Here is a 138,066-nt window from a genome sequence, read left to right as displayed (position 1 = left end):
ACTGGATAAGGGATAGGCTACCCACTCTAGTATTCTTGGGCTTCCCTGGTGGCTCAGCTGGTAAAGAATCTACCTGGTCTTTGAAGATGCCATTCCATTGTTGCCTTCAACCCTGTCTCTCTGGGGTGTTCAACTGTCAGTGTTAGTGCTTTAACTTTGAAGAGCACATAGGCAGTAATTAAGTAGATGAGCAACCCAATTTTTAGAAATAAGAAAAGATTTGAGCAGACCCTTTACTAAAGTTTAAAAAAAGATAATACATCAGACCTGTAAGATTTCTGTAAAATATGATTAATATGCAGGACTGTGGTAAGATTGCTCAGGTTGAAATACTGGCTCTTTGACCTTCGGTGAGCCACGTAAGCTCTCTAGATATTAATATCTTCATTTGTGAAATACAGATAATAATCATAAAGGCCATTCTGAGGCTTAAATGTTCAGTTCAAAGTAAAGTGCTTATAAGAGGGCCTGGCATACAGTCAACACTTAGGAAACGTGAGCTAGCTATGCCGTAAGTGTGAACCTTTGCTCTGTGTTGTGAGCAGTGTTAACAGTAGTATTAGTAGTAGCAGTTGTATTGAGGAATTTCCTCTTGATTTTGCCTTCTGTCATATTTGGGAGCAAATTTCAGGATGGCATGTAGCAATTGTGCAAGACTAGCTTATCTTCTTTTTGGGGTTACCATCATCACTGGATTTATTTTCGCCAATATTTCTCCTAGTTCCCTAGACCATTGTTTTTTCCTATGCTGTATTGTTTGATTTAGGATTGTGTTTGGCTACAAGTAAGAGAATGCCTACATGCCAGCACCCTAAAAGAATGAAGTTTTGTTCATTGCATCTGATGAGATGTACAGAGGTCAGCAGAACTAAGATGTCATCAGTCTCTTAGACTCCTGTGCTTCCCTTATCTCAGTCTTTAACTGTGGTTTTCATTCAGATGGTTTCAAGAGGGCTGCTATACCCATGGGCATTGCATCAATGTTTCAAGCAGAAGAACAGGAAAAAATTAAAAGCTATCTTCTAGAAGTTTCCTTCTTTACACAGGAAGGGAAGCTGTTTCTGTAAGAATCCTAGATACAGACTATTAATCAGAACCACGTAATGTGACCACTTCTAGCTGCAAGGGATTCTTGGAAATGAAAGGTTTTTAACTGGATACAACGCAACCCCAAACAAAATTGTAGTTCTGTCAGAAAAGGAAGAAGTGGGGATGGATGGTTACGGGGCAAGTACTCGGCAGTGTCAACAATGAGGGGTATAGCTAAAAGTCCACAAAGCTCTAATTTTCTGATGGCTTCATACCCTGTGACATCATCTCATACCCAGTGCCCCTCAGCCACCGCCATCTAGCCACGCTGCCTTCTTTTAGTCCTTTCAACTCATTAAGCCCCTTCCTGCCTTGGGATGTTGATATTGAGCCCTCTCTGCCTGGAATGCATCCCCCTGAATTTTACATGGCTGCTTCCTCTTCATTTGTCACATCCCAGTTTCTAAAGCACCAACTTAGGATTCTCCAGCCCATCCCTCACACACCATCTCTGTTCAATATAAAATGTATAATCGTACAACTATATGATTACTAAAACTTTATATAATATTTTTTCACATTTTGATACTTATTAGTCTGTATTTCCCAGCAGGAATCTTGTCATTCTGTTTACTGTCATGTCTCCAGTGCCTAGAACACTTGTTGACACACGGTAAATGGGATGAATAAAATAATCCTAGCTATTTTATTGAAAGAATAAATGAAAGCATCTGTATGGAACTGGACCTCCCCTAGGAAGTTCCAAATGTGACCACTAACTCTGTAGTGTCAACTACTAGGTCCTATGTGCCAGACTACTTTAAAAGTAAACTCTTTAAAATCAATTCACGAATACTCAATAAACTTCACTAGTGAAAATGAGGCCCATGAAGTCAATTCCTATTCAGAGCAGTGAACAAGTGCTTTCCTTTATTCTGGACATTAAAGATAAAATCCTATCTCTTCCAGGGCCCTCAGTTATAATTGCCCTCCCTTGAACTTCTCCCACTAGCGATCAATTGCCTCTGAATTTAATGCATCATGAAACTGAGAACCTGTTGTACCAATTTTGTTTCTAATTTTCCTCTAATTTGTATCTGCTTCTAGAATGGTAATAAAATCAGCCTGAATCATATAACAAAATAAGATTAGGGGCTGCAGATACACATGGAGTTTCATTAAAAGAATATGTAACACAATCAGGATTCTGAGATAATCAAAATGTAATAATCTGCACATTTATCAAGGGAAAATTATTGCCCAAATGATATAATCAGATGATGAAAGTAAGCATAATAGTTTTGAATTCATGTGACTTCCTATTAAGAAATGATTACTAAGGAAAAAAAGGTCACTTTGAAAGGAAGTGAGGTCTCTTATCAGGTCCAAAAACAAAACAAATAACCAGGTTACTGTCTCTGAAAATAGAAATAGACACTGTGATCTTGGAAAAACGAACTATTCATCATGTCATAGAGGCATAGAATGATAAGGAACCAGGCTTTCTGGTGACATTGATTAAAGCATTTGGAACACATGTGAATAGAAAGCAGAAAGGAAAAAAAAGGAGGACAACAAAACCCACTGTGCTAAACAGCCTCAGGGCTGTTAGAACAACCTCATTCAGGAGGCTTTAGACTTAAGATGTGGTGACCTTATTTAGATGCTGCCTCCTATCACCCTGCCAAAACCAAAAAGCCCAGGCATTTTGTTGTTGTTGTTCAGTCACTAATGGTAAAGTTGATTGCCTTCAAGAGGTGAGAGCTGAGGGATAGGAAAGGGAGTGACAACACCCTGTCCTTCTTTGTATAGCTCTGACTTTCGGAAACATATTAATGTTCCTTGTGCTCATGAAATAAAATTAACAAAGATGAGAGAGGAAAATGTATAAACTAAAGGAAACTGGGGGAAAAAAATAAACCCAATAGTTTATCGAATGAATGTAACTCCTGAAGGGGAGAAAGAGAAAGAAGTAACCCAACACAGAAAGACAGATTTGGCAGAGTGACTCTTTTGAGTCGATCTGTTTTTGCAGCGGTATATTAGAAACAATTCTGAAGCTATATATATGTATATATATACACATATATATTTTATTTATTTATTGACTGTGCTTGGTCTTCATTGCTTCTGGGCTTTTCTCCAGTTGCAGCGAGCAGGGGCTACTCTTCATTGCAGTCTTTGGGCTTCTCATTGCTGTGAGTTCTCTTGTTGTGGAGCACAGGCTCTAGGGGTCTGCACTGAGTAGCTGCAGATTCCAGGCTCTAGAGCACAGGCTCAGTAGTTTTGGCACATGGGCTTGGTTGCTGCATAACGTGTGGGATCTTCCTGGACCAGCCATCAAACCTGTGTCTCTTGCATTGGCAGGTGGATTCTTCACCTAAAACTATTTTAGATGTATTTTAAGGTTGAATAATGTGTTGCTACTTTGGAAGCTAGGATTCCTGCTGTGGAAGGGAGGACTTACAGATACGAAGTGGGCTTATGGAGGGTCAAAAAGAACCTTAGGGGTACAGACTGGAATCGGAAGTATCTATGGGGTCTCGTGATTTCTAAGCTATGTTGTTAACCCTCATTATTGGAGGATTCTTCTACTCACTAACGTCAATACATGTGCCAATCTGTGGTCACTCGCAGACATGTGCAGAGTGGCAAAACATCTGAGTCACCTGACGCTCATGCTCCCAGCTGAGGTCGAGCGAGGAAGTACTCTCCTGCTTGTTCTTGTTGCAGCTCTCCTTCTGTAAGCAAGTGCCCGTTTTGCAGTCTATTCAGTGCCACATCTTCCCCATTTTTGATGCTTTCTGTTGATGATGCTGCTGTTAACATGGCCCCCAAATGTAGTGCTGAAGAGCTGTCGAATGTTCCCAAGCACAAGGAAGCTGTGACGTGATTTATATATGGAGAAATATATATATAAGACAAACCTAGTTGAGGCATGGAAATATAATACTATTGGCCATAAATTTAATGTCAATGAATCAACAATATATATTAATAAGGTGTCTTTAAATAAACACATATAAAACAAAGTTATGTATTGATCAGTGGACAAAAATGTGACCAGAGGCTTGCAGGAACACAACTACACAGTGCCAGGGCATGTGGCCTGGAAAACAGATACATACCAGGCTGGTTTTAAAAGGGGATTGATCATGAAACAGGGCACGTTTGTTGTCTGCAGAGTCACTGCAGATTGAACAAGCAGCAGCCAATTTTGTACTCTGCAGTTAGAGTTCACCCATTGTGGATACTGTCATCTGAAGCATGTGGTTAGGCTCTTGGTGCGCTTTCAACAAGCCGTAGTCACTGGTGGCTCAGACAGTAAAGAATTTGCCTGCAGTGCGGGAGACCTGGGTTCGATCCTTGGGTTGGGAAGATCCCCTGGAGGAGGGCATGGCAAGCCACTCCATCATTCTTGCCTGGAAAATCCCCACGGATGGAGGAGCCTGATGGGCTACGGTCCATGGGGTCACAAAGAGTTGGACATGACTGAGTGACTAAGCACAATTTAGCACAGCCCTGTATTTGCCCTCTTAGCAATGGTTTAGTATTTTCTAATTCAGTGTTTGTGGCAACTTTATAGAACATAACTATGGCAAATAAGGAGAACTGACGAAGTATGTATATGCATGACACTTGCACATGTGCATAGTCATATAGGTAAGTATGTTTGCATGTATATTATATATATATATATATATACACACCATACATGCATATATTTCCTGGTTCTGACTGTGGTAGAGCCAAGCAATAAAAACATCCCAGTATCAGTGAGCACATCTAGCACTCAGATATCATTCTCTAATACAAACAAAAAAACAAGAGCAGGGCTCCTTGGTAAAATAACCAATTCCAGGTCTGGGGTAGGGTGGATGGATGGGTACATGATGAGTCTGGAATATCTTATCATGCCAGAAAGTAGGAAAGTACCCTAAAAAATGATGGAGGCAGCCTACTCCAAGCGGCTTCCACTGCCCAAGTCTGGGACAAACTGAGCACTAAAATAATTGAGTACAGTAATGAATCACAAACCATTAGGGTAAAAAATAGAAACCGAGGAACCTGTATCCATTATTAACAAATGACAAAAAAGGGAGTTCTTCCTTACAGTAGGATGCTGGTTGCCAACTGAAAAATGGGGACATAGTGCTGGTGTTGAATTATCATTCTGCAGCCATCATTATAATGACTGGTTTGGGTAAGAATCAAATTAACGCTACATTGAGGGAGAAATTTTGATGAGGAGCTGGATATTTGAATGTCTCCACACAACTTGCTCAGTAATTCCAAGGGAAAATAGTAGTAGTCACTACACTATGGAGAAATAAGAGAAGATTTTCACCAGATGATCAAAATTAACATCACAGTGAAGGACAGATGGACATGGTGTCCCTCCAGACGTGATGCTGTGAAAAGGACACGAGAATGCATAATCTGAATCTAATCATGAAGAAACACCAAACAGATCCATGAGAAGCATGCTGCTCTCTTAAAGGATTAGGAAAACCTCTATTCTTTTGAAATGTTAAGGTTGTAACACAGAAAGGCTGTGGAAATGTTTCAGATTAAAGGAGGCTAAAGAGATATGGCAACTAAATATAATGCATGATCCTAACACAGATCCTGTACTGGAGAAATGCTTTTAAAACTTTGTAGGCATAAGTGAGCCAACATCTGAGTTATTGATGCAATAAGTGAGTCAACAAGTGAATTAATGTCTGAGATTAGAATATAGGCAAGAGATTCAATGAAAGTATTTTACCAAAGGTAAATTTACCGTAGTTATATAAGAGAGTCTCTGCATTCTTAGAAAATATACACTGAATATTTAAGAGTAAAATGTTAACATCAGGCGCATCTGAATGAAGAGTATACAAGTGTTCTTCATACTCTTCTTATTCATGCAACTTTTATGTAAGTTTGAAATTATTTCCAAGTGAAAGTTTCAAAAGCAACAGAATGAAAATTCTTGTTATCCCAGAAATCTTACTTCTAGGAATTATTTTTCAACAGAATTTTAGGAAGAGTAACAAAGACAATATGATAATAGAATGATTGCTGTTGAACAAAATCAGAAAGTTAAAATCAGTCTTTAGTAGAAGACTGGTTAAATAAATATAAATGTATATCTGTGATGACCCAATTGTAGATATTTGCTTGGTTCCCATCAACCCTCTCACTGCAGCCATATTTGCACTGGGGCCCTGGGCTCAGTTGTTTGGACTGAGGGTAAGCATCTGATTCATAACAAACCAGTCAGGTTTTCTCCACCAGAGGTTTTCTCCACCAGAGGTTCCATACTGGGCTGACATTCCAGTTCAGTCTGCGTGATTCTTTTGACCAGAACAGCAATAAATCGAGAAGTTCCAGTAGCCATCTTCAACCAGATGTACAGAGGAAAAAGAGCATTAAGGAATTGCTAACAATCTATTTTTCCATAAAATATATTCAGGTATTTAAGTAGACACATTTTAACTGTCCATTTATATTCTTTATAATAATACTGAAATATGAAAACGAATCCCAACAAATAAACAATTAATGATCAGAATACTGAAAGTGTTCATGCTATTAATCTCGTACGTTTAATATTGTCTCACTGATTTATGTATGATGGTATAAGTAAATAATGTTTTGGAAAAAATAGATCTTTTAAAACATATTGAGCTTATGTTTTAATGATTTCATGATGCTGTGAACGCCTCTGCTTCAAACAAGTTCGTTCAACTTTAACATTTTTAAAAAGATGCTTAAAGCTGCCACATCTGTGAATAATCTGAAGGTTGGAAGTTGAATACATTCCCCTGCGTGCTATTGCAGAGAAGGCAATGGCAACCGACTCCAGTACTCTTGCCTGGAAAACACTATAGACGGAGGAGCCTGGTAGGCTGCAGTCCATGGGGTCGCGAAGAGTCGACACGACTGAGCGACTTCACTTTCACTTTTCACTTTCATGCATTAGAGAAGGAAATGGCAACCCACTCCAGTGTTCTTGCCTGGAGAATCCCAGGGACGGCGGAGCCTGACAGGCTGCCGTTTACGGGGTCGCACAGAGTCGGGCACGACTGAAGCGACGCAGCAGCAGCAGCAGCAGCAGCAGCAGCAGCAGCGTGCTATTGCCCCCTAGTGGCTGATGACAAGAACCTAAATTTGAGTTGGGAACTGGCCCAGTGCATGACTGGAGAAGGCAATGGCACCCCACTCCAGTATTCTTGCCTGGAAAACCCCATAGACGGAGGAGCCTGGTAGGCTGTAGTCCCTGGGGTCGCTAAGAGTACACGACTGAGCGACTTCACTTTCACTTTTCACTTTCATGCATTGGAGAAGGAAATGGCAATCCACTCCAGTGTTCTTGCCTGGAGAATCCCAGGGACGGGGAGCCTGGTGGGCTGCCGTCTGTGGGGTCGCACAGAGTCGGACACGACTGAAGCGACTTAGCAGCAGCAGCAGCAGCCAGTGCATGACTGGGGCAGCTTAGCTATTCCACCCACTCTAAGAAGGTAAGTTCCACCAGCTGACTCCCATCAGGGGTCTCCCAAGAAGTAACTCTACATATCTTCCTAGAACATCTTGCTCCCAAAAGCCCGACTTCTTTCCCAGGACTTCCCGTTTCCCAGAATCCCAGGTTAAGTTGGGAGCATGACAAGAAAGCTTGGGGACCCAATCAGTGAGGAGGCCCAGAAAACATTTCATTTGGCTGTCATGCCAAGGAACTCATTGAGAGGGCAACAGGCAGGAAGGCCAAGGGTCTCCAAATGGAGGAAATAGGCTGCAAGTGTCAGACATTTTATCTCTCTTAAGCGGCAGGAGGAAACAGACTAGCGATATTTTTTCCCTTCTCTATACAAATTTAAACGAGGTTTCTCTTAAAATACTGTGTTGCCATGACACCTGGTTTCACCTGAAGTTAACTGTTCTCAAACTTTGAGTTAACCAATGCATTTTTCTTATGGAAATGTTTGTCTTAAGCTATGTTAATGTACTATGCATTTACCCCAAACTCTGTCTTCAAGTCAGTTCCGCCTAATGGCTCAGAACCTACTTGACAAACCAGTATGTTATATGCTCAGACATTGTTTCCCTAATCTATGTAAATGAAACTATTTGCATGATCTGCCTTTCTGCAAAATTCAAGTCAATCGTTTTATGACCCGGGATGTCCGGTGCCCAGATTATTCCAAAATACGTCTTATGGATGAGGGGTCTGGTGCCATTCTCAGTTTAAGACATTCTTTTCTTTCATTAACAAACTGCTAGTATATAACATCCAGCTGAAGACTAGCAGGGGGGTACTCTTTCTGCCCCCTTCTGATGCCTATGTCAGAAGCTTTCTCTATCTCCTTTATACGTTAATAAAACTTTATCACACCAAAGCTCTGAGCAATCCAGCCTCGTCTCTGGTCCCGGATTGAATTCTTCTCCTCCAGAGGCCAAGAATCCCGGCCGTTTTTCTGTGGCTCAGCAACAACCTTTCATCATCTTGGAAAGAGAAAAGAAAAACTGAAATGCTTTCCACTCCAGCTCGCAAAATGCAGGGCAAAGCCAAAACTACCGAGACTCTAGTTAAGGGCACCAGCAAGCTCTCACCTTGTGGGAAAAGAGAGGCTATGTCAGGTACAAGATACTTGCAGTCTGCCTTTTCCACAACTTACCCTCGGGGAGTCCCCCAGTTCCCTGGGTCTGGATTTTATCTGCAAAATCCTACCCTGTCAAATTCACCCCAACCTGCCGGCACAAATAACCCCTTACCCTTCAATGTGCCCAGAGCTCTTTAAACTCATTATTTTAGTATTAATTCACAAGCTTAGAATTTCTCTGGGGAAGAGACTGTCTGCATCACATTGATCACTTATGGGACAGTCCTTGCACATGATAAAAACTGAGGTTATCACCAATGTGTGAAACCTTTCTGCAGTTCCTCAGTCTTTGGCCCTCCAAAGAAAAGTGCCTAGCCAATGAGACAGTGAGCAAAAAAATAGTGTAAAAGGGACTGTCCTGTCCTCAGGGTCAACAGATTCTCCTCTGCTGCTAACTGGCTCTGGACCCTGAACAATTCACGTCTTTGGATCCGTTTTCTCATAGTTACGTGAACAAGTTGGGTGACATATTCTCCAAGGTTACTTTCAGTTCTGTGATTAACTGAATATATTCACCTCTAGTTCAGTATTATCTAAGTCTGCATTGACTATCTCTCTTCCCCTCTCTCACTTTCATCCTTTCATTTATTCAAAATCACCCTCATGAAGATAGAATGAATCATATGGTACTGGATTACAGGCAGACATCATTATGAACTCATATTTAGCCTTGTATATGCAAATGGCTAGATACAGAAATAATTAGGTAACTGTGGGCTGAAGAGACAACTCATTGGAAAAGACCCTCATGCTGGGGAAGATTGAAGGTAAAGAGAGAAGAGGGTGACGGAGGATGAGATGGTTGGATGGCATCACCAACTCAATGGACATAAGTTTGAGCAAACTCTGGGAGATAGTGAAGGACAGGAAAGCCTGGTGTGCTGCATTTCATAGGGTCACAAAGAGTTGGAGATGACTTAGTGACTGAACAACAACAAAAAATGTGGGCTGGTACCTGGACCTGTATTACCTAGCTCTGTCCAGTGAGAGGTCTAAGAACCATGACACCTCAGTACCAACAGGAACACCCAGTGCACAAATCTTGGTTTCTAAACCCATTCTCCAAGGAAGGGAATATAAGACTCTGAGAAATGGCTGGTTCTGCGGCCAGGGCAGGGAAATACACAAGATGAGCCTGGAGTAACTTGCAATGCCAAAAGGAAAGTGCTCAAAAATCAAACCTATGTGGGCGTGTCAAAGGGACATAGGAACCAACAGAAAGAGCTCCCAATGGCCAAAGCTTAAAAAAAAAAAGCAACATAGTATGGATTAAAACCCAAAGTACAAAAAAAATGTCCTTGAATCCATATTGGCATAGATAGGTGATTGAATAAATAATAGGAGGGTAGGTGAATCTCCTGTGCAGCAAAACTTCAAATAATTTTTGTAGAAATCCTGTCCTTGGGGCTTCCCTGGTGATATAGTGGTTAAGAATCCACCTGTCATGGGACATGGGTTCCATCCCTGGTCTGGGAGAATCCCGCATGCCATGGAGTGACTAAGCCTGCACCACAACTACTGAAGCCCGCAGGCTTTAGGGCCCGTGCTCTGAAATAGAGAAGTTACCGCAGTGAGAAGCCAGAGCGCTACAACTAGAGAGTAGCCCTTGCTCGCAACAACTATAGAAAGCCCTCAAGCAGCAATGAAGACCCATCACAGCCAAAAATATAAATAAGTAAATAAATCTTAAAAATAAATCCTATTTTTTTAAAAAGGAAATGCTGCCCTCAAAGTGGTAGGGCTCAAATCTCTGCCCCTTGAGTGTGCTGTACTATACTTAGTCACTCAGTCATGTCCGACTCTTTGTGACCCCATGGACTGAATGAAGCCCACCAGGCTCCTCTGTCCATGGGGATTCTCCAGGCAAGAATACTGGAGGGGGCTGTCCCCTTCTAGGGGATTTTTCCCAACACAGGGATCCAACCCAGGTCTCCCACATTGCAGGCAGATTCTTTACCGACTGAGCTACAGGGAAGCCCAAGAATACTGGAGTCGGTAGCCTATCCCTTCTCCAGAGGATCTTCCTGACCCAGGAATCGAACCAGGGTCTCCTGCATTGCAGGAGATTCTTTACCAGCTGAGCTATCAGGGAAGCCCTGCCCCTTGAGTGTGGGCTCCACTTAATGACTCATTTCCAAAGAATACGCTTTAGAAAGGGGGAGAGAAACAAAGAGTAACTCTGCTGTGGAGAAACTTGGAAACATGACCTCAGCCAGGTGATCAAGTGATGCATTATATTGGAAGCATATACCCTCTATACCCTCAGCCGGATTGGCCAGGAGAATGGCATTTGCGTCTGCGGTGTTCTTTCCAAAACGTTATAACCATCATATAACCATGAGAAAAGCATCAACAAACTCAAATGGAGAGATAGTCTACAAAACACCTGGCCAATCCTCCACAAAACTGTCAAGGTCATTAGAACAGAAAAAGTCTGAGAAACTGTCACAGCCAAGAGGAGCCTAAGGAGTCATGATGACCAAAAGTGATGGATCCTAAATGTGATCTTAGAACAGAAAAAGAACACTAAAAGTATTTGATGAGATCTAAATAAAGTGTGCAGTCTAGTTATAATAATATATCAACATTGGCTATTTAGTTTTGGTAAATGCACCAGGGGAATATAAGATGCTAACAACAGGGGAAAGGAGATGAAGCGCTTATGAGAACACTTTGTGCTATGCTTACAACTTTTCAATAAATCTAAAACTACTCCAAAATTAAAAGTTAATTTAAAATAACTATGTAAAATCGCCCCCATAACTAACCAAGAATTTACCACATAAAAACCCAAAGAGTTCATACACTCAATACAAGCAACCAATCAAAAAGTGGGCAGAGGATCTAAATACACATTCTTTCCAAAAAGTCATTCAAATGGCCACCACGGACATAAAAAATGCTCAACATTGCTAGTTATCAGAGAAATGCAAATCAAAACCACAGTGATGTATCATCTCACACCAGTCAGAATGACTGTCATTAAAAGTCTAAAAATAATAATTGCCAAGAGGGGATGGGGAAAAGGGAACCCTCCTACACTGCTGGTGAGAATGTAAATTGGTGCAGTCACTATGGAGAATAATACAGAGGTTCCTTAAAAAATTAAATCTAAAACTACCGCCTGATATGTACCCAGCGATCTCACTCCTGGATATATATCCAGAAAAAACAAAAACTCTAATTTGAAAAGGTATATGCACCCCAATGTTTAGGGCAGCATTATTTACAATAGCCAAGACATGGAAATAGCCCAAGTGCCCATCAACAGACAATTATCTTAAGAAGAAGTGAAATACATACACAGTAGGATATTACTGAACCATAAAAAAGGAATGAAATATTGCCATTTGCGTGGATGGGCTTTGAAAATACAGACTTAGTTAAATAAGTCTGATGGAGAAAGACGAATACTATATGCTATCACTTAAATGTCCAATCTAAAAAATAATACAAATGAATCCGTATAAAAACAGAAACAGATTCACAGATACAAGAAACAAACTTTTGATTACCAAAGGGGAGAGAGAGGGAAGAAGGGAAAAATTAGGGGTATAGGATTAACAGATACAAACTACTATACATACAATGGATAAGCAACAAAAATTTACAGTATATAGCACAGAAAATTATGCTCAACATCCAATAACCTATAATAGAATACAGTCTGAAAAAATAACTGAATCTCTTTGCTGTACCCCAGAAACTAATACAATGTTATAAAACAACTATAATTCAATTAAAAAATCCAAGCATTCACTGAGGATTCAACCTGAAAGTTCATATCATATAGTATCTGTCTTTCTCTGTCTCTTCCTGCTCTTGTTACCTAGGAATTTTTGTACTCTATGAAAAAGATGTCATCAAAATTTTAATAAATTTTTGCACATACTCATAGAGGAAGAGTTCAAAGACAAGACCAACTCTTTGCAGATCTATATTGCTATTTAAGATTTTTTTCAAGACGATATTCCCAATTTTAATATAGAAGTCACCCGCTTTGCTGGGGTGACCCCTCAGGGAATCATCAAACGTGAAACAGATATTTATATAACCAAAATAATAGAAAATTTCCCCTGATTACTTTACAAAACCAACAATAGCGATCTCAGATTAAAATGACAGTGCATCCCAGTTGATGTGAAGCAGTTGCTGTTTGTGCCTGTTGCCTTGACTTACTCTTCTGTTTCCTCTGCAAAGTGATTCACTTTGCTAATAAATTATAGCATCAGTCTACGGAAAATGATTCCCAGCATTGTTTGAAAAATACCATAGCGGTTTTTTCAACTATGTCTTTGTTTTGTTTCCGTATTACAGACCTTGGGATCTTCAGGTTCACTCCCTGCCATGGCTTCTCCTGAGTCTGGCCCCGTCCAGGTCTCTCTGGCCTACCTGTATCCCCAGAGCCATAAGTCATGTTTGTTTTTGCCTGGATCCACCTGTCATATGTTGTTAAAAAAAATACCTCTTTCCTACAGTCTCTAAACAGGCTCAAATCCTATCCACGTCCCCATTCCAGAACCCATGTCCTCCCCATCAATCATCTAGTCTTTCAAATCTGTCTTCTCAATAACTCTCCCTCCTGCTAAAATCTGCAGTCTGGCTGCTCCCTGGGCACCACGATCACTGATGCTCTAAGTGCGGAAGATCCTCCTTTTTCTCTGTCCACTCTCCCGAGTGATCATGCTCTTCTCAGGGTTCCAGAACCAGCGATTCTCTGACACCTCTCAGATTTGTGTCTGCAGCCGTGCCTTCTGGATGGTCTGCTGCACACCTGCCCCAGGGCACTTCAGGCTACGTCAGGCACATCCCTCTCCACCTGCTCTCCCGCTCCTTTCCTGAGCTCAGGTACTGCCCCAACCTGTCACCCAAGTCAAACACTTGGTGGGGACTCTAAACGCACTCTCCCTCTCTCTCCGCATCCACATAGTACAACTCCAGCCCGTTTCACCTTTGAAGTACTTCTCTGACCTCTACCCTAATTTTTTTGATCCCATAGTTCTCACACTGTCCCAAGTACAGCTTCCTAGGGACACCCTTCCAGCCCTGTCTTGTCTACATCACATCAACCCTCCACAAGGTGGGGAAAGGGTGGGCTATTTGAAAAGCAAACCTAACCTTGCTCAAGGTTGAAACCTTCACCTACTGGAGGAAGTCTTGGGTCTCGAGTGGAACCTGAGGCCTCTCTTGCTCCCCACTTGTCGTATCTCTGCCTCTCACGTTACGCCCTGGCCACTGGACCCCTCCACCAGCTCTCTCTCCACCTAGCTTCCACCATCTCCTCTGCCTGCAAGCTTCACCCCACACACATTTCACCAGCTAATCCTACTTATTAATACCCCTGGAAAGCCTTTTTCACCTCTCCTCCACCTCAGCTCCTGGGCCCAGACTGTGTCAGGGACCCCACCTTCCTGCTTCCATAATATCTCCATCTTGACAGTTCACTTCTTCATTTACTCACCAACAACTCTTTCATGAACACTACTCTGTGCAAGGCACAAAGGCTAGGGGTAAAACCAGAGAGGAGAGAGGAACGTGGAGTCCCAACAAGGCATAGACTCCACGTGTCCCCAGAGGTACCCACAGGGAGGTCGTCTCTCTTCACTGCCCATCTGCTCCACTGGGCTGTGAGCAGAAAGAACAAAATACTCTTAGTCATCATTTTACTGCCAGGCCTGGTGCAGTGTCTGGCTATAATCTTTTTTTTTTTCCCTTGGCCATTGTACATGGCATACGAGATCTTAGTTTCCAGACCAGGGATTGAACCCATGCCCCCTGCAGTGGAAACACAGAGTCCTAACCCTGGACCACCAGGGAATTCCTTGGCTATAATCTTTGATGGATGAATAGAATGAGGACTCAGACCTCCCAACATGCAACTTGCAACCCTGACTTTTTGGAATTAGAAAGAACCTTACAGATGTGGCCCAACTCCCTCCCCAGACCTTTAGTAGATGAGAAATCAAAACTCCTACAGAGAGGAAAATCAAGTGTCAACAGTGGAATTTCTGAGTCCAAAGTTCAGTACTTTTTCTTTCTAAACCATGCTGCCCCTAACTTGAATAAACTGTGTTTTGCGGTCCTTGGTAACATTTGACTGATTAATATTTTCCATCACTTATTTAACTGTAACTTAGTGATCATTCTTGCTTGTTCCTTTCTTTCTCTTACAGTCCTTATAATCAAAATGATTATAAGGATGATAATCACTTTGATCATAAGAGAATTTTAGACTAAGTGAGAGAGGATTCTAATGGGTTCTAGGGGGCAAAAAGAACCAAGCCAGGCCCATGTCCTTAGAGGGGACAGCTGGGCACAGACAGGTGCAGCCAGTGTGAATGCCATCACTGAAGTTCTCCTGATTTGGATGGATCATGAGATTCTGCCTGGAAATGAAGCCTCATCTCAAAAAAGTCAATGGACATTTTCCAAGTATTTGAGGACCCAGAAAGGAGAGTGTTCCTAGCAGAGGCACCACAGTTATAAGGAACAGAAGCAGCAAACTTTAGTCCTTACAATGATGTTGGCTATGTTCTTTTGAATTAAATTTATTTGTATCTCAATCAGTCCATCCATTTTTATACCACATCTCACATCCAACTGCTTATCCTTTTATTGATCCTCTTTCAAAAAGAGTAATTGATTCAGTTCTTCCAGTGTTGAATCCACTCTTTGACAAATTGGTTACAAGGTTCTAAACACTTGGCAAGTGCCGTGGTCACTGGCACTCATTCCACAAGGCTATGTTGATGACCGCATGCCAGGCATTGAGTCAGGTGCTAATGCAGAGTCAAAGATGAAGATGAGGGTGCCGAGGATGCAAGGGGCTGGCCCAGTGAAGACGGAAGAGATCAGCAATTACCCACTAAAAAAGCCCCAAAGGAGGCTAATTTCAGCTGTTGTATTGGTTTAATTACTGGAAATTCTTTGGAGGCAGGAACATGTCTGAAAGTGCCTGGAAGTCACTCTGATGTTCCTCATGCTTCCCACTCCCCAATATCTACCAGCAGGTCCTGCCTCTTTTGCTCATAAATATTTTTCAAATCCATCCATTTCTTTCCATCTTTATTACCACCTCTGAAACAGAGTAGGATCTATGGTGCTTCCTTCCAATGTCCTCCGCCTGCCTTTGGTCTGTAGAAAAACTTTGGTCAAAGAATAAATTTAATCAGAGAAGTGAGAAAAATGCAGAAGCAAAGGAAAACAGTCCAGTAAAACCAAATCATAGTTGTTTAGTCATTAAAGTCAAGGACCTTTGGTTCCTTCTCAAAGGCTATAGATAATATTCTGAGCCACATACTGTGAGCTGTCTTATAGATACTGAAACTCCCACCAGATGGAAGAAGTTAAATACATGATAACCAGACTGTGGCCATGGCATAAGCGGTCACAATTCCAAGAACTTGCCTCAAAGAAATGGGAACATACCAACCATGAAACCGAAGATTAACTGTACTCAGGACTATCAAGATGATGCTGGGCAGACCACCATTGACAAATTCAAGACAACTGTCAGAGCTGCCTCTGCTATTTCTGCATGGCCTTGCTATGTCTATATACCCCTGGAATTCCCCTTTAAAAATTCTTGCCCACTGATTGTCAGTGGGGAATTGGCCTTCAGACATGAGTCCTCTTCTCCCACCAGGTGCCAGCCTCTGGAATAAAGCAAAGTTTCCTTTGCTCCAACCTAGCTTCTCGAGCATTGGCTTCCCAGTAGTGACCAGCCAAGCCCCAGCACTTCCATATTGCCAGTCACTATTTCTCTCTCTTCTGGATTACTGTGATTGCTCTCCTTGTATCATTTCTAATCCTTTTGTAATCCCCTCTAATCTATTGTCCACATGTCAGCCAGAGGAATCTTTGCCACATGTAAGCCTAATCACGTTCAGTTCTCACACATGTTCAAAGTCATTCCCTGCCTTCTGATTGTTTTTGGTAAAAAGACATGGCCTGTACCATTGCACCTCTGATGGGAGCAGAGAACTTGAATCAAGTTTCTCTTATCTTCATAACTTCAAGGTATTTCATAATGTTGACGTTTCATAATTTTTTTAACCAGTCCCAATCCCATTTAAGATGTTTCTAATGTTGTAGGTACACAAATTATACATGGATGTTAGTTTACTATTCTTCATCTTCAAAATTACTTTAGCTCTTCCTATAACATTTTCCCCATTCTGACATCTTCCATATAAACTTTAGTTTTTAACCTCTCTGAAAAATTCTATTGGAATCTTGCTCAAAATTGCAATAATTGTATAGGTTATATGTAAAGGATGAAAACCGAGAACATAAGAGTATTATTCTGTGATTCTATGTGAGCAATGATTTTTGCACAAGAGACCAAAAAAAGAAATCACAAGCGATAAGCATAACTCAAAGAAGAGGAAAATATAGTTTTATTGAAATGAGGGTTTTTGAGATTATTTAGTCATTAGAAAGATGTGTGCTGAATCCTATGTGATAGGCACTGTGGCACATGCTGGGGTATAGATCATGTCTCTACATTCCAGTATGGATGTAACAATACCCATATAAATGTACACATACACACATATGCAAAAATAGCAGATGGTGAGATTGCTAATTGATAAAGAGATAAACAGCAAGAGGAAATGGGCCCTGGGTGCTGTTTTTGGTTCGATGATTAGGGAAACTCACTAGAAAGAAACGTTTAAACTGAGCTTTGATAACAAGAAGGATCCAGCTACGCAAAAACTCGAGGAGTCCACATTTCAGGCAGAGGGAAAAGCCAGTGCAAAAGTCCCAGGGCAGGGATGAGATTAGCACCCCAAAGGAACTGAGAGCCGGCACACAGATGCCAAGGGGAAGCATGGTGAAGAGGAGACACAGGCAGGCTATGTGAAATAAGTTAGCCAGGAAGACTAATACCTATGATCCCACTTATACGTAGAATCTAAGAAAACAAGCTTACAGATTTGAAGAACAGATTGGTGGTTGCCAGAGGTAGGGGTGAGAATGGAGTGAAATGAATGAAGGTGATCAACAGGTACAAACTTCCAGTTTAAGATAAGTAAGTTCTGCAAATGTAATGTACAGCATGGTGACTATAGTTAATCATACTCTCTTACATACTTAAAAACTGCCAAGAGGGTAGATCTTAAAAGTTTTCAAGAAAAAAATTGTAACTATGTGAGGTGATGGGTGTTAACCTTATTTTGGTGAATATATGTGTGTGTGTGTGTATCATGTTGTACAGCTTAAACTTATACAATGTGTGTGTTAGTCGCTCAGTCGTGTCCAACTCTTCATGACCTCGTGGACTATAGCCTGCCACGCTCCTCTGTCGATGGGATTCCTTACACAATGCTCTATGTCAATTATCTCTCGATAAAACTGAATGGAAAATGAGGTACCTGTAGACACAAAATTCTTCTGCAGGGCCAGAGACACTAACAGGCCCGTTATAACTGACTCCCAGAGAGGACCACAGGCCGCCTTGTGAATACAAAGATATTTCACAACAGCACAAGTCATCTTCCTCCTAAAGGTCACAATTACCCCGGCCTCTCTCCTCAGTTCACCTTAGCAATATCTAGGCTGAACAAAAAGCAAAAGACTGCCCAGTGGAACCTCACACAAAAGAACTCCTTTGAGGATTGTGCAGAGAAAGACTAAGAAATAAGGTCTCAACTAGAAGACAGCAAGGGGTCTGATTTCCCTTCTCTCACACCTAGATCAGAAATTTGGTAATGGACATCTGAGGCAACTCGTAATGACTCCAGCCTGAAATGTGAAATGGAATTTTCACACAACTCCTGTTTATCCTTAGGATAAAACCCAGCTCAGGCATCACCACCCCAGGTGATATCATTGATCCCATTTTCCCACCCTCCCTGACCCCAGGCTAAAACTCTGCACCCACTCCCTTTGCTCTGTGACTTTGTGCCACCTACCACTAAGAGCAGCAGAGTATACTTCATCCTGGGGATACTAGGCTTGACTGTGAGGATTTACTCTATCCAATGAATGACAGGTGGCTGGAAGTGGTATGGAGATGGTTCTCGATCGAGGCCTTAGAGGCATTGTGTGTTTCCATCTCTCCTCTTGCACTCCTGTCGCTAGCCATGACAACATGTCCTGGGGTGGCCACAGGTCCAAAGTGGATGAGAAACCTGGAGGAGACTCTCTCACCAGCTTGCAGATATGAACAAAAAAAATAACTATTTGCTTTCACAAACTGAGTTTTGGGGTGGTTTATAGGCAGCATTACTGCCTCGGCGACCTCTTCTAGCCCTCACACCCATTCACACACATCACTCTCTCCTCTGACCCACTTTCTCACCTGCCACACACACATACAACAGCACACCTTCATGCATCGCACTGTGGCAGCTGTGTACATGCCACTCTGCTCTAATAGACAAGCATCTCTTCCTTCTCAGCAGGAGCACAATGTATGACTTAGTAAACTTCCGTTGTTCCAGGTCATGAGTTTCTGATTCCTAGTAAGTATACCAGCCCTTTATGAGTCGGCTGTGTTATCAGTAACGGGCTTGCCTTTCATTCCTGGATGTTCAAACCTTTATTCAGGGCACCTTCCAATCCAGCTTGAATGGGTGTCATCCCTGATTAGGATCAGATACCAAAATATTTCAGTTTACTCCATAATTCCACTTTCTTCACAACTTACACACTATAGAACTGTTATAATACACGGTAGTTATATTTTGTGTATTTATTAAGAACATGACTTGCTCTTTGCCAAATACAAGCTGGACAACCTCACCAGGTTTTTCACCTCTGAATATTTATCTTTTCTCCTTTTCCAAGTTACAATCCTCCCAAGCGGCCAGAGCCAAGACATTCTCACTCTCTTCCACATTTCTGTAGAGGAGGGAATAAATTTTTTCGCTTCCCACCTGAGGTTCATTGAGTGAAGTCTTGTAAGTTAGACTGACAAAGAACATATGAATAGGACAAAACAAACAGAGGTTTATTAACACATACATCACATGTACACCCTGAAGCACTCAGTGATTAGTAACTCAAAGGGCTGGTTAGAACCTGGCCTTATACAGCTGCCGAACAAAAGAAAAATACATTTATAGAGAAGTGACAAGACAAGGGGAAGGGACTTTGAGCTTCTGGAGTGGCAGATCTTGAGAAGGTAAATATGGGGAAACTTGTGGGAGATAAGATGGCTAGGTTGCAAGGTTTATTATCTCAGTTCCTCTGATGCTGCTTCTGAGTTGATAAGCATTTGGAATTGTCTCCATATTAGAAATCCTCCTGCCCTTGCCGGTAGAGGGGGAAGGGTAGAGAGTTTCTCTTCTGTGTGCTTTTTCTTAATTGCTTTCAATACCAAAGTATCTTCATGTCCAAGTGACATATAGATCTCCTCACCTCCATTTTTACCCCTTCTCTTCTTCTGGAAACAGAAAATCCAGTTCTTTTCTGGCCCCCTCTGCCATCCACTCAATCTGCATCTTTTCCTTATATATGGGTCATTGTCCTTCCCTCCCCCCACCAATACCACAGTGCCCCCTTGCAGCTGCCTCTGCCAGGGGACATGGAGCTTCCAGAAAACTCCAGGAAGAGCAGAACTTAGGGATTGATGCTGCTTCTGAGGCTTGATTGTTTGGGGGCAGAGGAGGAGATGTGAAATGGGCAGAGAACTGCTGCGAACAAGTAATAGACAATGGTGTCAAGTGTTGGAAAGGAGAGTTACCCAGGGCTTCAAGAGGCTAGGCAGGAAGATGCGAGGCTCTTCCCCAAAGAAGTCAGGTTTAAGCTGAGAGAGGAAGGACAAGGGGAAGCTTCCCAGGCAGAGAAGTGTGGGCACAGCTTACCACCCCATAAGAGAGCAGTGCCAAGGTCCTGTGGCACGTGTCGGAAAAACCAAACAGAACTCATAACATCATGTCTGGATTCCAGAAGACAAAGAACCAGACAAGACTCACCTTTCTAAAGTGTGTATTAGAAAAATATTTAAATAACACACTAAACATATACCACTATACTGAGGTCATAGGAAATAACCCCACAACAAAGATATTCATACTTACATTATTTTAAAATATTCAGTTTGTAGATAATATTAGTATAGATAGTAAAAGAAAAAATATTCCTCTACTCACCAAACTTCTGACACCGAAAATGTGGGTTTTCCACACCAAGCAATTCTCCAGTTCTCAGCAGACACTGACGGGGTGTCCTGTGTGCTAAGTCACTTCAGTCATGTCTGACTCTTTGCGGGCTCATGTACTGTAGCCCGCCAGGCTCCTCTGTCCATGGGATTCTCCAGGCAAGAATACTGGAGTGGGTTGCCATTTCCTCCTCCAAAAGATCTTCATGACCCAAGGATGGAACCCTCAACTCTTGCATCTCCAGCATTGGCGGGCAGATTTTTTACCACTAGCACCATCTGGGACGCTCTGGGTGTCCTGCAATTTAATTCAATTCTGACACTATCCTGGGCTTCCCTGATAGCTCAGTTGGTAAAGAATCCCCCTGCAATGCAGGAGACCCTGGTTCGATTCCTGGGTTGGGAAGATCCCCTGGAGAAGGGATAGGCTACCCACTTCAGTATTCTTGGGCTTCCTCGTGGCTTAGCTGGTAAAGAATCCGCCCGCAAATGCAGGAGACCTGGGTGTGATCTCTGGGTTGGAAAGATCCCCCAGAGAAGGGAAAGGCTACCCAGTCCGGTATTCTGGCCTGGAGACTTTCATGGACTGTATAGTCCATGGGGTTGCAAAGAGTCAGACACAACCGAGCGACTTTCACTTTCACTGACACTATCCAGTTAGTGAAGACCTGACCAAGTTAAAGCTCAGTCCCACAAGACTGCCCCCCCTTCAGACACCAACTGTAAATCTGGCCCACCCATACTTCTGACTTGCTAGCTAGAAACTGGGGCTTCCTGAGACCCAAGGTCAATAATTTGCTTGAATGGCTCACAGACCTCAAGGAAACATTTATTATTATTGGTTTATTATAAAAAATGCAACTCAGGAAGAACTGCATGGGGCAGGGTATGGGGAAGGGCTGGGGAAGTTCTGTGTCCTCTCCAGGATCACTACCTCCCAGTACATCAGTGTTCACCAACCCAGATTCTCCCCAAACCCTGTCATTTAGGGTCACCGGTGATGCACTGGATCTCCAGCCCCTCTCCCCTCCCTGACAGTAGTGGGTAGGGAGAAATGAGATTGAAAGTTTCCTTTTTAAAATATTTATAGATTAATTTGGCTGCCTCGGGTCTTAGTTGTGGCATGTGGGATCTTCGTTGTGTCATTCCAGATTTTTCGTTATGGTGAGTGGGCATAGTTGCTCTGTAGCAGGTGGGATCTTAGTTCCTTGACCAGGGATCAAACCTGCGTCCCCTGCATTGCAAGGTGGATTCTTAACCCCTGGACCATCAGGGAAGTTCCAGAAGTTTCAATCTTTTAATTACATGATTGGTTCCTCTGATGACCAGCTCCCAGACAGCCACTCCCACAAGAGTCACCTAATTAGGAAAGAGACACCCTCCACTTCTGAAATTCCAAGAGTCTTAGGAGCTCTATGTCAGAGACCAGGGATTAAGACCAAATATTATAACAAAATTGCTCCTTTCACCCCTGTAATTCAGAAAATTACAAGGGCTTTAGGAGCTCTATGCCAGGGACTGTGGGCAGAGATCAAATATATATTTTTTATTGTATTACAGATGGTGCAAATACATAGCAAAAATCAAACTCATCATTGTACATAAATAACTGAAATTTAGAAATCATAATCTAATTGTTAAATATAATTTACCATAGCATTTTAAAAATAAGTTCTGTTTTGAAATAATATTAGATTTATAGGAGTATTGCACAAATTGTACAAGGTTTTCTTGCACACAATCCATTTTCACTTCCCCTTACATTTGTTTTTGTTGTTCTGTCACTAAGTCATGTCCAACTTTTTGCAACTCCATGGACTGCACTGTGCCAGGCTCCTCTACCTCTCACAGTTTGCTGAAATTCATGTCCATTGAGTCAGTGATGCTATCTAATCATTTCATCCTCTGCACCCCCTTCTCCTTTTGCTTTCAGTCTTTCCCAGCATCAGGATCTTTTCCAAGGAGTCAGCTCTTCACACCAGGTAGCCAAAGTATTGGATCTTCAACATCAGTCCTTCCAATGAATATTCAGGGTTGATTTCCTTGAGGATTGACTAGTTTGATCTCCTTGTAGTCCAAGGGACTCTCAAGAGTCCTCTCCAGCACCACAATTTGAAAGCATCAGTTCTCTGGCTCTCAGCCTTCTTCATGGCCTGACTCTTATATCTGTACATGACCGCTGGAAAAACCATAGCTTTAACTATACAGAACTTTGTCTGCAAAGTAATGTCTCTGTTTTTTAATACACAGTCTAGGTTTGTCATAGCTTTCTTTCCAAGAGCAAGTGTCTTTTCATTTTAAGGCTGTAGTCACTGTCTGCAGTGATTTTGGAGCCCAAGATAAGAAAATCTGTCACTGCTTCCACTTTTTCCTCTTCTATTTGTCATGAAGTGATGGGACAAGATGCCATAATCTTAGTTGTTGTTGTTTTTTTTATGTTGAGTTTCAAGAAGGCTTTTTCACTCTTTCACCCTCATTAAGAGGCTCTTTAGTTCCTCTTCACTTTCTGCCATTAGAGTGGTATCACCTGCATATCTCTGGGCTTCCCAGGTGGTGATAGTGGTGAAGAATTCATTTGCGAGTGCAGGAGACATAAAAGATACAAGTTTGATCCCTGGGTTGGGAAGATTCCCTGGAGAAAGAAATGGCAACCCACTCCAGTATTCCTGCCTGGAGTATCCCATGGTCAGAGAAGGCTGGCAGGTTACAGTCCATAGGGTCGCAAAGAGTTGGATACCACTGATGCAACTTAGCACACATCTGCATATCTGAGGTTATTGATATTTCTCCTGGCAATCTTGATTCCAGCTTGTGATTCATTCAGCCTGACATTTCACATGATGTACTCTACATAGAAGTTAAACAAGCAGGGTGACAGTATCATTCTTTTGACCTTATTGTTCTCTTTTCCCAATTTGAACCAGTCAGTTTTTTCATGTTCTATTCTAACTGTTGCTTCTTGACCTGCATACAGGTTTCTCAGGAGACAGGTAAGCTAGTCTGGTACTCCTATCTCTTTAATAATTTCCAGTTTGTTGTGAACCACACAGTCAAAGGCTTTAATGTAGTCAGTGAAGCAGAGGTGGTTGTTTTTCTGGAATTCCCTTGCTTTCTACATGATCCAAAGGATGTTGGCAAGTTGATCTCTGGTTCCTCTGCTTTTTCTAAATCCAGTTTGTACAGTATGTGAAGTTCGCAGTTCACATACTGCTGAACATCTTACATTACTGTGGTACATTTGTCAAAACAAAGAAACTAACATTGGTACATGAGTATTAACTCGACCCCACATTTAATTCATATTTCACCAGTTTTTCCATTAATGTTGCAGGATCCCATCCAGACCCCACATTGCATTTAACCATCATGTCTCCTCTGGTCTGTGTCTGGTTCTCAATCTTTCCTTGTTTTTCATGACCTTGACCATCATGAGAAGTACTAACCAGTTAAAGAAACCTAATCTGGGTTTATCTGCAGTTTTCTCATTATTAGACATCTGAGTTTTCAGGGGGGAAAAAATCATTTTTTAATGTATTATTCTTAAGCAGCAAGAGAATAGTGAAAGGTTCTAATATCAATACTACAAATGGATTTTTCACAGCCTTTGCATTGATGAAGATCAGAATATGGCAACCCCCAATTTTTTATTCCACTTTGGCATAAAGATTATTTGGAGCTGAGGCAATTGAGAAACAACATGCAGGAGGCATTCTCTGCCCCTCTCCCTTTCTGCCTAGAAGCAGGCAAAACATTTCCCTCTCTACCCTTCCTTCCCTCTCTTGTGCCAGGAAGAGGAGATGAATCATCACTAGAGACAGCTGCTGACTTGAGTCTGCATAACAAATCATGCTAAATAACCATTATCTCCCATTCATGTCTCCCATATATTTACCATCCCACAATTTACTAGCCCTAGAAGCCAAAGCGTTTTCCTTTGTTTTGTCACTTCACCATTTATTGCCCTTCGTTAAAATGGTATAAAATTTCCCAGTCAGTCAGTTCATTTGCTCTTTGTAACCCCATGGACTGCAGCACGCCAGGTTTCCCTGTCTTTCAGACTTAATCTCTTTTTAGGGTTTTCACTTCCTTTTTGTGAGGCTCCCCATATGCATATGAAATAAATCTTTTCTCCTGTTCATTTACTTTTTGTCAGTTTAATTTGCAGGCCCTAATCAGTGAACATATGGGGATAGAGGAAAAGATTTTCTCCCATACAGAATCCGATGCACCTTTAAGGAAAGTCTCTCAGAGCTCATTGCTGATTCAATTACAACAGCAGATACAACTTGGTGACTGTCATTGATTTTCATAGTACAATTTTGTAATTTTTCTAAGCAATAATTCACAAGTGCTTGAAATAACTCAATCACATAATTGGTCTCTAAATGTGCAGTAAAAAAAAAAAAAAAGTAAAACCTACAAGTTCATTAGGAGCAGGCAAATTCTTACTGAACGATGACTGAGCAGAAAGAATATAAGTTCACTGAGGTTTGTCCTTAGCCTTATATCTATGTAGCAAGTGCTTTGCTGGTTAGAGGTTATCTTCTATTTTTAAAGAAGAAACTTATACTTGTTTGTGAGAATGGAGGTCCACTAAAAATAGGGGCTTATACTCTTCTTTCCTAAGTGTGATCATCTAAGGAGGGATGCGTGCATTTGTGCTCAGTCGCTTTAGTCGTGTCTGACTCTTCGCAATCCTATGGATTGTAGTCCACCAGGCTCCTCTGTCCATGGGATTCTCCAGGCAAGAATACTGGAGTTGCCATGCCCTCCTCCTAAGGAAAGACAGAAAGCATGCAATAAGACCAGTGTGTAGGGAGGATTTCCACTTCTCTCCACCTCCGGGCAGAACCTATAGGTCAATTATGAGAATGTTATTTTATTCAAACTAGTAAATATGAAGCAATAGTTCTCAGGCTTCAGGATGTATCAGGATCACCCCAAGCGCTTGTTAAAACAGATTGCTGGCCCACCCCCAGAGTTTCTGATCCAGTAGGTCTGGAGTAAGGCCTGGGAATTTGCATTTCTAATTCCAGTTAACCCCAGAACAACATGAGTTTGAAATGCATGAGTCCACTTATATGCAGATATTTTTCCCTAAATATGTACTGTAGTACTATACCATCTGAGGTTAATTGGATGTGTGGATGGTTGAATTTGTGGACTTGGAACTCTGGATTTGGGGGACTGACCATAAAGTTATTTGGGGATTTTTAACTCCTCAGGGGTCTGTACCTCTAATCCTCACATTGTTCAAGGGTCAACTGTAGTTTCTGGTGCTGCAGCCTCATCCAGGAACACACTTTGAGAACCACTGGTAAAGAAGAAAGGTCTTTAGTAGGGTGAAGCCACCTTCCCCATTAACTCTGGGGTAAATGACAAGTCACTCGAGTTTCTCTGCTTCTCCCCCATAAAACCTGGTGGTCTTTTCAGTCTGATGATGTTTGGCGCCCTGGACAGGTGCAGAGAGGAAAGCTACCAGCCATGTGCTCTGAGGGAAGAACCATACTTTGTACTCCTTCAGGTTCCTCTGAAAGCAAAAAATCAGGATGAGTGTCTGCTCTCTTTTCGCACCACAAGCTAGCAAAAACTCTTCTCTCATATACACTTGAAGTGTGCTTCACCAGGTAATAAACCATTCATAACATAATCCAAAGCCAGAAGTCATCCCAGGACACTTTTTCAGGAAGCCTTTTCTTTTTGAATGTTTATGTCCTTACAGTGTCCTCACTTACTCTGATCCTCTCTCCTGGTGAAAGCTGTTCATACAGAAATAGAGAGCACGTAGTACAAAGACCATCAAATGTATTTCATCCGTCTGTCCTTGCAAATAGTCTTGCAGCCTATGGGTTAAGAAAAGCAAAAATATTCATGACCTGTGCTTAATAATTCCCTTCTAAAACTCTATCCCATTTAGAAACAAAGACAGGATTTATACTCATAATAGTAACAAAAACGAGAGACAGTCTAAATAGCCAACATTCTAGGAATAACTACAAGAATTATATACTTATAGCCACACAATAAAATGGTTTGAAGTCATAAAATGGTGTATACGAAGACTTGTAAGAAGTGGTTAAATGCTTATGAAATTAACTTAAAATAAAAAGCAGAAGGTGAAATTGTATACAGAGTGAACTCAACCATTAAAAAAAAAAAAGACCAAAGAAATACATTTATGTCAAAATGATAACAATGGCTATTTTTTGGGGAGAGATCATGAGGATATTCTTATGCTTCTTTAAACTTTCTGTAGTTTTTCTGAAAGAAGAGGTTTAAGTTTCACCCCCTGGAGGAATAGGGACACAGAAATCATTTCTCTTTATATCCATCAATCCAAGAAACCCATTGATTCTGAGTCCCAGCCTCCACAGTGTTGTGACTCTCCAGTCACTAGCATACTCATGTGGTGGATGCTGGTCATGTTGTGTGGCTGCCCAGGGTCTTGAATCCCTGCCTCCAGGAAAGAGCTAGGTGCCCCCTGCAGCTCAGACCTCTGATCTGGGCTCTCCAGTCAAGAGCAGAGAGTCCATTCAAAGTGAAACAGGTTGGGACCAGGCACCCAAAACCCTGTGCTGCTGTTCTTGCACCTAGACAAATGTCCGCTTGAGTCATTTGCGACTCCTGAGTTACAAAATACAAAGAAACTCTAAGAGGCTAAAAATAGTGGCATGCATGTGCAGTTAGGGAAATTTTAACCGATAAGATACAAAAAGACCAAAACCCAACTGCCACTTCTGAGGTGCAGGGAGGAAAAACAGAGTCCTGCGCATGATCCCTGCTCACAGCACCAACAAGCAAGCGAGTGGGCCGACCACCTAGGCCATGCCTCCTGACCCATCCACCGACCCTGCCTACCCTCACTCCTTTCAGGGACCAGCTCTCCCCGCAGGTCAAGGAGCATCTGTTGCTTGTTCTCGCTCCCTCCTGCTGCAGCATGAGTTCCAGTGAAGCCTTGCATGAATTTCTCATCTGTCCTCTTGTCAATTTCTATTGATCCAAGAACCCAGATCAGTAATAAAGTACAGCAACCTGAGGATGCAGGTACTATGTGGATTCTGACCGGAGAGGTTGACAGCAGAGGCATCTGATTTTGAGGACGAAAGACTAAAGATACAACTGGACGATGATCAACACATATGTAAAACTGGACCCACAACCTCTGGTTTACCAGGGAAGCCAAACCACAGAACAGTGAGGACTTGATCAGTAACTACCAGCTTCTTATTAACTTATTTATTTTTGTCTGGGCTGCGTCTTTGTTGCTGTGCATGGACCTTCTCTAGTTGCAGAGAGTGGGAGCTACTCTCTAGCTGCAGTGCACTAGCTTCTCACTGCAGTGGCTTCTTTTGAGCACGGGCTCAGTACTTGGGGTGTACGGGCTTAGCTGCCCCATAGCATGTGGGATCTTCCCCGATCAGGGATTGAACCCATGTGCGCTGCATGGGAAGGTGGATTCTTAACCACTAGATTGAGGTAGGAGATAGCAGGGCTTGGGTCGGATACTGGTATTGGTCAAGTGGAGTAAAATTCAAGCTTTGTTTCACCCAGACACTCCAAGGACAAAGTTAGTGGCAAGAGCTGAGCTCTGCTAAAGCAAAGAGATAAGGTGCCCACTTCTGAGGTCAGGGAAGTCTCCCCTGTCTGCACATGCGCAGGAAGACTTCTTGGGGGTCAAAAAAGGATGGGGCCCTACCTATATAAGTGATTTAAATCACCTCTTTACTGCACTCCTCCTCACTCAGGATGCCCACAGTCCTCTTCAGCTGCGTATTTCTGCCTTGCTTCTGTCTTAAATAAACAACCTGTTTGTGTGCTTTCCCGTATGTTGTGCCATATCTCTAACAACAAACTTTCTGTTTTAACAGTAAACTTATCTGTTTTTATAGTTTTTGCCTCCTTGAAACATTCTTGCTTTCAAACGGGGAAAAGATCCAGGTCACTTTGCTTCTAGCCTCTGTCCCTGGTGGTCTGGAGGTTAGTATTGCTGGTTTTCATCCACACTCCTCAGGTTCAGTTCCTGGGTAGGAAACTAAGGTCTCCCTTCAGGACTGCTCACTGCTGTCTCCCCTAAATTAGACCACCAGGGAAGTCCTGCCAGCTTCTTTAACTTTTGCTTCTGCTTTCAAGTCAGGACCATCCTAAGAGAGCCACATATGCCCTTCTAAGTCTTACTGGATGCCTGATAGGCACCATGGGACTCACCTCAAGCTTCCCCACTCCCTGAAGCAGGACAGCGGCCTCTTTCCTGGGCCAGCCTGTGGTGTGGCCATCGCTCCCATCCCCCCACCCCTCAGAGAGTCTGTGAGCCATCTAATACTCAATAATAAGTTCCTTTTCTGTTTTCCTCAGCTAGCGACAACTCTGGTGTTCACAGCCAAGGATGCAGATTGACAAAATCTACTATTCCAAAGCGTCTGGCTCTCGGGACAGACATGTGGCATCTCTGTCAGATGTGGGTGCTGTGGTGACAGTAGACCGTGTGTGTGGGAGAGGCCGCCGTAACCCTGCCTTCAGCAGGCACCAGGCCAGAAAATGTGGCCTGAATTTCAGCTCCCAGCAGCTGCATCTGTTTGCTTCAGGGCTTTCTTTGGGACAGGCTGGAGGTGTCAGGGATTTTATGCCCCCAGGGAACAGCCCTCAACCAGTGGCTGACAGGAGTTGGTGAAAAAATGCCCCAGCCTCCTCCCCTATCTCTCAGGGTAGCTATGAGGCTCTGCTCTGCAGTCCTGTCCAGACTTCCCTGGGGCACTAAGCCAATTTGCCTCTTACTGGCTTCCTTCCCTGAGTCAGGCTCCTATTCCTACAGGGTTGCCTGGGATCACTTCCCCTTGAACTGCTCATTCTCAGATTCTCATCTCAGGGTTTGCTCCCACGGACGTCCAAATCTCCAAGGATTTAAGAATTTTCTAACTACTTCCATTGATGCCAATTCTAATTTTTCCTTCGAATTCCCCTTTAAGTACTGATGATATTCAGTTAAGTATTATTAACTAACCAATCACATCATGCACTTAAATTATACTCAATATTTTTCAATACATAAGTGATCTTTTTGCAACTGGAACTGTTCTCAACTCCTGGATGTAATCTTTCTTTCTCTCAGCACCTGAAGAAGGAGTTGTATAGCAGTACTCTTTAGGTCAGGGGCTACAAAGTCAGATACCTTCCAGGATCAGGCAGATGATCTTTGTGTGAAGAAAGGCATGCAGACAGTAACAGGTGGCACTGAGCCTGGGCAGCCCTGAGAAGTGTTCAAACACACACTTTACAGAACTGCCCTGATGACCAATTGAGACAACTGAGTCTGGCCAGCTGCTGCTAGATTGCAGCCCATAGGACTAGGTATTTTGTGCACAGCACTTCTTTCTATTTTATTAGTTGGGTCCTCCCAAGGGCCGTGGCTAAAAAGTATCTTATATCATAGCCTGGATACTCAGTGCCCAAAGAGGATTGATAGTACTTCTGGGACTGCAATTTTGAATTCACTTATCAATATGATTTACTCTGAGAGTGAAAACATTGTGCCAAATGTGTCCGTTGTTACCTCTTAACCCACTCTCCCCCTTTTAAATGACCCACAAGAAACCTACATACACACAGGTGTTGCCGAGAGAGAGGTACAGAGTAACCAACCATTTTGATTTGGGAGACACTGTCAGTGCTGAAACTGGGAAAGTCTGGGAAAACTGGGACAAATTCCTCTTCCCAGATGTGGGCCTCAGGGGCCACGTGTGTGCTGCCTGCCCCAGCCCTCTACCTAACCCCAGCAGTTTGGACCATAGCAGACACTTGACCAAAAAGAAAACAACCCCTAGACCTGGCTGAGTCAATTAGATTTGTTTTTTCTAAGATTGGAGAGAAACAATAAATTAGAAGATGATGAGTCCTTCAGCTGAAAGATCAGGCAAATCCAGGGCCAGGTTGGTACCACAGAACACAAAAATGAGCTGAAATCATGAAGGGACAGAGGAGATAGCGAGAGCCCACATTAAAAAAAAAAAGAAGCCCATAGCTAATACCATCCTTAATGATGAAAGATGGAAACACTTCCCCCTGATATCAGGAATGACAAAGATGTCTGTTCTTGCCACTTTTATTCAGTATTGTAATGGAGGTTCTAGCCAGGACAATTAGAAAAGGAAAAGAAATAAGAGGCATTCAGATTGAAGAAAAAAGAAATTAAATTACCCCTATTCACAGAAGACAAGATCTTATATATAGAAAATCCCAAGGAATCCTCAAACACCATCAGAATTAATACACAAGTTTAGCAAGGTGGCAAGATACAAGAATGATATACAAAAATCAGTTGCATACTGTACACTAAGATGAACAATCTGGAAATGAAATTCCACTTACAACAGCATCAAAAAGAATAAAATACTCAGGAATAAATTTAATAAAATAACTGCAAGGCATACACTGAAAGCTAAAAACTATTTATTGAAAGGAAACAAAGAAGACCTAAATAAAGGAAAAAATATTCCATGTTCATAAGTTGGAAGACAATATTATTAAGACAATAATATTCCCAAATTGATACAGAACTTCAACACAATCCTTATCGAAATCCTAGCTCACTTCTTTGCAGAAATTGAAAAGCTAATTCTAAAATTTATATGATATTGCAAGGGCCCCACAATAGCCTAAACAATCTTAAAAAATAACAAAGTTGGAGAAAGTGCATTCCCCAATTTCAAAATTTACTACAAACAAGAGTAAAAAAGACAGAGTAATACTGGCATAAGAATATATAAATGAATGAATGGAATAGAATTGCAGTCCAGATTCACATTATGTTCAATGAATTTTCTACAAGAGCGCCAAGGCAATTCTGTGGGGAAATCATTTCAACAAATGATGCTGAGACAACTGGGTATCCATGTGGAAAAGAACGAAGTTGGGACCCTATCTCACACCATATACAAAATTAACTCAAAATGGATCATGGAATTACATATAAAAACTAAAAGCATACAAAGAAAATGTATGAGTAAATCTTAATGACCTTGGTTCACACAGTGGTTTCTCAGATATGATACCAAATGCCCAAATGAAAAATAAACCACTAAAACCAGATACATTGGACTTCAGAAAAATTAAAAACTCTTTTTGTACTTCAAAGGATATCATCAAGATCAAATTTTTGAAATGACCTGTAATCTACAGGATGAAGGAAAGTGCCGGGAGCCAGCCCACGAGATCCCCACTCATGACAGGGTCATGAGAAAGAGGACTGATTTGAGCATGGCTTCTCAGGCCTCAGGGATTCTCGGAAGGCTGCCTCAGCGCTCACCTTAAAGATATCTGTCTTTCTGATGTTTACTATAATAAACCTCTTCTTATTTTCTATGACTTAGGCAAAAGGCCTTTCCTGATTCCCTTCTAAAAAAGATCATTCTGAAACCTCATATCAACAAGGCCCCTGAATGGTAGCACTCTAAATAAAATTATCTGGGATATAGAGTATGCTGATCTAAATTCCTTTTGCTAACATATTAATTTGTTTAATAAATAAGCCTGTGCCTTTAGAGCTAATATGCATAACTGCTCCTTAATAATAAAACAACATTGAAAGCCTCCACACAGAAAGCCCCTATGGGCACAAAACCCTTCGCAGGAAAAAAGGCTTGTTCGAAAGAAATAAGAAATATTGCTTTATGAAACTGTTACTTAATCTATATTTACTATGTTTTTACTCTTAACGTATTTAGCCTATATAATAAAAGCATAATAGTTAGAGATTTATATAAGTAGAAGTTTAGCTTTAATACAAATAATAAGACAATTGTTGATTTAACTGATGATTCTTACTTAAAACTGAACTTCAGCTTGCTGTTCTTTGACTTTATGGAACTGCATTCTTTTCTGTTAAGCTCAAGGCATAGAGTAAATTACCAAAAACAGGTTTTACCTTAAAACTTCCTGTGGATGAATTCTTTCCTGATGTGCCCTATACAAAAGTATTCTGATTGATCAACCTTTATCAATAGAGAGTCACAAGGTGTTAGCAGGCTACCAGGCCAGAAGATGATGTAAACAAAATGAGGCTTTTTTGTAACTAAAGACATGCAAACGGCTTCAATGAGGGTCGAAGCTGCTGGCCCATTGAGCTAACTTGATAGGCCCATTAAGATATACCCCTTAAGCTGAATTGGTGTGACTCTGTACTTCACATTTGTTTCTATATACCACTAAAAATATAAAAGCTGTCTTAAAAAACAATAAAGTGGGAGACACTTGGAAACTCTGAGACTCGCTGTGTCTTCTCATTCGCATCGCCGACGCTGTCCATCCTGAGGGAACCCCTGGACCTGCTGGAGCTGGACTCCAGCAGCAAAGTATTTGCAAAGCATGTATCTAGCTGATAAAGAATGTGTCTCTAGGATATATATAAAGAAATTTTACAACTGCTGGGAAAGATCGATGGCAGGAGGAGAAGGAGGTGACAGAGGATGAGATGGTGGGATGGCATCACTGATTCAACGGGCATGAGTTTGAGCAAGCTCCAGGAGATAGTGAAGGACAGAAAAGCCTGGTGTGCTGCAGTCCATGGGGTCACAAAGAGTTGGGCGTGACTTAGTGACTGAACAGCAACAAAATAAAAAGTCAAATAACTCAATTGAAAAAATAAACAAAGAATATGAATAGATAGTTCTCCAAAGAACATACCCAACTGGCCAACACTAGTCACTAGGTAAATGCAAATAGAAACCACAATGAGGTTAAAATACAAAAGACAGACAATGACAAGTGCTTACAAGAAAATGGAGCAATAGAAACCCTCAAACACTATTGACAGGAATATAACATGGTGCAGCCACTTTAGAAAACAATTTAGAAGTTCCTCAAAAAGTTAAATATCAAGTTATCATATGGCCCAACAATTCCACTCCTAGGTTTATACCAAAAGAAATTAAAACATATGTTGACTTAAAAACTTGAACACAAATGTTCATAGAAGCATTATTCACAATAGCCAACAAGTTGGGGGGGTGGGGAGCGGGAAAGGCCCATCAGCTGGCGAATGGATAAATAAACTGTGGAATATCCATGCAAAGGAATATTCTCTAGCCACAGAAAGGGCAAAGTACAGATGCTGCAACATGGATGAACCTTGAAAACATGCTAAGTGAAAGAAACCAGTCATATTAGTAAAAAGCCACATAGAATATGATCTCATTTATATTAAGTATCCAGAATAGGCAAATCCATAGAGACAGTCAGAAAATATGGCAACTCATGGTTTCCAGGGGCTGAGGGGAGAGGGGGGATAAGGGGTGAATCCTAATGAGTATGGATTTATTTTCGGATTTATGAAATGTTCTGAAATTAGATAGTAGTTACGATTGTGAAAGTCTTAAATATACTAAAGAAACAAATAGCAATGGCACCCCACTCCAGTACTCTTGCCTGGAAACTCCCATGGACGGAGAAGCCTGGTAGGCTGCAGTCCATGGAGTCGCTAAGAGTCGGACACGACTGAGCGACTTCACCTTTACTTTTCCCTTTCATGCACTGGAGAAGGAAATGGCAACCCACTCCAGTATTCTTGCCTGAGAATCCCAGGGACGGCGGAGCCTGGTGGGCTGCCGTCTATGGGGTCGCACAGAGTCAGACACGACTGAAGCGACTTAGCAGCAGCAGTAGCAGCAGTGTAGTTGCTCAGTTGTGTCTGACTCTTTGCAACCCCATGGAATGTAGCCCACGAGGCTCCTCTGTCCATGGGATTCTCCAGGCAAGAATACTGGAGTGGGTTGCCATTCCCTTCTCCAGGGTATCTTCTCCACTCAGGGATTGAATCCAGGTCTCCCACATTGCAGGGAGATTCTTTACCACCTGAGCCGCCAGGGAAGCCCAACAAATAGCATCCTTTGAAAGTGAAAGTGTAAGTCACTCAGTCATGTCCGACTGCTTGTGACCCCATGGACTATACAGTCCATGGAATTCTTCTGGCCTGGAGTGGGTAGCCTTTCCCTTCTTCAGGGGATCTTTCAAACCCAGGGATCGATCCCAGGTCTCCTAGATTGCAGGTGGATCTTTACCAGCTGAGCCACAAGGGAAGCGACTTTCACTTCATATATATATTCGTTTGGACCTCCCTTGTGGCTATAGCCCATGGGGTCACCAACAGTCGGACACGACTGAGCATCCTTTGAAAGGGTGAATTTTATGGTATGTGAATTAAATCTCCTTTAAAACTCAGGAGGAGATGCAGCAGACCTGGATAAAAGAGAAGTGGAAGAGTATGTGTGAATGGACTTCTCTCCTGTGTGGTCAGAGCTCCTGGGGTCTGGGAGAATGTATGGTGAATCCTTTCCAGTAATACCCCTGTCCCTGAGCTAGCTTAAATTGTCATCTGTCACTTGTTTCCCAGCAATTGCTGACCAACACAGACATTGTTTCTGCCTTGATTCTAGCCAACCACCTGCAATCACATTGTTCCCCACCCCTAGGGAGCTCAGGGCTTTGGGGCTCAGGTTTTGGCCTGGTGAGGAAGCAGCCAAGTGTGTACATCATCCCAGACATGGAGTGGACTTGTGAATATGGAAACATTCATGCAGGAGAGACATGATTGAGTCCAAAAGGATAGTATCATTTTTTATAACAATAAAGGACCTTATTAACTTTCTAAAGATTACAGTTTTCAGAAAGAAATGCTCACTTGAAGGCTCTCCCATTTCTATTGGGTAAAAGCCAAATTGATGCTACAGATTCCCAGTCAGGTCCTAAATATTAGTTATTTAGATGAATGTTTGTCTGATTTTCTGCTATGCATCAGGGCTCGCTTGAATATGAATTTTGTTCATATCCATATTCAATGAATATGAATATGAAACCTCTATTTGAAGATACGCTGTGTGACTCAGGACAAGATTCTTTTAAAAATAATTTTAAATGTTTGGCTTGCAGAAGTAACCTTCACCATCTGTAAAACAAATACTGAGAAAATTCCCCATTGAGATCTTTTTGTTGAGCTCATTTAGTTTAGTGTGTCTTTTGTGTTTGGGATAAAATTGGTTTTATGCTAAAGAAATCACTCAGCTCATTATGCCTTGATTGTGGGAGACAATGCCTAGTTTTGCAGGACTGATCCTACTCAAGTATATGCAATTTAATAACTACTGGAATATACAGCAGCAAGGAAAAAACCCATACCTCCATTTCCTTTTCTTCTTTTTAAAAAATTTTTTTGCCCATGTCACATGGCTTGCAGGATCTTAGTTTGACAACCAGGGACTAACCCAGACCGTCAGTAGTAAAAGCTCTGTGTTTAAACCACTGGACCACCAGGGAAGTCCCTATTTCTTTTTAATTATTCAAAATCTCACTAATATGAGCATGTGTATCCATAGAGGCTATTTATGAATTTCCAGTAGGGATCATTATTCCCACATGTAATACACAGGTTGGTTCTTTTCTGCAGAGACATCCCTTTGCCAACAAAGGTCCGTATAGTCAAAGCTATGATTTGTCCAGTAGTCATATGTGGATGTGAGTTGGACCACAAAGAAGGTTGAGTGCTGAAGAATTGATGCTTTTGAATTGTGGTGCTGGAGAAGACTCTTGAGAATCCTTTGGACAGCAAGGAGATCAAACCAGTTAATCCTAAAGGAAATCAACCCTGAATATGCATTGGAAGGACTAATGCTGAACCTGAAGCTCCAACACTTTGGCCACCTAAGGTAAAGAGCTGACTCGCTGGAAAAGCCTCTAAGGCTGGGAAAGATTGAGAGCAGGAGGAGAAGGGGGTGACAGGATTAGATTGTTGGTTGGCTTCACCAATTCAATGGACATGAGTTTGAGCAAACTCTAGGAGACAGTGAAGGACAGGGAAGCCTGGCATGCTGCAGTTCATAGGTCACAAAGAGTTGGATATGACTTAGCAACTAAACAGCAACAACAACAAATATGTGAATATCCTGTATTATTCAGACCAACTTGGCTCTTTGTGCCAAGAAAGATTCCAAGTTCAATGTCTCAAGGAGAGAGGTGCATTCCTGTCTCACACAATTGTCCCACAGTGAGTGGACCTGGTTAGTGGGACAGCCTTTCTCATGTAGTCATTTAGAAACCCAGTAACCTTCTGTCTCATTATCTTGCCCCCTCAGGTGGGATTTCCTTGTCTATGTGGCCAAACCTGGGTCATGGACACATCAAGAGAGAGAATTACAGGTAGGCAGTCTGTCTTTGGGATTGGAGAAGGGGGTGGGAGGGAAGAATGAATTGGCAGAGCATGGAGGATTTTTAGGGCAGTGAAACTACTCTGAATGATATGACAGTGGAAACATGTCATTATACATTTGTCAAAACTCAAGGACTATGGAAGACCAGAAATGAACTCCAATGTCACCAATGAACTTTAGTTGATAATACTGTATCAATACTGGCACATCAATTACAACAAATGTACCACATGAACACAAGACATCAATGATAAGGAACTGGGAATGGGGAGGGTTATAGGAACTCTTGTAGTTAACACTCCATTTTCCTGTAAACTTAAAACTGTTGCCAAAAAACAGTCTATCTTAATAGACCAGAACAAAACAGCTCATTAAATTTCTTTTGGAGACTGTAAAAAAATATCTGTTGGCTTGTACAGGAAAAAAAAGCCATGACTTTAATGCTATCAAAATCCATGGCTCCTAAGTTTCCCAGTTAAGGACAGTAACATAAACTCTACAATATTTTTTCACTATCTCTGTGGCTGTTTTCCAGATTGAATACAGGTAGTGACAACTTCAGAATTCCCAGGTGGCTCAGTGGTAAAAACTCCACTTGCCAATGCAGGAGACACAAGAGATGCTGGTTTGATCCCTGGGTCAGGAAGATCCCCTGGAGGGTAACCCAGTCCAGTATTCTTGCCTGGAAAATCCCACGGACAGAGGAGCCTGGCAGGTTACAGTCCAAGGAGTCGGGCACAACTAAGCACACACACACACAGTGGCAACTTTGTTGTTTTATTCCACATTTATGATATTTTTAAATATTTAGTATTTTTATTTTATTCTGCTTTAAATCATTGTGATTTTGTTTGCCTCACATAGCCCTACCATCACTGTCATTTTTTTTCTAAGCTAAGATCTCATTGTGGTTCAGTTCAGTTCAGTTGCTCAGTCGTGTCCGACTCTTTGCGACCCCATGAACTGCAGCACGCCAGGCCTCTCTGTCCATCACCAACTCCCGGAGTCTACCCAAACCCATGTCCATCGAGTCGGTGATGCCATCCAACCATCTCATCCTCTGTCGTCCCCTTCTCCTCCCGCCCCCAATCCTACCCAGCATTAGGGTCTTTTCCAGTGGGTCAACTCTTCGCATGAGGTGGCCAAAGTATTGGAGTTTCAGCTTCAACATCAGTCCTTCCAATGAACAACCAGGACTGATCTCTTTTAGGATGGATTGATTGGATCTCCTTGCAGTCCAAGGGACTCTCAAGAGTCTTCTCCAACACCACAGTTCAAAAGCATCAATTCTTCAGCACTCAGCTTTCTTCACCGTCCAACTCTCACATCCATACATGACCACTGGAAAAACCATAGCCTTGACTAGACGGACTTTTGTTGGCAAAGTAATGTCTCTGCTTTTAAATATGCTATCTAGGTTGGCCATAACCTTCCTTCCAAGGAGTAAGCGTCTTTTAATTTCATGGCTGCAATCACCAACAGCAGTGATTTTGGAGCCCAAAAAAAATAAAGCCTGATTTTTTTTCTCAGTCACCCAAAAAACATGTTTAACTTTTCATCCAGTCATGGTTTACAGATATTTATAATATAAGAAATATGATGAGTTTTTAAAAAATTTATTACATCAATAAACATTATAACAATAATGTGAATCAAAAACAGGAAAAAAAATCTCAAAACTTTCAGGAAAACTTTCTGCTCATTTTCGTTTTTCTATGTTACTTTATATATACAGTCTAATAATTAGATAGGGCTTCCCTAGTGGCTCAGTGGTAAAGAATCCTCTTACCAATGCAGGAACCACGGGTTCAATCCCTGGGTCTGAAAGATTTCCTTGGAGAAAGAAATGGCAACCCACTCCAGTATTCTTGCCAGGGAAATTTCATGGACAGAGGAGCTGGGTGGGCTACAGTATATGGGGTCACAAAGAGTTGGACATGACTTAGCAACTAAACAACAACAACAATCATTGGACAAACACAACAATATTGTGTTTTCTTTACAATAATGCATATGTATTTTTCATGTTTTTATATAGTTTTGACAATTAAAATTTTAAAGGAATATTTCAAGTTAAAACAACATGAATAATTATTATTAGACATGGTTTGTTTTCAATTTTTTATATTGTAAAGTGTATAGAAAAGTGTTCATGTGAATACCTTTTCATTTTTAAGAAAAGTGCTACTTTAGGACTTCCCTGGTGGTCCAGTGGTTAAGAATCTGCCTGCCAATGCAGGGGACATACTTTCAATCCCTGGTCCGGGAAGATTCCACATGCTGCAGAGCAACCAAGTCTGTGCTCCAGGACTACTGAGCCCGGGACCTAGAGTTTCTGCCATACCATGAGAGAAACTGCCACTGTGAAAAGCCTGCACACCGCATTGAAGGGTAGCCCCTGCTTGCCACATCTAGAGAGAGCCTTGATGCATCAATGAAGACCCAGTTTAGCCAAAAATAAACACGTAAATAAAAATTTTTTAAAAGATGTTACTTTATAATAAATTTTCAAGACAAAGGTCACTGATTTTTTTTACATTTTTTTGATACTGCAGACCAGAAATCATTTATACGCAGAACAGTGAGTTACCTTGAGGCAGATTTTTCTTTAATACATTTTTGACTTTGTGCACATCATTAGATAAAATTAGAGAATGCATCACATACTACTGAGATGTATCAATGATTCAAGTGTAAAACCTAAAACCTCAAAAGGGATAAAAATAAACATTAAGGATATGTTTATAATCTTGGAGAGAAGATCTTTTTAAGACTTCAGCAAGTAAATAAAACAATTGATAGGTGTGATTAAGTGAAAATTAAAAACTTTTGCAGAGCTGAGGAAAAAAAATGCAAGTTGAGAAAATATATTTGCAACATATATGACAGTCTAATTTCCTAATCTCCTTAGTATGAAGAGTGCTCATAAATCATTAAACAAGGACAAACAGTCCCATAGGAAAATGGGCAAAGGACCAGAAAAGTTTGAAATAAAAGTGACCAAAAAGCATATGCAAAGATACTCAAATTTTTTCATCACAAAAAAGGCAAATTAATTCATGAGATTATTTTTATTTATCTGATTGGTCGAGATAAGATTTGGACATGCTCACTCAAGACTCCCATGTAAAATGGCACCAATTTTTAGAATGCACATCTTCTGACAAATATCATAGTTTGAATTTCCCAGAAAGCACAGTCCCGAGGCAAAGGTTTACATACTGCCGATTAATCCCAGGAGGCCTGAGAGGAGCTCAGCTAGCAGGGAAGGAAGGAGACCAAAAAAGAGAGTGAATTAAAGAAATTAAGGGAAAACTGTATCACATTTCAAAATTGTTTTCAGGTATCATATTGTTGGTAGCATTACCATTTGTGAACTTTTCTCTGTGGGTAATATGGGATAAAAGTAACATGCAAGAAGGTGGTATTCCAAATTCAACATTTTCAGTTTTGTTTTTTTTTAATTTAGCTATACCGGGTCTCAGTTGTAGCACATGGAATCTTCAATGCCCCATGTGGGATCTTAGCTGCAGCATGCAGGATCTAGTTCGGTGTCCAAGGGTTGAATCTGGGCTCCCTGCATTGGGAACATAGTCTTAGTCCCTGGACCACCAATGTTCAGTGTTCTTAAGAATCAGGATTCTCAGATTAAAAGAGAAGGTCAAAGAGAGGGTCAAAGCAGTAAAATAGGAGAGATTAAGCAAAACTCTATAGCCCCATATTTCAACTGGAAACATCAATTTGAGACTATGATGCACTTTTTATAACACAAAATTCACCACTTTTCCCCATGTCTTTTCACTGGAATAGCTTTGAAAAAAATAATCCCAGTAGCAGTGAGGGCTTCCAGCCCCTAGATCATTCTCCAAATCATCTTCCATTAAAAACAAAAATCACTGATTCCAAACCTGAGACAGGAAATATATAAGATGAGCCTGAACATCATCTCATATTAGAAAGCAGGGAAGTTACCAAAGCTACAGGAGTCATATCTGAAAGACCAGAAGCCATGGAAAAGTGAAAGTGAAAGTTGTCAGTCGTCTTCGACTCTTTGTGACCCTATGGACTATACAGTCCATGGAAGTCTCCAGGCCAGAATACTGGAGTGGATAGCCTTTCCTTTTTCCAGGGGATCTTCCCAATCCAGGGATCAAACCCAGGTCTCCCACATTGCAGGCAGATTGTTTGCCAGCTGAGCCACAAGGAAAGCCAGAGAATACTGGGCTTCCCAAGCCCAAGAAGCCAATGGAAGGGTTCCTATTAACCAAAAGTATTAATAGCTTAATTTAACCTCCATTCCCTACCTCCCAGCCTTCAGTATAGGATCCACTCTAGTCATGAACTGCAGAAGCCGAACGCTATCTCAATAGAAACCTCCCATATCTGTGCTGAATATGTACCATGTGGAGTGCTGAGTCTGAAGCATCTTTAGGTGACACCTGGTGGGGAGAGTTCAGTTCAGTTCAGTTCAGTTGCTCAGTCATGTCTGACTCTTTGCGACCCCATGGACTACAGCACATCAGGCCCCCCTGTCCATCACCAACTCCCAGAATTTACTCAAACTCATGTCCATTGAATCGGTGATGCCATCCAACCATCTCATCCTCTGTCGTCCCCTTCTCCTCCCACCTTCAATCTTTCCCAGCATCAGGGTCTTTTCAAATGAGTCAGTTCTTCGCATGAGGTGGCCAAAGTATTGGAGTTTTAGCTTCAACATCAGTCCTTCCAATGAACACCCAGGACTGACCTCCTTTAGAATGGACTGGTTGGATCTCCTTGCAGTCCAAGGGATTCTCAAGAGAGCACTAACCAAAAAGGTTTCAGATTGACACAGATCTACTTGATTTTTCTATTTCCCACCTCCTCAACCTCATCCCACCCCCTCCTACTCACCTCCACCAGTACACAGCCATCTACTCACTCCTTCCCTCATCAAAAAGGCTTTCCCCATTCTTGCCAGGTGAGCCTGGCTTCACGTGGTATTCTTTCCATATCCTCTCAATGGCTAAAGTGATTTGAGTCGACCAAGTCTTGATTCTTGATATTTCAAGAGATGATTTTTGAAATTCAGAAAGACCTTTTATCTCTCAACTGAGCCTTTCAACAATCATGGATTCAATGCTCAGGAAGCCAGAAGGAAACCCAAAACTTAAGGGTCAGAGAAGAACAAAGAGTTTATATCTTCAAATCTGTTCAGCTCTTGGGCCCATTGGCCAGTCTTAGCATCACTAAAAGTGGAACACTACTGTGTTTTTGTTGGGATGAAATTATGATGTCACAGCACCAAATATGAACTATTCATATCTTAAACACTGAACCTGAACCTAATCACTTTTTAAATATAGCTTTCAGTGCTGAGGAGATACAAGGGTGAAATAAAAGTTGACACCCTGAAAAAACAAACAGATAAGTCATGGAAAATTCTGTGGGACAAAAGCTTGTATTAAAAAAGGGTGGGGGTGAATTAGTTGCTACAGATTCAGAAATATAACCACCAAATGCTACATGTGGACCTTATTTGGATCCTGACTCAATCAAGCATAAAAATACATTTTTAATGTAATCCCTGAGTTTTTATGCAATTAATGAAATTTGAATATAGACTAGATATCACCTGATATCAAGGAATTATCACTTATTTTGTTAGAAGTGCTTTTTAATAGAAAAATGCTTTAAATTTTTAAGATGCATATTGAAGTATGTAAGGGGTAAAATAACATGATATTATGGATTTATTTTAAAGTAGTTTTATAAAAAAAAAATCAATCTAAATGTACCAACCTAAAAAATATCTATATAATACATAAAGTGCAAAATGTAAGTTGAAGATAAAAATATATAACATACTTATATTTCATCAATATAAAGTTTTATGATTAGATGATACAGAAATAAACATATAACTGACACTATACATGTGAGTAAAATTTAGGAATAAAGTACACAGAATTTAAAGAACAGTTACCTTGAGGGCAAGGTATTGCTTGGAAAGAAAGAAGACTTTGAAGTATAACATTTTAAAATTGTTTAAAGTTGTGCTGTAGTAGATTAATATTTACTTTTTATTTTTTGTTTTAATTCTCTGTCAAACTAAAAATTAAAAACCTTAAAACCATATACTTAAAATTTAAACCTATTCTAGTTACATATATAGAAAATAGAAGAGAGAATATCTGAAACAACAAGAGTTTATGTGATTTCACTTGAGAACTGGTATTTGGAGGAGTGTGCAAGATAGCTAGAAATCTCATTCTGTAGACTCCAGTACTGATTGAACCTTTTATAACAAGCATGAGGTAAATTCATCATTGGAAGAAAAAGGAATAAAAATTAATGCACAAACTCAAAGCCTGGAAAAAAAACAACTAAACCAAACATCTCTTTATATGCACCCTAACAACCTCTTAAAAATGTATGTTTTGTCAAATTTTTTCTCTTAAGAAAGAGAAGAAACACCAAAATGTGACCCAACTGGTTAAAAGCAAACACCAGTGTGATTGTGAACTGCTTTGGGTTTAAAATCCTGGATTTGAATCCCAGAGCTCTCACTACAACTAAATGACATTGGCCAAATTACGGCATCTCTCTTTTGGGCTTCCCTGATGGCTCAGTGGGTAAGGAAGTCATCTGCAATGCAAGAGATGCAGGAGACAGGGGTTCAATCCCTGTGTCGGGGAGATCCCCTGAGCATGTTAACTATGAAAGGAATTAAGTAACAGGAGAAGCCTGAACCCAAACCCTTGCTCAGCCCTTTACCATCTGTGTGTCCTTGACTGAGTGACTCAGTTTCCCTGTGCCTGTTTCCTCATTTGCAAAATGAAAGTTACAACCTCTTAGTTTTATGGTGAAGATTACAGGAGTTGACACATATAAAACAATAATGCCAATCTATATAAAACCCTCAGCAAGTGGGGTTATTATTATCTCCCACACAGAAACTACAAAATCTTAAATGAGATTCTGTATGCTGAGCCCTTTGCACAGTACCTTGGTAGCTGTTCTTATACTCATCAATCCAGGAATAAGTATATTTTTTATTGTGGTAAACACATACATAAAATGTACCATCCTAACCATTTTAAAGTGTACAGTTCAGTAGTGTTAAGTGCATATTCACGTTGTTGTAAACCAGATCTCCAAAACTTTCTCATTTTGTGTAACTGAAATCTTGTACCCAGTAAACAGCAACTCCTGTTTCCCCCTCCCCCAGCCAGATATCCACCATTATACTTTCTGTTTCTTTGAATTTGACTACGTTAGATCCAAACAAGTGGAACCGTACAGTATTTGTCTTTTCACGATTGGCTCATTTCACTTAGCATAATGTCCTAAAAGCTCATCTGTCTTGTAGCATGTGCCAAGATTTCTTCCTTTTTGAGGCTGAATAATACCGTGTTGCAGGTACGTACTGCATTTTGTCCATCTATTCATCCATCGATGGACCCTTGGGTTGCTTCTAGGTCTTCGCTGTTGTGAATAGAGCTGCTATGAATATGAGTGCACCTTGCTCCCAATTCCTTCGGCTATATACCCAGGAGAGGGATCGCTGGATCATACGGCAGTGCTATTTTTAGTTTTGTGCGGAAACTCCTACTGTTTTCTGCAGCAGCCATACCATTTTATATTCCCATCAACAGTGTGCAAGTGTTGCAATTTTATCACATCCCATTAACACCTGTTATTTTCTGTTTCATTCTGTTTTAATAGTAACTATCCTACTATCAGGTATCAGGTGACATGTCAGTGTGGTTTTGATTTGCATGTCTCTGATGTTTGACGATGTTGAGCATATTTTCATGCATTTTTTGGCCGTTTGTGTTTTCTTCTTTGGAGATATGTCTGTGCTGAGCTTAGTCGCTCAGTCATGTCTGACTCTTTGCACTAGGTCTCCCTGTCCTACACCATCTCCCTGAGATTGCTCAAACTCATGTCCATTGAGTCAGTGATGCCATCTAATCATCTCGTCCTCTGTCACCCCCTTCTCCTGTTGCCCTCAATCTTGCCCAGTATCAGGGTCTTTTCAATGAGTCAGCTCTTCGCATCAGGTGGTCAAAGTACTGGAGCTTCAGCTTCAGCATCAGTCCTTCCAATGAATATTCGGGGTTGGTTTCCTTGAGGATTGACTGGTTTGATCCCCTTGCAGTCCGAGGGACTCTCAAGAGTCTTCTCCAGCACCACAGTTCAAAAGCATCAATTCTTCAGCACTCAGCATTCTTTATGATCCAGCTTGCACATCCTCTCACATGTACAGATCTCACATGTACATCAATAGTACATGACTATTAGAAAAAACATAGCTTTGACTATACAGGCCTTTGTCAGCAAAATGATGTCTCTGATTTTTAATACACTGTCTGGGTTTGTCATAGCTTTTCTTCTAAGGAGCAAGAGTCTTTTAATCTCATGGCTGCAATCACCATCTGCAGTGATTTTGGAGTCCAAGAAAATAAAGTCTGTCACTTTTTCCATTGCTTCCCCATCTTTTTGCCATGAAGTGATGGGACTAGATGCCATGATCTTAGTTTTTTGAATGTTGAGTTTCAGGCCAGTTTTTTCACTTTCCTCTTTCACCTTCATCAAGAGGCTCTTTAGTTCTTTTTCACTTTTGGGTGGTGTCATCTGCATATCTGAGGTCATTGATATTTTCCCCAGCAATCGTAATTCCAGCTTGAGGTTCATCCAGCCCAGCATTTCACACGCTGTACTCTGCATAGAGTTAAATAAGCAGGGTGACAATATACAACCTTGACATACTCTTTTCCCATTTTTTAACCAGACTGTTTTTCCGTGTACAGTTCTGTTGCTTCTTGACCTGCATACAGATTTCTCAGGAGGCAGGTAAGTTGGTCTGGTGTTCCCATCTCTTTAAGAATTTTCGAGTTTGTTATGATCCACACAGTCAGAGGCTTTAGTGTAGTCAGTGAAGAAGTAGATGTTTTCTGGAATACTCTTGCTTTTTCTATGACCCAACAGGTGTTGGCAATTTGATCTCTGGTTCCTCTGCCTTTTCTAAATCCAGCTTGCACATCTGGAAGTTCTCCATTCATCTACTGTTGAAGCCAAGCTTGAAGGATTTTGAGTATTATCTTGCTAGCATGTGAAATGAGTGCAATTGTGTGGTAATTTGAACATTCTTTGTCATTGCCTTTCTCTGAGATTGGAATGAAAACTGACCTTTTCCAGTCCTGTGGCCACTGCTGAGTTTTCCAAATTTGCTGACATATTGAGTGCAGCACTTTCACAGCATCATCTTTTAGGATTTGAAATAGCTCAACTGGAATTCCATCACCTCCACTAGCTTTGCTCGTAGTGATGCTTCCTAAGACCAACTTGACTTCACACTTCAGGATGTCCAGCTCTAAGTGAGTGAACACAGCATCGTGGTTATCTGGGTCGTGAAGATCTTTTTTGTACAGTTCTTCTGTGTATTCTTGCCACCTCTTCTTAATATCTTCTGCTTCTGTTAGGTCCATACCATTTCTGTCCTTAATTGAGCCCATCTTTGCATGAAATGTTCCCTTGGTAGCTCTAATTTTCTTGAAGAGATCTCTAGTCTTTCCCATTCTGTTGTTTTCCTCTGTTTCTTTTCATTGTTCACTTAACAAGGCTTTCTTATCTCTACTTGCTATTCTTTGGAACTCTGCATTCAGATGGATCTATCTTTCCTTTTCTTCTTTGCCATTTCACTTCTCTGCTTTTCTCAGCTATTTGTAAGCCCTCCTCGACAATCATTCTCCCTTTTTGCGTTTGTTTTTCTTGAAGATGGTTTTGATCACCACCTCCTATGCAATGTTACAAACCTCTGTCTGCAGTTCTTCAGGCACTCTGTCAGATCTAATCTCTTGAATCTACATGTCACTTCCACTGTATAATCATAAGGGATTTGATTTAGGTCATACCTGAATGGCTTAGTGGTTTTTCCTACTTTCTACAGTTTAAGTCTGAATTTTGCAATAAGGAGCTCATGATGTGAGCCACAGTCATCTCCTGGTCTTATTTTTGCTGTCTGTATAGAGTTTATCCATTTTCAGCTGCAAAAGATATAATCAATCTGATTTTGGTATTGACCATCTGCTAATGTTCAGTGTAGAGTCATCTCTTGTGTTTTTGGAAGAGGGTGTTTGCTATGACCAGTGCGTTACCTTGGCAAAACTCTGTGAGGTTTTTCCTTGCTTCATTTTGTACTTCAAGACCACACTTGCCTGTTACTTCAAGTATCTCTTAACTTCTTTCATTGGGAGTTAGAGCTTCATGAAGTTGGAGGGGGACTCAACTCAGCCTGCAGCACTAAGTAAGTGCATACATGTTCCATAAATTTGCTGTGGCTTGTCACCCTTGCCATGAACTTCACTCTAGGGCCATCTCCCAATTCCAGCATCACTGTAAGCATCCTCATCTTCATCATTACCATGAAGAAGTTGTAGTTTTATTCCCAGGGAGTTTCTCTTGGGTCCCCTTGATGGAGATGTAGCAAGATAAATGTCTAGCACATCAAGGAAACAGAATCTTGTGGACTTTACAATAACCAAGAAGAGGTGGATCCACTAGGCCTAAACTGAAATTCTTTAGTAGCCTGAATCCCCAGCTAGAGCAAAATCTTCTATAGCAAAACTGCTCTCCTCTATGTGTAGGGGGCTGAATGTTGAACGTCATGAAAAATTCAACAGGTTCAAGTACTGTTCACGAATGCTAATAATTTGTTTTATATTCATGATGCATTAATGGTTTATAGGACACTGTCAATAAATTGTTGTGACTTCCATTTATGCTTATGAATTTATAAATATTGTAGATATTGTGATGACTGTTGAAAATAATTTTGCCAAATCTCAGTGATTACCAATGTTGAAATATGTCAGTGTTGTTTGAAGGGCAAAACACAGTCCATACTTTAAAATTCTCAAAGCTCTTATCTCTAAGTGGACATGTGTCTAGAGGTATCAAGTAAAAACAAGACTCCAAATATGAAGGAAATGGTCCCTGTTATTGTGACAGCTACTTAATGAAGTAGTAAAATAAAGGTAAGAGCTAAACAACATATAAAGCTTACCACCAAGAAAATAAGTGACAAACTGAACTCAGCTCTTTGCTCCAGGCTAGATCTCAGCTGGTAACGAATCCTCCTGCAAGGCAGGAGACCCTGGTTCAATTCCTGGGTTGGGAAGATCCCCTGGAGAAGGGATAGGCTACCCATTTGAGTATTCCTGGGCTTCCTTGGTGGCTCAGTCGGTAAAGAATCAGCCTGCAATGCTGGAGCCCTGGGTTTGCTCCCTGGGTTGGGAAGATCCCCTGGAAGAGAGGATGGCAACCCACTCCAGTATTCTTGCCGGGAGAATTCTCATGGACAGAGGAACCTGGAAGGCTACTGTCTGTGGGGTTGCAACGAGTTGGACACAACTGAGCAACTAAGCACAGCACAGAAATTACAGAACCACACAGTATCAGTTTCAAAATCATTTTAAAAGAGACTTATAAAACCACCTTGCCTCACTCATAGGTTCCTTAGCTTCCAGGGTCCCAACTCCAGTGCGAAGCTGACCCAAGTTGTGTCTGTTTCAATTAAAAGCCACAGTCATGATGGCAGCCAGGCCAGGAGAACCACAGGCCACTCAGATATCTCAACAGAGTCAAGTTAACATTGGTTGTCATGAAAAGAGCCAGTTTTCTTTATGAATGAGCAGCTGCTCCATCACTCTGCCCAAAGGCACACTGCCAGTGTTTAGGGGCCCAGCTGGCTCCCAACAAAGGCACACACTCCCCGAGAAGGGGCTCAGGTGGAGAAGTGACCCAGTCTTCTGTGTCAGGTCAATTGAGCTCTGCTATAGAAAATGCTTCACACAAGCCTGTTTACTCTCCTCCCTAACCCCAGCGCAAACATGACTTGATTGTTAAAAAGACCGTGAATAACTACAGCTGGCTTTTTGCCCTGTTGGTGGCTGCCCATAGTGATTTTTCCACAACTTTCAAATTCCTTTCTAAAGGATGCTATGAGGAAATTCTAGAAGACAAACACCCCATGTCAATAAACCCCCAAACAGAGCGGGTGTTAGCACAGACCTCAGAGCAACCTTTCAAGTATGCGGAGTTTGTCGATAAGATACCAACTTCCCACTAATTGAAAGGATGTTGACTATTGCTGAGTACTTGTTGCTCAGTTCTGCAGAGCTGACGCTGGTTGGATGTCAACCTTGCGGTGTGCTCTGTCTTTGTATCTGCAATTTGCAGAACATTGCCGTGGTGGGGGGCACAGTGATGGAGATTGGCGTTCCTGCCCTCAGTAAGTTCATGATCTCTTGGACCCACAAGTCAACAAGAAAATGGGGTGTAATAGAATAGTGACACTGAGCTGATATTTGGCCAGGGTCATCACAAACTCCAGAGCTAAGCAAACGAAGGATGAATCACATAAATGCGTGGCTTTGAAGCTCTGAGGTCAGGACTATGCAGCCATTAAAAAGAATGGAGCAGAGCCATATGCGCTGACAGGGAACAAGCCCAGAACACCCTGGACACCGATAAAAGCGAGGAGCAGGACAGTGTGTTTGCTGTGTTCCCATTTGTGCTGAAGGGGTGGGGGATAAGGATGAAGAGGATGCAAATATGGAGAGAATAAGCACAGAAGCATTCCCAAGAAACTGGTAACAGAGAGTTCCTTTAGGGACAAAAACTGTATAACTAGGAGTTGGGGTGAGGGTGAGGGTGATAGGACATACTTTTCGCTGTATTTGGAGTTTGGTATAGTATGAATGTATTATCTTTTGCTATCTTTTGAATTTAACTTAAAATAATTTCTATGACTCATATGAGTACCATTCTTCATGTGGTGTATAGAGAAGCAAGTGTGTGTGTGTGTGTGTGTGTGTGTGTGTGTTTATTCAATGCAATTCCAATCCAAATCTCAGCATGCTTTTTTCCTAATTCTAAATTGATTCTAAAATTTAAATGGAGATGCAAGGATTCTGGAAAAGCCAAAACAAGTCTGGTAAAGAAGAAACTAACAGTACATGATTTCAAGAAATATTATAAAGCTATACTGTTTAGAACATTGTGATACTGGCATAATGGTAGACAAAGTGATCAATGGTACAAAATAGAATAAAGCATGTGTGTAAAAGACCCTAGAAGGATATACAAGAAACAAATGACAGTTATTACCTTCTTGCAGGTTGGGAGCTGGTTGGATGAAGAGCAACATGGGGTACTTTTCACTGTATTCATATTTAATGTGTGATTCACGTGAATGATTCAAAAAATAAAATTGAAAAGCACTTATGCCACTTCTTAAAGTACAGTTTATGCTAACCTCAAAAGACACTAAGTTATTTCTGAGAATGTTAGAAAAGGTTGTGTCTGAGCAACATATTGTTTAACACCATGCTGTGGTCACATCTGGTCCCAAAGCCAAGAAACTCTTTATCAAGAAAGAAGCTGGGACTTCCCTGGTAGCACAATGGATGAGACCACCTGCCAATCCACAGGTCTGTCACAGGTTCAATCCCTGGTCCAGGAAGATTCCACATATCTCAAAGCAACTAAGCCCATGTGCCACAACTATTGAGTCCATGTGCCACAACTACTGAAGCCTGAATGCCTAGAGCCTGTACACCACAATAAGAAAAGCCACCATAAAAAGAAGCTCACACACCAAAATTAGACAAAGCCTGGGCACAGCAACAAAGACACAAAATGAAAGTGAAGTTGCTCAGTCATGTCCAACTCTTTGCAGCCCCATGGACTGCAGCCCACCAGGCTCCTCTGTCCATGGGATTCTCCAGGCAAGAATACTGGAGTGGGTTGCCATTTCCTTCTCCAGGAGATCTTCCCGACCCAGGGATTGAACCCGGGTCTCCTTCATTGTAAGCAGACGCTTTACCGTCTGAGCCACCAGGGAAGTCCACAGTGCAGCCAAAAAATTTTTTAAATTAAAAAATAGAATAAAGATGCCGAATTTCTGGTTTCCTCCTCCATCTGAGATCTCAGTCAACAAGAAGACTTTTTTTCTTTCTTTTCATTGAAGTAGAGTTGATTTATAATGGTACTTTCTTTTTTAAGGCAGTCCTATTGAGGTATAATTGGCAGACAATACACTGTACACATTTAAAGTGTATAATTGACATTTGTGTTGAGAATTGCAAAACTTTCAACATGAAAGACTCCATCCAATTCCCAACACAAAGGGACATGACCAAACTCTAACGTGGCCCTAGTGGCCTGCGGCTGTGTCCCTGGGTTGACCCAGCCCCTCTAATTTCCTGCTTGGGAAAACTCAGGCTGCCAAACTAATTTACTATTTGTTCCAGCCAAGATCCGATGAGCCCCTTGACCTCCCTTTTCTTAGAGTATTTACTTTAGAAAACTTGCAATTGTAAGTCCTTCCTCCCATCCCTTTGAGAAGTATATGTATCTTCTACAACCCAGGAATGTCTTTCTCAAAGGGAGCCCTTCCTTTAAAATGTGACCATCAAGAAGAATAAGGCTCTATCATGCAGTATTTGTGAGAAAGTAGGAACCAACCCCAATGAGCACCAATATTAGACACAGATGGCCTAATCACATCTCTCTTTTGAAATAGATACTTAAAATATTTGAATGTTTAAGTTCTAATTTTTCATTAAGATGCATTATAATTACGAGGAATTTACGAGAATTATCTTTGTATTTTTTTAATTTAAAAAAATGTGTCCAAAAAATTTTTTTTTAATTTTTGGCCATACCACACAGCTTTAGGCATCTTAGTTCCCCGACCAGGAATCAAACTTATGCCCCCTGCAGTGGAAGCATGGATCACCAGGGAAGTCTTTGTTTTTATTAAACATCTCCTAGAAGATACATATGCCACAAAGCGAAGATTACTAGTTTACTTTCCAAAATATGTGCTTCCACTTTAATAAGGTAGAATTTTATTTTAGGAATAAACTCATGAAGGAGAGACTTCATTTTTCATTTTCCACTTTTGTCCACAAATTATCTGCTTGTAACAAACACACCCATAATTATTATTACTATAATTGCCTTAGCTTTTAGCATCCTCCTTAATAAACATGTCAGGATGAGAAAATGCTCAGAAAGGCAAACCTTTTCCTTGAATGGCATTACCTGTAATCACATCTCTGAATGTCCTCTAGGACTTTGCCTTAGTTCGCTCCAGTATTTGATTTTTAATCTAATTTAATTTTCACCTGAATGTTTAAGAGACTCTCCTGACCCTCCTCACCCACTCTTCAACCCCAAGCAACCACTGATGTGCTTTTGCCTATAAATTAGACTGCATTTTCTAGACTCCCTCCCCCATCTCCAGTTCTAATGATTTAGAGTTGATATATATCACTGTATAAATTTAAGGTTGTCGATGAAAATTAAATTAACTATCAAGTTAAGAGGAAGAAATGGAATTTTATTTGAACCAAACTGAGGATTGTAACCTGGAAAGTAGAGTCTCAGAAAGCTCTGAGAACTGTTCCTCCTGTTAGGTGTTGAATGCATTTTCCAGACAAAGGATCACACGTCAAAATGACATACTGAGGATGGAGGGAGGTCCCAAAGGGAGGAGATGTATGTGTACATATTGCTGATTCACTTCATTGTACAGCAGAGACTAACACAACATTGTAAAGCAATTATATTCCAATAAAAAATGACATTCTGATATTTTATATGAAGTTCACCAAGGATACATAGTCCAGGTAAGCACCTATAAAACAAGCAGCAAGTCACCATGATCCTACACAGAGCTGGGAAAGAACACTATTCTTCAAGAAATTGAAGAAAGTAAAAAAAAAATGATCTTTACAGTTGAGCAGGCTCTCCCTGGTTAATGTGAAGTGCAGATACACGCTGCACATTAGGGAGGGAGGAGACACAAACACACACCCGGAGAGAATTTTATATTTAATTTTTAGATAATTTTGTCCTGTCTTAAAATCTAAATTTTATTTCATCAAGGTGTACAGTGTAATTGTTTCATTTACATATATTGTGAAATGATTACCACTTTAAGTTTAGTTAACATCCATCATTCCACATAGATATATTACAATAAAAAGAGAAACCAAAAAAGAAACAGATTTTTTTACTTTGATGAAATGAGAGCTCTTAGAATTTACTTTCCTAGAAGCTTTTCTATATATTACAGAGCAATGTTAACTACAGTCATACTGTACATTACATCCTTGGTAATTATTTATCTTATAACTGAAAGTTTGTACCTTTTGATCACCTTTCTACAATTACATTCTAAAAATGTAGACTTTTAAAATACATGTGGGGTCATATAATATTTAGTACTCTTTTTGTCTGGTTTTTCTTAACTCAGAAAAACTATTTTGAGATTCATCCATATTGCATGTGTCAATAGTTCATTTCTTTTTAATGCTGAGTATTATTCTACTAGGTAAATATATTATTCTTTCTTATTCATTTAACCACTGATGGAGGTAGTTTCCCGTTTTGGGCTATTACAAAATACAGCAGCTGTGAACATTTATGTACAAGTCTTTGTATGGATAAATATTTCCTTCTAAGGAGTTAAATATCTAGGAGTAGAATGGCTAGATTATATTGTAGATATATGTTTAACGTTTTAAGAAATGGCCAAATTCTTGGTTTTAGTAGTTTTTTATTTGCTTCTTTGTTCAAATTCCATCTGATTTTCTGATGGAATGCTCTGATAGATGCACATGTTTGGAAATAAAGACAATTTTACTTGTTCTTTTCTAGTCTGGATGCATTTTATTTATTTTTCTTGTCCAATTGTATACCCCTAGTACAATGTTAAATAAAAGTGGTGAGACATCTCTGTCCTATTCAATCTTTCACCATTACTGATGTCAGGCAGGTTTTCGGCAGATGCCCGGTATTCGACGGAAGAAGTGCTCTTTTACTCTTCATTTGCTGAGAATTTTTATAAGAAATGTACGTTGGATTTTGTCAAATACTTTTTCTCCATCTATTGAGGTGATCATATGATTTATTTTTGCTTTTTAGCTAGTACAGTGAATTATATTAAGAATAAGTGATTTTCTTTTTTAAAAAGATTTATGTATTTATTTGGCTCCACTGGGTGCTTGTTGCTGCTCGTGGGCTTTCTCTAGTTGGCAGCGAGCTGTGGCGATTCTCTAGTTGATTTCTCAGTGTGATGTCTTCTCTTATTGCAGAGCACGGGCTCTGGAGTTCTCAGGCTTCAGTAGTTGCCTCTCGAGGACTTAGTTGGCCCACTGCATGTGGGATCTTCCTGGATCAGGGATCAAATCTGTGTCTTCTGCATTGGCAGGCAGATTCTTAACCCTGAGCCACCAGGTAAAATCAGTTTTCTTTACCACTGAAAATTGATTTTCAAATGTTAAGAATGACTCTGGATTCCTGGGATAAACCCTACTTGGTCTTGTTGTATTATCCTGTCAATATATTGTTAGATTCAACTTGTTAAAATATTAGAATTTTTGCGCCTACATTCATGAAGGATATTGATCTGTAGTTTTCTTTTCTTGTATTACCTTTGATGGCGTCAGTATCAGGGTGACATTGGCCTTGTACAATGAGTTAGAAAGTATTGCTTATTCTTCCTCTTCAATTTTTAGGGAAGAGTTTGTATAGTATTGTCATTATTTTTCCCTTAAATGCTTTTTTAAAAGTCCCCAGTAAGGCCATTGGGCTTGTATCTTAGTCTGTTCAGGCTTCTATAACAAAATAACATAGATTAGGTGGCTTCTAACCAACAGAAATTTCTCTCTCATAGTTCTGAAGTCTGGAAGTCCAAGACTGAGTTGCCCTCATGGTCATGTTCAGGTGAGGGCCCTCTTCCTGGTGCCAAGTGCGGACTTCTCATTTTATCCTCACCTGGGGGAAGAAGCAAGGGAGCTTTCTCAGACTACTTTTATAAGGGCACTAATCCCACTCGTGAGGGCACCACCTCATGATCTAATCACCCAAAGGCCCCCGTCTCTTAATATCATTACCTCAGGGGCTAAGCTTCAACATACAAGTTTTGGAGGACACAAACATTCAGACCATAGCAGCTTGAAGTGCCGGGAGCCAGCTCACAAGATCCCACCCATGACAGAGTCATGAGGAGAAGGACTGATCGAGCACGGCTTCTCAGGCCTCAGGGATTCTCGGAAGGCTGCCTCAGCGCTCACCTTAAAGATGACGTCTGTCTTTCTGACATTTGTTATAATAAACCTCTTCTTATTTTCTGTGACTTAGACAAAAGGCCTTTCCTGATTCTCTTCTAAAATAGATCTTTCTGAAACCTCAATCAACAAGGCCCTTGAACGGTAACACCCTAATAAAATTATCTAAGATATAAGGTATACTAATCTAAATTCCTCTTGCTAGCATATTGGTTTGCTTAATAAATGTACCTATGCCTTTGGAGCTAATGTGCTTGACTGCTCCTTAACAATAAACAACATTGAGAGCCTCCACACAGAAAACCCCAATGGGCACAGAGCCCTTCCTAGAAAAAAGGGCTTATTAGAAAACATAAGAAATATTAGTTTATGAAACTGTTACTTAGTCTATATTTACTCACTATGTTTTTGCTCTTAATGTATTTAGCCTATATAATGAAAACATAATAGAGATTTATATAAATAAAAGTTTAGCTTTAATACAAATAATAAGACGTTTGTTAATTCAGCTGGTGATTTTGCTAGGCACTGACCTTTGTGCTACATTGTTTCAGCTTGCTGTACCATGACTTTATGGGACCACATTCTTTTCTGTTAGGCTCAAGGCGTAAGATAGATTACAGAAAACAGGTTTTACTTTGAAACTCCGAGTTTATGAATTCTTTCTTGGTCATAATCTGCTGTGCCTGTATTCTTTAAAAAATGTAACCCTGGTACTTTCTGTGCCTGATACAAAAGTGTTCTGGCTGATCAACCCTTATCAATAAAGAAGTCACAAGATGTTAGCAGGCCTCCAGGCTAGAAGATGATGTAAACAACTTTAAACTTTTTTGTAACTAAGAAACATAAACAGTGTCCTGGTTCCGATAAGGATCGAAAACTGCTGACCCATTGATCTGATTTGGCATGACTTTACACTTTACATTTGTTTCTATGTACCACTAAAAATATAAAAGCTGTCTTGAAAACAATAAAGTCAGGAGACACTTGGAGATGCTAAGACTCGCTGTGTCTTCTCATTCGCATCGCCGATGCCGTCCTTCCTGAGGGAACCCCTGGACCAGCTGGAGCAGGACTCCGGCAAGTGGCGCCCGGGACAGGGACCTGAAGGTAATCCCCCCCAATCGTAACAAAATAACATACACTAGGTGGCTTATAACCAACAGAAATTTCTCTCTCATAGTTCTGGAGTCTGGAAGTCCAAGACTGAGTTGCCCTCATGGTCATGTTCAGGTGAGGGCCCTCTTCCTGGTGCCGAGTGCGGACTTCTCATTTTATCCTCACCTGGTGGAAGAAGCAAGGGAGCTTTCTCAGACTACTTTTATAAGGGCACTAATCCCACTCGTGAGGGCACCACCTCATGATCTAATCACCCCAAAGGCCCCCATCTCTTAATATCATTACCTCAGGGGCTAAGCTTCAACATACAAGTTTTGGAGGGACACAAACATTCAGACCATACCAGCTTGAAGTTGTCTTTATGAGACGGTTTTTAATTACAAATTCAATTTTTTCCATAAACATAGGGTTACTCTGGCTATGCATGCTTTTCTTCAGTGAGTCAGGGCTATGTCTAGAGTTGATATCCCTTAGGAATTTGCCCATTTCACCTAAATTGTTGAATGTATTGGCATTATTTATATTATTCCCTTATCCTTTTAGCATCTGTAGCTGTCACTCATCTCATTCCTGGCATTAATAATTTGTGTCTTTTCTTCTTTACTTGATCAGTCTGTCTAGAAGATTGTCAATGTTTTCAATCTTCTCAAAAATCAGGTTTCCATTAATTTTGTCTGTTGTTTTGTTTCTATATCACTGATTCCTACTTTGATATTTATCTCCTTTATTCTGCTTCATTTGGATGGAGGAAAGAGGAAATAGAGTATATATACCCTCTTTTTGAGAATATGTCCCAGGAACTATATAGAGCACTTCTCCTTACATTACAGTAGCTATAGCTGAGCCACACAGGTAGGCTTTGCTTCCAGGGAAGTTGGGAAAATGTAAAGTATATTCTAGGTGGTCATAAGTCCCACTGAAATTCCAGGTTGCTGGAAAGAAGAGAATAGGTAACAGAGGACAAGAATTAGCCTTTGCCATCTGCAAAACAAACCACAGAGCAAATTCTCAAGAGTGTACTGCTATGGAGTTAAAGAGATGATTCCAACAAGATAAATGGAATCTAGCTGGGAATTTCACCCTTATTTCCCAGAGTTAGATGTGAAAAGAACATCTGTCATTTTTTACTTCAAACTATTTGGACCTGTAACACAGAGCTTCTCAAACTTTAGTGTGTAGATTGATTACCTGGACATCTTGTTAAAAATGCAGTTTATGATTGAGTAGGTCTTGGGTAGAGCCCAAGATTCTGCGTTCCCAGCAGCTCCTAAGTGAGACTGGTTCTGCTGGTCTGAGGATCATACTTTGAGTAGCAGAGGACAGAACCTGTAATGGGGTGAACTGTGTCCTCGAAAAAGATATGTTCAAGTCCTAACCTCCAATACTTGTGAATGTGACCTTATTTGGAAATAGGGTCTTTGCAGAGGTAACGAAGACGTAAGTTAACATGAGGTCATTCTGGATTAGGCTGGGCCCTAGATCCACCCACTGGCATCCCTATGAGAGGAGAAGAAAGCCATGTGAAGACAGAGACAGAGATTTGATGTAGTGTGGCTATAAGACAGGGAACACCACGGACTGCCAATAGCCAGCAGAAGCTAGAAGAGGCAAGAAGGATCCTCTTTTAGAGTCTTCAGAGAAAGCATAGCCCTGCCCACAGCTTGAATTCAGACCTCTAGCTTCCAGAACTGTGAGACAATATGTTCTTGCTTGTTGTATTAGCCTTTTTAACAGTTGCTTTTTTATTTTTGGCTGTGTTGGGTCTTAGTTTCAACATGTGGGATCTTAGTACCCTGACCAGGGATCGAACCAGTGTCCCCTACATTGGAAGGTGGATTCTTAACCACTGGACCACCAATTAAGTCTCTGTTTCTGTTTTTTTTTTAAGCCACCCAGTTTGTGGTCATTTGCAAGGGCAGCCTCAGGAAACTAACACACCTCTTGACTCTGTATGTGTGTGGGCGGGGGGTGGGGGTGGGTGGGTGGTGGTGATGGTGAGCGGGCAGGGTGGAAGATTCTCTCAGACTTGAGTGTTGTCAAAATTGCATCATACTTCATCTCCTTCACTCCCAAGGCGGCATTTCTCAAAGAATACAGTAGTGACCTAGGATTCTCATTTAAAATCTAGATTTTCTAGGCATCGCTCTAGCCATGAAATCAATATTCCTAAAGATTGACCTCAACATTGACTTTTCAAACAGGCACCCCAGGTGACAGGCTCCGTAACGCTTTCCTTAGCACCACAAGGCTACAGGGAGTAAGAAGCTACTCCTGATGAAGGAGACAGGCAGGCGAGATAGGATAGGAGCTGCCGGCTGTCCTGGGCAAGGCTAGAGCCTGCTCTGGCTGGTGGTGTTTTGGAGAGGGCTGATAATTAATGGTGGCTGACTCTGCCCTGTTTAGTAGTTTTCTTGGGGGTGACTCTTTTGTTCTATGTAAAGTTAGTTTAAGTACTCAGAATAATCAGCTTCTGTAGATTAAAAAAAAACCAAACAAACCACACACACTGAGAAGTGCAGTTTTCCGTCTCTATCTTTTTTCCTCAATCCCCAGCACCACTAAACTTTGAAGGAGTTTGATGATATTGACAAATGAATTAAAGGCCCCTGGCGGGGGGAAACCCAAGTGCCAAAAAAATAAGGGCTGTGGTTCCCTGACTGCTATGGGCAGGGGTTACATGAGGGAAATTTCTGTGGCAGTAATATTCTGTATCTTTCTTTCTTTTGATGGGGAGAATGGTTAGTTTTTAGTTATAGAGAACTTTATTTATGAATTTATTTTTGAGAGTACTATACCTTTTTTTGTTTATTTGGCTGTGTCGAGTCTTAGTTGCAGATCTAGGGTTATTCATTGTGACACACGGGTTTCTTTTTAGTTGTGGCACACAGGCTCTGTAGTTGTGATGCTCAGGCTACAGAGAGCCTGCCAGCTTATTTGCCCTGAAGCATGTGGGATCTTAGTTCCCCAGTCAGGGATCAAACCTCCGTGCCCTGCGTTGGAAGGTGGATTCTTAACCACTGAACAACTAGGGAAGTCTTGACAGTAATATTCTATATCTTAATAGGGTTTGTGGTTACACAGTTAAACGCTTTTGTCAACCCAGGAAGTGTCTGTGCATTTCATTGTACTGAAATGTTCCATACAAGAAATTGATCTATCAAAGCTTCATTTCTGCCTCATGAAAACACCACTTTTTGGCACAGAGGAAAAGAATATCATGCTGTGGAATGGTGCTCCAGGCTTGTATTAGGAAGCACAGACCTGACCTGAATTCATGCTTTCTGGTCACCAAGAGACCTTGGTCAGAAAGGCTCTTGCTGGTGTCTGTGAACCGGGGAGCACCGTCAGAGTGTGAACCACAAGCTGGAATGCATAATGGCCACTAGCCTGGCTCCTGGAACCTGGGGCACCTGGGGTTCAACCTTCCCTCTCCCACTTTTGTGATTGGAGCCAGTCACTTCACTTCCAAGCCTACATTCATTTGTAACATAGAATAACAATAGCATCAATTTCACGGAATTGTTGCAGGGAGTAAATAAGAATTTAACTCAAGGTATGACAGATAGTAATCACTGGGAATTGTTAGCTATTATCACAGATGTTTGTGCTGGTATTTATCAGATTTCTAAGTCTGTGTTCTTTTCAAAATTTTGCTATTTATTTAAAAGAGCAGAGCTAGCAACTCCTTGTTTTAGTATGAAGTGAAGGAATTGTGTCCATTTAATTCTATGTGTTGCCACAACCATTTTTAGAAAACTGCTTACAAGCAACAAAACAGCTTTATTTTACAAACATGCTATGGTCTGAATTGTATCCTCTCAGAATTCATTATGTTCATGTCCTCACACCAAGCACTTCAGAATGTGACTATATTTGAAGACAATCTTGAAAGTGGTGATTAAGAAAATCAGGTTATTGGGTGGGCCCTAATTCAGTATCACTGGTGTCCTTATAAAAACAGGAGATGAGGTCAGGGTACAGAGGGAAGATCGTGTGAGGACATAGGGAGACGACAGCATCTATAAGCCAAGGAGAGGGGCTTCTACGGAAACCAACCTTGCTGACACCTTGAGCTCAGACTTCCAGCCTCCAAAATAAACTTCTGTTGTTTAAGCCACCTGGTCTGTAGTACTTTGTTACAGCAGTGCTCACAAACTAATACAAATGTGTATTAATAATTTATACAAGATGAAGCATGATTAAGTAACATTTTAACTTTAAGAATACAATCTACCATTTTTAAATCACTTTTTAAGACTTTGTTTTAAAGAGCAGTTTTAGGTTCACAGTAAAATTGAGAAGAAGGTAAAGTTTCCTGTGGGCTTTCCTGGTGGCTTAGCAGTAAAGAATCCACCTGCCAGTGTAGGAGACGTGGGTTCCATCCCTAGAGATCCCCTGGAGAAGGAAAGGATAACTCACTCCAGTATTCTTGACTGGAAAATTCCATGGACAGATGAGCCTGGTGGGCTACAGTGCATGGGGTCACAATTTAGCAACTAAACAACAACAAAGTTTCCCATATACTTCCTCCTCACCCCCACCCCCAACTCATGCATAGTCTCCTCTATGGGGAGACTATGAGGCTGTTAAGCCCCATCAGTGTGATACATTTGTTACAAATGATGCACCTACATTGACACATCATGTCTAAAGTCCATAGTTTACCTTAGGGTTCACTCTGGGTATTATACATTCCATGGGTTTTTAAAAAAATGTGTAATGACATGTATCCACCATTACAGAATATTTTCACTACCCTAAAAATCCTGTGTTTCCCACCTATTAATCCTATCCCAAACCCAATCCCTGTCAACCACTGATTTTTTTTTTTTTTACTGTCTTCATAGCTGCACAGAATGTCACACAGTTGGAATCATACAGTATGTAACCTTTTTTAGACTGGCTTATTTCATTTAGCAATAGGCATTTAAGCTTCCTTCATGCCTTTCCATGGCATGATAGCTCATTACCTTTTAGTGCTGAATAATATTCCATTGTCTGGATGTACCACTGTTTATTTGTCTACTTACTGTTTTCTTTCTGTTTGGCTGCACCACACAGCCTGTGGGATCTTGGTTCCCCCACCAGGAAGAGAACCTGTGCCCTCTGCAGTGGACACACAGAGCCCTAACCACTGAACCACCAGGAAATTCCTTGTCCACTCACTATTTCACTATTGAAGGACGTCTTGGTTGCTGCCAAGTTTTAGCAATTAGGAACAAAGTTTCTATAAATATTCATGTGCAAGTTTTGTGTGATCATAAGTTTTAAACTTCTCTTAGTAAATACCAAGGAGCATGATGGCTGGATCCTATGGGAAGGATATATTGTTTTGTAAGAAACCACCAAACTGTCTTCCAAGTGGTTGTTTCATTCTGCATTCCTTCCAGCAATGCCTGAGAGTTCCTATTGCTCCACATCCTTGCCAGCATTTGGTGTTGTCAGTATTCTCAGTGATTTTTTCCCTTTATCACTAGTCCTGGAATCTTAGGCAATTTCCAAGCCCGTCTTCAGCAACCCCCCTTCACTCTCTCCCCCACTTCCTTCTTTGCCATATGTGCACCTTTCTAGCTGCTCCATCCATATGTGAATGATACTCGGTGGTGGAAAAGAAAAAGATCTTTTTTAAAAACTCAATTTTCACATCTTACTGTCTTGATATACGTATTTTTCATCTCTGGTGAGTTTGCTTAAAAATACATGGCTCAGACATTAAATAATCGGCCTGCAGTGCAGGAGACCCGGGTTCAATCACTTGGTTGGGAAGATTCCCTGCAGAAAGGAATGGCAACTCACTCCAATATTCTTGCCTGGAGAATTCCACGGACAGAGGCACCTGGTGGGCTACAGTCCATGGGTGGCAAAGAGTTGGACATGACTGAGCGAGGAGTACGTCAAGGCTGTATATTGTCATCCTGCTTATTTAACTTATATGCAGAGTACATCATGAGAAATGCTAGGCTGGAAAAAGCACAAGCTGGAATCAAGATTGCCAGGAGAAATATCTTACCTCAGATATGCAGATGACACCACCCTTACGGCAGAAAGCAAAGAAGAACTAAAGAGCCTCTTGATGAAAGTGAAAGAGGAGAGTCAAAAAGTTGGCTTAAAGATCAACATTCAGAAAACTAAGATCATGGCATCTGGTCCCATCACTTCATGGCAAATAGATGGGGAAACAGTGGAAACAGTGTCAGACTTTATTTTTGGGGGCTCCAAAATCACTGCAGATGGTGACTGCAGCCATGAAATTAAAAGATGCTTATTCATTGGAAGGAAAGTTATGACCAACCTAGATAGCATATTAAAAAGCAGAGACATTACTTTGCCAACAAAGGTCTGTCTAGTCAAGGCTATGGTTTTTCCAGTGGTCATGTATGGATGTGACAGTTGGACTGTGAAGAAAGCTGAGCACCAAAGAATTGATGCTTTTGAACTGTGGTGTTGGAGTCCCTTGGACTGCAAGGAGATCCAACCAGTCCATCCTAAAGGAGATCAGCCCTGGGTGTTCATTGGAAGGACTGATGTTGAAGCTGAAACTCCAATACTTTGGCCACCTCATGCGAACAGTTGACTCACTGGAAAAGACCCTGATGCTGAGAAAGATTGAAGGCAGGAGGAGAAGGGGACGACAGAGGATGAGATGGCTGGATGGCATCACCAACTCGATGGACATGAATTTAGGTAAACTCTGGAGTTGGTGATGGACAGGGAGGCCTGGCATGCTGCAATTCATGGGGTCGCAAAGAGTCGGACACGACTGAGCGGCTAACTGAACTGAACCGAACTGAGCGACTAACACTTTCACTTTCACACGTATATGAAATTTCCTTGATGGTCCAATGGCTGGGACTCCGTGTCTTCCACTGCATGGGGCACTGGTTCAATCACTGCTCAGGGAACTAGGATTCTGCTTGCTACATGGTGCAAACAAAGAAACAAAAACAAAGCAAGAAATAAATACATACACACTGGAGAGAAGACCAAGTAAACACACAAGGAGATACAGTACAAAAGGTGCAGTTAGATGTCTGGAACAGTTTGGCTTTTTCAGGGAGACAGTTGGGAGTAGGACAAGTTACTTTCGAGCCTTCTAAAATGTGACCCTTCTCCTCCTCTGGGTTAAGCTGGCCCCACTACTGTATTTCTCCCATCATTATTTCAAACTTTCATGTCTCTTGACTCTATTCCTTTCCAAACGTCAAACTGTAGCCTTGATTTGCTACTCAGGTGGTGCAGTGCCAATGCAGGAGACACAAAAGACTTGTGTTCAAACCCTGGTCCAGGAAGATCCCCTGGAGGAGGAAATGGCAACCCACTCCAATATTCTTGCCTAGGAAACCCCACGGACAGAGGAGCCTGGAGAGCTATAGTTCATGGATTCGCAGAGTAAGATGCACTGAGTGACTGAGCATAGCACAGCCCCGATTTATCCTTTCTCTTATGAAGGTTGCTCTTCCTGGCCAGCTTGCGAAGCTTCCCTGGCTCATTATCGTAGCAGTAGGAGCACACTGCTGAAATCAGCACCAACAAAGCAGGGAGATCACGTGCTTGCACACAACCATGGATCCGGGTCACAGACACGTCAGGCTGGCTAAAATGGCAACTCTGCATTTCCCAGCTCATAGACTAGAAAAACAGGGAGATAGTAACTCTTGGGAAAATTACTACTCACCTCCACAACTCTTTCCTCTCTTGTGAATGATAGAGTTTTTCTCTAACCCAGAGGGAAATCTTAAGATGGTTCTGTTTCACCTCACCCAAATAGGGATGACCTAAAATATAGGTCAGGAGACCTTCTGTTCCACAGTGCACCATCCCTCCAAGGGCTTAGCTCCACCCTGCAACTCACAGGCTTGCATCCGGGGCTATCGAGAGAGGGAGAAGCAGGTTGTTGGGAACTGAACACAATTTGGTGGCTGAAAAGGTACAGCATGGGGGCTTCTGGCTGTGGAGGAAGGGGGCCCTAGCCAGTCTCTGAGAGGGTAGACTGAGGTGAGGCAGTTCTGAGGATCACTCAGATGGAGAGCACGTGGGCTGTGGGCCTGAAGAAGCCCCCATGAGGCCTCCTGGATGTCAAGAGAAAGCTGATGGCCTCTGGAAGTACAACCCACCCTTCAGATTCTGTACCCCCATCCAGACTTCATCAGTCTCACCCCTGTGTCCAATCCCCTCCCCCCAATCCTGAGGCTCCCTTCTAGGTTCAGGTACAGAAGGCTTTACTTCTTTCAAGGCATTTCTTCCAAATCTCTTTCAACAAGCATGCATCCCTCCATTTCATCCCAGTGCTGGGGCTTGGGAAATTCAAAGACCCATAATTGAAATGTTTTTTATTTCTGGTTTTCCTGTGCTATACAGAGCCTCAGGCAATAAACAGAGTGCCTAAATTGGGAGCCTATGGACCCATTCTCAGAATAAAAATGTTAAATGCATGAAAGCAAAATTAAAAAAAAGCAATCATATTAAAATATAGCTGTTAATATATTAAATGTGTAGTAATATATATAACAAATGATATAGTAATATATGTGCTTGTTTAATGCATCAACAAGATCAAGTACTTTGATTTCAAAGGGTTGTCATGCATAAATGTTACTTAGAGACATTTGATACCATTATGATATGTTGTCAAAGTATCTGTATTTTCTCTTGGTTAAAAAGTCATGGGTACTGTGAATACAGTGAAGTCTATTGCCACTTTAAAATGGAAAGTATGCTGAGTCTCAAGGCTTTCCTGATTGCTTAGTCCTGCCAATGCAGGAGACATGGGTTCAATCTCTGGGTCAGGAAGATCACCTGGAGAAGGAAATGGCAATCCACTCCAGTATTCTTGCCTGGGAAATCCCATGGATAGAAGAGCCTGGGAGGCCACAGTCGATGGTGTCACAAAAGAGTCAAACACGACGGTGACTAAAACAACATGCTGAGTCTCAGTCAGAGGTTATGTCAATAACTATGAAGAGCTGTTTTTCCCTCCTTGGAAGGGTATAAGTTAGCATGTCATGGTGTCACAGATGCTCACGGAAAACAGGAGGCTCCTGAGGCAGAGACAAAGGACAGTTGGTAAGCCACAGATAGAACAGTAGGCAGAGGTATCAACATTCAAGCTAGTCCTCTGAACCTCATTTCCCACAAAGTCATGTGGAGAATGCCAGGTGACACTGCACACACAGTGGGTTGTATTTTATTATTAACATGTAATAAATTTACTGTTTTTAAATTAATAAATTTTTTTAATTTCTAAAATATTGACAGTGGAACTCACATGATGGAAAACTCTGTGGGGTCATCAACAATTTTTAAGTGTATCTACTGAAAATTTTGTGGTCCTGAGCTTGAATAAGCAAAAAAATTCTTCAGGAAGAAGAACAAAGCTGGATATATTCTATCTGATTTCAAGCTATACTACAAAACTATAGTAATCAAAAAAGCGTGGCACTGGCACAAAAACAGACACATAGATCAATAAAGAACCCCAAAATGAACCTACACTTACTTGGTCAATTAATCTATGACAAAGGAGGCAAGATTAAACAATGGGGAAAAACACTCTTTTCAATAAATGGTGCTGGGAAAACTGGACAGCTACATGCAGAAGAATCAAACTGGACTACTTTCTCACATAATGTACAGAAATAAACTCAAGATGGATTAAAGACTTGAATATAAGACCTGAAACCATAAAATTAGAATAAAACATAGGTAGTATGCTCTTTGACATTGGTCTGAGCAACAATTTTTTTGGATATGTCTCAAGTAAGAAAAACAAATCAAAAATAAAATGGCACTACATCAAACTAAAAAACTTTTGCACAGCAAAGGAAACTATTAACAAAATGGAAAGGCTGATACTGAATGGGAGAAGATATTTGCAAATGATACATCTGGTAAGGGGTTAATATCCAAAAGATACAAGACTTCATATAACTCAACTTCAGAAAAAACAAACAACCTGATTTAAAAATAGAGAATTTGAATAGACATTTTCCCAAATGGCCAAAAGGCACATGAAAAGATGCTCAACATTATTCATGATCAGGGAAATCCAGATCAAAACCACAATGAGATATTACCTCATACTTCCAGAATGCATGCATTCAAGCTCAGTCGCTCATTCATGGAGTGGGTTGCCATTTCCTTCTCCAATGTATGCATGCATGCTAAGGCACTTCAGTCGAGTCCGACTCTGCAAGCAGCTCTAGGCTTATCTTTTCCTAGTATGGGTTGCCTTCATGGAAAAAAGCCTTCTGTTTTCCAGTAGCTCCAGCAAATGTCCTGCAACAGAGTCTCATTGCATTGATTGGGTCTTGTGCCCATCTATGAACCAGTCACTATCACCCCTGGAATTGGACATTGTATTAATTCCTGGGGGCTGCCATAACAAAGTACCAAAACTGGTTGGCTTCAAACAACAGGAGTTTTATTCTGACATGGTCATGAAGGTAAGGTCATGCTCTCTTCAAAGACTCTAGGGGAGAACTCATTGCTTATTACCTCTTCTAGCTTCTGTTGGCTCCAGGCACTCCTCGGCTTGTGGCCACATCGTTCCAGTTTCTGTCTCTGTCAGAAGCTTCTTTCTCTCTCCTCACATAGCTTCTTTCTCTCTTCTGTCCAAACACTCTCGGCTTTTCCCTTATAAGGACACTTGTGACTGCATTTCAGGCCCAAATGGATAATTCAGGATAAGCTCCTCCTTTCAAGATCTTTATTTAATCACATCTTTTGCCATATCGAGCAATATTCACCGATTATTGGGGTTAGGACACCGAAATCCATCTTTGGGTATTCAGTTTACTACAGGCATTTAGGATTGAAAAGTCTGTGAGAAATAGGTGCCTGAAGGAAAAAGGGATGCTAAAATGCAAACACAGCAAGAGGCTTACAACAAGGACTTTCTCTTCTATTCCATTCCACAGAGTATTTGGAGAGTGCTTCCAATGTCTTGGGCACTGTGCTACCCACAGGAGCTTGTGGTCAGTCTGGAGTATTTATCTAGCACCTACTGTGTAAGTGCTGGGGAGGAGACCATGCTAACAAAGGAGAGTCCCTTCCATCGGGAACTTTACGGACAGGACAACTGTGGGGTGGGCACAATGTGGTGGGTACTATGAGAGTTGGTTCTGACTGGGACTTTCAGGCTGAGTTGTAAGAAAGAGAAGGGGGAAGGAGGACCTTCTAGGCAGAATAGCAGAGGAAAGCTGGTCTATGGGGAGCGCAGGATAGCAGCCTGGCTTGGTTTGAGGAAATTTGGACACATAGCCTAGAATGCTAAGATTCTATATAAGCCAAGAAAAGCCATGGGCAGTTACTAAAGGGAGAGGTGATGTGACCAGACTGGTAGTTGGGAAAAATTACAATATTGTATAGAATAGCTTGTTGCATCTAAGGTAGAACCCCTGGGTCTACCTATCTTACATTTCTATCCTGCCCTCCCATCTACAGTGACTCTTCTATCTGAACTAGTCCCCTGTTGTTCTGCTTCACTCTTTTCTCTTTTGAGTCTTGTCATCATGCTGGAGTGTTTCTCCCCACTTCCAGGCCTGTGCCAGTCTCCTGCAACACCCAGCCTCTGCAGCACAAGTACCAAGCAACCGCAGCTTCCCTGGGCACCTGGAGCAGTTTTGTAAGAGAGCACCTCCAGTGAGAAACCAACCCATGAACAGCTTTCTTGGGCAGCTTAGAAGGTGATTTCTAGAAAGTTCTGGAGGGTAGATTTTCAGCAAGTTCTACTGACAACACAGCAATTTCTCTGCCACTCAGAGAGGCACAGCCCTCTCCACACAGGTCTCAATCTTATTCATGTGGTCGGTGGAGAGACAGGCAGATCTGAGAGCAGATGATAACAGCTGCTCAGAATACCTTCCATTCCTGTATTCTTTTTTTTTTTAAAGGTTTATTTATTTAGTTAGATTTTTATTTCTTTGCTGTGGTGAGTCTTTGTTGCTGCGCATGGGCTTTCTCTAGTTTGGCGAATGGGGCTATTCTTTGATGTCAGGTGCAGACTTCTCATGGCTGTGACTTCTCCTGTTGCACAGAGCACAGCTTCTAGGCGAGCAGGCTTCAGTAGTTGTGGTGCATGGGCCTAGTCACTCTGCTGCATGTGGAATCATCCCGGACCAGGGATTGAACCGGTGTCCCCTGCATTGCAAGGTGGACTGTTAACCACTGGACCACCAGAAGCCCCATTCCTATATTATTTATAGTTCTCTTTGCTTTTTACTGGCCAGACCCTTGTTATGCTATGTTAAAGAATCTTTATATTTAAACTTACCCTTTTTAAATTACTGGGTACTTTTTCTCTCTCTAGATAAGATCCAAGTGAATACACCACCCTTCTACACCTTCCTTGTCTAATGTTGTAGTCACTAGCCACATGTAGCTATTGAGCATTTGAAATGTGGCTGGTGCCAAGGAGAAACTGACTTCTGTATGTTTACTTTTATATTGAAATAAAAAAAAAAGTGGACTTCCCTGATGGTCCTGAGGTTAAGAATCCACCTGCCAATGCAGGGGACATGGGATGGTCCTTGCTCTGGGAAGATCCTGCATGCCATGGACACTGACCCCATGCGGTAGAGCCAGCCCTCTACAAGAGAAGCCACCACAGTGAGAAAATGGTGGGCAGCAATGAAGACCCAGAGCAGTCAAAAATAAATAAAAATTTAAAAACTTGAAGCAGTGTATTTATTTTCTGTTAAATGTTTCATCACATGTAAAATGTCCCATTCAGTTCAGTTCAGTCGCTTAGTCGTGTCCCACTCTTTGCGACCCCATGGACTGCAGCACGCCAGGCCTCCCTGTCCATCACCAACTCCTGGAGTTTACTCAAACACATGTCCATTGAGTCGGTGATGCCATCCAACCATCTCATCCTCTGTCGTCCCCTTCTCCTCCCGCCTTCAATCTTCCCCAGCATCAGGGTCTTTTCAAATGAGTCAGTTCTCTGCATCAGATGGCCAAAGGATTAGAGTTTCAGCATCAGCATCAGTTCTTCCAATGAATATTCAGGATGATTTCCTTTAGGATGGACTGGTTGGATCTCCTTGCAGCCCAAGGGGCTCTCAAGAGTCTTCTCTAAGACCACAGTTCAAAAGCATCAATTCTTCAGCACTCTTCAGTTTTCTTTAGAGTCCAACTCTCACATCCATACACGACTACTGGAAAAACCATAGCTTTGACTAGATAGACCTTTGTTGGTAAAGTAACGTCTCTGCTTTTTAATATGCTGTCTAGGTTGGTCACAGCTTTTCTTCCACGGAGCAAGTGTCTTTTAATTTCATGCATGCGGTCACCATCTGCAGTGATTTTGGAGACCTCCAAGATAAAGTCTCTCACTGTTTCCATTGTTTCCCCATCTACTTGCCCTGAAGTGATGGGACTGGATGCCATGATCTTAGTTTTCTGAATGTTGAGTTTTAAGCCAACTTTTTCACTCTCTTCTTTCACTTTCATCAAGAGGCTCTTTAGTTCTTCTTCACTTTCTGCCATAACAGTGGTGTCATCTGCATATCTAAGGTTATTGATATTTCTCCCAGCAATCTTGATTCCAGCTTGTGCTTCGTCCAGCCCGGCATTTCGCATGATGTACTCTGCATATAAGTTAAATAAACAAGGCTGACAATAGACAGCCTTGACGTACTCCTTTTCCTATTTGGAACCAGTCTGCTGTTCCATGTCCAGTTCTAACTGTTGCTTCTTGACCTGAACACAGATTTCTCAGGAGGCAAGTCAGGTGGTCTGGTATTCCCATCTCTTGAAGAATTTTCCACAGTTTGTTGTGATCCACATAGTCAAAGGCTTTGGCAGAGTCAATAAAGCAAAAGTAGATGTTTTTCTGGAACTCTCTTGCTTTTTCAATTACCCAGCGGATGTTGGTAATTTGATCTCTGGTTCCTCTGCCTTTTTAAAATCCAGCTTGAACATGTGGAAGTTCATGGTTCACATACTGTTGAAGTCTGGCTTGGAGAATTTTGAGCATTACTTTGCTAGTTTGTGAGATGAGTGCAATTGTGCATTAGTTTGAACATTCTTTGGCATTGCCTTTCTTAGAGACTGGAATGAAAGCTGACCTTTTCCAGTCCTGTGGCCACTGCTGAATTTCCAGATTTGCTGGCATACTGAGTGCAACACTTTCATAGCATCATCTTTTAGGATTTAAAATAGCTCAACTGGAATTCCATCACCTCCACTAGCTTTGCTCATAGTGATGCTTCCTAAGGCCAACTTGACTTTGCATTCCAGGATGTCTGGCTATAGTGAGTGATCACACCATCGTGGGTATCTGGGTCATGAAGATCTGTTTTGTGTATTCTTCTGTGTATTCTTGCCACCTCTTCTTAATATGTTCTGCTTCTGTTAGGTCCATACCATTTCTGTCCTTTATCATGCTCATCTTTGCATGAAATGTTCTCTTGGTATCTCTAATTTTCTTGACGAGATCTCCAGTCTTTTCCAATCTATTGTTTTCCTCTATTTCTTTGCACTGATTATTCAGGAAGGCTTTCTTATCTCTCCTTGCTATTCTTTGGAACTCTGCATTCAAATGGGTATATTTTTCCTTTTCTCCTTTGTCTTTAGCTTCTCTTCTTTTCTCATCCATTTGTAAGGCCTCGTCAGACAACCATTTTGCCTTTTTGTTAAAACGATCATATATTGAATATAGTGGGTTAAATAAAATACATTAACATTATTTTCACTTGCTTCTTTTTACTTTTTTAATGCAGCTACTGGAAAATTTTAAATTATATATGTGGTTTGAAATCTATTTCTGTTGGACAGCCTGTCCTACACCCATTTTCTGTTCAGTCTTTCCTGATTTTCCTAGACAGACATGAATTCTGCTTGCTCCACAGCTCTTTGACTTTCTCTTAGGACATTTGTGGGGGACATTTGCTGATTATTTGTCTGCCAGAATCCTCTTTCTTAGGCATTACCTCAATTTCTTTTTGTGGAATTAGTGGCCATGTCCAGCTACGGAAACCAGAGTTGTCCCAGTTAGCCTGGTAGGTGGGCATAGAACCAAATCCCTCTAACTGAAAGCTCCCTCTGGATGCTTTGTATCATGCGCAATGTTGCAAACAAGTGGGGTAAGTTAGAGGGCATATTTCCTATAGATGCTGCAGTGTGGCATATATACTAAACTCACTCTATCTGCTGTGTCACTTTTGCAGTGATTACTGCTGCTTAGCCCTCTGCAACATCTAGGTTTTCCAAACTGATTGAAAATCACTTTATATGATTTCACTGATTCTCACCATTGACTCCCTGAGACCCTGACCTTTGTCCAATCAACTCCTTTTCCTTAGGATTTACAAAGGCTCTTTCTATTGTTTGTGACCAAGAACTCTGAAAATGATTCTACACTGTTGTTCTATTATGTATTACATTTATTTCTAGCAAGTTCTAGCTATGCGGAAAGCCTCAGAATTGCAGGATAAACTGAAAAGTCAGGTTTTGAGGAGCATAGGAACCAGCCCCACAGATCTGCATGCCAAAAATGATGGGTACCATCATTGACATAAGTGCACACGGATCCTTTTTAGTCTTTGGGTCATCGCTTTGCTTATCCCAGTAATAGAGTGTAATGAATGAGCTGAGGGTAGGGGTCTATAGACAGAATAATGGCCTCTCAAGATGTTCATATCTTAATCCCTGAAACCTGTGAATGTTACCCTAAGTGGCAAAAGAGAATTTGCAGATGTGATTAAATTAAGGGTTGAGCCACAGACATTATCTTGGATTATTTGGGTGGGACCCATGCAATCATAAGCGTTCTTAAAAGTGAAGAAATTTTCCCAGCTGGATCTGAGAGATGTGACTATGGAAGCAGGATTAGAAAGATGTTACTGATTTTGAAGAGTGCTTGTTTGTCAAATGAAAGAAGGGGGTTATGTGCTGGGAATGCAAGCAATCTCTAAAAGCTGGAAAAAGCAATGCAATTGATCTTCCTAAGAGTCTCCAGAAAGGAACACAGCCCCTCTGACACCTTGGTTTTAGCTCAGTGAGATTTTTGACCAACAGAACTGTGTCATCGTAACTCTGTTGTCATTAACAACTTAGTTGTTCCTAAGTTGTGTCTAACTCTTTTCAACCCCATGAATTGTAGCCAGTCAGACTCCTTTGTCCATGGGATTTCCCAGACAAGAATACTGGAGTGGATTGCCATTTCCTTTTCCAGGAGATCTTCCTGACCCAGGTATCAAATTTGCATCTCCTGCATTGGCAGGCAGATTCTTTACCTCTGAGCCACCAGGGAAGCCCTCTAGCTTTGTCATAATTTGTTAGGGCAGCAAATAGAAAACTGATACAATGGTCTACTCCTTGAGCTAGAGAGGACATTACTTTGACTGACAGTCCAACTAAGGCTGTATCCCTTGGAGAGCAGGAGGTAGGTTCCTGTATGAACATAGGGTGCTATTAGCTAGTGAAGGAAAGAAAGCTAAACAGACAACACACAAGGGTGCACTACAACCAACCACAACAGCCCCTTGCACATTATTTAACCATTGAAAGTGAAAGCGTTAGTTGCTTAGTCGTGTCTGACTCTTTGTGACCTCAAGGTCTGTCCGTGGGATTCTACTGGAGTGGGTTGCCATTCCCTTCTCCAGGGGATCTTCCTGACTTGGAGATCAAACCCTGGTCTCCTGTATTGCAGGTAGATTCTTTACCATCTGAGCTAGCAGGGAAGCCCTTATTTAATCAAAATCTATCCACTTGAATTTTTAGGGTGAGCAACTGATTAGGTTAAACATTCTGGGTGAGAAGCCTTGAGGAAATAGAAGAGCGCTTTATGAGCAATGTAAATCCAAATTCACATATGCAACACTGCATATATAAATACTGCATCTTAAAAGAACTTTAAGAACTACTCTTTAATTCCAAATTTTGCCATAAAGATCCCCATGAAACTTGGAAAGGATGATTCCCTCTCAGTAAAGATGTAATTAATTTAGCCAGCTTCCCTAGTACCTAGACATATGGACCTCTTCTATAAAGTGTTTAAGAATCACTGGCTTAGTCACTGACTAATTAGCTGTTGATAAATCACAGACACTAATGGGAATATACTTAGAGGCAAATGAGACGGAAGTTATGGTTCACAGTCTAAGAAGGCAAAGTGTTACTAGGAGAGCCAAAAAGAGCAATAAGGGAAGATACTGCGCCTGTTCTAAAACCTGACTATGGTCACTGAGGTTGGTAGGGGATCAGAGGCACGAGTTGCAAGTCAAGACCAAGGACAACCAGAGCAGATGGTCAACACACACACAGCTTCTGAACACTTAGTTTGACCAGGTGGCAGTCAAACAATGGGCAATGAAAACATCATTTTGGAATATACTAGAACATCACTCTAACGGAGTTATTATTGTCAGCTCATGACTCAGGTTTTGACTCATAAAACCTCTCATAACTACTGTTAAGGAGATCCATGCTCAGGTGGTAGTAAAGAACCTTAACTTTTTGAAGGGGAGTCTGTTCTGGTTGAAACCAGTTTTGACTGTGAGAGTTCCTTCAGGAGTTTGTGTGTGTCCCCATTTGTCTTTTGCAGTTGGGGTTTGGGAGGAGTGAGCCAGGGGGTTCTTTTTTCAGATACTAGAGGTAGGTAGGTTCAAAAAGAGATGATTCTAGGAAACTTGTTCTCAATCCTGGCCACATGTTCAATCTGAGAAGCTTTAAAACAAAAATACTAGTGTTCAGACTCAGAACTCTAGAGGTGGGATCCTGGTATCTAAATACTTTAAAATCTCCCAGATAATTTGAATGTCTGGCCCATGCTAGCAGGGTTAAGAATCATTGCTTTATAATTTCCTAGTACAGGTCAACTTAAAATATATTCACAACCTAAAAGTTGAGAGTTATGTTTTATTTGGTGGGAATTGGGGGAGTTCAAGTCCGGGAGACAGTATCTCAAGCGACTCTGAGACAACTGCTGTGAGAAGGTGAGAGAACAGCCAGGTTTTATAGAAGTTCTGCAACAAAGGGCAAGCTAGTTCGAACATCGGAAGATTATTGTTAATTAAAGAAAGCAGATATCCCAAGTTAAGGAAGTTTGCGCTTTTCTGTGAATGAGACAATGCAAGAGTCTCAGCTCATTGAAATAATTTCTTCTATATGCATGTCAACTATGGGGCCAGTATTCTGGGTTTTCACATCCCAAGTTCCCTTAGGCTCACTGTAGGGAGTGTCCGAAGTCTGCTGGTATTCTTCCTGTGTTCCCTTAGAACACAGGCTCACGTTGGCAGGCTGCAACTGCTGATGACTGTGACAGTCTTATTTACTGATACAGCAGGAAATATTCCATTTCTCATATCGTTATTCTATATGTCACTAGTTTTGTGGTCTCCTCAGGTAGGTGTGGCTCAACAGTGCTTCTCAAACTTCCGTGCGCCAAAAGGTCACCTGGGTGCTGTTTAAAATTCTTATTTCCAGGCTCCATACTGAGAAAGTCCTGAGGATCCCGCTTGGGCAGCACCCAAGAGCCTTCGGGTTTTCTCTGCTGCACACAGTTGGAGTGTCCCAACGCTCAACAAATGAGCGCTGAGAGATAATAGCTGTAGGGAGATCAAGCCCACCTGGGGAGGGCTGGTGAAAGAAAAAGGACAAACTTGTGAGTATAGACCTCCCAAATACCTGTTTTTCCTTGGCCCCTCTTTCCTGGGCAGTTTCGGCCAGGACTACGTGAGCAAGACCAGGAGTGTGACGATGGGTGTGGTTGGCTCTGGGTTCCGGAAAATTCCTCCGGGGTGGAGGTGGGGGACGCTGGGGGCGGAGTGGGGGACGGTCTCCTGGGGCCCTTCTCTCCGCCGCCGCTTCTCACCTCCGATAGAATAGCGACACCGCTCTGCTGGTCTGTCGGAGCCCAGTCCCGAAGGCGCGCCGGCAGCCTCCGGTGAGGAGCTGGGGAGGAGCCTGAGAGGGGGCGCAACCAGGCTTTAACAGCTCCCGCCGCTCAGCGGCCGCGGGCCAGGGCGCGCGCACCGCGGGGCCGGGAGTCCGGGCGCGGTCCCGGCCTCGCCTCCTCGCGCTCCCGAGGCCGTCTCCTCCGCGCGCCGCGGGCGCTGGCCAGAGGCGGGGACTCGCCGCTGCAGAGGCCGCGAACGCGGCGGCGCTGGACGCTGCTCCGGGCGGAAGGGAGCACGAGGCCGGCGGCGGTGGGAGAGCGGCCCGGGCGAGCAGGGAGACGGGTCCCCGCAGCGCCGAGCGACCGCCGGAGCCGCGGCAGGAGGTGAGTAGGCGGCAGGCGTGCCTGACGGCCCTCCCCCCGGTCGCCCCGGCCCCCTTCTCTCTCCTTGTCCCTCCACGGCCCCGGGCCCGCGCCCAAGGACCCCGCGCCGGGCCCCGGAAACACCCGCCCTCCCACGGCTGGCGCCGGGGCCGCAGCCTTTTACTGGAGTGGGCTCGAGGCCGGCCCCGCACCTCCCCGCGCTGGAGCCTCCTTCCCGGGGCCGCCCCGACCCGCCGGGTTCCGTCTGCCGGGCTCCGCTCCGTTGCTGGGCTCCCCTGAGGAGGCCAGTCTGGGGCGATGCGGGGCCTTTCTTTTTGTTCTTAGCTGTGTCACGCGCGTCGGCACCCAGAGTCAAAAGCGAGCATCCCCGAAGTGGCGCTAGTGGCAGCGGTGCGGGCGTGATTGGCACGCGGGGAGGGCGGGCTGGCCGCGCCGCTCGTCTCTTTCCCCCTCCGCCCCGGGCCGCCGCCGCGGTGCCCACGTTGGCAGCAGTCGCGTCCTGGCAGGTGAGCTTGAAACCGGGTCCTCGATCTGCGAGCTGCCCGAGCTCTTCCGAATCCCGTCTCAGGGATGCTCCGGGTTCCTTCTGTACCTGTATTTCCCACCTTTGGCGGCGTGGAGGATCCGCAAAACTTCTGCCCTGCCGTAAAAATAGTCTCCTGGGTTTACATACTCTTTATATGTCACACCCTACTTAGTATTTTTAATGATTGTCTTTCGGTAAAACAAAATAGGCAAAATAACTGTTTCGATGAGTGTTCGTTTTAGCGGAATTTTAGAATCATTGTATTCGGCAAGTCGTGGTGATGCTTGAGATATCCCGTTTCCAAATCTGCAAAACCAAACTTGTGTGACTTGCAAGGCTTTGAGATTTCCTTTGTCTGGTTTGTGGTCTCCAAGGTCCAATTGCCCTAAATAATGCAAATACTGAGGGACATTCCTAGGGGCAGAGTAAGATAGTCCAGTAGCCTGATTACATATTTAACAGCTCTAGAGTGACTCTGTTTGGCTCATGGCCACGAGATTGACTCAAATTTAGGCAGTTTTAGTATTTCTGAATTTTTTCGTAGCGTGGGGCCTGAGAAGTCGAATCCCTTGTTGGTACTTGTGGGTCTCCAAGTGCATCCATCCTTAGCTCTTCCTCCTTATGTTAGAGAAGATTAAGCTAAGCGCAGGCTACGGTGAAGAATATGTTTATTTGTAAATAGAAACCAGTAGCTTGCTAAGACTTGCGTTTTTTAGGTCAGAACTCAATTTTTAAGGTGTCAGTGGTGAAAAGACATTGAATTCTTAGGATGTTTAAAGAAAACAACACTTCAAGACATGTTTTGTTCCCCTGTGAAGATATCACCTTTTCTCCCCATAGGTTTTGCTCAAAAGTGAAAGACCAAGGATGAGAGGAAGGAATGCTGGGGGTGAGGGGTGGAGGTCAGCATTGGGGAACATTGCTATTAGAAAATAAGGATGCCATTTGTTTTCTAATTGCTGGTCCAGTTATTGATGGGGGAATGAAAAGATTTTGCATTTATATTCTTTTTTTGAGGGGTGGGGCAGAAACAGCAATGAGAATGGTTGACCGTTTCAGGCCCAGGGCCAGCTTCAGTCCATTTATATGGTCACCTTCCCCCAGCCAGGAGGGAACTGCTGATCCTGTGAACGTTGCAGGCCAGCTTTCTGCATCTGAAGCACAAAGGATAGCCAGGCAGCCTGTGGAAACTGCCAGTGTGGGGAGAGTTGGAAGGTAGGGTGTCGCTTTCCACTCGCCATGCTGGACAGAGAGTAGGATCCCATCACTGGCAGTGTAGTGAAAGGGAACGTGAGGTAGTGGCCTGCTTTTAAACAGTCCTGGAGTGGTCCGGAACGGGCTGTGAGGGGAGGCAGGGACTGGAGGAGAGGCCCTGTGCCTGGGGCTTTAATTCAGTTGTATTATTGTTGTTTTCTGTAGGGAAGAAAAATAGTAAGTTGCCTCAGGAAAAGATTGATTTCTTTTTTAATGACTTGAAATGGGAAATAACATCTGTAACTGGGATAAGAAAAAAATTACTTTTTTTTTTGTTTAAAAGAAAAACTGGGTTAACATTATTTTCTAAAACTTCACAAATGTGGAAGGAATGGTCTTGATATGCCCTTGTGCCTAGTCGCTCAGTCTTGTCTGACTCTTTGTAGCCGGCGAGGCTCCTCCGTCCACTCCAAGAATACTGCTGAGGGTTGTCATGACCTCCTCCAGGGGATTTCCTGACAGGTAGATTCTTTGCCTGCTGAGCCATAGGGGGTTTCACCTTAACAAAGTGTGAATGGCATTTCACTTGCTCCCCCAAGATGGTCTTAGAGTGTGGCTGCTTTCTAGACTTTTTCAAGTTACTGAAGAAATTACACTGAAAGGGAGACTTGGCTTGAAGTTTAAGGATTATTTCCAAAATTCCCAGAGGGCCTGTTTTGCTTCGCAAAGAAATGTCCCCCACTTTCAGAAAAGAAAATGCACGCCCTCTCAGATTTTTACATTGTGATCTTATTCTCTTTCAAGACTACATTAATAAAACTTTTGTCACTAAGATTTTGATGATTAACTAGTGCCTAACAGGAAAAATGCATATGTAAAAATACTGTATAATGAGATAGTTTGCTGTGGTTTCCAAGCTTTTTTGCTCATTCTTGTTAGTAAAAAAAAAAATTTAACATCTAAAACTAGTACAGCATAATGTAAGTTGTATCTTAATTAAGACCAGTTTTAGCACTTCTTTCTATGTATGTTTGTTACTTAATTATAAGTTAATGTGCATGTGCTAATGTTGTAGCTTAAGATCCATTATACACTTAGGGTAGGATTCATTGTGGAGGTAAAACCCTCTTTCAAATACTCCTTGAATTTTGAGCTTTTTTGGTCTGGATCTTGTTAGATCTGAGTACATCATCGTTGTTTTTACTTGGTGATGTCGCTCAGATGAAGCTGACTCAGGGTGGGAGGTGCATTCCTAACCCCTGGCTTGTGTTCACCTGTGCTGGCGTTTATTAGTATAGCTTTAATCTGTGCTTTTTATGGGAACCTTAAAGCTTCATACCCTCTGTGAGGTTTAGTTTAGTTTTAATTTGTACATCTATCTCATTGTGCGCTTGCCCAGAGGAGTGCATCAGGTACCTCAGAGGGCTGGTGACAGGTGACCCTTGACAAAGGGACTTTGTGAGGGTGCAGTCAGTTCCTGCTTTTACTAGCACTATTAGTATAATTAGTATAGTGTAACACAGTGTAAAGTAATTAGTGTACACATAATATATTTAACTTGTGGTGTAATATTTACATTACTGAACGTAGTTGCTATTCTACTTTTTGGACAAAAATAAATGTAACTTCTAGGATTTTTCCACCCTCTGGGCTGCATGCACCCTACTGGTAGACAGCTGTTTCTCTCACTTCAGTCTCAGGTAATTCTTTTAAATGAGTAAACTGAGACTTTAAAAGGTTAATGCCACAGCAGTTCTTTTCAGTTAATATTTGCTTGGTGACAAGTAAATGCTCTGATTTAATTTTTACACTTGCCTGAGAAGGCAGCGATAAGCCTTTACAGGGATAAGCCTCCAGGGGAGCCCAGGAGGTTGGAAGAAGATGAGGAACCACCCCGTCACCAGGTCGAAATGGGCTGTCACCAGGTCGAAATGGGCTGCCCCAGGGTTTCCTCTGTTTCCTGCCCAGGCTCAAGACAGGAACCTGGGTTTTCTTGGTGTCCCTGGTGGTGGGGGCCAGCACAGAAGGGAGCTGGGAATGTATTTGAATGAGTTCAGTTTGTTTATCTGCTTCAGAATGCATACATATGGTATCATTGTTTTGTCTTAGAGGAAGCTGTAAGATACTGTGATTTCATCTGGGAATGCTAGAAATAGAACTTCAAAACTTGCTAATGTTACCACTCTATATCTTCCTAGCATCTTAATTTTTTATTGTTACTGTTTGGCTCTTGCATTAAAGATAGGCTCCTTGAGGGAAAAAAAATGATATAAAGCAAAAAATGAAGTCGTCTTTCTGTTCCTCTCTACCTCCTCCTCTCTACGCCAACTTGTAAATATCTTTCTTTATAAACATTTGCTGTACATTTTCTATTACAGAAAAATGTATTGACTTATTGAGTCTATTTTAAAATTTTTTCAACAAAAATAGGATACGAACATTACTATTTTGTAACTTTTTTCATATAACAGTTTATGTTTTGATCATCTGTTGCTCCATAACAGATCAGCTCCAAGCTTAAAACCATCGTTTAGTTATTGCTTCTGGTTCTGTGGGTTGACTGGACTGCAGTCTTTTGAAGCTCATTTGGGCTGGAACTTCAAGATGGCTCATTTGCTATTACTAGTTTTTAAAAGTATTGCCTTGGTGAATTCTTGGACTAAATTTTAATATACTAATGATTTTAGAAAAAAAAAATTTTAAGCTATTTCTCTGATTCCGATGCTGCCAGAACTGGAGGGTCTAGCCCATCAAAATGCTCTTCGTTGTTTATATCCATGCAGCAGGTAGATGATACCTTATCTTTCCTCTCTGTTTTCTGTATCAGTGAGGGAGGGTCCTGTAGAAGCCATGTTACTCTGGAATTAGTGATCACTTCATTCTGATTGGGGCTTCCCTGGTGGCTCAGATGGTAAAAAATCTGCCTGTAATGCAGGAAACCCAAGTTCTATCCTTGGGTTGGAAAGATCTCCCCTGGAGGAGGAAACAGCAACCCACTCCAGTATTCTTGCCTGGAGAATCCCATGGACAGAGGAGCCTGGTGGACTGTAGCCAAAAGCCAAGGAAGTTTGGGGAATCCAAACTCAACCTTTAAACAGTATGGAAATGTTAAAACAGTATAGAAATGTTTCCCCAAAGATAAACAACGCACCCTCTCCAACATACCTTTCCGCTGCTTAAAAATAATTGAGTGCGACCAGAACAAGAGGCGCTTGTCAGACCTGTCCAGTGAGCTCTGGAGAGCACAGTTCTCAATCTTGACCTGTATCAGCATCACCTGGAGAACTTTATAATCATGTGATGCTGATGCTACTGGTCCAGGGACCATACTTTGAGAACCATTGAACTACAGCAGGGGTTGGCAAACTTTTTCTGTAAAGAGCCAGATGGTATTGTAGGTTCTGCAGGCCCAGTGGGTTGTGTCACAGCTACACAATTCTCATAGCCTGACAGCCATGACAGTATGTAAATGAATGGTCATGGCTGTGTCCCGACAGACCTTTCTTTATGTCAGTGAAATTTTAATTCCACGTACTTCTCATGTCATGAAATATTATTATTTTGTTTTTTTTTTTCAATTAAAAGGCTTGAAACCTGAGCTTTTAGACAGTGTACAAAGACATGTGGCTGGCAGGATTCTGCCCTGAGGCTGCAGCTTGCCGACTCCTGAACAAGAGGAGGAGTTTGGGAACACTTGCTATCATGTAGCCATGGCATCCACAGGGGAGTTGGCCCATCTGCAGAAAGTCAAGTACTGGGAGAAACACGATGGAATTGGTTCTCCTCATTCATTTTCACTCATCTATCTCACTCTTTGGAATTTTCACTCCATAGCGCTAAATATGCACATGAATTTTGACATTTTTTCTTTTTAAAACATTTTATTGAGCCTAATTGACATCACATATTAGTTTCAGGTAGGAAGGTTACGGCCAACCTAGATAGTGTATTTAAAAGCGGAGAGTTTACTTTGCCAACAAAAGTCTGTCTAGTCAAGGCTATGGTTTTTCCAATGGTCATGTATGGATGTGAGAGTTGGACAGTGAAGAAAGCTGAGCGCCGAAGAATTGATACTTTTGAACTGTGGTGTTGGAGAAGACTCTTGAGAGTCCCTTGGACTGCAAGGAGATCCAATCAATCCATCCTAAAAGAGATCAATCCTGGGTGTTCATTGGAAGGTCTGATGTTGAAGCTGAAACTCCAATACTTTGGCCACCTCATGCGAAGAGTTGACTCATTGGAAAAGACCCTAATGCTGGGTAGGATTGGGGGCGGGAGGAGAAGGGGACGACAGAGGATGAGATGGTTGGATGGCATCACCGACTCGATGGACATGGGTTTGGGTAGACTCCGGGAGTTGGTGATGGATAGGGAGGCCTGGCGTGCTGCAGTTCACGGGGTCGCAAGGAGTCGGACACGACTGAGCGACTGAACTGAACTGAACTGAACTGATACAGTGTAAAGATCCATTATTTGTATACTTTGCGAAATGCTCACCACAATAAATCTAGTTATCATCATTGTACATAGTTACAAAATTTTTTTTCTTGTGATGAATTTTTAAGATCTCTCTTACAACTTTCCGATATGTGATGTGGTATTATTGTAGTTACCATGCCGTTAAAGGTTTTTCTTTCTAAACTATAAGACTCTAGAATTGGGGGGAAATTGAGGGTTGGGAAAGTGGGAGTAGGAGAATTGTATACTTCCTAGTAAGTGTTTAAAAGAGTTTAAGAATTTAAAAGGATAATTCAGTGGGACTTGTCTTTTAACCCTAATAGTTTAGAGAGGAGTTTACAGACTTCCCCAGAGGTGCCAGATAATAATACATCTAACTGCTTCAGTCTTAATTCTAACCCTATGAGTAAATCCCCATGTCAACTGTTGAGCTCTGCCTGGTAGGCAGAAAGCAGCCATGAGCAGTACTTCAAGGGCTGGGCGTGGCTGTGTTCACCAAAACCTTATTTACACGACGGGCTGCTAATGGCTCTAGGCCTCAGTATGCTGACTCCTGCCTTGGAGACATTCTTGGGGTGGGGTGGAATATCTTTGAACCCTCCAAAAAAATGTTGGTGACCAACTCCTGAGACATCAGCGCTAAGTGGGGCATCCTCCGGTCTGTTTGATCACTGAGGTGGCTTCTGAACTCCATTCAGGGCACTTCCTGCTCTGGCCTTCCGCCCACCTGATAAGGCCATTTCTTCTGAGAAGGAATAAAGGTGCAGCTCCCATATTGTTTGGAGAAGCTGTATTGTTCCTGCAGTGATGACATTGGTCAAACAAGTCAATCTGATTTGATTGCTTATGTATTTGCCTATATGATTAAAAACCTCTATGTGAAAATGAGGAAGTGGAAAGTTTATTTAACTAGGAAGTTCAAAGGGCTCATGTATTTAACTAGTTGCCCATCTTCTTATGCTTTTTCTGAAAACAAAAAAAGTCTCTGTTCTCATAAAAATTTTTGCTTAAAAGCCAACAGTAATTTTAACCAGTAGATTGAATTGCTTAAATTAATTAAGCCGTTTTTTTTAAAACGACTCTTCCAACTTACCAAGAAACATTTAATGAAGATACATCTGGAAATTTCACAGAGTTTAGCTGATTTAGGTTAATCTTTTTCAGTATGTCAAGTGACTATAATCAAATATAAGACAAAACACATTCTGAAGCCTAAATTATGACTGTTAATCTGTCTGACACAGACTGTCTCCGACCCACTTCCATCACCCCCAGTCTGTATAAATTCTAAAGTGGAGGAGAGTAGAGCGTTTGAAACATTTGACAACTCTGACTTTGAGTGCCTGCCCTTAGTCTTCATCAGGCCTTGGCATTTTCCCAGTCCTGACTGTCCCTTCATCTTGGGCAGCAGTGTTTCTGCAATCCAGGAAGTCCCGGGTGAGGCACGTCACAGGACGAAGGGTCACGGTTGGCCCTTTCTCCGTCATGGTCATCTTCTTACCTGGGCAGCCCTCCCAGTGGACACTGGGAGCCCAGGGCTCTCCTTACTGTGCCCTCTGGGCGGCTGCACACCGACTGACCTGCCAAGTGCTGTGTCAGGCAAGGGGCCTCTGAGACTGTACTCAGCTTCCTGGAACCTCTCTCTTGCATCCTAGGGTCCTAGTCTAGGACGTCTGATGCTGCAGCAGCATCTGTGAGTCAGCCCAGGTGATGGCAGTGACTGCTGCTTCAGTGGACGGCAGAGTTGATGGAGGAGCACAAATGGCTGGTTCCTGTAAAGTAGAACAACTACAACTGAGGAAGGAAAACGTTCGTCATCTTTTTCTTATAAAGAGCAGAAAAGGCCAGATCTGGAAATGATTTGTTATTCATCTTTCCATCTCTAATAATGATTAGTTAGTGTTAGTTGCTCAGTCATGTCCGACTCTTTGCAACCCCATGGACTGTAGCCCACCAGGCTCCTCTGTCCATGGGATTCTTCAGGCAAGAATACTGGAGTGGGGGTGCCATTCCCTTCTCCAGAGGATCTTCCTGACCCAGGGATAGAACCCAGGTCTCCCACATTACAGGCAGATTCTTTACAGTCTGAGCCACCAGGGAAGCCTCTAATATGATAGTTAGCATTCACCGAGCCATTGAAACTATGTATCAGTTAAGGTTCTAGGCACTTCTCTTATCTTCTCTGGTCTGTATTCCACATTTAAACCCTCTGAGGAAGACAGTCAGGGTTCTGTGGTTCTTAAGAGGTGGAGCCGAGTCTGACCCTGGCCATTGGGTTCTGAGTTTGTTCTCTTAATGCTGCCCTGGCTTCCTGTTGCTAGCACGACATCTGTCCTGTCGTAGCTGTTCACTGAACTTTTTGACTGGCTAAAGGAAGGAGAATGTTAAATGATCATCTGTATACTTCCTTGAAGTGAGAATTGAGTGGGGGTTTTCAAAGTTACAGTACACCACCCTGACTCACATCTGCAGGTATAACAAAAGATCAAGTGAGGATCCCATCTAAAAGCATATTGTTAAGGGTTTAAGCATATGACAAAGATGGCCTTTCAGAGAACTGAGTGAAAATAGGTTATTCCAAAAAAGGGTGCTCAGAGAACTGGCTGGCCATTCCAAAAAAAAAGGTTTTTTTGTATTTCCTTACTTCTTAGGTCAAAAAGAAATTCCAAATGGATGAAAGATTTAGATATAAATATGAAACCCATAGGTGTGTTGAGAGGACATATGGGTAAATGTATATCTAAACTTAAAGTAGGAAATGTCTTTCAAATATAAACAAAATCTAGAAACAATGAAAGAGTAATGAGATTAGATTATTTTGAAAACACCATCAATAGCCAAAAATTACGGGCAAAAGATTTCATAAAGAAAGGAGGAGTGGGCCTACTTGTTGGTAATTTAAGAAATGTCCCAGGTTATTTTGATGCCTTTTGAGGGTTAAGAGCAGCTGGAATAGAAGGAACAGCCAGTGGAGTAGGAAGAGGAGGACTTTTAATTTTACACTTCATGGTGTGTGATTTTTCTCCCCAATTATATTTGTAATCTTATATATATATTTTTAAAGAAAGACTGTTTTGTGATCAAAAACATGATAAAGCAGTGGAGACACATTTTCAGCAGATCCATAGAATTTTCTGGAACTTTAGTATTTCTGAGCATCACTCTCTGTTAGTACATACAGTGCTAGCTGATAGCAACTGATAGTTAAATTTAAAACTTTTTTTCCTCTTTTGTCCCAAGAGACCAGAAGCTGGTGAAGAAGGCACCAGTCATTGGAGGCTGGACTCAGCTCTCGGTTCTATGCGTGGGAATTCTGGGGGTGCTTTGTTTCAGGTGATTTCCACTAGATTGCTCTTACATCCCCTTCTCGGCTCCCACACCAGTACCTGGAGAGAGACGATGTCTCCCAGGGACACGACTCAGCTGCAAGTACCATTGGGGGAGAGCTGGCTCTCTCAGCTCTCCTGTGTCCTCACCTGGAGGAACTTCACCTCAAAGCTGAGTCCCTGGTGGTGTCTCTTCCCCATCAGCCCCCTGTTTCCTTCTCCCCTTCCGCCCTCACCACCTCCTCCCCATCCTCCATTGCTGGCCTCACTTGGCATAAAAGCACATCTGTTGTGAGGGAGACCGTTTATTACGTGTATTGTGTGCATTGCCTTCCTTCTGATAAGGTCCTGTTGATCTGGCTCAGCGAAAGCCGTTTGGAACAGTCCACTAACCTTACCCTTACTGGAGCAGGGTTGGGATCCAGCCACACAGGGCTTGGGATAGAAGCCCAGGAGCAAAAACATGATTCCTTCCTTGTCAGCTGTATTTCTGTTTCTTTCAAGAAGTTTGATGCTCCCTGCAGCCCTTGAAGTCTCCTCCTGGCTGGGCTATGCTGCACAGAGATGGGCTCAGAAGGGAGAGAACAGTGTTCAAAGGAAGCCGGGCCAATGCCTTTCCTGAGGCAGTCGAGGAACCTCCGGTCCTGGCTTCACACGCCTCCAGGAGGCTTTCCTGCTTGGCTCAGGGAACACCGTAATTGGGTGTCACTGACAATTCTATCAAAGGATGGAAAACCCTCCCCTTGTTAGAAATCAGATCAAAAAGACTTCTTTGGGGAATAATGAGAAATGGAGTCTTTCTTTCATTTTTAAAAGATTTTTTGATGTGGACTATTTTCAAAGTCTTTTGCTTCTGTTCCATGTCTTGGTTTTTTGGTGGTCAGGCATGTGAGATCCTAGCTCCCTGACCAGGGATTTAACCCTCACCCTTTGCACTGGAATGTGCAGTCCTACCCACTGGACAACCAGGCAAGCCCCTGGAGTCATTCTGGTTGTTCTAATATGATGTAGGAGCACTAACATTTGCTATTACTGCTTACAGAGATGGTGATTTCTCAAACTGTACTGGGAGGTGGAAACTGTAGTTATCCCCGTATTACAGATGGGAAAACTGAGGCATAAGAGAAATTATTACCTGCCCATGGTGTTGAGCCGACGTGTGATGGGTTTCTGTGACGGTGCTCACTCCCACAGGCCTGTCCCAGGGATCTAGCCGCACTGCCCAGGGCACACATCACCTGTTCCGGTGTGCTGTGTACCATCCTCTCTGCCGACAGCTCCGCATTTCAAGGAGAAGACACCAGCCTGTGTTTCAGCGCAGGCCACCTTCCTGTTGGTTGTGATGATGGATGTGGCATGTCTGGGGCATGGTAGTCCTGGTACTGAGGCCTGTGTGTCTGTTCTTATTCGGCAGGTTCTCAGCCTGGCCCTTGAGATGATGGGACTGGGAAACGGACGTCGGAGCATGAAGTCACCACCGCTCGTGCTGGCTGCCCTGGTGGCCTGTATCATTGTCCTGGGCTTCAACTACTGGATCGCCAGCTCCCGGAGCGTGGATCTCCAGGTGTTCTCTTGGTCCTGTTTGTGTGGATGTCATAGAGTATTTAGAGCTGCTGGGTGCTAGATCCTGAGGAGTTCGCAGTTTATCAGCACCTAAGGCATTGTGCACAGTAATGCATGTTCTGCAGGGCCCAACACCCAGCCTCAGACCTGGCTCCACACCAGCCCTGCTGTTGGGTGGGAGAGGACCCCCTTGTGACTTCTTAGGCTTACTGCCAGGACATGCCTGTCTGCCCTTCCTGTAAGTTAACAATTTTTGGTCAGGCCTCTGGGGCTGGTTCTGGGAAAGCAACTTAAGTATCCTGCCCACAGCCCATTCTGGTCCTCCAGCCCACATTCAGTACCTGAGTGGTGTGGGCAGCGTATTTGGAGAGTGGGTGTGAGAAATGTGTTTAGAGGTACCAGTCTTTACCAGCATCATTTACTGATAATAATAACTTTATCTTTCCTATTTATTGCCATCCGTCATGGGCTAGCAGTACTGAGCAATGGCCAGGACTCTCCTTGACCACAGTTTAGTCAGACTCTGAGGACCCCCGTTCTTAACAAGGCCTCAGTCCTGGCCCCCATCCTGTTTTTGGCCTCCCCAGCCCAGATTCAGCAGAGAATCCTGCTAACTCATTCCTCCACCCCTGATGCCCAGGCAAGCTCCTCAAGACTCCCCCTACCTTCTTAGTACTTTTCCACCCACCAACCCCTTCACTCTGCTCTTTGGCTGTAAATCCTCAGCTGTCTCTGCTGTACTCAGATTTGAGAACAGTTTCTCTCTCATCTGCAGTAGTCATGACCCCTGTTGCAGCAGCCTTGAATCAAATTTTCATTGTCATTTTAACAGGTATCAGAATAATGTTTCTTTAAGGGTATGTTGCATACATTACCTTCTTTTGTACTCTGTCAGGTTAGGATCTTGTTCCCCACCTCATTTCACAGAGAAAGGACAGGGGGAGCTGGGACTCCAACCCAGTCTTTCTGGTGGCAGACCTTGGGTCCTCAGGAAACTGATCCCCTAGGAGTGTTTCTGAACTCCTCTGGTGCTTGCCCCACACAGTTGTAGTGCTTTTGTTTGAGCTTCCCCTGGACCCCTGTGTTCTGGGCAGATGGGGTTTTGGTGTCCAGGGAGCTCAATCTGTTTCAGAAATTGTGTCGTATAAAGAGTGTTTAAGTGCTGTGTTAGTGAGGAAAAGGAACTAAATATTTGAACACCAGCTCACGCCAGGTAAAGCATAAAGCATTTTATGTACAGGCAGACCTTGGCCATATCACAGATTCAGTTCCAGACTGCTGCAATAAAGCAAATAGTGCAATAAAACAAGTCATGTGAGTTTTTGTTGTATCAGTGCATAAAAGGTTATATTTATGCTATACTGTACTCTATTAAGTGTTCAGTAGTGTTATATCTAAAAAAAAGTACGTGCCTTAACTTAAAAATCCTGCTAAAAAATGCTGACCATCATCTAAGCATTCAGGGAGCCTTAGTAACCTCAAAGGTCATGATCTCAGATCATCACAACAAATATAATAATAATGAAAACTTTGAAATATTATGAGAATTACCAAAATGTGATACAGAGATATGGAGTGAGCAAATTCTGTTGGAAAAATGGTGCTGATGCAGTTGTTCCATGCAGGGTTGCCACAAACCTTCAATTTCTAAAAAATACAATACCTGTGAAGCTCAATAAAATGAGATGTGCCTATACCTGCCGCAGTCAAGCCTGGCAGAGTCCCTGTGAGGGATGTGATGGTGTTTCCATGGAGACACACAGTAGACACACAGATGCTCAGAGAAGTGACTAGCCTCTAGAATAGCCTGTGGGAGCATCTATACCACTCACCTAGAAGATCAAGCCCTGGGGACACACCATGTGTGAATGGACACACTGTGAACACACCTGACCCCAGCTGGGGGCTGTGGTGTCGTCTTGCTGAGGGAACGTGGCAGTCTGGTCTGAGGATGGCTTCACATGGTCCTTACGCTGCGGTGTCCTTGCAGACGCGGATCGTGGAGCTGGAAGGCAGGGTCCGCAGGGCGGCTGCAGAGCGAGGGGCCGTGGAGATGAAGAAGAATGAGTTCCAGGGGGAGCTGGAAAAGCAGCGGGAGCAGCTGGATAAAATCCAGTCCAGCCACAACTTTCAGATGGAGAGCGTCAACAAGTTGTACCAGGACGAAAAGGCAAGACCTGCTTGACTTTCCTCTTAATTCTGTTCTAAATGCCATTTATACCCTGTTGAATTCTCCTCAATGGGAGGATAGGCAACTGTGTGTTTATGTGTGTTGTTGTTTAGTCACTTAGTCGTGTCCGACTCTTGGCGACCCTGTGGACTGTAGTCCACCAGGCTGCTCTGTCCATGAGATTTCCCAGGCAAGAATACTGGAGTGAGTTGCCAATTCCTTCTCCAGGGGATCTTCCTTGACCCAGGGATGGAACCCGGGTCTCCTGCATTGGCAGGTGGGTTCTTTACCACTGAGTCACCAGGGAAGCCCTCGGAAGGAGTGAATTCTATTGCCTGGGGCGGGGAGGGGTCACCAACAAGAAGTGAAATTAAGTAGAGTGTTCAAGGATGAGCTGGAATTGGAAACACAGAACAGATGGGAAGGGCAAAGAAACTGCGTGTGCAAAACTGCACGTGAAAGAACATGGCTGTTTAGATGTGGAATGAGCCTTTTGCTCAAGCTTTGGGTGTTTCCCCATCTTGCTAGTAGTCCCTGGTGAGCTTGTTGGAAAACCTTTTGAAGTGGTGATAAAAGGGAGAAATGCCAAAGAACTGTCTAAGCATCAGGTTCTTCCTCCTGTTAACCTTGTTTTCTCACTTTCTACAAATTTGCGTTAAGTACCTCCTTTGTTGGAGAAGGCAATGGCACCCCACTCCAGTACTCTTGCCTGGAAAATCCCATGGACGGAAGAGCCTGGCGGGCTGCAGTCCATGGGGTCACTGAGTTGGACACGACAGAGCGACTCCACTTTCACTTTTCACTTTCATGCCCTGGAGAAGGAAATGGCAACCCACTCCAGTACTCTTGCCTGGAGAATCCCAGGGACAGGGGAGCCTGGTGGGCTGCCGTCTGTGGGGTCACACAGAGTTGGACACGACTGACGCGACTTAGCAGCAGCAGCAACCTCCTTTGTGCCAGGTGTGAGCTGGATGCTTGTATCTCACAAAGGAACAGCATTGGCCCATGAATATCCCACAGGGAGAGGAGATGCAGACCTCCTACTAACTACGCACAAGGAAAGTAGGGGATCCGACGTGCTGGGTTTTATGTTTAAAAAATACTAGACCCTGCACAGATTTTAGAAGGGACTTCCTGCTAATGAGAGCAGCTTTATGTGTCTTGCTTTTTCTGGCTGGCTTGGGACTGTGTGACTGCACTTTCCTGTTTGTTAAACTGTGTAATGGTATGAGTTACTAGTATCTTCTTTTCTAAAGTGCATCAGACTCATGACCATTTATTTCCTTGAAGACTTGGCTACTGGTTTCTACTAAAATTAAGTCCACTTTCAAGATAATGCATCTCAAGATATGACTGCCTTCCAGTAAATCAAGCATTTCACAGAGAGAGGCACATGGATTAGCATGAGCCAAATCTATATAAAGTCCTACTAGTTACCAGATAATGAATCATTTCTAGACAGGGCCTCAGACTTTTCCTATGTGACTGGTTTGAAGGGTGAGAAATAATTTTTTTTTAAAGTCTGAAGAGTACTTTCTCATAATCACAAATGTCTGTTTCTTCTCTGAATGGTTCCAGTTTTAATGCTGTTGTAGGAAGGTGCTGCCTCATTTTTCTCATATGTGGGTAACACTGTGCATGCTCCCGAAATCCTCTTCAGCTGCGTAGGATGGGACCTTGCTATTTCTCACATGCTTAACCTCTTGAAGTACATTTTGGGAGGAAATAGAGTTTATTCTTAAGGGATGAAGTTGGCAGAAACTCCATGTGGGATTTTCAGGGCATGTGGAGTGGTCTCTGACACCTGGGCCTCTGCTGGGTTAGGAAGGAGGCGTGCTGATGGGCCCTGGGGAGTGTTGTACTGGGAAAGGGGACCCGGCAGAGACCAAAGTTTTGCCCCATCAGGTCTGGACTGCACCGGGCAAGGTGGGAAGGACCGTGATGGTTTAGTGGTTCATCAGTGCCTGACTGAAGCAGCCAGAGCAAGTTTTCCCTTGTACAGGGAGGGAGGAAAAAGAATGTTTTGTGTGTCTTTCTGCCTGCCTCTCCACCCCGTGTGTATCTGTTATTACCTGAAAATCTGACATTTTTTTTTCCTTAGGAAGAACTATCTTTTACTCTGAGCCTCTGGCCTTTCTGTATTTTGTTTTTAATTTTTTTTTTCTTTTTGAACATTCTTTGGCATTGCCCTTCTTTGGGATTGGAACGAAAACTGACCTTTTCCAGACCTGTGGCCACTACTGAGTCTTCCAAATTTGTTGACATATTGAGTGTAGCACTTTCACACAGCATCATCTTTTAGGATTTTAAAAACTCAGCTGGAATTCTGTCACCTCCATTAGCTTTATTGATAGCAATGCTTCCTAAGGTCCACACTCTAGTATGTCTAGCGGTAGGTGAGTGACCACACCATCGTGGTTATCTGGGTCATTAAGACTTTTTGTATAGTTCTTCTGTGTATTCTTGCCACTTCTCCTTACTCTCTTCTGCTTTTGTTAGGCCTTACTGTTTCTGTCTTTTATTGTGCACATCCTTGTATGAAATGTTTCCTTGATATCTCAAGTTTTTTTGAAGAAATCTCTGGTCTTTCCATTCTGTTGTTTTCCTCTATCTATTCGTTGTTCATTTAAGAAGGCCTTCTTATCTCTCCTTGTTATTCTCTGGAACTCTGTGTTCAGTTGGGTATATCTTTGCCTTTCTCCCTTGCTTTTCACTTGTTTTCTTTTTTCAGCTATTTGTAAAGCCGCCTCAGACAACCACTTTGCCTTCTTGCTTTTCTTTTCCTTTGGGATGGTTTTGGTCACCACCTCCTGTACAGTGTTAACAAACTTCCGTCCATTGTTCCTCAAGCATTCTATCTACCAGATCTAATACCTTGGATCAATTTGTCACTTACATTGTATAATTATAAAGAATTTACTTTAGGTCATACCTGAATGGTCTAGTGGTTTTCCCTTCTTTGTTCAATTTAAGTCTGAATTTTGCAATAAGGAGCTCATGATCTGAGCCACAGTCAGCTCCAGGTCTTGTTTTTGTTTACTTTATAGAGCTTCTCCGTCTTTGGCTGCAAAGAATGTAATTAGTCTGATTTTGGTGATCTCCATGTGTAGTGTCATGTCTTTTGTTGTTGAAAGAGTATGTTTGCTGTGACCAGTGTGTTCTCTTGGCAAAATTCTGTTAGTCTTTGCCCTGCTTCATTTTGTATTCCATGCCAAACTTGCTTGTTACTCCAGGTATCTCGTCTACTTTTGCATTCCAGTCTCCTGTGATGAAAGGGACATCTATTTTTGGTGTTAGTTCCAAGAGGTCTTGTAGGTCTTCATGGAACCAGTCAACTTCAGCTTCTTTTGCATTAATGGTTGGGGCATAGACTTGGATTACTGTGATGTTGAATGGTTTGCCTTGGAAATGAACTGAGATCATTCTGTCATTTTTGAGATTGCACCCAAGTACTGCATTTCGGACTCTTTTATTGATTATGAGGGCTACACCATTTCTTCTAAGGGATTCTTACCCGCACTAATGCATATAATGGTCAATTGAATTAAATTCTCCCATTTCCATCCATTTTAGTTCACTGATCCCTAAGATGTCAATGTTCACTCTTGCTGTCTCTTGCTTGACCATGTCCAATTTACCTTGTTTCATGGACCTAACGCTCCAGGTTCCTATGCAGTATTGTTCTTTACAGCTTCAGTCTTGACTTTCACCACCAGACACGTCCACAGCTGAACATCGTTTGCACTTTGGCCCAGCCACTTCATTCTTTCTGGAGCTATTAGTAGTCGCTCTCCACTCTGCCCCAGTAGCATACTGGACACCTTCTGACCTGGGGGGCTTATCTTCCAGTGTCATATCTTTTTGCCCTCTCATACTATTCATGGAGTTCTTGAAGCAGAAATACTGGAGTGGTTTGCCATTCCCTCCTCCAGTGGACCACATTTTGTCAGAGCTCTCCACTGTAACCTGTCCATCTTGGTGGCCCTGCATGGCATGGCTTATGCCTTCATTGAGTTATGCAAGCCTCTTCAGTGTGACATGGCTGTGATCCATGAAGGGGCTATTGGTATATAGATCTAGTTTATCCATTATCACCACTGTGCCCTATTTCTTTGTATAAATGTACTGCAGTTTACCCACCCTCTGCACTGGGCCCATCGGTAGTTTCTAGTGTTGGCTGTTGCAGAGAACTAGCTGCTTCTGCAGGGCTCCCTTGACACGTGTGAGTTTCTCTAAACTTGCAGTACATTTCTGACTACACTTTGGGGACCCATTAATAAACTGGGAGTAATAATTTACTGGTTATGACCCACATTAAAAATTTTAAAATATTAGAGTATTATTATATTATTTCATATTATTTGGTGAAACCATTGTGTCAGTGTATATATTAAAAATAATACATATGTGAATGTTTGCACTGTGTAAAATTTGTCATTGTGGGTCATGGTCGAAAGAGTTTTAGAGGTAAACTTAAAAGTTGAATTGCTGGATGGTGTTATTACATTTTTATTATCTGTTTCCACCTTGCTCACCAGTGTGGTCCTGTTACTTTTTCTTTTTGCGCTTTCCTGGCTTGTTGCATTTTCATGAGCCATAGCCTATTGGAAGCAGGGAGAAGCCTGGGTCAGTGAAGTGTACCCATTCCCAGGGCTGTGGCTGGTCAGTCAGGTTCTCTGTCTTGATGATTTGAACCAAATCCCACAGACTCTGATTGGTTGATGGTAGATACTTCCAATGAGACTTCAGCTGATCCTTAGAGATTGGATTGTCATTTTCATTTTCTTTCTTTTCTGCATTCCTGTTGCATGAATAGGTGTGGTTAAGACAGTTTGATTGCATAAATGCAATTACACAAATTCATGTGTATTTATATAACTGGGTAGAAGCTCATTTTCTGAGTTGTATATTATTAGTAGGGATATCCAGCTTTGTTTTAAAACAAATGATTGTATATGTCAGCCTTCAGTAACTTTCAAAGAAGTTGTCTTTTTCTTAATTATCAAAATATTTTTATTATAGACAATTAGGTTTCCCTGGTGGCTCAGCAGTGAAGAACCTGCCTGCAGTGCAGGAGACCAGGGTTCAATCCCTGGGTTGGGAATTATGAAAATATAAAAATTATGAAAATATTTTAAAAGACAATTATGAAAATATAAAAATAAAAATCACCTGTAATTCCATCATTTGGAGATTAACCACTGAGAACCTTTTAAAAAAAACTGCACTTTCAGTATAGTTCAGTGGCTCAGTCGTGTCCGACTCTTTGCGACCCGATGGACTGCAGCATGCCAGGCCTCCCTGTCCATCACCACCTCCCGGAGCCTACTCAGATTCATGTCCATTGAGTCGGTGTTGCCATCCAACCACCTCATCCTCTGTCGTCCCTTCTATTTCCGCCCTCAATCTTTCCCAGCATCAGGATCTCTTCAGATGAGTCAGTTCTTTGCATCAGGTGGCCAAAGTATTGGAGTTTCAGCTTCAACATTAGTCCTTCCAATGAATACCCAGGACTGATCTCCTTTAGGATGGACTGGTTGGATCTCCTTGCACTCCAAGGGACTCTCAAGAGTCTTCTCCAACACCACAGTTCAAAAGCATCAATTCTTCGGCACTCAGCTATCTTTATAGTCCAACTCTCACATCCATACATGACTACTGAAAAAACCATAGCTTTGACTAGATAGACCTTTGTTGGCAAAATAATGTCTCTGCTTTTTAATATGCTGTCTAGGTTGGTCATAACTTTCCTTCCAAGGAGTAAGTGTCTTTTAATTTCATGGCTGCAGTCATCATCTGCAGTGATTTTGGAGCCCCCCAAAATAAAGTCTGTCACTGTTTCCACCGTTTCCCCATCCATTTGTAGCATTTATAAATTATGATTGTATTCAAACATTTATTAATGTAGTGTGCCATGAAAATTGTAGGTAAGGTGGCTTCTTTATTAAACAGTAAACGTGTTTGAACACTCATAGTTTTTGCACACCATTTAAAGGGACCCAGGAACTCTTGGCTTATTCTGCATTGTTATCTTAGGGATGTTGAGGTGACCTTCCCTTAGGAAGGAAGGCAAGGGTGTACTTCCAGATAAGAGGATTCTTCATAAACATTTGCTGAAGGGACCTTTGTAGAATGCCTTGACATCTGATTGGCGTAAGGGACTATGTTTTGAAGATATGTGTTTGAGTCAGGTGAACAGGATTATACGTATCTGTGTTGTCTTGTTATTTATTGTTGGGTAACAAATTGCCCCCAAACACAGTGGTTTAAAACCACGACAGACATTTATTTTGTTCACAGCCTACACTTTGGGAGAGCCTAGAGGGAACAGCTTGTTCTACTCCACAGTCTACATCTGGGGTGCTTTGAAGGCTTGGGGTGGAGTCACCTGAACGTTCCCTCACTCATGAGTCGTGGTCAGGGAGCTGAGACTTCAGAGGGGCCTCGTGAGGCCACGGCACCTACACGTGACTATCCACGTGGCTGGGGGCTTCCTTGAAGCATGGAGGCTGGGCTCTCAGGGTGAGGATCCCAACAATGAAGGGGAGGAAGCTGTAATCTTTTGCAGGAGTTTCCCAGAGCTGCCAAGACAAATATCATGAACTGGATGCCTTAAAATGAAAATTTATTCTTTTCATTGTTCTGGAGGCTCCAGGTCCAAAATCAGGGTGTCAGCAGAGCCATGCTCCCTCGAAGGCTCTAGGGAGCCTTGGCGCTTGTAGCTTCTTGTGTTTGCTGGCAGATTTTGGCATCTCTTGACCTGCAGACATGCTACTCAAGTCTCTGCCTCCATCTTCCCTCTGTGTCTCTGTCTCTTCACCTCTTCTCTTTAGTCATTCTGATTTGGGGCCCACCTCCCCGCTCCCCCTGACATTATTGCAACTAACTTACATCTGTTCAGACCCTGATTCTAAATGAGGTTGTTAACAGGTTCATTGCCACGTTCTGGGTGGACATAAATTTGGGGTTACACTAATCAACCGCCTACACCTTTCACTGGCCAGGTCTCAGAAGTGCGCAGGGTCGCTTCCTGTACATTCCTTAGGAGCAAGTCACTAAGGCCAGACCAGGTGGAAGGGGTAGAAGTTAGAATCCATTCTGGGGGGCAATGTCAGGAATTTGAGGGGTTATTTTTAAACCACCACATTTGTCTGGGCATAGATAATCCTCACACAAGCACCCAGTGAAATACTGTTTTCTTTGTATAGATGTGTATATGTGTACGTATAAAACAGATTCTTGAGGGGCCTCACTGGAAACAGAGCCTCAGGTTTTAGTTAGTTTTGGCAAAAGTTAACAGAGATTCTGTTATAAAGATCTGTGTTGACTCGTTTAAGAATGGCACAGAGTGGCTCAATTCATTCTTTTATTTTGTTGTCAGAAAGCCAGTTAATGTTTGTGAGTCTGAAGACTTACCAAGAACTTGGGTGATCTCCTGACGAGTTGTTGCCTCATAGCCACGTGGCGGTCCTAAAGGCAGTTGAGGTACTAAATTTATTAATGTCTGAGTTGGTTGGAGGAAGAGTCTGGAAGGCCCTGAGTTACCGAGTAGCACTTTGTTCAGGGAAGGGTGAGCTTCCTGCCACTGTGTCCATTTTCACTTGCCAAAAGTGAGAGTCAGAAGTGGTTTCCTTTTCCATAGTTTTGTCTGTGACGTTCTTTCTAGGTTGGTTTCTTGCAGTCATGTATCTGCTATGACATGCTGAGATTTTTCACTTATTTGTTAAAAGTGTGTAAACTGACACTGGACGATCCCCTGGAGAAGGAAATGACTACCCACTCCAGTCTTCTTGCCTGGAGAATTCTGTGGACAGAGGAGCCTGGCAGGCTACAGTCCATAGAGTCACAGAGTAGACATGACTGAGCGACTAACACCACTATAGTGCAAAGAAAATTGTTTGAGTAACGTTTCTTTCCTTTGTGGTGGAAATACAGTTCCTGTGTCATTCCTGACCTAACAAAGAAGTGAAGTGGAATGATGGATGAGAGGACTTGGCAACACGTGAACTGTTCTGTGTCCAGGAAGAGAAAAGCTTCACTAGAAGAGGCAGTAGAAGTGGAGGGAGGCGGGGTCCCGTTCCACGTGCCTCGGCCCCATGTTGTCACAGGCCCCCTGTGTGACCTGTGTCCCCATCGAGGTGGCCTCTGAGCTGCAGGTTTATCCTCTATTACAGGGTGATGTGGGGCCTGAGGAGGCTCTGGAAAGCATTATTTGAGGCGTGTGGCATGAAAATATCCTGCGTTTCTAGGACTTTCTTGTCGTAAGTGATGCATAGTAGAGGTTTTCGTTGGGTGGTGAGAGCCCCAGGCCATGTGGCTCCTGTTCCTGTGTGGTGTTTGGACCTGAGGCGAGGGCTGCTCCCTTCAATCATAGCAGCGGTGGTTTCTTTGAGTTGCCTCCTGTGGAAGATTCTGTCTCTTGAAAAGGAGGCAACAAATGTCAAGAAGTCTAGCCATTTGTCCTGCTGTGAAAGAAAAAGTGAAAGTGTTCATTGCTCAGTCTTGTCCAACTCTTTGGACCCCTATGGACTGTAGCCTGCCAGGCTCCTCTGTCCATGGGATTTCCCAGGCAAGATACTGGAGTGGGTTGCCATGTACTTAATAGAAGAACAACCATCTTAACGATTTTTCAGTGTGCAGTTCGTTGGCGTCAAGTACATTCACATCATCATGGGACTGTCACACCATCCCACTCCAGAGCTTTCTCATCTTCCCACCTGAAGTTCTGTCCATGTGCAGCACTGACTCTGTATCTTCCCTCCCCGGTGTGGCATCTGTGGTTCTGCCTTCTGTATCTGTGGACTCGACGGCTCACAGCGCCCACGCAGCGGGATCACACGTGTTGGTGCCTTGGTGTCTGGCTTGTTTCACTCAGCACACTCACATTCTTATACCACTTCTCCCACACGCGCACATGTACACTCACTTCTCTCTTACTCGTGTGCCCTTAAACCCTTTCTGGAGCTTGAATAACCCAAGTTCTTACACTGTGTGGTGTCCGGGGTCTCTTAAACTCCCAAGAGTAGGTCTTGACCTTAACGCTTGTGCCCGTCTGTCCCTCAGCTCCTCCCTGTGGTCTGGGCTCAGCCACCTCCTGCTGCCCACCTGCCCCTGCACACCTCTCCCTGTCTCCCTCATGTCTTTTTTGGGGGGCCTTGCTTGGCCTTCTCTCCACCGATTGGGGAGCCGGGGCAGCGATTTGCAGACCCCTTGTTGCACAAGCAGATCGGGTGTGCTGAGTCTGGGGCCCATCAGTGGCCCCTGGGCGGGAAGACAGCCTGCTTTTCAGTGGCCCTGCCTCCTCTGGATGTGCGTGAGCTGTGGATGAGTATCCATCTCCCTTAGTTAGTCAGCAGTTTCTCTGGGCAGCTTCTCTTCATGCCTCACTCACGGGGAAGTGCATCCTCCTGCTGGTGCTTGCTTCCTGCCCGCTGTCATTTAGCCTCTCTGGGCTGTGGTTTTCGGCAGAGGCCTGTGGTGGAGAGGTGGGGTCTGGGTAGACTGAGCCACTCCCTTTTCGTATGGGCCTGGCTGTGGAGGATTTCTTGTGCAGAGAAAAATGGCTTCACTGGAGAAATCTCCAGCCTCTACCCTGGGCCATTTGGAAATGTAGGGGACAGGGCTCTTTTTGGTTGATGACGCGAATTGCAGGGGTGAGGGTGCTGCTGGTTTGGGGAGGGGTGAGGGGAGCAGGGCTGCTGAACGTGCTGCCATGTGGAGACCCTGCAAAATAAAGAATTGCCCACCTTCATGTGTGCATGGTGTCCCCGTTAAATGTCGCAGGTCCGTCTGGTAGGTTCCAGTTGTGGAAGCCGGGGCCAGGAGAAGTTACGTGAGGTGTCCAAAGATAAAGCAAATTTGTAGTAGACCTGAAACCAGAATCCATAGAACCTTCCATCTCCTTCCACGTCTTTTTATTTTCTTCAAAAAAATTACCACCCTCCCCCATCTTCTTTCAGTTGCTCTCAATCCCTCTACTTATTTCTTTCTCATTCCTCTTTATGCGCCTCAGAAACCCTTACTATAGCTGATAAATTGTTGACAGAGCTGTATATACTATGATAAGACAACTCAGTTGGGGGAGTGAAATTTGATTCATTCCTGGGTGTCCACGGGGGTTTGGTTCCCGCACGCCCCATGGATGCCAACCTCCTCAGTGCTCAGGCTGTGCGTATCAAGTGGCTGCATGCAGCCAGCCCTCACATCCTGGGTTCAACCAACTGTGGGTGTGGCACCCTCGGATACAGAGGGCCACAGGTAAGAAGTAACAAACAGGAAGTATCTGTACCTCAAAAAGGTCTTGAACCTCCCTAGATTCCACTCAGAAAATGAAAGTTCTGGGATTCCCTGATGGTCCAGTAGTTAGGACTAGGAACTTTCACTGTGATGGCCTGAGTTCGATCCCTGTTCAGAGAACTGAGATCCTGCAAGCTGTGAGGTGTGGCAAAAAAAATAGTTAATTTCATCTCACCGTCATCTGACTCATCTTTCTTTTCCACTAAAACCAGCCTTGTACTTAAAAAGTTTAAAAAAGGATTTGTTCTTAACTTTGCTTTTCAGTTTTAGTTATTGGCAGTGCCACAAGAAGGGTTGATGCTGAAGCTGAAACTCCAATACTTTGGCCACCTGATGAGAAGAGATGCCTCAGTGGAAAAGACCCTGATGCTGGGAAAGATTGCAGGCGGGAGGAGGGGGTGACAGAGGATGAGATGGTTAGATAGCATCACTGACTCAATGGACATGAGTTTGAGCAAATATAGGAGATAGTGAAGAACAGGGAAGCCTGGCCTGAAACAGTCCACCGGGTCCCAAAGAGTTGGACACGACTTAGTGACTAATCTTAGTGTGTACCGTGTGTAGACTAATCATAGAAAGTTTAAACATGACAACGTAGAGAGGGTGATCTAATGGACCCTCAGTGTCCAACATCAAGATTCAGTGACTATACCTCATGCTGTTTGAATCGTTCTTGTTTCAATGTGTATCTTTAAAATGTGGGATCATCTCTTTCTCGTAACTACCCTAACCAAAACTCCCAATAATTTCTTAGTATCAGGTATTCAGCCAGTGTTCACATTTCTGCACGTGATACTTTAAATCACAACAATGGCTTATGTCAGCTGTAGGGTTTGGGACTGGACGTGTCACCTCACTGCTTGTGCCGTGGTTTCTCTGAGAACACGCGTGTTCAGGGGGCCAGCATTTGGCCCACAGGCACCATAAGCTTGAAGTGTCTGGGCGGCAGCTTGTCTGTTGTGGTGGTGAATGGTGCTGGTGTGAGTGTGTAATCCTGTCAAGATGCCGTAAATAAATAATGACTAACTGGCACTTAACCTCATGCTGGTGCACTCTCTCCTCCCCTCTTATTGCTCAGGGACTGTGCTGTCTCCACGGACAGTCCCAGTTGAGCTGCACTTTAAGTCTAAAAATGTGATAGAGTAAAAAAAAAAAAAAAAGTAAAATATCTCATTAATACTGTTATGTTGACTACATCTTGAAATGACAGTTTGGATATATTTAGATTAAATGTTAATATTTAATTTCATCTATTTCTTTTAAATGGGATAGATTCACATAACATAAAAGCACACACATTTTAATCATTTTAAAGTGTACAGGTCAGTGGTTTTTAGTATACGCACAGTGTTGTGCAAGCATACTAATGTTGTGCAGACTCTCTAATTCCAGAACGTTTTCATCACTCCAAGAAGGAATGTGGGTCTACGGACTGTTATTCCTCATCCCTTCCCCACTCCTTCTTCCAGCCCCCCAGTAACCGCTGATTTACCTTCTTCCTCTATGGGTGTGCCTGTTCTGGGCATATAACATTTTATAGCGTGTCAGTACTTAATTTCTTTCTGTCTTTTTAAAAATATCTATTTGTGTATTTATTTGGCTGCACCTGGTCTTAGTTGTGGCATGCAGGATCTTTACTTGTGGCATGTGGGATCTAGTTCCCTGACCAGGGAGTGAACCCAGGCCCCTGCATTGGGAGTGGAAGTCTTAGCCACTGGACCACCGGGGAAGTTCCTTTGTTTCTTTTTATGAGTGAATAATATTCCATTATATGGATAGACCACTTTCATTTATTAATTCATCACTTGGCCGTTTGGGTTGTTGCCACTTTTTTGGCTGTTAAGAACAATTCTGCTGTAAACATTTGTGGACAATTTTTGTGTAGACATGTGTTTTCAGTTCTCTTGGGTATATACCTGGGCTTCTCTGGTAGCTCAGATAGTGGTAAAGAATCTGCCTGCAATGCAGGAGACCCAGGTTTAATCCCCGAGTCAGGAAGATCCCTTGCAGAAGGGAATGGCAACCCACTCCAATATTCTTGCCTGGAGAATACCATGGACAGACTCCATGGGTCATATACCTAGGAGTAGAATTTCTGGGTTGTATAATAACTGTTTGTCTTTTTTTCCCCCTAATTCTATTTATTTATTTTTGTCTGTGCTGGGTCTTCATTGTTGTGCAGGCTTTTCTCTAGTTGGAGCTGTGTGCTGTGCTCAGTCGTGTATGACTCTCTGTGACCCCATGGACTGTAGCCCACCAGGCTCCTCTGTCCATGGGATTCTCCAGGCAAGAATACTGGAGTGGGTAGCCATTTCCTTCTCCAGGGGATCTTCCCAACCCAGAGATCATACTCGCATCTCTTGCCAAGTCTCCTGCATTGCAGGTGGGTTCTTTACTGCTGAGCCACCCGGGGAGCCCCTGTTTAGCTTTTTGAGGAGCTGCCAAATTGTTTTCTGCAGCGACTTCACCATTTTACATTCTCATCAACTGGCTGGGAGGTTTCCAGTTTCTCCCCATCCTTGTCAATGCTTGTTATTTTCCTTTTGTTTGTTTCTTTAACTTGTCACCATCCTAGTGTGTGTGTTTCAGGTTTTCAGAACATGGTAAGCTGTTGTAGATTTATTGCTTTGAAAATTTACTATGAAATGTTGAGGTTATTTTCTTAGGAATCTAATGGAGAAATAGTTTGATCAATTATACTTGTTTCTGGAAAAGAATGGCTATGGTACATTCATTTATGGGCGATCATTCCAAGGCCTTCTGAGCTAGTGTCTAATTGAATTTTGGTGGCACTTACTGCCTCCTTGTCTGCTGCTGAGAATTCCCAGGAGACAGGTCACACAGACCAGGAAGTCCAGCTCCCCTAAAGTCACTCTTTACCAAAATGCAAAAATCATCTGTTCTGTTTAGGGTACAATATGTAATTAATTTAAACATAATTTTGTTTAATGCTGGTGATTTTTTTCCTTTATTTTGAACCCCTCAAAAAACTAAAAGAATTTTCATAGTTTTCCTGAAAGTGATTCAACAAGATTTTCAGTAAATATAAAACTGCATACATAAAGCTCTCAGTGGCGTTTTATGATCCTTTTCTCATTTACTTAAATGGAGACTGTTTTTCCGTGCAGCAGGAAGTAGGTTGGGGGAGATAACTAAAATATATTTTCTTTCGAAGAATAAAGTCACATGGGAGACAGAAATATCTTCAGATATATCAAATTGCAGCAATTCCTAAACCCTCAGGCAGTTGCAAACTCTAATAAGGACTTTTTTTGGGGGGGTGGGTGGAACTAAGGGTAATGAGTGGAGAAGGGGCAAGTCAGATTGCCATAATTGCTGTAGAAATGATTTGCCCAGGAGAGGCTGGCTTTCAAGATTATCAGCATATAATCATTTAAGTGCCCCTTTTCCTTTTTTGTCCTCTTTCATCACTGATATTCAGAGGGAAGGTGGTTTTGTTACCTATGCAAGGTAGTGATTTAAGGGTGCAGTTCAGCTGTGTTAAATATATTCACATTGTTGTGCAGGAAATATCTGGAACTTTTTCATCTTGCAACACTGAGACTCTATGCCCATTAAACACTAGTCTGTCCAACCTACCCCACCCCTCGCCCTTGGCAGCCACCTTTCTGCTTTATGTTTTCATGATTTTGTCTGCTTTAGACACTGTGCATATAAATAGAATCATACAGTGCTTGCCCATTTTTGATTAGCTTAGCATGATGTCCTCAAGGTTCACCTACATTGTGACATGTGACATTCTTTTTATTTTTTATTATTTTTTATTTTTTATTTTTTTTAATATGTTGCCAGCTTGGCCTTTTTTTTTTTTTTTTATTTTATAAATTTATTTATTTTAGTTGGGGCTAATTACTTTACAATATTGTAATAGTTTTTGCCATACATTGACATGAATCAGCCATGGGTTTACATGTGTTCCCCTTCCTGGACCCCCCACCCACCTCCCTCCCCATCCCATCCCTCTGGGTCATCCCATTGCCCCGGCCCTGAGCCCTTGTCACATGCATCGAACATGGAATGGTGTTCTGTTTCACATATGATAATATACATGTTTCAATGCTATTCTCCCAGAACGTCCCACCCTCACCTTCTCCCTCAGAGTCCATAAAATTGTTCCATGCATCTGTGTCTCTTATTCGTGACATTCTTTTTAAAGGCTGTGTAGTGTACTATTCCATTGTATGCATGTGGCACATTTTCGTTTTTTTCTTTAAAATTTTTTTTAAATTTACGGTGTCGTATTAGTTTTAGGTATATAGTAATGTGAATCAGTTATACATACACATATATCCACTCTTTTTTAAAAGATTTTTTTCCACATAAGCCATTACAGAGTATTGAGTGGAGTTCCCTAGGCTGTAGAGCAGGTTCTTATTATCTATTTTATATATAGTAGTGTGTTTATGTCAGTCCCAGTCTCCCAGTGTATCCCTCCCAATGCTTTTGGCCACCTGATGTGAAGAGCTGACTCACTGGAAAAGACCTTGATGCTGGGAAAGATTGAAGGTGAATGGAAAAGGGGTAGCAGAGAAGGAATTGGTTAGATAGCATCACTGACACAATGGACATGAATCTGAGCAAACTCTGGGAGATAGTGAAGGACTAGGAGAAGGGGAACCTGGTGTGCTGCAGGCCACTGGGTCACAAGGAGTCAGACATGACTTGGCAACGGAAAAACAGCACCTTTTTTTTTTAGATTCTACGTATAAGCCATATCATATGATATTTGTCTTTCTTTGTCTGATTTACTTCACTCAATATCAATTTCTAGGTCCATCCAGGTTGCTGCAAATGGCATTACTTTGTTCTCGTTTATTGCTGAGTGATATGAGATTGTGTATATGTATCACATTGTTTTTATCCAGTCCTCTGTTGATAGACATTTAGGTTGCTTCCATCTCCTGGTAAGGCAGATAGTGCTCCAATGTGTAATGGAGTGCATGTATCTTTTTGAATTACAGTTTTCTCCAGATACATGCCCATGAGTGGGATTGCTAGGTTGTATGGTATTTCTATTTCTAGTTTTTAAAGAAATTTCCATACTGTTCTCCATAGTGTCTGTACTTAGTCACGGGCTTAGCATGTCCTCAAGGTTCGCACATGTAGCATGTGGCATTCTTTCTTTTTAAAGGCTGTGTACTATTCCATTGTTTGCATATGTTGCATTTCCATTATCCGTTCATCCATTGAGGGACACCTATGTTGCTTCAGTTCTTGACTGTTATGAGTGGTGCTTCTGTGAACATGGATGCAGATAATCTCTTCAAGATCCTGCTTTGTGTTCTTCTGAGTATATATCCCAAAGTGGGACTGCTGGGTCTTGGGGCCATCCTTTGCCATTTTAATAGAACATGTGCAAGCCTTTTCTGAAAGTAGCAGGGGCTATGTGCTGTGTGAATATGACTCCCCGCTGGCCCACATGGAAGGTCATAGGCCATGGTTGTGATGTTCCCTCCCTGAGAGATTAATTGTACAGATGGTATCACTGTGACTTGTTTCCTGTTATGCCAGACCTCCTGAAATAAACGCCAGAATCGTTTGGCCAGATTTTGTTTCTAGATGTGCATCCCTGTATTCATAAACACCTTCCTCTAGAAAGCCCAGTCCAGGACAAAGAAAGACTGAGGGCTGGACAGAGAGACCCAACAGGAAATGGAAGCACAGAAGGGCGCTGGAGGGCGTCGTTGTCCTCCTTTACCCAGGAACGGGGCAGAAGCCGGTCTCCAGGTAACGGCCAGCAGGTCGACAAACTTTGTTGATTATGACACAGTAAGAAACGTTCATGTTGTGGCCCAGTACTTACCTCTGTGTACGAAACATCGCTTACCTGTGTGATGCACACTGGTGTTTGATGTCACCTCTCCTTCAGGGTACAGCACCGGCTACAGTCGCTGGATCACTGGATCACTGTCCTACTGGGGTTTGGATCCCCATATGTCACTGGATCGCAGTCCTGCGGGGATCAGATTCCAGTTTGGCAGGCAGGCAGTGAGGAAGAGCTTCATCTCTGGGGCAGGCCTGCCAGGCTCGGGCCTGGGCTCTGCTTGTTTGCTGTTGAGAAGGCCGTGTAACATCTAGTCTTTAAAGCCACCTGTGCCTCAGATTCCTATCCCCCACAGTGGGATTGTGTTTTGCCTCCTCACACAGCTGTGCGAGGGTCACAGGGCCGAGCGTGTGGAGCGCCCTGGGGCCTCCTGGCACCTGGTGGTGACTCTGTGCCTATGTACAGGCTGCTGGTTACGCTGAGCCCCGTGGTCACGTTTCTTACTTTTTTTGTGTTTTTCATTGCTTTCCTGAGGCCTCTGTTGCTTTTTTGTCCTCTGTTGTGGGCATTCCCAACGTTATGTAGCTAGCTGGGGGTGACCCTATCTACCCCCTGAGCTTGCAGTCTGGGTGGAAGGAGGAATGTTGGAAGTTAGAAAGGATCAGGAGGCTTCACAGGTGGTGGTGGTTGTTCAGTTGCTCAGTCGTGTCCAATTCTTTGCAATCTCATGGACCGTAGCACGCCAGGCCTTCCTGTCCTTCACTATCTCCCAGAGTTGGCTCAATTCATGTCCGTTGAGTCTGTGATGCTATCTAACTATCTCATCCTCTGCTGCCTTCTTCTCCTTTTGCCTTCAGTCTTTCCCAGCATCAGAGTCTTTTCCAGTGAGTCGGCTCTTCCCATCAGGTGGCCAAAGTATTGGAGCTTCAGGCATCAGTCCTTCCAATGAGTTTTCAGGGTTGATTTCCTTTAGGATTGACTGGTTTCATCTCCTTGCAGTCCCTTGCAGGGATTGTCAAGAGTCTTCTCCGACACCACAGTTCAAAAGCATCAGTTCCTCGCCACTCAGCCTCCTTTATGGTCCAACTCTCATATCCGTACATGACTACTCGAAAAACCATGGCTTTGACTATAAGGCAGGTGGAGCAGTTGCCGAACACCTGCCCCCAGCCAGTTTAACTTCTGGTTCAGATGGACTGTACCTGGTTTCCCCCAGAGAAAGACTGCAGTTACTGTGGAGTTGCTGTTTCTGCGGGCATGTAGTGGAGACAGCCAGAGGAGCTGCCTGCCCTTGCCTGGGCTGCAGGCTGGTGCTGGGACACCGATGCTGCTCCTCCCCAGGCATCCAAGTTCATACTGGCGGGTGTAGCAGGGGCTTCTCCCCAGCCTTTCTCCCACAGTCGCATCTCGCCAGGGCTCTTCTAAGTTGTCAGGTTGTTAGTGTTTCATTTTACATATTTATCTTCTTTGCAGGCCGTTTTAGTGAATAACATCACCACAGGCGAGAGGCTCATCAGAACCTTGCAAGGTGAGTACCACTCCCCACTTTACACCAGATGTCAGGTTTGTTAGGAAAAACCCACCTTTCCTCTGTCCTATTCTGGGGTCTCTTATCGAAATATGATGATGGGTAGAAAGTGAAAGTGTTAGTTGCTTAATCATGTCCGACTCTTTGCAACGCCATGGACTGTACCCCGCCAGGCTCCTGTGTCCGTGGGATTCTACAGGCAAGAATACTGGAATGGGTAGCTATTCCCTTCTCCAGGGGATTTTGCTGACCTAGGGATCGAACCCAGGTCTCCTGCATTGCAGGCACATTCTTTACCGACTGAGCCACCAGGGAAGCCCTAATGATGGGTAGTGTTGGAGTAATTGAATAATCTTTATTCTTTTTGCCAACTGTATCTCTTTACCTTTTTACAGTGTTACTGAATACATTGCAAGCTGTTATGAGGAGATTTCAGATTCTCATTTTGTGATACATTAAGAAATATACATATGATACGTGTGTCGTCTGTTTTATATATATACATATTGTGTGTATATGATATTCGTGTGCTGTCTTTTCATTGGGTCATCCTGAATTCAGATTTTCTTCATGAAATTTATATAAAAGTGATGCAGCCCAATTTAATTCTGTATCTTTGCTGCTCTCTCTCAGTTTGGCAGCCAGAGTTTGTTTTTCTTTGGGCCCTTCTGCAGCAGTGGGGAAGGTAGAGATGGGGTGAGCCCCTCTGTGTGGTGTGACCAGAGGGGCCAGAGGGTTCACTCTAGCCTTACAGCCTGGTGAAGGGAGCACTGGGTCCTGTGATCCTTGACCTGACCCTGGTCTCGCTTGTCCCCTAGTTAGGAAACTCAGTGCCTTCAGCCTCAGTTTCCACCTCTAAGATGGGAAGGTCAGTCTAGAACTGGGCTCCAGAGTAGTAGTCCTGAGACCTGCTATGTGGGACACATGTGGGCAGTAAACATTTGTGATGTGGCTCATGGGACAGAACTGGAGTTTTAATTTTTGTTTACTTTTTTGCAATTTAAAATTAAAACTGATACTCGACTCAGTTATTGGGAAGGTTAAGTATCTTTGGGACAACTCGCTTATACCAATATTATTTTAACTGTGTATATTATGAAATCTAAATTCAGATCAAGAAGTCCCAGTTCCTCTTTAACATCTGAATTGAGATGTGCTATAACTGTGAAATACACACCAGGTTTCAAAGACTAAGTTTTAAAAAAAAGAGAATAAAATGTCTCATTCATTTTTTTTTACAGTAATTCTATATTGCCATGATCATATTTTGGATCTGTTGGGTTAAATGAAGTATATTATTTAAATTAATTTCACCTGGTTTTATTTACTTTTTAAAAATGTGGTTCTAGGGAATTTTAAATGATCTGTGCGGCTTATATTATAGTACTTTTCAGCAGTGCTGGTCTAGAATTCTAATTCCAAACCAGCTTCTAAGAATATTAATAGGGGAAACGCAGAGTTACACTAAGTTAAATGGGTTAGTTGACTGCCAGGGTTTCTCAGAGTTGATGACCTGCTGGTCTGTCCTCAAGTATGGCATACAGCCTGCAGCCTTTCTACTTAGTATTTTAAACAGCTTTAATCAGGTGTGATTTACGTATAATAAACTACACATATTTAATTATTTTGGCTGCACTGGGTCTTTGTTGTAGCATGCGAGGTTTCTCTAGTTGTGGCACATGGACTTAGTTGCCCCATGGCATGTGCTATCGTAGTTCCTCGACTAGAGATCGAACCTGCGTCCCCTGCATTGGAAGGTGGATTCTTAACCACTGGACCACCAGGGAAGTCCCCTGCACATATTTAAAGTGCAGTCCCACTAGTTTTGACATAAATGGCTCTTCAGGAAACCACCACAGCATCAACACAGTGAACATATCTATCACCCCAAGAAGCTTCTTTGTGCCCCTTGATAGTCCTCCCCAGGCCCTGTCTGATCTGCTTTCTGTCCCTTTAGATTAGTCTGTAATTTTTATGATTTTGTATGTGTGGAATCCGATGGCATATACCCTTTTTTGTGACCCTTCTTTCACTCAGCATGATTATCTTTAAATTCGTCCATGCTGTTGGGGCTGCAGTAAATAGTCCATTCCTTTTTATTGCTGAGTAGTATTCCATTGTCCTGGGTTTGGTTTGATACGAAATTTGTTTTTTTAGGTTAGGTTTATTGAAGTATAATTTATACACAATAAAGTTCACCCTTTGTAGTGTAGCTTTCAGTGTATTTTGACATAAAGTCAAGACATAGCTCATGTCCCACTCCAGGAATTCCTCCCCGCTGCCCTCACTTCAGCCTCAGGCACCCAGTGAAACATTCTCTACTCCCGTAGTTTTGTCTTTTCAAGCATGTCATATAAATAAATGCTTTTGAGATGGATCCATGTTGTATTGTGTATCAGCAGTTCAGGGTGTCTTTCACTTTTTAAAAATTTTAAACCACTCCCCCAACACACCCGTCTCCCCTCTCCCCACTGCCCCAAGAACCTTGTAGGTCTAGAACTGTGAGGACAGACCTTGGGGAAGCTCAGGTGTCTGTCCAGGGCTGTGTCCCAGGCCCTCAGCGCTGCCCTTAACCCATTCTGGTGTCACCTTTGTGGCACTTTTTCCTTCTGCCCCCAACTTGGTTGTTGGTCAGTGAGCTGCTGCTTTTTCTGCAGAGCTTTTACGAGCCAGGGCTGCAGCCATGGGGCTGATGGATTTCCTCAAAGAAAGCTGTTCTTTCCCAAACAGGAGGGTCGGGTGACTAAGGGCACACAGGGCCTCAGAGAATAACTGGGCTGTGAGCAAATAACAGGAGAAGGATGCTGGCAGGTAGCCTGGTGGCTGAGGATGGGGGTTGGAGGGATTATGTAGGAGAGGCTGCTTGTCTGACCAGGTGTCAAAATCGATTTTTCAGACTGAAGGATATGGAGCTGCTGAGAGCAGCAGTGTGAGCAGTTCAGGGTTTATGATGTCTAGGAGGGAAACAGGCGGTAGGACCTCTTGATGTGTTGTAAGGGTTGGAGGTCAAAAGGACACTTAGGAGAAATGTGTGGGAAGGAATCAGGGTGCTGGTTCCTCTAGGGTCACACACCTTCTGGGCTGCTTCCCGGATCAGGGTGCGGAGATTCCTGGGGTGGTGCGGAGATTCCTGGGGTGGGGCCGTGGCCTCATCGCTTCCTCTTTCCCCTCCTTGTTCTCTTGGTGCCTCGGCCCCTTGTGTTCCCCTGGTGGGTGTTGGTATGTCTGCCGTGCTCGGGATGGCCATGCGGGCGACCCCAGTCATTTCGTGTGCTCCTCTTGGTTTAGACCAGTTAAAGGCCCTGCAGAAGAATTACGGCAGGCTGCAACAGGATGTCCTCCAGTTTCAGAAGAACCAGACCAACCTGGAGAGGAAGTTCTCGTACGACCTGTAAGTTTGTCCGCATCAAGTGTGCGCTGCTCAGGGGCTGTTAGCCATCGTGCAGGAGGGCGGTTCTCCTTAGCAGGAAATTACTAACTCCATTTACCTTAAAATACGTAACTGAGAACTCGGTAAAGTGCAGGTGTACTAGTAAATCAGTGATCGAAAGCCTTTAAAAATGTGTTCCAAAAGTGCTCAGATGTGACCTAAGTCAAAGTCATAGACTTTAAGGAGTTTGGTATAATATTAATGTAATTTATCACTGGGCATTGATATTGTGGACATTTTGTTTTCTTGAGGCTTTTAAGTGTCCTTCCAAATTTTTGCAGTGAGAATGGAGCTTTTTTTTTTAACTTTATTGAGTTATGATTGACAAATAATCATTGCATGTATTTAAGATATAAAAGCATGATATTTTGATATACCTATACATTGTGAAATGATGCCCACAATCATCCATAATCCGCTGTCTTTACTTTTGTGTGTATGGTGAGAACACTTAAGATCTAGCAAATTGCAAGTATAAAATGCATTATTATTAACTGTAGTCACCATGCTGTACATTAGATCTCCAGCATATAGTTAGGACAGTCTGTTTTAAGCTAGTGAATTTAGTAGCATACAAAAACTCTATACTTAGAGTACTTTTGTGGTCAAAACAATAAACATTTAAAAAGTTTGGCTAAACCCCTTAGTAAGATAGTAAAAACCAATTTAGAGGGTAGAGAATAAAGTTGTAGTCTGTTTATTTTTCTCTCCCTTTTCCTTCATAGAAACAGTATACCCCAGACACAGGAAATTTGGGATTCGAGACAACCAGCTGCCCAGGACCCCAGCCCTCTTTTTTCTTTGATGTGTTGTTGTTGTTCAGTTCGCTAAGTTGTGTCTGATTCTTTGTGACCCCATGGACTGTAGCATTCTAGGCTCCTCTGTCCTCCGCTGTCTCCCAGAGTTTGCTCCAGTTCATGTCCATTGAGTTGGTGATACTATCCAACCATCTCATCCTCTGCCGTTCCCTTCTCCTTTTGCCTTTAATCTTTCCCAGCATCAGGGTCTTTTCTAATGAGTCAGCTCTTTGCATTAGGTGGCCAAAGTATTGGAGCTTCAGCTTCAGTAACAGAACTTCCAGTGAATATTCAGGGTTGATTTCCTTTAGGATTGACTAGTTTGATCTCCTTGCAGTCCAGGGAGCTTCTAGTCTTCTCCAGCACCACAATTTGAAAGCATCAGTTCTTCGGTGCTCAACCTTCTTCAGTGGTCTGACTCTTACCTCCGTGCATGACCACTGGAAAAACCATAGCTTTGACTATACAGACCTTTGTCGGCAAAGTGATGTTTATCTTTTTAATACATTGTCTAGGTTTGTCATAGCTTTCCTTCCGAGGAGCAAGCGTCTTTTTATTTCATGGATGCAGTCACCGTCCTCAGTGATTTTGGAACCCAAGAAAATAAAATCTGTCACTGCTTCTGTGTTTTCCCCTTCTGTTTGCCATGAAGTAATGGGACCTGATGCCATGATCTTGTGCAAGGCTCTTTGTACTTGATTTTGGAAGGGCTGAGAGCAGGTGAAAACTATTTCCCTTTTGTAGATTTACAGGTTTGGAAATGGCTGTGCACCTGCTCATTGCCAATCCTGAGCTTCTGGGAAGTTGTTTGATCACAATGAATTGCACACATTTTGTTCTTTCCTTACACAGACATCTTTTTGTTTGTTCCGTTTAGGCTACTGTGCACTTGTCCACCTCCTGTGGCTTGCATGTTCATGAGAATTTTATTTCCATGGATGTTTCACCAGGTCTTTCCTTGATCTCTGTATTGCTGTCCAAGGTCAGATGCTCTATCTTCCCTTTTTTTCCTTCAGTTCTGTTGCTCTTCTGTGTGTGGTACTCTGAGACCCAGTAAGTCCTTTGAACTAAAGGGTTGTTATAAGAGTTAGAGGTTGAGTACAGTTACACTTGGCTCTGAAATACCTGCAGCTCCAAAGAGGCAGCCAGGGGATAGAGAGAGCCCTGCTCAGTCAGGGAGCCCCAAGTCTGGTTTCTGGGTTCAGCCTTACCACTTTCTGTCTCTGTGACCCTGGTCAGTGTCAGTCTGATCACCTCCTAGCTTCCTTATTTGTATGTGTGTATGTGTATATGTATTTATTTAATTGCTATTTCTTTTTGGGGGGAAATATTTATTTTTTCAAGTCTGTTGAGATCTTTTTTTCTTTTTTATCAATTCTGAATAATTTCGAGCCATTCTGTCTTACAGTGCTTTCTGACCCCATTCTCCCTTGCTTCTCTGTCTGAAACTCCAAACAAATGTATAACAAAACTACTTCTGGAATCCTCACATTCTTATCTCTCTCTTTGGTATTTTCTGTATTTTTATATTGGGAATAATTTTAAATTAAAATTATACAATTTTTATAATTGTAGAATTGGATTATAATCCAATACTGTTTCCATTTATAGTTATTACAAAATAATGGCTAGATTCCCTGTGTTGTACAATATATACCTATCTATACCCAATAGTTTGTACCTCTCTCTCCCCACTTCTATATTTCCCTTCTGCCTTTCCCTCTCCCTACTGGTAACTAGTTTATATCTGTGAGTCTGCTTCTTTTTGTTACATTCAGTAGCTTGTTGTATTTTTTAGATTCAACATAAAAGTGGTATCATACAGTATTTGTCTTTCTCTGACTTATTTCAGTTACCATAATGCCCTCCAAGTCCATCCATATGCTGAAGATGATAAAATTTCATTTTTTTATTACAGAGTAGTATTCCTGTGTGTGTGCACACACATATATATGTATCACACTTTTTATCTATTCATCTATTTATGGACACTTAGGTTGCTTCCATATCTTGGCAATTGTGAATAACGCTGCTGTGAACATTGGGGTACATGTGTCTTTTTGAATTAATGCTTTTGTTTTTTTCTGTAAAATTTCTGGGTCATATGGTAGTTCTCTTTTTAGTTTTTTGAGAAACGACCCCATTATTTTCCATAGTGGTTGTACCAATTTATATTCTCACCAATAGGGTATGAGTGTTAGTCACTCAGTCATATCTGACTCTGTGACCCTGTGGACTGTAGCCCACCAGGCTCCTTGTCCTTGGGATTCTCCAGGCAAGAATACTGGAGTGGGTTGCCATTTCCTTCTCCTCTAACTCTTGTAACTCCTCAACCTCTAACTCTTGTAACAACCCTTTAGTTCAAAGGACTTACTGGGTCTCAGAGTACCACACACAGAAGGGCAACAGAACTGCAGGAAAAAAAAGGGAAGATAGAGCGTCTGACCTTGGATAGGGTACAAGGGTTCCCTTTTCTCCACACCCTCACCTACATTGGTTATTTCTGGCTCTCTTATTTGTACAAGTAGGTAATTCAGTTACTTTGTAGCTCTGACACTTGAAATATTCGTAAAATAAATTCCAGGCAGGAAGCTGAAGTGATGTCTTGAAATATCTAATTGGGAGTTCAGGCTGAATTAGATTGTATGTCCCAATAATAACTTTCTGACACCAGTCAGATATTCTCCAGTTCAATTTTTAATTTTTTAAAGTAAATTTAAAGTTTTTGAACAGCTTTAGATTTACAGTCTTACTGTAGAGACAGTACAAGAAGTTCCTGTACAACCCACACCAGATTCTTGTTGTTCACATTTTACATTAGTATGAAGTACCTGTCGCGATTGATTACCCCATATATATGCCTTATTTTTATCTTGGAGTTCATCTCTACTCAATGTTTCTTCAGTTTTTCCCTGGTTTTGTCCTTTTTCTGCTCCAGGTATACATTACATTGATCTGTTATGTTTCCCTAGGCTTCTCTTGGCTGTGATAATTTCTCAGGCTTTACTTTTTTTTTAACTTTCAAGAATTTATTTGTTAATTAGGTGTAACCTAACTTTACAAGTGGCATTATTAAATTAGCAAAGTCCACAAGTCTTATACAACTTAACAAGTTGCATAGTTGTTTTAATCCAAGCTTATATAATTACTTCCTGGATTTACATAATACAAAAGGAGTCTAACACGTCAGCATGAAAACTGAGATTCACTAGTAATAAGGCACACAGATCATGGCATGGCTCATTTATAGGTTTCTCTTATATGCCAGGCGGAGAGTGTAGAAATTATGCTGTATTTATCATGTTTTATCAGGCTTTACTTATTTTTTTTATGATCTTGATAGTTTTGAGGAGTGCTGTCCGGGTATTATGTACAATGTCCTTCAAATGGGATGTATCTCATGTTTTTTCTCATGGTGAAACAAGGGCAACCCATTTGTGAGGGGAAGGCCACAGAGGTGAAATGCTGTTCCCATGGCTTCACATCAAGGGTACATGCATCAGTATGACTTATCACTGATAAGTGATTGAGACAGCAATCTCAATCACTGATTGAGGTAAGGTTTATCAGGTTTTTTTTCATTGTAAAGTTACTCTGTTTTTTCTCCTTTTATGCTGTAATCTTTGGAAGAAATTCACTGTGCTTAAAGATTGGGAAATTATGCTCCACTTCCCTAAGGGTGGAGTGTCCGCATGAAGTTGTCTGGAATTTTCCTGCACAGGAGATGTGACTCTTCTTGTTTGTGTAATGACTGATATCAGTATAGATTAGTGGATGTTTAATTTATACTTTAGGTTATAATCCAATACTAATTTATTTTTCTTAAATTTTTCCAGCTTTGGCCATTGGGAACTTTTTCAGTTAGTTCCTTTATCCAGTTGACATATTTGTGATATTGTGGGTTTGTCTTCCCACCCCCCTTTTAAATTACTCTTTTTATAATCTGGCACCAAAAGATGCTTCAGACTTATTTTCATATATTTCTTGCCCCAGTCCTAGAATCATCCAGTCAACCATTTCTCCAAGGAGTCTTTGTTCTCTTTATTGGAGAAGGGTATTTTAGAAACCAAGGTCTGGGTACTAGGTGTGCTTTTTGCTACTAGGTCCTCTCAGATGCTGGAGCAAAGAGATATATATGTGTGTATACTAACTTGTGTTATATATTGATAAATATTTCTGTATGTGTCTATCTATATTTAAATTAAACATAAATTTGTACTGCTATCAACTCTAATCCATGTAAATTAACATAGTAGTATGTAATAGTATGAAATTCCATACATAATAGTATGTAATAGTATATAATTACATAATAGTATGTAATTGTGTTCTTAACCTGGGACACTCTTCAATTATTTTATCAATGTTTTGTAACTCAAAACATTTTGAAGCTCTCAGTGGCAAAGACTGGTCAATGCTTATCCATCCATTTATCTTTTAACCAGAAAAAATACTACATTTCTAGTCCCTCCTTGCAGTTAGGTATGGCCAGGTGACTAAGTTCTGGCCAGTGGGGAAAGGAAGTTGTGGGGAAGACTTCTGAATATGAGGATAGTTCAGCGCACATCCCTTTTCTTTACCTTTTCTCCTCCTTCCTTCCTGTTGCCTGGGCTTCACACAAGATGGCTGGACTACTTGTAGCCATCCTGGGTCATGAGGTAATCATGGGGGATAGAAACCAATGCTAGGCTTTTAAAACCGAAAGAGAAACCTGAATTTTTGATGACTCCAAGCTGCCATACTAACCCGGATCTACTTTTATGTGAGGAAAATGTAAACTGCTATCTTTTGGCCTTTTTGTTTCACCTAGCCAAACCTGAAGCTAACTTACATACTTTTTGAAGGTGCCTGTCTCTTTAAATATTGTTTTTTAACCTAGATCATTTTCATAAATGCTTATCTGTTACCCCTCCAAAAAAGACTTCTTAGGAGAGGCTATTTAGAATTGAGTCCTAAGCAATAAGGAGCTGAGAAGGAAGATGAGATAATTAGGAGAGAAAGAACCTGGCAAGCCCAGAGTGACCTGGGCAGGGCAGATAGTATCATATAGTCATGGAGGGTAGCGAGTTAAGAGTAGTGTCTTAAGGACGAGTGTGAAAGTGACCAGTTATGTGGACCTGCTGAGAAAACCTTTTACACAGATTCTGATGACATGAATATTAGGTCCTTTGTAATTGTCATGTAGGTCCCTGAAGCTTTGTCTTTTTTCTTCCCTCAGTCTGTTTCCTCTCTGTGTTTAGATTGGGTAATGTCTATTGTTGTATCTTCTAGTTCATTGGTTCTCTACCTACTCTGAGTTTTAACATTTTAGTTATTGCATTAGGTTTCCATTTGGTTCTTCTGTATATCTTCTCTTCTTTGCTGAGACTTTCTGTTTCTTTGATGAAACTATTAAGTTTTTTGTTTGTTCCAAGCATGTTTTAATTAGTCATTGAAACATTTTTAATGAAGTGACTGCTTTAAAATCTTTGTCAGATCATGTCAACTTCTCTGTCATGTTGGTTTGGTGTCTGTTGGTTGTCTCTCTTCATTCAATTTAAGATCTTCCTGGTTCTTGATATGACGAATGACCTTTGACACCTCTAAGCAGTTGGTGGTGAAAGCCTGGCTCTTCACTGATGTGACATCACTGCCTGGGGAGAGGGAGGGGGACCTTGTTAGTGTCAGAGTGGGGTGGAAATGCAGACTTTCCATGTACTCTCCAGGGGCACCACTGTGTTGTTCTAGATCCTGAGGACCCTAACCAGTCTGCCTTCATCACTCCATTTTTCAGAATCTTCTTCTGTTTGTTGAAAATAGAATGTCCAGAGTTCTAGTTGTGCTTAGTGGAGAAATAGTGAAAAATACATCTATTCCGTCTTCCCCAAATGGAAATCCAATTCAGTTTTGACACCACCAAAGAGTTAGCACAAATCTCACATTACGGGGCTCAGTCCTGCAAGACTGTCCCTCCTTTGGATGCTAGCTGAAAGTTCTTGGTGGCCCCAGGCCACATGTACTTTTTGCCTGGCTAGCTACAAATTCAGGGCTTCCCACAACCCCCCCTCAGGATCAATAATTCTCTAGAACTCACAGAACTCAGGAAAGTTCTGTGCTTAACAATTGCAGTTTTATTATAAAGGATACAACTTAGCAAGAGCTGAATGATAGGGACTCATGAGACAAGGCCTGGGGTGGAGGTAGGGGTTAGGCAGGAGCTTCTGTTAGAGTTGGGTTGCATCCTTACTGGTTCACAGAGATGTTCACCAGATGGGAAGCTTGCCAAGCCTCATGATCTAGGATGCTAATCTGAGGTTTTATTACATAGGCATGACTTGTTGAATGGCCATATGATTGAACTTAATCTCCAGTCTCTCCCGCCTTCCTAGAAAATAGGGATGTAAGCTCCAACCCTCTCATTATACAGTTGGCTCCCGTGGCCACCAGCCCCCATCCTAAAGCTGTGTAGGCTCCTCTCACTAAGTCAGCTCCTCAGCATAAACTCAGCTATGGTGTGCAGGGGCTCATTATGTATAGCAGAAGACACTGTCACTCAGGAAATTCCAAGGGTTGTAGGAGCTCTGTGCCGATAGTTGGAGACAAAGATCACATATTTTTTTTATTATGCCACAGATTATATTAAAAAAAATTTTGTAACTAGTTAAGTTCATTTATTTTAGAACCACATATTTTTTGGAAGTTGCAGTTGACTCCAGTTTTCATGTCATTTAATAACTGAAACATACTGTGGCCCTGACTCAATGTCTTTTTCAGATGAAGTGCAGGAAGCAAGAAAGAGATGAGCTGTGTCTGTCTGGGAATTGGATTTCACCGTCACAGCAGGGCCAAACTTAAACAGTGTCTCTGAACAGCCGTCCTTTCTTTTGCTTTCTTCCACCCCCACAGGAACCAGTGCATCAGTCAGATGAAGGAGGTGAAGGAGCAGTGTGAAGAGAGGATAGAAGAAGTCACCAGGAAGGGAAGTGAGGCCATGCCGTCGCGAGATCTAAATGAACAGAAGGACCAAAGCCAGCAGGTAATCCTGGGCTTTTCCTGCCGGGAATCTCCCAAAGGTCTTCCTGCCCTCTCTTCAGGCATCCTGTTCCTTTATCTGCTGTCCGGTTTGCTTTAGTTCCCTGAGACACAACAGCCTGGTCCCAGGGTGTGGGGTCTCTGACTGAGTATGCTGGTCTCTGAACCCAGCCTCTGTGCTCCAGGCTGTAAGGAGATTGCTTCATTTAAAGCTCACAGCCACCCTGGGAGAGGGTTGTTTTTGTTTTCCTATTTTGAGGGCACTGAGGCCCATGGAGGTGGTCAAATACTTTCCCAAGGTCAGCGCACCTGGTCAGTGATGGAGCTGATCCGAGCCATGCTGTCAGGCTGCCTCCTGTGTAAGCACAGCCTATGGAAGTGCTGCTCAGAGCCTTCTGGGGGATCTTCGTTTTAAATATAACCATTTTATTGAGATATATTTCACCTGTAGAGTCACCTATGTAATCTTTACAGTTCAGTGGTTTTAGTAGATTCACAAATGGAAAGTCATCATCATCACACTGTGATGCAGTCATCATCACAGTCAATTTTAGAACATTTTCATAACTCCCAAAAGAAATCCCATACCCATTAGCTCACTCCCCTTTTACTTCCAGTTCCTGGAGCCTTAGATGAGCTGTGATCTATTTTCTGTCTTATAGATTTGCCTTATCTGGACATTTATTTATGACTGACAATAACATTTATCAGTTGTTTTCATATAGCTTTCAGGATTCATCTGTGTTGTAGCATGTATGAGTGCTTCCTTCCTTTATATGGCTGAATAATATTCCATTGTTATGACTGTACTGTATTTTGTTTATTTATTTGTCAGTTGATGGGCGTTTGGGTTACTTCCACTTTTTGGCTACTATGAATAACGCTGCTGTGAATGCTCATGCACACAGTTTTGTGTGAACATAGGCTTTCATTACTTTTAGGTATATACCTAAGGGTGGAATTGTTGGATCGTGTGGTAACTCTCCGCAATGTATTGAGAAACTGCCATACTGTTTCGGAAAGTGATCATACCCTTCTACATTCCTACCAACAGTTTATGAGGGTACTAGTTTTTCCACATCCTTGCCAACTCTTGTTACTACATTTGTCTTTTTCATTATAACCATTCTAGTAGGTGTGCAGTGCTATCTCATTGTGGCTTTGATTTGCATTTCCCAATGGTTGATGATATTGAGTATCTTTTCTTGTATGCTTTGTTGGCTGTTTGTAATTTCTCTTTGGAGAAATTGTAAATTGTATCCTTTGTCCATTTTGAAATTGAGTTATTTTTATTATTGAGTTGTTAGAGTTCTTTATGTACTCATATAGAGATATTGGGTATATGATTTGCAAATATTTTTTCCCATTCTGTGAGTTATCATTTCACTTTCTTGATGGTGTTCATTGAAGTAGAGAAGTTACTAATTTTAAGTCTAGTTTATCTATTTCTTTTGTTGTTTCTTCTATGGGTGTCATATCTAAAACTGCTTTGCCTAACCTAGCATCGTGAAGATTTACTCCTGTTTTTTCTCCTGAGACTTGTAAAGTTCTTAGCATTTAGTTCTTCTGTTTAGTCCTGTGATTCATATTGAGTTAATTTAGCATATGATGTGAGGTAGTGGTTCAGCTTTATTATTTTGCATGTGGATATCCAGTTGTTGCAACACCATTTGTTAGAAAAAAATAAAACAACGATTCTTTTCCCCACTGAGTTGCCTTGGTATCCTTGTCAGAAAAATCAGTTTACTGTAAAGATGAGGGTCTGTTTTTGGACTCTCCGTCTGTTCCTTTGATCTCTTTTTCTATCCTTATGTCCATACTACACAGTCTGGATTACTGTATTTTTGTAATAAACTTTGAAATCAGCAGCTTTGACTGCTCCAACTTTGTTCTTTTTCAAGATTATTTTGGCTGTTCTGCACTGGATGACTTTTTATATGAATTTTTGGATCTGCTTGTCAGTGTCTTCAAGCCAGGTGGGATTTGGACAGAGATTATAGTGTGTCATTCCCTTTGGGAAGTGTTGCCATCTTAACATCCTGTCTTCTGATGTGTGAATGTGGGATTTCTTTTAAGTCCTTTAAAAATCTTTTCAATTATGTTTTGTAGTTTTCAGAATTCTTGCACTTCTTTTGCTCAATTTATTTCTAAGTATTTTTGATGCTATTATAAATGGAATTGTTTTCTTAATTTCATTTTCAACTGTTTATTGCTAGTGGGTAGATAATTCATTTTTTATATTGATCTTGTATCAGCCTTTCTGAACTTGTTTAGTAGTTCAAGTAGTATTTTTTGTGATTCTTTAGGATTTTCTGAATACAAGATTATGTCATCTAAAAATAGAGGTAGTTTCGCATATTCTTTTCCCATCTGGATGCCTTTTATTTCTTTTTATCACCTAATAGCCCTAGCCAGAACCTCCAGTATAATGTTAAATGTAAGTGGTGAGGATAGACATCCTTGTCTTCTTTTTGATCATAGGGGGAAAGCTTTTAACTCTTTCACTCTTAAGTCTGATGTTAGCTGTGCAAGCATACCTCATTTTATTGTGCTTCACAGATGTTTGTGTTTCTTACACATTGAAGGATTGTGGCAACTGTGTATTGAACAGATAGATATATATTGGCTTCATTTTTTTCCAACAGCATTTGCTCACTTCGTGTCTCTTTGTCACATTTTGGTAATTCTTAAAATATTTCAGAATTTTCATTATTGTTATATTTGTTATAGGAATCTATGATCAGGGGTCTTGATGTACTCTTGTAATTTTTTGATATTTTTAGAAAATAAAATATTTTTTAATTAAGGTAGTACATTTTTTGAACATAGTGCTGTCACATACCTGATAGACTACAGAATAGTGTAAACATAGCTTTTATATGTATTGGGAAACCAGGAAATTGGTGTGACTCACTTTATTGTGCTATTCGCCTCGTTGCAGTGGTTTGAAACTGAATCTGTGGTATATTCATGGTATGCCTATGTATTTTTCATAGATGCACATTATCAAGTTGAGGAAGTTCCCCTCTATTCATAATTTGTTGAGTGTTTTTATGAAGAACAGCTGTTGAATTTTGCCAGTGTTTTTTCTCCATCTACTAGGATGATCGTGTGTTTTTTACCCTTTACACTATTGACATAGTATTATATTAATTGACTTCTGATGTTAAACCTTGGCATTGATGGGGAAAATCCTACTTGGCCATGGTGTATAATCCTTTTGTATGTCACTTGATTTAATTTACTAGTATTTTGTTGATGATTTGGGGGTCTGTATTCATATTAGTTCTACCGTTTTATTTTCTTGTAATGTCTTTGTCAGGTGTAAGGGTCACTGTTGGGCTCATAGAATGAGTTGGGGAGTATTCCTTTCTATTCTGTTTTTGGAAGAGTTTGGGAACATTTAGTATTAAATGTTTGGTAGAATTTACCACGGGAGCCATTTGAAACTGGGCTTTTTTAGGGGGAAACTTGTAAATTAGTACTTCAGTCTCTTATTACAGTCTGCTCAGATTTTCTACTTCTTCTTGAATGAGTTTTGGTAGTATGTGTCTTCCTAGGAACTTGTCTGTTTTAGCTAAGTTATCAAACTTGTTGGCAAATAGTTCTTAGTGTTTCCTTATGATACAATTTTTCTATTTGTGTAAGGGTTGGTAGTGTTATCCTCTTTTTGATGTTCAGTTCAGTTCAGTCGCTCAGTCGTGTCCGACTCTTTGCGACCCCATGAATTGCAGCACGCCAGGCCTCTCTGTCCATCACCAACTCCCGGAGTCTACCCAAACCCATGTCCATCGAGTTGGTGATGCCATCCAACCATCTCATCCTCTGTCGTCCCCTTCTCCTCTCACCCCCAATCCTACCCAGCATTAGGGTCTTTTCCAATGAGTCAGCCCTTCGCATGTTAGTAATTTGAAATTGTTTTTAATTAATCTAGCTAAAGCTTGTCAGATTTGTTCATCTTTCAAGGAACTAACTTTTGGTTTCGTTGATTTTCTTTATTATTTTTCTTTTACCTATGTCATTAATTCCTGTTGTAATCTTTACTATGTCCTTCCTTGCTTTAGGTTTAGTTTTTTCTTTCTTTTTTTAAGTGTCTTAAGGTGGGAGATTAGGTTACTGATTTGAGATCTGTCTTTTCTTGAGATAGGCCTGAAAGTTTCCCTTTAAGCACTGCTTTAGTTGCCTTCCAGAAATTTGGTGTGTTGTGTTTTCGTTTTAATTTTTCTCAAGGTATTTTCTAGTTTTCCTTGTGATTTCTTTGACCCACTGATTATTTAGGAATGTGTTGTCTAATTTCCAAATATTTGTGAATTTCTCAAAAAGCTTCATTCTGTTACTGATTTATAATTTCATTCTGTTGTGATTGGTGACCATACATTGCATGATTTCAGTCATTTAACATTTGTTGAGGTTCGTTCTGTGGCCTAGCATCTGTCTGTCCTGGAGAGCAGTCCATGTGCACTTGAGAAGAATACACATTTGTGTGTGTTTTGCTCTTGTTGAGTTGGGTCTCTGTAGATATCTGCTTGGGTGGTTTGTCGTGTTGTTCAAGCCTTCTCTTTCCTTGTTGATCTTCTGCCTACTTGTTAATCCATTATTAAAAGTTTTTTTCTGGGAGATATGGGCCCAAGCTCAGATCTCTGCTTTATGCCAGGTGGTAGGGCACGACCAGGGTAGGGTATGGCATTAGTCAGGGTTTCCGTGTTCTTGTTCAACAGAAGGATGCAATGGTCCATTGCATTGCTCAGGGTTGTTGAAGGTTCATGGTCCCAGAGCTGCTGCCCTGACCGCCTGTGTTCCTGTTTCAGCCCCGAGCCCCCAGTGAGCCCCAGCCCAGGCCGCAGGAGGCAGGCCCGCCCCAGGCAGAGGTTCCGGAAGCAAGAGGAAATGTGCCCAGCCACAGTGAGCCCCAGACACCAGCCCCTAGCTCCGAGGTGGCTTTCGATTTGAAGAGACAAGGCGAGAAAGGTAAGTGAAGCTTGCCAGTGACATGCTGTCTTCAGGGCCCTGTGCCAACAAAAACCACAGCAGCAGCTCATGCCCCCCAGTCCATACAGATACGCAGAGCCCACTGCTTGTGGGGAGCCCATAGTGGGGCTGCAGGTAGCAATGAGTGTCTCTCTGGGCACCTGGACTCGGGGCCACAGGGCTTTTATCTGCCTTCCTGATGTCTCACCCTTGTAGACTTCCTCATTCTTTGGCAGCTTGGTAAAGGAAGGTCCTGGTGTGCCTTTCTTCAGGACAGTGGTGGGACTGTTTAGTTAAGGAGATGTGGCTGAGTCCTGGGTGGCTGTCACTGGCTCCCAGGCTCTGGTCTCAAGTAGGGCGATCAGATAAGCCTGGCATTACAGCCTCCTCTACTTGCAGGATGTGCTCAATCCAGATGACTTGGTCTGGATTTGTTTTCTAAACCATTTCCTCTTTCTCGTGGTTCTGAAGATATACTCCAGGCACAGAGAGGCTTGGAGTCTGCTGCTGTTGTTAAGTTGCCCAGTTTTGTCCAATTCTTTGCAACCCCATGGACTGCTGCACAACAGGCTTCTCTGTCTTTCACTGTCTCCCGGAGTTTGCTCAAACTCACGTCCATTGAGTCAGTGATGGCATCTGCTAGGCCATGGCATACATGATCGGCTACCCTGTCCATCCATAGTCCTTGGGAAGGCTCTGGGAATTGAGTGGTCTGAGGATTTCTGTTTTGTATGGTGAGGTCACAGCAAACTGTGTCCTGTGCACAGAGGAAACCAAGGAGATTCAGGTCGTCGGTGAGGAGGAGCTTCAGAGGGATAGCCTGGCGCTGCCGAAGGAGCCAGGCCGAGAACAAGCGGTGGAAGGAGACAGACAAGTGGGTGAAAAAGGCAATGGAGAACCCGGAGAGCTGGGCCAAATCCCACAGGTCCCAGCTGCCCTGCTGGCCAGCCAGGAGAATCAAGAGGCAGAGGGCCCTGAACGGGACCAGCTCGTCATCCGCGACGGACAGGAGGAGGGGCAGGATGCCGATGAGGAAGGTGGGTGAGAGGCTCCCTGGACTGCCCACTCACTCCTCTGCACCAGGCACTAGCCCCCTGCATGTCCTTCCCGATGCAGAATGGGCAGCCATGAAGATGACCAACCAGCAGGTCGCCATTTGGTAGTTCGTTCTGTTTGTTTGGTTCCATTGTCAGGCAGGAGGCAAGACAGAAGGGCCAGGCACTCCTAGCACTTGGAACTTGTAAAATCATATTCACAGGGAGTCTAGGGGGCTTTCCAGGTGGAAGACCTTGGATGGGAGCTGAGTGTAGAGTCCACATAGGTCTCCTGGCAGGCAGACCCCACGCATTTTCCTTGTCACTCCATCTCCTCCTGCCGTGTCACTGGCAGTGCCTGGTGAACCGGAGGAGGAAGGAAGGACAGATGGGAGGATTGGATAGGTGGAGGGTCATGCGTGTTTGAGCATTGCAGAAAAGTGACATGGGAATCTCACCTTTCTGGTTTGGTTGACTTCTCTTTTTTAAAGAAAAGTGTGGGAAACTGAGATGAGCAGAATATTCTGGGATGTATCTTGGTCCCTGAAAGACAGGAAGCATTTTAATCCCAGCTAAGCTAGGGGCGCTTAGAAGACACCCGTGTGCTGAGCCTGATAAAGTGACAGAAGGTGGGGATAGTCCTTACCGGCACAAGTTACCCCGATTTTCTGAAGAGTGTGTTCTCACAAGTTTTCTGTTAAATATTGGGGAGGAAAGAAGAAAAAAAGGACACTCCGGGGGCTGATCCGAGTGGCACTCAAGTTTCAGCTCACTCAGCAGTGGGTCACAGGGTGTAACAGCTGCCAGTAGGCCTGAGCTGCTGCGGAGGCCTATGTGTCACACCTCGTTCAAGGTCGCTGTAATGGTCTGATTAGTAGGATAAAGCCGCTCGGCACACACAGGCCTGGGCTTTGTTCCCTCTTCAGGCAGTTAGTGCAGGGATATAGAACTAGAGCTGACTTTTCCAGGCATGCTTTTTAAACAAAAGATCTTGTTTATACAGATATGAAATGTTTACAGTAACCCTCTGAGTATGTCTCTTGATTGCATCCTGTCCTGATCTTTTCTGGTTGCTCTTCTCTCTGGGGATGAATGCAGTGATAAATGAGCTAATTCTGTATGTTTGATGGAGAAGTTTTACCCTTTGACTCACGATAGCCACTCCATTTCCTTCTCTCAGGGCAGTGAACCATTTTAAGCAGATGCCTCCATTCACCAGAAACCTGTTTCCAAATAGTGATCCCTTCCTTTAACGTTGAGTTGATTATCTCTTTAAAAAACTGGAATTTTGGTTTGGTGAACTAGTTACCTTGATTCCAGCCTGGAATGAAGCTCTTTATTTAGGGCTGTATTTTAAATAGATTCAGAGTTGGAGTGGGGCATACATAAGTAGAGAAATCCTGCATGGTCTTTGCACCGGGAGCAAGCACATGAGTCCCTGTCATTTCCTGAGAGGAAGCAGAAACAGCTGATTGTTAAACCAGGGTTGGGATAACGCTAGCACCCGGGCTCTGGTGTTCCCATGGCATTGAGAGAGAAATGATGTAGCTTATGTTTTGTGGCTCTGTGCTAATTTTTCAGGGAGAAATCAGCAGAAACTGGGAGCTGATGATGACTACAACATGGATGAGAATGAGGCAGAATCTGAAAGAGACAAGCAGGCAGCCCTTGCGGGGAATGAGAAAAACAGAAATGGTAATTAACAATGGTGGTGGTGGCGAGGGCTCACCTTTTGTGTCTGATTTGTGGTCCTTCACTTTTGGCATGACTGTATATTGAATCCCAACAATAATGTTTTAAGTAATCCCTAATTAGAAGACTGTTTTCTCCAGAAGCCTTGGAGTGTAGGGGCAGTGGAGAGAGGTGACGGTTTCAGGAGGCCACAACGAGCACCTTTCAGAAAGTCTGCATACCTGAACATGGGCATCAGCCCCTCAGGGGTCAGTGCAGATATGCTTCAGTGAAGTTTAGGAATTTCCCTTCAAAATGGTAGGTCACTGCATGATCATTTCACAGCACAAGTCGAAATGCCGTGATGGGTACACAGGCAAGTTTTTATAGTAGCACTCTATGTTACTTTGTGTTACTGTTATTTTGAACTTTTGAAGAGTCCAGGCGTTTGGGATGGTCAGATTCTGGATTCGTCCCCTTGTGACTGGATTCTGGTTGAACTTTTTTTTTTTTTTAATAGCTGCAGTTGTGTTCTTCTAGCTTCACACCATGAGGCACGGGATGGCAGGCTGATCCTCGGTTAAGGTGGTACCCACGAGGTCTCTCTGCTGCAAACGTCCATTTTCTCTGCGTAACTAACATGCCATCCAGAGGGGGATGCTGTGCAACGGTGTGACTTTGCTGTCCATCGAAAACCGTTGTCTGGATGGTCATTCCGCACATCGACCAGCTGCCATTCTTTAAGGACTCCCTCACCCCCAGTGTGTATACATTTGCACGCACACACACAGGCACACGTACTCTCTCTCCCTTGTTTTAGTTTCACTGTGGACTCAAGGTTTCCTTTCTTAAAGTTTGTTTTTCCATCAAACTTTTGGTGTTTCTTTCTCAGTTTTTAAGAGCTCTTTATGTGCTGGGGAGGTTGGCCTTGATCTGTGATGTTGGTTGCCGATACTACCTAGCAGTTTATCTTGATTTTGATTATGGTTTTTTGCCATGTGAAAGTTTCAAAAATTTTTATGTCTTTTCTTGCCTATAGATATGGAGTCACAGTTTTCTCATTTAGAGTTGAATTCACCCATGTTTTCTGTTCAGTATACTTTCAGATTTTTCTTTTGGTTTTATGAAGTAAATCAGGTTCAGAAAAGCACACAAAACAAACGAGTTGTTAGAAGGTAAACATTTTGTAACTGCACCCTGCCGCCCTGATCAAGAAACAGAACTTGGCCTCAGGAAGTTCCTTCTTTGTTGCCCTTCCTGTCCCAGCACCTTCCCTCCCTGTCCTGAAATACCTGTCCTCACCTTTCCATTTGGCATTTTCTTGAATTTCTTTATGGGTTTATCACCCGAGTGGGCATCCCTGGATGCCATAGTTGAGTCTTGCCCATTTTCTTATATTTGATACGTGTTTTAAGTCTCAGTTTATGAGTCTCCTCTCCCTCCCTCCCTTCCATCCATCCATGCAGCCAGCTGTTGGTTTGACCAGTCTGGAGAGGGTTGGTTGTGTACTTCATGGTTCTGTTCATGGTTTGGTCTAGTGTGTTCTTCTTCCCTCCCTGTTTCATGCAGATCACCAGCTGATATCTGGAGGTGGTATTTCAATTCAGCCATTCCTATTTCATTTGTTAATTGAAATATTTTGTAAATAGACAAGTCATGGTACTGTTCATACAGCATAGGCAGGATAAATGCTTCTTTCTCTTTACCAGTTTTCACAATAAGGAATTATTTCTTTTGACCTTTTGAAGGTGACCATTTGAAAATATAAACTTTTAAACCTTTTTGATGGGTTTCATTCAGTTGCATTTATAATCTTTTTTGAAGTCCACATCGTCCCACCTTCTTTGGCCAGTGAGGTTTTCCCCACTTCTCTCTGAACCATTGGTTCCTTTGTCTCTAGTCCTGCTTAGCCACTGCTTCATGCCATGCAGTGCCTTTTCTCTGTGAGGGGCTCTACCTGGGAAAAACCCAAAGGGGAGCCGCTGCCAGTGTGTTTCATGGACCTCCACCAGCTCCTTCGTCTTCCGTGGACACTCCATGGTCACCTGCTGTGGGAGTGGCAGAGACTGCCCCTTCCAGCTGCAGCTCTCCCACTGGCCCAGGTGCTTTCTGCTGTAACCTGTTGGTTGTTAGGGTTTCTGTTGTTCTCAGGTCCGTCAGAGAGGCTCCATTGCTTCCCTCTGTTTTCTTTCCAGACACTGCGAGTGTGTATGGTTTGCTGTCCATGGCTTATTTTTGACTGCTTGTATTTTGGGGTCTGCAGGACTCCTGCTCAGCTAGTTGTGCTGTAAATGGTTTCCAGTTTTTGAGTTTTTAAATTTAGTAGTTGCTTTATGTAAGGACTCTGAGAGGTTCAAAAACTATGCCACCGTTTCTGCCATCTTTCCAGAATCCTCTACTTTCATAACTTACACTTACATCTCTTGATTCATTTGACTCACTTTAAATGTTTTCAAGTGTATGAGCATAATATGGGTCCAGTTTTCTTTTTCCAAAGGTGTTTGCAGTTGGCCCAACACCATCTCTAATCACTATCTCATAGTCAATGATTTGAGGTGCTACCATCATCAAACACTGGATTTTCATATGTACTTGGCTCTCTGATTTTTGGATTTTCTACTTTTGATTCACAGTGTACCACATTGTTCTAAGTATAGCAGCTTTTTAAAAAAAAAAAATCTAGCCAGTGTACTTTCTCTGGAAAATTCAAGCCAACATCTCTTTGAATAATGCTTCTTTCCTTTTTGGCTCCTCCTTGAATTCACATTCGAAGTGTATTAGATCTTTTCAATTTATTCATGTCTCATGTCCTCTTTTTCATATTTTGCATTTCTGCTTCTCTGATCTGTGTTGAGAATAATTTCCTCAGAAATATCTTCCAATTCAAAAATTTTTCTTTCATCTATGCCTTCTTAGCTGTTTTATTTTTAATTTCTAAACTTTTTACTTGGCCATTCTCTGTGGGTCCTTATTCCTTGCTCATGTTTTCAAATATCTTTTATTTCTCTGTCAGCGTTATTTCATACGCCTTGTCTTCCAGTTGTAGTATCTGAAATTGGGGTGTTTTATTTGTTTCTGCAGATTCTCCTCACTGTACCTTGTTTCCTTATGTGTTTTGTCCCTTTTAACTGTGAGCTACTACTTTCCTTGGAACTTTATCTGTGGGAAGTCTTTGAGGACTGAGTTACAGAGAGAAGGTTGTTTGCCTCTGCCAGTCTCAAGGAGAGTACTGCAAACTCACAACTCCTTTAGTAAAGTAGGTTGTCACCTTTAGGGTTTTTTGGGATCACATGGAAAAATGAGAGTTTAAATTATATACCTGCATGATCATCTCATATGGTTAAGAATGCTCTAGTCCACACGAGACTTTTCATTGCAGGTTTATTTCCTGTTGCCTTTAAGTCAAGGATGTGAAACTTTAGGGTTCATCTTTATATGGGCATCTCTTTCTTCATTCCCCACCTTGAGGGGAGCCCTCGTGTTTACAGCCTTTTGAAGCTGTGAGGGGAGCTCAGAGTCTTCAGGCTTCAGCAAAAGTCCTCAGGACAAAAGCTGGCATTGATGCTTATTACCTTCAGCTGTTAATATTTCCACTTCATTTTTGATCTTCCTGTTAGTGTTGTTCATAGGCAATGCATTTTAATGTTTTATTCATTTTTTTTCACTTTTCATTTTGAAATAATTTAAACAAAACTAGTAAGAATTTCCACAAACCTTCAGCCAAGTACCCCAAGTGTTAACATCTTATGTAACCATAGTTCAGTTATCAAAATAAAGACATTTAATATTAACATAATGTTATTATCTATAGACATTATTCAGATTTCTTGAATTGTCCAACTAATAACCCCTTTCTGTTTCAAGATCTAATCCAGGATCATACACTGCATTTATCATCATGTCTCTTTAGTGTCTTTTAACCTGGAACCCTCCGTCTTGATCACTTATAGTGCTGATAATTTTTTAAGTGTTTTGGCCGATTGTTTGGTAGAAAGTTCAGTTTGATTCAACAGTGCATCCTTAAAAAATCTTTCATATTTTATCCAGCATGTCACTTACTACAATTGGCAGAGTTGCTTTGGGTTTCTAAAATTGAAACTCTTAAGTTCATTTTTAAATTACTTTCATAGACTCTTTAGCTAATTATTTTTAATGCAAAAGATGAACATGTTAGGAGTCAGAATTTTAAGCAAATACAAGTTAGATGTGTGCCTTTGCAATGAAGCCTTGGGATCTTTCATCCTTTACACCCAGGTGTCCTTCTAAGGATTTGACCTTGTACCTGCTAAGGCTTTTAAACAAATTGAGGAAGTAAGCGAAGTAGAGAAATGGTTCTGTCAGCTCTTTTAAGAAAGAATTTTAAGTTGAAGAAATGTCATTTTAAAATTAAGTCTTCAAGATGGTTTCAGACCCTGCTTTTCTCCAGGGAAATTAGAAGAAAAACACATTAGTTCCAACTTTATTAGAGAAGACAGTCATTTATTTAATAAAATCATTAAGATGTGCAGTAGTTGTAAATGAGGATCTTGGGTTTAGGTTATATTTGATGTATCTTTTTACATCCTTTGGGTGTCATAGGATGAAGAGGGTGGAAGCCACATATAGACATCAGTTCTGTAAAGGAAGAGCTTTGGAGTCACAAAAGCTAACCTAAGTTGCGAATGGCTTTTAGGAGGCAGTGTGCTTCCTGCTGGAGGTGCAGTAACAGATTCATGCAGCGCATGAGGGTCATGATCATGTCAGAAATTCTATGAGTACATTTCAACTGTCCACTTTGTAGAACATCATTTCACTATTTCACAGTTCATGGTACCTTGTTGGCTGTACACATGGACTCTTGTGCTATCTTGTCCTTGATTAGCAATGAAGTTCTACATTATAATGTTACCCTGGGAGACAGTCCTCTCTATAGACACTAAAGTCAAATGGGACCTGCCTGGGCTTGTTTCTCAAAATGCTTAATACGAGAACATTTTGTTTTCTTTCTTTCCTTTTTAGTTCTTAACGCTGAAAATCAGAAAGGAGACACAACAAATTTACTTGATCAGCGTGAAAAGAGGAATCACACACTCTGAATCAAACTGGAATCACATTCTTTTGTGTCAGAATCGAACAGAGATCACTACAATAGTCACGAGGGATTGAATACTGTGAAATGTACTAAGTAAAATATCTAAAGATGATTATTGTGGAGTTTTAGTTTGTATTTACAATGTAGGAAAATGAGATTGTCTTTGAGACAGTGTTTTAGAGGTATTTTTGAAGTGTTTATATTGAGATGTCAAAATTGTTGAAATTTGTTGGCTAATAGGTATTTCATAAGAAGATCAACACCAGAAATAGAACACAGGTTCTTCTTCAAGTACGGCAACAGCAGGATTCATATTGTGAAGTGTAACCTCTGATGCGAAGGGGACTCCCATACTCGCAGAGCTCCTTGTCTTCAGTTCCCTCTGGAGTCATTCTCTTCGCCACGTGCTGTGCTGAGACAGGAACCAGCCCTGCAGTCGACACTGAGTGATTTTTGGTTTATTCTTCTGTGCTCACTTCTGGTTCTGACAATCAGTGGCCTAGAGCACTGACTGTTAACATGAACATCACTAGCAACGGTGTTAAACAAGTCTAAACACAGAGGTGTTTTGTGTGAGGATTTTTTAAAAGACTGCTACTTGTACAATAACCCTTGTCATGAATGTACAAAATGCTTTTAAGTGACTTGTAATTTGAATACCTGTGATCTATACTTGCCTTGCTTAGTATGTGTGGGCAAAGCATTACCAAGAAAAGCCACGTGTGGATTAGACTTCTGACACAACAAGGGCCAAAGCAGGGCTGACCTTGGGCACGTGTGGCAGAGAGGGCAGTACTGTGCTGCGGGTGGGTGTGCTGTGGACAAACGACCTACTTCACTGCTAGGAGAAGAGAAATCTGATAATGAAGGAAATTCACAGCATACAGATTCGGAAAGTTTAGAAAGTCAAAAAAAATGCAGTAGTTGTCTTTTTCAGTTTACACATGTACCTTGTGGTAAAGGACCATATCAAAAACTGATTTAAAAACCAAAAGTTAATTTGGAAATGACTGATCATAATTTGCTTAATAGTGACATCAGGTTTGAGTTGGTTCTTAACATTGTGAATAAACAGGCTCTTGTCAGACTTGTGAATGGCAGACTCACATTAGTGACCTTTAGAAGAAAGGCTCCCTACAGGGTTAAGTGGGTGGTGATGCTTATTAAATCAGCATTCTGAGTCATAGGGCTTGAGATGCAGGGGCTTCAGGTCATGTGACATAACCCGCTGGTTAACAGAGAAGACACTGGGGCCCAGAGGACTTCTGAAGCTTCTCCAGGCCCAGCCAGAGTGCCTGCCTCACAGCCAGCTGCGGACTCCTGGTGCCCCTGCTGCCACTGAGGGCAGGGCCTGGTCTGCATTCAGGTTATGATCTCTAACTTGAATGCTGTGTGGTCTTTTCCTACCTAATCATTAAGATTATAACTTTCTACCCAGAAGAAGCAACTGAAGGGTGTGAAAGTAGCTTTATAAGATACTCATCTAGGCCCTTGTCCAGCCTCCGTGTCTAAGTCTTAATCAATCTTAGGGTTGACGTCTTGCATATTAGCCTTTATTCATCCCATGTTTAATCAGTGTGCCTAGAGTTGCTGACAAATGAAATACTCTGTTCAGGTTTTAAAACTGCTTTCAGTTTTCCCTTCATCTGCTGTTGAACTCCTAAGGAATCAGCTTGTAAACTGTGGATTAAGGATGGTCGTTTGCCTTATTAATTAAACCTTTCTGTGGAATGAGATGCTGATATAAATAAAAAATAATCATGATTTAATCTCCCTGTACAGAGGCACCTGAAAGCTGTTTGTTTGGGAGGTGTGTACTTTAGGTGTTTCTTCCAGCAGTCATGCTTTATTGCTGTTGGCTTCCCTTGGGATCAACTGTTCCAAGGAACAATCTAGAGATGCCACAGCTATTTAAAAAATAAAACCTGTGTGATAAGCATCAAATAGATTATCAAACAATGTGGTCTTTTGGGTTCATCTAAAATCAGCAGCTAGTCCAATTTTTAATAAACTGTTTGATTCACACCCTCCTCTATATTCTCAAATGGTGTGTAGATAAGGAGTGATGATTAATTTGATCTTTTTTCCTGCAGATGAAGATTGCCATAGCAGCTTTGGATTAGATTTCATGAATAATCTAATCATTGCACCTAGCGTACCTTTGTGTGATGGAATTTGAAAAAACATTCCATGTAAGTCATTGTGGTATCATTAAATAACTAAGTTGATAACTGGCATAATTGTTTTACTTGGTAACAGGTGGTTATCTATTCATAACGGAACTTGGAATGGTGGAAGAGAATTGTGATTTCAGTCTTTTAAGGTCCAGGGGGGAACTGGTCTATTCCCATTATGTATTTTAGCTTAAAAGATTATAGGGTAATCTTTATTAATGATTAATAATAATTAATCATTAATAGAGATGGTAATAGAGATGGTAATCTTTACTAATGATTATAGATTAAGGATAGTTTATAGGACACTCAGCCCACTTCTAACACTTGTCTTTGAAATGAGTTTTAAAATATATATACATTTTAAAGCTTCCATTAACTCTGGGTTATACTAATATTTTTTTCACATTGTCACCTTAGATTTTGAAAATATTAATATTAGAAAGTTGGGGAAATGGCTTGTGTGTTTAAATGTTTGTGTTCTATTTCAGCTCAGAGGGCAGCACTTTCTTAAGGGTACTAACTAAGCCACTGTTGTTAACAACTGATTTGTAAGGTTCTGGTAATATGCACACTGAAGGATTACTCAAAAGGAGCTCTTCCCATGCACTGTCCTTGTTGATGTGCCTGTGAAACTCATCTCTGGGAAAGAGACATGACTTGAAACATTCTCATCTGTAAACTATAAACTTCATGACTTTTTTTTATAAACCAAGACCCTGAGACAAATACCTGTTTTTATTTTTTTTCAATCTTTACTCCTTAGAATAAAATTAAATGTTCTAAAGTAGAATAAAAGTCCTGAGTTGAGTGACACAGGTTTACACTTCATATCCCTACAGAGATTCTAAAATTGAGAGGGGCACTTGGTAAATTTGACTAAAGTTCAAATAAAGACCGAGTGATCAGAGATGTGGTCCTAAGTAACTTAATTTTTCATATAACTGAAGTTTTGCCTTTTAGAACCTTCATAAACAGATTTAGGTGAACAAATGCATTTTTAGAATGAATGTTAATAGACATGTAAGAATGAGGATGAAAACTCAGGCTTTAATAAGTAAGCCAGAGTCTTTGTGGAGGAGCTCCTGATGTTAGAGCTTGCTTTTTACTAATTTGGCTCTCTTAAAGGATTGGGAGCGGGAGGAGAAGGGGACGACAGAGGATGAGATGGTTGGATGGCATCACCGACTCGATGAACATGGGTTTGGGTAGACTCCGGGAGTTGGTGATGGACAGAGAGGCCTGGCGTGCTGCAATTCATGGGGTCGCAAAGAGTCGGACACGACTGAGCGACTGAACTGAACTGAACTGAACTGAAAGTTGTAGTATAATGACAGTGGAACTTCTAGTATGATGTAACATGTCTGCCTTTATCCAGAACTCAAACCTTCACCTGAATGTCTTAACTCACACCAAAAAAGTGGCTACATTATTATTTCACATCTGAATATCATTTAAAAGAGTAGTTCTGTGACCTTAACCACCAGTCTACAGCTGCCAGTTTTTCCCCTGTGAAGGACAATTCTGCTATAACATCCTTGCTCTGGCTTTTTAAGATGGGTTCATTCAAAAGTTATTCTGGAAGTCAATGGATGACACATCTCTGATCAAAACCAAGCACCAGACTTTCCTTTAAGCTTGGCTAAACATTTGAATTCTACACAGATGGTTGCAGATACTGCATCTTTATTTTAGCAGTGGTTTAGAAATTGAGAGTTTTGCATAATAACTTTATGTGGTCCTCCAAAAGCTGATACATTCTTTTTAAATGGAAAGAATAGAAGGCATTGTTAGCAGAGGACTACAGAAAAAATTCCTATAGTTTAAATGAATGCAACCAATTTCTTCAGCGGATGCAAACCGTTTAGGGACAAGGCTACCAGACTCCTAACTACCACCTCCAGGTTCTTACTTCAAAACTCCCCTGGCATTCTTAGTGTCACTGTGTTCACCATCAAGTGTCTCAAATTGAGCCTCCCTACTGCCCTGGAGGCCTTGACTTAAACCTTCATTCAGTTTTCCAACTAATTGCCTCCAGGATGTCTTTTACATTTTTAAAAGATCCACATCCCATTAACTGAGCGAGCAGCTTCTGGAAAGATGAAGGCCTTTTTCTCAAGTTTATAATACAGCTGGGAGGATAAAAACAACTACAACTGAAAATGCTAAAAAGTTGGCTTAAAGCTCAACATTCAGAAAACTAAGATCATGGCATCCGGTCCCACCATGTCATGGCAAATAGATGGGGAAACAGTGGCTGACTTTATTTTGGGGGGCTCCAAAATCACTGCAGATGGTGATTGCATCTATGAAATTAAAAGACACTTGCTTCGTGGAAGAAAAGTTATGACCAACCTAGACAGCATATTAAAAAGCAGAGACACTACTTTGTCAAAAAAGGTCCGTCTAGTCAGGGCTGTGGTTTTTCCAGTAGTCGTGTATAGATGTGAGAGTTGGACTATAAAGAAAGCTGAGTGCAGAAGAATTGATGCTTTTGAACTGTGGTGATGGAAAAGACTCTTGAGAGTCCCTTGGACTGCAAGGAGATCCAACCAGTCCATCCTAAAGATCAGTCCTGGGTGTTCATTGGAAGGACTAATGTTGAAGCTGAAACTCCAATACTTTGGCCACCTCATGCGAAGAACTGACTCATTGGAAAAGACCCTGATGCTGGGAAGGATTGGGGGCAGGAGGAGAAGGGGACGACAGAGGATGAGATGGTTGGATGGCATCACCGACTCGATGGACATGGGTTTGGGTAAACTCCGGGAGTTGGTGATGGACAGGGAGGCCTGGTGTGCTGCAATTCATGGGGTCGCAAAGAGTTGGACACGACTGAGCAACTGAACTGAACTGAAAATGCTAAGCACTTTTAAACGGTTTGGCCTAAACCAGGAGATACAAGAGCATTCTCTGAAGAAGGTAATGTTTCAGAAACTTGAAGAATAAAGAAACTGTCCAAGAGAAGAGGTTGGCTAGTCAGAGGAAAAGCAACATAAGATGCAGCTTGAGGAGCCAAGGGGAGAGGGCAGAAATGAAGTGGCCAAACCAGGTGTTGCTTAGTGAAGACTATCATTAACCAGAGAACAGTTGATCTTTTATGATCATACCAGCTCCTCCAAGAATAGGGTGGGGTAAGGATGAATGTGGAGAAGTCAGTTCTAAAGATTGATTCCATTATTACACACCCCACTCACTAACACTTCAACGTACTGATTCTGCCCTAGCTTTTCTAGAAGGTTCTTACTATTGTCACTAGCAACCTGTCAGATCCAGTGGGCCCATTTTGGTCCTTATCTTAGGCCTATTAGCTGTATGTGGCCCTGCATTGCTTATTTTCTGGCCAAATCTCCTTTTCACGCCTTTGCATAGCCAGAGAAAAACTCTCCTAAACTTTTTTAAACAGGTGCTTTTTGACTAGTAATTAAGGTGATTTCTTAGAAGGCCAGAGTCTTATGAAACCAGTGACATAGAAACTTGGTCAGAGGGTGGCATGGCATGATTTTAAGGCGCTCACTTTTGTTTCATCTCCTACCTGCTCCTTCCTCCCGCCTCTTCCCCTGGCCCACTCTTAGAACTTGGCTATCCTGACTCTTCCTTGGGACCAATCTCAGGCTCTTCTACATGTTCCCTGAGCAACTGCAACCCCCAGTGCAGACCTCAATTTACAATTCATCTCTGCAGCCACCTAGTCTTCAGTTCATGTCTATCCAAGAATGCTCCTTTCAGCTCCACACCAAATTACTTGCCACTTTCACTAGGGTGTTTTTCAAAGACACCTCAGCAAGGCATTTTCTGGTGGCCCAGTGGTTAGGATTCCATGCTTCCACTGCCAGGGGCCTGGGTTTAATCCCGTCAGGGAACTATGACCTTGTAAGCTGCACAGCCCAAAAGAAAAAAAGACATCTTAACATCTAAAACAATCTTTATCCCTGAACCTTGTCTCCTATTTTGCCTATATAAGCAAACAGCACCACATCTAGTTGTCAAAGCCATAAAACCTATGAATCATCACCCTTGATTCCCACAAACTCACCCAAGTCCTGTACCTCTTATCTTTTGATTCCATTCATCTCTGTTCCCTCTGCCACTACCTTAAGGTCAACCATCTTCTCACCTAACAAGCTTCCCTGCCTACAGCCCTTTGAACCAATAATCATGAGCAAGCAGATCTGATTTGATCCTGCTGTTTACCTGATTCAAACCTTCCAGTGGTAACCACCAACATCAGTCAACACTCTCCCCTTACTTCCAGCTCCTCTCTCCAGTCCCTTGTCCTGCTCTATACTTTAGTCAAGCGCCACCCTTTCACCTCAGGCCTGTGCCGGTCTGTGTCCCCATCAAGGGACTCAGCTAATGCCTCATCGTTAACCTTTGGGACCTAGATGAGATGGTGACTTTCTCCGTAAGTCATGTGAGGGGGGTCTCCTACAGCAGCACACTGCATTTTCCCCAGGGCATGATAAAGACTTGTTGGTTTTTCTGCATTCTTAACAGTTGTTAGATCTGTGATGGGAGAGGTCGTCTTATTTCCCCCACCTTTTTTTTTTTTTTGCACCTTGCATGGTAGATTTCTAAAAAGTTGTGAAAAAGGCAACTTTCAGCTTTTCTGATTAGAAACCTGCAGCTGAAACTTAGGAACACTCTTTGCTCTTAGGGAGAGCCACTCCTGAAAAAGCAGCCTTAGGTGCTCTATAATTAAGCAGAACCCTTGCTCAATAACTTTCATGTACATTTTCAGCTGACCTAATTAGACATCAGTTTAAAAATGCCCGAGTCCCCTCTTAATCCATGGTTTCTGTTGGCACTGATCCACATTCTCACAGTTCTGGGCTGTTTGCCAAATCTTGCTGCCTTATTTATCCTCTTTGCGTTTGAATTCTTTCTTCTGTTGCCTCTTTTCTACCATTTTTCTTGTTTAAAATGATCAGAAATTACCAGCCAGAAACAGTGTTTTCCTTCTCAGAAAACTAACCAAATAGAAGGCAACAGATACATTCTTTATAGCTTGTTTCTTTTGTACAGACTACTTTTTTTTTTTTTTTTTAAAGACTTCTGGATTCTGAGATTTCAGGATGTCTACTGGCTGTTCCTGGATAACACATTGATCACCACTCTTGGTAAAGAGAGCCTGTCTACTTCAGGAGCTGAGAAGAGAGGAATCACAAGTGTTCTTACTCTATAGTCAGCTCTACTACAGTAGGCAAGATTTATGCAGGTTAGCTGCTTTAAGATATTTCCAGAAATAAAGTTTCAATAAGACATCTGCAAGAAAGGTGTCAAATAAGAAGATACTTGAAACTCAGAACCCTTTCAACCATAAAGGAAATATAAAACTGTTGCTAGTTTTAAGTCAAGCCAAAGGCTCAGTGTAACTCCACCTGCTAACAATACTGCCTTGTTAATAGCAGGACCAAAGGAAAGGCCCCCAGAGATCACGGCAATATGGCACAGAACAGCAGAGCAGACGGGGGAGGAACTGGCAGCAAAGCAGGAAGGCTGGGGCCATGGGCACTGGGCACTTGTAGGTACAGGTGAATTTAAGTCAATTTTCAGAGCCAGAGGATGCTGGAAAGGCCCCATTTGAAAATGTTTCATGGGTTAAACTAAGTAAGTGGTGG

General features: G+C 42.2%; 1 protein-coding gene across 4 annotated transcripts; it reads left to right on the top strand.

Moving 5' to 3' along the window:
* The first annotated feature begins 36,211 nt into the window (after positions 1-36,211).
* On the top strand, positions 36,212-132,499 carry GOLM1 (golgi membrane protein 1). Of its 4 annotated transcripts, none has more exons than XM_081522000.1 (11): positions 36,212-36,470; positions 36,897-36,960; positions 86,362-86,511; positions 88,501-88,680; positions 106,235-106,289; positions 109,578-109,680; positions 117,402-117,531; positions 122,336-122,495; positions 123,263-123,532; positions 125,111-125,224; positions 130,199-132,499. In XM_081522000.1, exons 1-11 carry the CDS (start codon positions 36,433-36,435, stop codon positions 130,273-130,275), a joined length of 1,341 nt encoding a protein of 446 aa, XP_081378126.1. In that variant the 5' UTR covers positions 36,212-36,432; the 3' UTR covers positions 130,276-132,499. The 4 variants fall into 4 exon arrangements, with proteins under 4 accessions (XP_081378126.1, XP_081378143.1, XP_081378152.1 ...); XM_081522017.1 differs by lacking the exon at positions 36,212-36,470 and adding an exon at positions 36,659-36,808; XM_081522026.1 differs by lacking the exons at positions 36,212-36,470; positions 36,897-36,960 and adding an exon at positions 75,263-75,443 and having other exon boundaries at positions 130,512-132,499.
* The last annotated feature ends 5,567 nt before the right edge of the window (positions 132,500-138,066 follow it).

The sequence above is a fragment of the Giraffa tippelskirchi genome, chromosome 1 (assembly GCF_054371585.1).
Source record: "Giraffa tippelskirchi isolate mGirTip1 chromosome 1, T2T-mGirTip1v1.2.pri, whole genome shotgun sequence".
NCBI classification, from domain to species: Eukaryota; Metazoa; Chordata; class Mammalia; order Artiodactyla; family Giraffidae; genus Giraffa; species Giraffa tippelskirchi.
The sequence above is the reverse complement of the archived record's forward strand: the minus strand, read 5'-3'. Positions and strand labels throughout refer to the sequence as shown.

Excerpts from the sequence above, each read along its gene's own strand:
- GOLM1 (XM_081522000.1), top strand. The coding sequence starts at position 36,433 with ATGCTGAACCTGAAGCTCCAACACTTTGGCCACCTAAG. Across the intron at positions 86,512-88,500 it reads CCCGGAGCGTGGATCTCCAG|ACGCGGATCGTGGAGCTGGA; the intron begins GTGTTCTCTTGG and ends GTGTCCTTGCAG. Across the intron at positions 88,681-106,234 it reads AGTTGTACCAGGACGAAAAG|GCCGTTTTAGTGAATAACAT; the intron begins GCAAGACCTGCT and ends TCTTCTTTGCAG.